Below are 144,179 nucleotides of genomic sequence, written 5' to 3'. Positions count from 1 at the left end.
GGCTCCATGGTAACAACTACATGCTAACGACTACATGCTAACTAGTGGATGATAAGGAGTAGATACTAACGGCTCCATACTAACAACAATGTGCTAACGAGCGGATGCTAAGGAGTAGATAATAACAACTACATGGTATCAAGCGGATGCTAAGGAGTAAATGCTAAGGAGTAGATGCTAAGGAGTAGATACTAATGGCTCCATGGTAACAACTACATGCTAATGACTACATGCTAACTAGTGGATGATAAGGAGTAGATACTGAGGGCCCCATACTAACAACAATGTGCTAATGAGCGGATGCTAAGCAGTAGATACTAACAACTGCATGGTATCAAGCGGATGCTAAGGAGTAAATGCTAAGGAGTAGACACTGACAGCTTCATACTAACAACTATGTGCTAACGAATGGATGCTAAGGAGTAGATGCTAACAACTACGTGCTAACAAGCGGATGCTAAGGGGGAGAGGCCAGAGCTAAGCCCCAACTCTCTCAACTGCCGCGGCAACGGTCTGTTTCCGCTTCCGTGCGGAGCGCAAAGCTTTCGTGTCGGCATCTTGCCTTGGGAGGAAAATGCTTTGCGAGCAGTCAGATCAAAAATTGATGACATTGTGGAAAAAATCACAAAAGACTCGTCTTCAATTAGCGATGAAGACAAAAGCCTCCGATAGGCCGTCCGGCGAGGAAGGAGACGCCCGCCTGCGATTGGACCGTCGCCACGCCTAAAAAGGTGAAACCTTTTCTTTCCTTTGATTTCCCGGAATGAAACGCACGCCGCTTCCAGGAAAATCCCGATATCGAATGCGCGCTAGGCATCATGGGTGTCGTCAGCCCGTTTTCCAGGCCGTCGGCCCCCCCGAAAAGAAGGACGGTATTTGGGAAAAGTTCTTTCTGCTCATGAAGGACAGGACGGCTGCGGATAGCATGAAAAACGGCAGTTAGCGAAGGAAAAAAAGGAAAACGGAACAATAATGGTTCAGTCCGTTGGATTCCTGGCACTTCTCCGTTCGGTGAAGAAAACAAAACTTTGATTTGAACACTCGGCAAAAAGACACTTTTTATCAAAAAAATCATCGGCCAGGACATGGGGATTTCTTTTACATAGCGGTATCGCAACCATGTTTGTCCAGTATCTTGCTGCTACGCTGTGCTCTGTGGCACGAGTTAGCCAACACACTGTGCTCAAATATTACACACTGGATCTTTAATTGGAAAAAAAAGCTCAAATCTAAAATCGCCCCTTTTTTTTTTTCATCAAGATTTTTATAGCACGTTATTCATTTCTATCCGTCAATATTTTTTCACTCCATCAGTTTTTCCTTTGCTCTCTCACTCCCAAGCACAGCCACTCCTTCTCTAGCATGTCCACCCGGAACTCCAGACCTTCTACCATACGTACCTCCGAGCTGTAATTCACCCTTTCCTTTCATCTTTGTTTCACTCGAGGCTAACCCATCAACCTTCCTTTTAGTCATCATCCTTCCGATCGCCTCTTTCTTCCACTCGGTCGCTTTACCTCCACATCCTCTCACATTTAGTGACCCGAGAAGTAGGGTTTGCGGGACCTTTCGGTCTCCCGCCCCCTTTCTTTGCCTTTCCCTCGCTCCCTCCGCTTAGCCAGGCTCTTACGACACACAGCGGACCACGGAATTCCCTCAGGGGGAGAGGGCCCCTCACCACAACTTTTTCTACTTTTTTGCTACTTTTTCCCTTTTTTTTGTACGTGTTTGTCCTGGGTAGATAGATAGACGCCTTGTTTTCAGGTTCATCTCACTCCAACGTCAAGGGACCTTGTCATTTACTGCCTCCTAGTGGTAACAATTTCACCAATTTAGAATCGGATCCTCTGAAAAACACACAAAATATAGCAATCGAAATATTGGCAGTAGATGGAAAGAATGAATGAATGCATTCCATATTATCAAAATGAGTCCGAATTAGGCTCATTTTTCTTCTCGCTCTACATCCAGTACTCACCCGACAACTATAGAAGCCTTTCCGTGTTTTTAAACACGTGTGACGTAGCCGGTTGTCAAGGCCGAACGACAGAATTCAGCTCACTTTACAGCAGCCTAATGTCACCAAAAGATCCGAGATAGGAACGGCTCAAAATAGCTCAAAGTATATGCTAGCAGCAAGATAGGAGCTAGTCATCAACAACAACAAAAAAACTTATCCGCCTTGGAAGGTACTGGAAAAACTGTCCTTGAAAAAAAAGTCCCAACCCTGTGCTCGATTTGGATATCATTGCTTGTTTCGGGAGGATAGCGAGGAGTCCTTTTCAGAAGGGAGGATGGGTAGAAGGAGCCAAATCCCCCCAAAATGGCCGTCTTTTTTCTTCGGACGGGACACGCCCGCCCCCGCCGCCGTCCGCTCGCCCCGCCCACACCGCGACCAATGGGAAAAGTCCGGACCGAGAAAGCGGGCGGGCGGAGAAAGGCCTCTCGGCGCTTTTTCCAATTTAGCGTGTCGGCTTCCTCCCTCGCTCTCCTTACTTTGGACCGGTTCCTCCCCCTTCCTCGTTCCTCCCCCCCCAACGCTCACCTGCTATCTTTGGCGAGCCACATGAAAGCCGGTCGCCGACGGGGGGGCAGAGAGTTAATTAACTCGCCAGCGCTAGCGCTTACTCTTAGCGCCCGATGCAAGTCTTAATAAGAGGACGGAAGCGCGGCTCCCAAAATGACCCCGAGGCCCCCAAAATCACTCGGGACGCAGTCAAAGCGCGACGCTCGGTGACACCGCGCAAGCTTTAACGAGGCTTTGGCGTCAAGTCGTATTTCCCCAAGAGTTTGGAGATTTACTTGTATTTTTCCTAGTACTACTGTCATAGTATTGCTGCACAGCGAGCACTGTAAGTGTTGCCGTTGGAGAGAATAATAAAACAGGACAAAAATAGACGGGAACGAAACTGGAAAGCGATATTAAACAGGACAAATATAAACAGAACCAACAGGAAAACAGGACCGAGTCAGAACCCACGTCTTGCGGGGCCGAGGTTCGTCGGCAAACTGACAAAGGGAGAGTGAGAACACTGAACTTAAATAGAAGGAAAGCCAATCACGGGCGGGGCCAATTGGGCACCACGGCGACCGCGACATGTATGGCGACATCCGATCGACTCTGTGTACAACACGGTCTTCCATTTTTGCTCGTATAAGTAAGTTGATTACCGATACAGACGGGACTGCAATCTGGCAATACTGTGTCTTGTGGGATTTTTATGGTGAGCAGATTTCCTGTTACAGTTTTATAGGGCTAACTCTGATCAACTTTATGGACAGTATGTTTTTCACTTTCTCTTTCCCTATAAACTGTTGGGGGAAAAAAACGATATTACAAATGTAGCGTTTACCAAATTGTTTGAATGAGTTATCTGACTCCATGAACCAAACACAATCTTTATTCTCCTAACAATGCGTGCTCTTTTCTTCATTTTAGGGAAAAAAATATTGACAAGAGACAGGCTTTTTCACACGGGGTCAGATTTATTTTCTTAAATTATTTCTTATGTGAATTCCATCGATTTTTGGCGAATTATTTTTGAATTAGTCTAATTCGTCTTGTCGGGCCTCCCATCTCTCGTTCTCCGATCTCGTCCGTCTCCGCCGTCTCTCTCCGTCTTCCGTGTTTCGTCTTTTTTGACACGTCGGGCATCGGCGCCTCCCTTGGGGCGTGCTGACTCCTCCCGTGGGCGGGCCAGGTGCCAACGTTACCTCCTCCTCGCCGGAAGATGCCGCCACGTCTAGAGGACTCGCAACAAGAAAGCTTATCGGAAACCTCGTCTCCTTTTCCCGCGTCACCCTTTGTCCTCGTTCTCCTTTTTATGTTAACATCATTCTTGTCCGGGTCACACTGACCCCGAGCCTTCCCTGAGAAAAATCCCCACTGCATTCAGCAAAATGTAATTTGTATTATAGCAAATCCCTTAGAGTCAATTTCATAAAATTAAAAATGTTTGTGTGTAGATCAGGGGCGTTACAAGGGGCATGGGGGAGTACCCAAAACTAGATGTCGTCATGGGCAGTCTGAAAAAAAAGACAAACAAAAAGAAGAAAATTACAAAAAAGGGAAACAGAGAAACACAAAACAAGAATGAAAGGAAAAAAAGGTCAAGAAATAGAAGCAAGAAAAAGGACAAAGCAAGGAAAAAAGAATAAGCTAGGGGAAAAAAACAAAATAAATACAACAAAAAAGGAAAAACAGTGAGAAAAAAGGAGAAAACCCGAACAAACAATAATAATGGAAAATATGAAAAAAGAGAAGAATGAAAAAGAAAAAAAGAACAAGAAGACAAGCTGGGAAAAATAAACAAAAGAATAGATAAAAGGGGGGGTGGGGGAAAGGAAATGACTGTATTGAGGGGGTCCCTTTGTTCAGTGTATTTATAACAATAAATACATTCTTTTAAAGAATATTATTGTACCAAAATGGGATTTTTTTTTCACTCTGCCGCGTCATTTCAACTCCTTTTTCATTCCGAACGAACTTCCAACTTGGAATTCCTGCGGGACACCACTCAGAATGTCGACTCTTGGCTGCAACAACGAATCGACTCCAAATACAAAAAAAAACTGTACAAAAAAAAGGCAAATTGTGAAAGGCATCCCCGAAAAGCACCGGAAAGAGTCATAATAGTATTTGATGTGGCCCACCGCTCCACCACCTCCGACCCCCCCGGGGCAGCGGCCCTGGTGTAGATTTGATGCCGTTGCCAATGTCGTGTTATCAAATGGTAGGGGAAATCCCATCCCATCCTTCCTTTTCCCGAAAGAACGACGGTCGGACGGTTTTCTATCGATGAATTCGGATTCTTCTGTGTAAATGGATCGGGGCTACAACAACTCATCGATAAAAATGGATTCAAACGAATGATTGAAAGGCAACTCATTAAATCACCGATTGGCTGTAGCGCGTGATTTACGAGCCACTGGGTGCGTTCAATCCATGCGAATAGGATGTGCTCACCATTCTATTGTCACGCTGAGGGTTGTAGTACCGTTTTGGTCCGGCAGAGGGCTCCGAGACTGATTTTACGATAAAGTCATCTTGTTTTTGATGGAACGTTGCATCGTTATCCATCATTTTTATCGTGGGAATGTTTGTCATAAGTTATAACCCCAAAAAACAAAATTAGGAAAAGTCAGCTTCCATTTTAGGTGGATACAATATCACTGAACAGGAACGGAGACGGGACCCAATTGCGTTCGTTTTACTCAGCTTTATTTAGAAGGAGAAAAGGACTCGCATCCACGATCCGATAATTGGCGGTCACGGGTAGCAGATAGCTGGGACGCGGAAGCGGCACTTTTGTGTCGATCGAAGGTCGTCGTCGACGGCGAGAAAAAAACGGTCGATGGCCGGGGCGGAGGAACAAAAACACAAACGGGTTCAGAAAAAGGTCAGCAACGGGAATCGGACAAGGAACAGGGCAGGGTAGAGTCTGGACTCACAAAAGCTTGCTTAGCGTGTAGCTTAGGTTCACATACGATCTGACGAGTGAGGTCAGGAAGGCGAAGGTTTAAAAAAGAGGAAGCAGCCAATCAAGAGAGCAGACTCAGGTGTAATCACGACATACAAAATAAAATGAAATGTATCGCTCTTTCTTTTTTGTTTCGTACGAGAAATCCAAGTGCATTATAATCATTGGACCAGTATCTTGCATATTGGCAGGTGTATAGCATATATTTGTATGAATTTCTGTTTATTGTCAAGGTCATTGACAAAAATGTGTATTCATCTTATAGAAACGGAGACAGGACCCAATAGCGTTCGTTTTACTCGGCTTTATTGAGAAAGAGAGCGGCGCTCGCTTCCACCGTCGGATGATCGTCGGACACGGGTAGCGGATGGCGGGAACGCGGAAGTGGCACCTCAGTGTCGAGCGAGGGTCGTCGTTCACGGCGAGAAAACGGGTCGATGGCCAGGACGGAGGAACCAAAGCAGAAACGGGTCCAGAAACGGGTCGGCAACGGGTATCAGGCAGAAGGAAACAGGGCAGGATATTGTTTGATAGTACAGAGCTTGCCTAGCTGAAAGCATAGGTTCGCAGACGATCTGACAGCTTCCTCTCGGAAGACGGGGGTTTGAAAAGAGTCAGGGAGCCAATCGGCGACCAGGGCTGTTGGCGCCAACGGGCAATCAGCAATTATGACAGAATCTGCGGTTGTTGTGTCCAAAATTCAGAATATATTCAAATAAAGAGGAGGAAACAAAAATTTCAGATGGACGGAGCGATGGATAGGTGATGAAAATAAGTGTTGGTGGCAGGCCTAAAATGGCGCGGAGTGGGCTCCCCGTGAGAAATGGGTCTGTGAAGCCAGCTCCGTATTATTATTCTTAACATTCAATCATCTTCTTGTCCAAAAACGGGCTTTTTTTTTCTCGGGGTTCGCGGCAGGCAGGCTGGCGTCAGGTGTAATTTCACGCGTTAGAATGTGAGCCCACCTGTCTCCGTGCGCCGTCCCCCCGGCCCTGTTCCCCGTGCGCCGCCCAAACCCTTTGAACGTAACTTTTTCTTATTAGCGTGACACAAAAGGAACGCGGGGGAGGCCGGGCGGGAGCCGGGCGGGAGCCGGGCGGGAGCCGGGCAGGGGCGGGGGAGAAATCCTCCACCCTCTTCCTCCTCATCAGATGCTTTTCCTTCGCCGCCCGCCGGCTCGACTTTTTTCGCTGACGAAAGACGTTAGCGAGCTAGCGCTCGCTATTGTGGGGCAAAGAGTTTAGCCTTTGAAGTTAAATCGGACACGGGGGCGGGGGGCGCCCCGCACGCTAGCAAAACACTCCAATAAACACTTCAAGTACACAAATCAAGAAAGCCACAACAACCAATTTTTCACCAGCGTGGGGCACAGAGTCTTAAAAGAGGCAGCCTCCGTAACAGCTTGGAGTTCTCTATTTAACAGTGCAGGAGGCGCAGCGCACTATAGGACGTGGACAAGCATACTAGTGCGCAGAGTGAGATATTCAATGGAAGAGTTTGCTTGTGCTTTATTTTAGTAGGGTTTTCAAAGTAAAAGAAAAACAGAAACAATGTCTCAGTCTTGTTTTGCCTCCTGGATGGCAACATTTGGACCGTCGCTTTTGCTAACTCGAGTTGACAGGATCACCGCGCTTTCTCCCCGGACCACGACAACCGCCTTCGTCGAGCGAGATACGGTCTCCTGGATTTTTCTGTCCCGTTCGCGTACCGAACCCGGACGGAATCGACGACCCTCTGTCGCTTTTCGTCCACGCTTCTGCATCGTTGTTCCGCGCCGCCCGAGGGGCTCCGGGAGAATATCCAATATCCGAATCCTCGTCCTCTTGTTTCCGAAAGGTTCACTTTCTTCACTTTATTCGTCACTTTCTGAAAGTTCCGGCAACGTTCCCGGCAAATAGGGCTCGGAGACCTTTTTGAGCCCAAGAGCCGTTAAATTGAAAAGATTTGGATTCGTTTGGGAAATATTTCAAGAGTAAATTCAACAAAAGCCAAACACGAAAGTTCTTCACTGCGAGACGTTAGATCATTTGATCCAATCTATGAAATGCTCCTGTTTCAATACACCACTGCCAATGTCTTAAGAGCAGGGGTGTCAAACTCATTTCAACTCGGGGGCCACACCAGAGAACAAACATTCTCTCTCTCTAGTAGATTAAAGAGAAAGAAAAAAAGAGAGAAAGACATAAGAGAAAGAGAGGGAGAGAAAAGTAGAGAGGATGTGACAAAGAAAGAGAGAGAAACAAAAATGTTAAAAATTGAAATAGTTAGAGAGGGGCAAAAGAAAGAAAGTGGAAAAACAAAATCCAAAGAGAAATAGAGAAACAGAGAGAAGGAGCGTAAAAGAGAAGGAGAACACAAGAGAGGGAGAGAGAGAGAGAAAAGAGAGAGAAAAGGAAAAAAGGAAGAGAGAGCAAAAGAAGGTAAACATACACAGAAAGAGAGCACAAAGAAAAGAGAAAAAGATTGAAAGAGAGGGAGAGATAGAGAGTGAGAAAGAGAAAGAGAGAGAGAAAGAGAGAGAGAGAGAGAAAGGGAGAGAGAGAAAGAGAGAGAGATAAACATTAGTACAGCATTTGTGGGAGGCACTTGGCTTTGGCAAGATCAAGTGGATGTATTTCAACCTGCAGCCCGTTTTTTTCTTGCGCTTCTCTGAGCGTTTTTTCGCGGGCCCAATTCAATCCCTTAGCGGGCCTGATTTGGCCCGCGGGCCGTCTGTTTGACACCCCTGCTTAAGAGTGATGAAGCTGATTGAAATGCAATTTTTGCTTTCAGAACGAGGTGCCAGCAAAATTCTTTGGTATAAAATGTCACAAAATACCGCAAACGTCCTGTGTATAGCTCCGCCCATTTCTACCGCTCACCCGATCCACTTGCGCTAGGTGCTTTGCTAGAGCTTCTGCGTGATTACAGTTGGTTTTGTGAGTTTTCATCATCACGTGTCTCAAGCATGAACATAGATTGTTTAAAGAGCTTCCATATGCAATTTACAGTTAAAATGATGTCTGTTGGTGTGAGACCCTCACTTTAAACTGGAGTTCGAGTTGTCTCCTATGTATGCTAGAAGAGGAAGGGATGTGTTAGGAATTTTAATCTTAAAAATGTAGCGTTTACCAAATGATTCGAATGAGTTATCTGACTCCATGAACCAAACACCAGCTCACAATGCGCGCTCGTTTCTTTTTGGGAAAAGACGGACAAAAACAGTCAGGGGCAGATTTATTTTTTTAAAGTATTTAACTAAGTGAACACCATCGAATCAGCCGAATGAGTGTCGCCGGAGTCTCCGTCAAGCCTTCCTCTCTCGATTCTCCCTCTCGATCTTCTGAAGTTCTTCTCTTGACCCACGTCTTTCCGCCAGCCGGTGTGCCGGCTCCTCTCGTGGGCGTGCCAGGAAAGCCCCCTCGCCTCGATGTTTCCACGTCATCAAGGCTTTGTTCTCCAAACATGGCCCGCCGTCCCCCGTCATCAGGGTCCCTCCGCGTCGTCGGATGTGCCGATTATCTTATCGGCTTCGCGTCAGCTCCCGCCAATCCTGAAAACGACAGGCCAGGGTGCCCTGAACTTTCACTGCTCATTGAACTTAAGCCTTCTCTGTAAAAATCTTGATTGCACTCCATAAATGTAATTTGTATTCAATCGTGTGAAATCTTTTATAGTCAAATGTATGAAATCCTTCAGAGGGTACGAATCACGTTGTTGCAGAGAGGCAGTTGTGTAAAAGTTTAAAGTGAAAGGAAGAGAGGTGTATTGGGCATTTGAAACCCAAAATCAGTGTATGTTGATTTTGGGTCGACCGGCATAGCAACTCGGCCCTTGTTGTGCCGTGGGCTTAATATTAGCATCCGGGAATACTTCCGCAAACAATGCGTATGACGAACACGGGAGAAGGCCTAGAAGTCAGGGGAGACGGCACACACGAAAGAGGGGATTTCTGCCCAAAATGTTGACTCGGCCAAGATTCAAACTTGTGACTTCCCAGTCTCGGGGCGGGCGCCCGACCCCGAGGCCACCGAGCTGGAACGGCACGATAAAAAATGATATATAAAAAATGTCAAATTCTTTTACATCCAACTTCTTTTTAAGGGACAGAAACAATTTCTTTCCCGGGTTAACGAGTGACATTTATTCTAGAGCAGTTGTTTCAAACTCGCGGCCCGGGAGGCCTTTTGCGGCCCCAAAGATGATCGTTTAAGACCTCTGCTTGAGTGTAAAAGCTAGGGGGAGAAAAACAAAAGTAGAAACAAATACAACAAAAAAGAAAAAAACGGAGAAAAAAAGGAGTGCATATTATTGGCCCAATAGATAGCCGTATTCCGTCCCACCACTGAAAATGAGTGCTAAAAGCACAACGGAGGAAGAACCAAATACGGGGACCCAAAGTCAGCAAAACTCACCTCAATTCTTTTGAAAATGAGGGAAGTCAGAAAAGAAAAAAGAAAAGATTTTTTAAAGAGAAAAGAAAAAAAGTAACATAAAAAAAACAACAAGACAGGAAGTAAAACGCAAGAATAAAAAGGAAGAAAATGAAAAAGATAAAAATGAGAGCAAATTGCATTTTTTTCCATTTTTTTCTCTTTATTGCTTTATTTTCTTTTTTTCTCATTTTCTTTTCATGGCTTTCTCTACTCCTACTTTCCTTTTTGCCTCTTTTTCTTATGAGAAAGACTTGCTCAAAATCTTCCTCCCTTTTCAGTTTCCGTCGTCTTAAATGTTGCCCGCGCGACAGACGAGAGCGCCATCTAGCGGACGCAGCTCAAACGCCGTCCCTTTAAGAAGAGCCCGAGGTTTTTCCGGAAAAGGCCATTCGGCCCCCGACTCCATGGAGTCGGAGACCCCTGCTCTAGAGTCATTCAGTGGCCAAGAAGTATAAATAGCGCTATTTTTGGGAGTAGGGTGCTCGACATTGGCGAGCTGAGCCCAGGGCGGAGCCTCTTCTCGAAAAATAGCTGAAATGCAGAAGGGAAGGCAAAGGTGAAGCCCGGAACAAAAGGCCGCCGTGCCTTGGTGACCACTGCCACATCCCAAAGAGGCCCGGGGATTACAAAGTATTCCGCCTTTCTCGTCAGCAGATTCGGGGGCCGCCGGGGGGCGCCGGGGGGCACCGGGGGGGCACCGCGCTCTCCGTGCCCGATCGATCCCCGCCCGATCTCTTTTCCGTTCACGCGTCGGAAAAAATGGCAGCCGGAGGATGGACAACTTCACAGGGACACGGACGAGAGGGTGGGGAGGGAGGGCGCCCGTCCGTCCCAATATCAATATTATCCGTACTAATGGGTTGGTATGGGTGCTTGAAATCCTGGAAAATGCTCATATTCTAATGTTGTGTTTTGAAGTCAAGGCAAGTCATGTCATGTTTATTTGTGACGCCTTTAATCACAAAGAGTCTCAAAGGGATGCACAGACCACAGATGATTGCAAATCACAGACTATTATGACAGCATCCCCTGATCTAAAACCGACATGAGGGCAAGGGAAAACTCAAAAACCTCAAGTCATGTCCCGTGTATTTGTGACGCCTTTAATCACAAAGAGTCTCAAAGGGATGCACAGACCACAGATTATTGCAAACCACAGACTATTAAGACACCATCCCCTGATCTAAAACCTACATGAGGGCAAGGAAAAACCTCAACATGAGGAAAATGAAGAACCCTTGACAAGGGACAGTCTCAAAGGGCTGCACAGACCACAGATGAATGCAAACCACAGACTATTATGACACCATCCCCTGATTGGAAAACCTACATGAGGGCAAGGAAAAACTCAAAAACCTCAAGTCAAGTCATGTTTAGTTGTGTCGCCCTTAATCACAAGGAGTCTCACATGGCAGCACAGACCAAAGATGATGGCAAACCAAAGACTATTCTGACAGCATCCCCTGATGTAAAACCTACATGTGGGCGAGGAAAAACCCATAAACGTCAATATGAGGAAAATGAAGAAACCTGGAGGCGGGACTGCACATGCTTGAATTTTGGGTGTAGTGCTTAAAAATGCTTGATATTGTTGCCATTGGCAGTCTGACCACACAAGAAATGAAGAAAAATTCAAAAAAAAGAGTGAAAATGATGCTGCCATGCCTGCTCTGGTCATCGTGTAGTTGTCATGTAAAGCGTCACTAGAGTACATCTCTATTTAGAAACCTGGCTCTTTTGGCTCGGCTCACTTTTGGCTCCTAGGATTTTAGTTTTTTGAATGATACATCGTCAATAACAACAAAAAGTGACGTACCGAACCATTTAGTCGTGAGTCATTTCATGTGTTTTGCAGGCGATCCATGAAAAAGCCATGAAATACACATTCAAACGCTCACACAAGAATAAGGAAAACAGTAAAGAATTTGAGCTTTTTGCACACTCAAGAGATTTCAAGTGGACCAAGACGCAAAATCCCTAAAAATGCAAAACAATAAACTCAAAAATGTCAACTCTCGAGTGCTCTAAATCAATGATCAAATGCCAAAAAACCCAACTATTTTCAATTCTTTCCTTCTCACATATTTAGAAAGATTCTCTGAAAAACACAGCAGGAATATCAATTTCCAAATGTGGCTTCTTTTTCTGTTTTTTATACGCATAGTACTTTCTTTTTTTGAACTGTATTATTGGCCAAATGATATGGAGCCCTTTGGTATGTTTGTGTAGCCGACGGTTGAAGCCAAATGGCAGAATTCGTGTCAGTTTATAGCAGCCCAGATGGGAGATCAGAGATGGAAAGAGCTCAAAACAGTCCAAATAGAAATGATATTTTCGTCATCAAAGTAATGAAATGAAAATAGGTTCTTTTGATCGACGCAGGAAGGATTTCTTCCGTTGAAGCTACTGGAAAAATGAGATATAAGTATATTGGCCTTGAAAGTGCTTGAATTTGGTCAGCTAAACTTTATGAGGTTATTTTGGTCCGTTTTTGTTCATGTTTTTTTTTTACGTTTTTGTCATTTTCGGGTCCATATTTGGGGGAGTCAATTTTGCCCATTTCCTTCGTGTTTTGAAATGTTTTCAATTTGGTTTATTTTTGCCCATTTTCTTTTTGATCTGTTTTTCGCATTTTGGTCATTTTCTGGTAAATATTCAGTTTTTGTTTGGATATTTTTTTTGTTCTGGTTTTCCATTTTTTTGTCATATACTGGTTATTTTTAGCAGTTTTTTTGGGTCAATATTTGTCATGTTTTTTTTTGTTTTTTTTAAATTGTAATTTTAGGTCAATATTTGTTCTTTTTCTGGTCATTTTTTTTAATCCTTTTTTTGTTCGTTTTTGGTATTTTGTTATTTTGTCAATTTTTGTCGTTTTTCGGGGTGGTATTTTAAATATTTTTTGATTGGGCTTCTTTTGTCAATTAAGATTTTTATGTTTGATTGATTTTTGTTTTAACTTTTTATTATTGTCGTCTTTTTGCCACTTTGTTCATTTTTTCTTTCTTTTTTGGTTGTCATATTCTCTTTTGTTTTTATTTTTGGTCCATTTTTTTGTTTTGATCTTTTTCTGGTTTTTAGGCGTTTTGCACAGCCTGTATGGCAGATCTGCTTTTTGTTGCTTGGGAGATTTGATAAAAACGACTCCAGGGTTAATAAAACAATTGTGAATTTGGCACCGTGAGGGATTTTTTTTTTGAATCCCCTCCCGTTCTCCTGGTCACTTCAAAATTCATCCGCGTCTCCTCTCCTCATTTTGAGCGTCTACTAAACTCTAAATGTAGCATTTCAGGCCAGAGTTTGGTACGGCCCTCTCCTCTCTTGCCGGTTTCGGATCCATTATTCCTCATCCGTCCTTATTTCTTTCCATCGATTGATCTCGGTTTTTGCATTAAACGGCAGAATGGAATCCATTTCTTAGTCAGGAATTGTACTTGTTCTTCTTTCCATTTCATGTCATCCATCCATCCGTTATCTGCAGCGCTTATCCTCAGTAGGGTCGCGGGGGTGCTGGAGCCCATCCGAAGCTATCTACACCCGGGACAATTTGGACCGGCCAATGAACCTGACGCGCATGTTTTTGGAATGTGGGAGGAAACCGGAGTGCCCGGAGGAAACCTACGCCAGCACGGGGAGAACATGCAAACTCCGCACAGAAAGTTCCATCTCGCGACCTCAGAACTGTGCCGCACACGCGCTAACCGCTGCGCCGCCCCATTTCACCTCAAAAAATAAAACACGGTCGTGATAAAGTGCTTTGATCAAAATCCGTCCCCCAAAAAACAAACGTGGCATCCCGGGTTGTAAAAAAAGGTAAAATGAATAAAATATGAGGGCGCTAATGAATAAATCAAAGTTCGCCTGTATTAATAATACGGTTGCGAATGAGACCACGGCAGATAGCGTCTTTACCTTTTTACGTCTCGTACGCGAGGTTGACATTAAAATACCACCAAAATACTCAGCTATACTACAAAGATTCCATCATATTCTACAAAAAATACCACTTTGGTAATACTCCAAGATTTTAACAAGGGATTGTCATGATGACCGATTGGTAGCGCCTGTGCCTGCTTGTTTGGCTTCCTGATTGGTTCCCCGTCCTTGTTAAGCTCAGTCCTTTCAGCACTTTGACTCGCTTTTTGCACCCGTTTTTCCATTCGTCCTGATCTCCCCGTTTGTCTCCGGCGATGACCTGTTTTTTGACCCCGTTTTGCTCTCCCGTCCCGGGTTACGACTCGTTTTTGATCCCGACCACGTTTTACTCTCCTGTCCCGGCTATCGACCTGTTTTTTTCCGTCCTCACACCCGCAATCCCCCGCTCCGGAAGATCCACTCTCGTATTCGGATCACGGTTTGAGTGCGAGAGCGACTTGCTTCCTACGTCCAGCGAGCACCGCATCGCGGAGCTGCCCTTCCTCTTTCTATCAACAAACGTGTGATTAACGTTACGCATCTGGGTCCTCCTTCCGTTCTGGTCGTGACAACGATGAAAAAAGACCCAAAAATAGAACAAAAATCAATAAAATGATATTGATACAACAGCAATTACACAGACGATACCACGGAAATACGACAGAAAAACGACAAAATAATAAAAGTAGAATACTCCAGAAATGCTCCAAAAATCTGACCGTCCGATAAAAATAGAAATACTAGAGAAATGTGAACGTATGTGTATATATTTCTCTTTGTTTTCCGCTCGATGGGAGGAATCCCTTGACGGCATATTGACAATTTAGGACGTGGGACAAAAGGGACGGCGTTTTTGGGGACGGTCTTATTTCTGCGGTCTCGGTCGACGCGGCGGGCTAAGTGTGACGGATGGGCGTGGCGGCGGCGGCGGGTGCAAGGTTTTTCTCACATTTGGCCGCGCCGTGTAAAGGTACGCGCCTGTCGCTTGTACTCGGAGGCGCTATTCGTCTCGTTTGATGAAGAAAAAAAAAGCGCCAGCTTGACTTCATCTTCTGAAAAGGCTTTTTCATTTTTCAAAGCTGTTGCTGTGCAGCGTCCGCAGGAAAGACAGAAAAACACCTGTAATACAACCCCCGCTTGACAAATAGGAGGTCATTGTTTCGGTGTTTTTTTGGCATCTTTCTCTCAGACCCATGGAAAGGATTTTAACCCTGGTCGACAGACGGGAGCAAAAACGGGACAAGTGGGAGTCGAAAAAGGCTCGCCTAGTATACACTGAGGTTCGCAGACGGACTGACCACAGGGGACAGACAGGACTGGGTTCAAATAGTGAGCCAGGTGCAGGTACAGTGTTTTTACGTTCATGCTTTTTGTATTTTGAAAGAGAAAAGATTGAAAAGTACTTGACTTAAGAGCTCCAATTTCCCCCCAAAACACGTCGATGTCGATAATGGCATAGTACTGCCGTTTCTCGAGTATTGCCTTTGGGAGCCGACCACAAACTCGACACAAAACACGCTACGTACATTATTTGGAGGTATAAATACCCGTGTCGCGACCAGCACACAGGGTAGACCCAATCGCGTAACGTTTTCTCACAATTTCATTGAAAGAAAGAGGAAGGGCAGCGAAGCGATCCGGTGTTCGCCGGACGCGGGAAGCAAGTCGTTCTCGTTCTCTTATTGTGATCCAAACACGGAAGCGGATCTTCCGTAGCGAGCGATGGCGGTGTCGGGCACGGAAAAAAGGGTCGGAAGCCGCGACTGGGAGAGCGAGGCGCGGTCGGGGTCGGAAACGAGCCGTAAGCGACAACGGGAGAGGCGACGTGGTCTTGATCAAAAACAGGTCGGAGCTGGAGACGGATGAAAAACGGGACAAACCTCGACCAAAACGCGATTGCGCCTCTCCGATCGGACCATCTCGCTCCCACGTGGTCCCGCCCATCGAAAGAGCTCGGCCAGCAGAGGGGGCTGGAGATCGCCACCCCGATTACGAGTATTAGCATGCGACTCGTTGACCTGTGGCCATTAGCGCGACTTGTTAGCATCTATTTGTTTTCATGTAGCTGTTAGCATGACTCGTTAGTATCTATTTGTTAGCATGTAGCTGTTAACATGACTCGTTAGTATCTATTTGGAAGCATGACTTGTTAGCATGTACTCGTTCACATGACACATTAGCATGTAGCTGTTAGCATGACGTGTTAGCAACCACTGGATGCAGATTTTTTGTCCCCTTTCCCCAATTTTATCTTTTTTCATTTTTGTATTTGTCTTTTGTTTTCTTTTTTACTATTGTTTTCTTTTTTTAATTTCTCTTTCCCCTTTTCACGATTCATTTTATCTTACTTCATTTTATCGTTTTTTTCTTTTTCTGACTTTTTTTTAAATTTCTTCGCAAAAGGCAAAATGCGAATGTTGCTTTATGGACTTTTTTTCCCCCATTTTCTTTTTTGTCCCTTTGAGCGTCTCCTCGGTGCTTTTTAGCTTTCGGGCGGCACGAGACAATTCACCGAGACCTAGCGGCGAAATCTGTCGCGACGTCGGTGGAAGTTTTCATTTTGGCGGGGCAACTTTTTGTCCTTGTCGCACGTTAGCCAAGCGCTACCTTGTCAACTTGGCTTTTGCGCGCGGGCGGACTCTTAATTGCCGTGTCACAACCTTTTGTCGTAAAACACGTTGGCTGGTGCTAGCATGCTAATACGCGCTAATCCCCCCCCCCCCGCGGGCGGCATCAAAGGGCCTCGCCGATTGTTAGCGTAATCCCCCGGAGGTCCCGGACGGGGCCGCCGGCAGGATTAGGGGCCCGTGACGGCCAATATTAGCCCCTTAATGGCCGGCCCGAGGACCGGATTACCGGGACGAGTGGAGAAATTGCGCCCCGGATGACTTTCTTTTCTTTTTTTTTCAGCCGGTGCAGAGGCGTCGCTGTCGCCGACACAAATGAAAAGTCAAACGGCAGATTTATGCCAGCCGGCGAGCGCAAAGCCTCCGTTTGATGGCGCCGACCGGTTAGCCACGTCCCAATTAAGGAAGCGAACGGCGAGAGAAAGGTCGGCGGCTCGGGTCTTCTTCAATCCAGAACAACATAGACAACGGACAGACTGACACTCTCTGCCATTTTCTCCCCTTTCTTCAAGGTCTTTTTCTCCTATTTTATTTTCCTTTTTTTTCCATTTTTATTTTCTCTTTCTGCTTGTTCCTTTTTTTATATTACATTTTGACTTTCACTCTTCATTCTTCTCTTTCATTCCTGCTTTTTATCTCTTTCCCCTTTCTTTTCTTTATATATATTTTTCCTTTCCCCCTATCCCTCTTCCTTTTGATTTCTACCTTTTCTTCATCTCGTCTTCATCACCTTTTGCCTTTTTGATTTTCCCTTTTCGCTGTATTTCTTTTTTCTTTTCTTTCTTTTTATTCCCCCCTTTTGCTTTTTTTTCCTCATTGCGCGGACGAGGAAGTGATCAAAATCAAACAGATTGTGGCGAGATCAAAACGGGCAAAAACACAGAAAAACAACGGAGATTCACAGGGCTTCGCAAAACAAGATAAAAAACACGGGCAAAATGGAGATTCTCAGGGCTTGCTGGGTAAAAACAGAGATTCGCAGACGAACCGACAAAAGACGTCTTACAGGACGGCGTTTAAGTACTCCCAGGGAGCAATCTGTCAACGCCTTTCAGCCGGTGTTCATGGGCGGGGCCAATTGGGCGCCATGGCAACTGTGACAGAAGCTGGCGCCACACGGGAAGTGTGTGTGTGGGGGGGGGGTCAATTGGGCGCCATGGCAATTGTGACACCGACAGAATCGTGTCCATTTTGCGCGCAAGATACCTGAAAAATGAGGCCTGTGGGGGTTGATGGTTCACCTTTTAGCCGGCGACAGGAATCATTTGGACTCTAAAGATCTCCACCCAAGGGCCCCGCACCCTGAGAGGGGATGGCCAGTGGATGGAGGCCAACCCTCAGGTGTAGGACGTGAATGCGAATGGGGAAAAAGCTTCTGTAGCAGGCAAGAGGTGTGTTTCGTAGCCAGTAAAGATTTTATACATTTGACTACAAATTACATTCAATGCAATAAAGATATTTACTGACTGTGCCTTTATGCAATGAGCAGTGAAAGTTCACAGTTTACAGAACGGGACGTACCGCTGATAGCACATCAGCACATCCGGACGTTGTTGACGCAGGTGTATTTTGGAGTACCCCAGACATCGGGACGCTCGTCTACGAGATGGTGAAGCCCAGAGGGCTTCTTTGGCGCGCCCACGGGAGGAGTCGGCACACCGTGATGCGGGGAGAAGATGGCCAATAGGAGAAAGCTAAAGGACTTCAGAAGAAGGCTTCCCACGGACGCCACCGTCACTAAAATGGCCGTTTTCGATGGAGTACACTTAGTTAAATTGTTTATGAAATGAAAACTGCCCCCGTGTGAAAATAGATAGATAGATAGATAGATAGATACTTTATTCATCCCCTAAGGGAAATTCACATTTCCAGCAGCATCCCTGAGCTGAGAACAATACAATAATAAAGCCAAAAGAAAACAATATACAAATACCCAGTGTGACGTGCAAATGCCCACTTTAGCATGTTATATAGATTAACTAAATAGTGCTACACAGAACACATAATGCAGTAAGATCCAATGTAGGTGGTGTGGTTTAATGTGGGCCTTTACTCTGCCGGGTGGAGTTAAAGAGCCTCATGGCACGAGGAAGAAAAGATCTCTTCAGTCTGTCCGTAGTACAAGACAGTGACAGCGGTCTGTCACTGAAACTGCTCTTCTGTCCGGAGATAATGCTGTGAAGCGGATGCGATGGATTGTCCACGATTGACCTCAGCTTTTTCAGTGCCTGTCTCTCAGCTGCTGTTGTTAGGCTGTCCAGCTCTTTGCCCACAACAGAGCTCGCTTTCCTAGCCAGTTTATTGAGACGAGAGGCATCCTTCAAATGTCGGCTATTCTTGCTCATCTTTTTTTTATCAAGAAACGAGCGCGAGATTGTTGGATGAACGTAAGTCAAGTCAGATAACTCATTCCGACAATTTGGTGGACGCTACATTTTGAAGATTCGTTCCCGACACCCGTCAGATTGTCCTAAAAAGCCGGCTTTGTGAAGAGACCTCGCCGCCTGAAAGTCTAATGGTGTTGGCCACACCCGCATGCTCCATTGCTCCACTTTCATTCGTCCTAGCAAAGTCAACTCTGCTCTTTTTTTTTGCCGGTTGTTATCTATCGTTTGCACTGGCTTTTGTAGCGGCTCGCTTCGCATCGGATGGCCTCCGTGTTTAAACGAGAGGCTTTTTCTTTTTTTCCTTTTTTCTTTTTTTTCCGTTTTCGCTCAAGCGACGCGGACGCCGTTGGCTCGCCATCACTGGCGCGGCGCGTCGTTTGCGCCGCTGCCAAGTCAAACTTCACGCGACATGAAAGAAAGCTTCCCTACGTCACTCTTTTGTAAACCTGCCAGAATTTAACAGTTTTTCCAACGAGATAGAGAGATAGAGAAAGAGAGAGAGAGAGACAGACAGAATGAGACACAGGGAGGGAGAGAGAGAGACAGTTTTAAATTGAGAGAGAGAGAGAGAGAGAGAGAGAGAGGGAAAGAAAGAAAGAAAGAAAGAAAGAAAGAGAGAGAGGGAGAAAGTGAAAAAGAGAGAGAGGGAGAGAGAAAGAGAGAGAGACAGAGAGAGAGAGAGAGAGACAGAGAGAGAGAGGGAAAGAAAGAAAGAGAGAGGGAGAAAGCGTAAGAGAGAGAGAGAGAGAGAGAGAGAGAGAGAGAGAGAGAGAGAGAGAGAGAGAGAGTTTGGCAAAGGTGGAAAAAAAAACAGGATGTAAATCCTGCAGGTGACAAAGTGCACCTATTCCAAATATCGGAGCGGAAGAATCTCTAGACGAAATATTTTGCAGATACTCGCCGGATTTCTTTGGGCCCCGCGGCGCTAACGCTATCGAGGTGGCGCAGGCAGCGCCCCCGGCGGCTCGCCAGAAAAGGATATCGGGTTCGACTTCCGCCCGTTTCAACCACCCGCCTCCGCGTTTTCTTCTTTTCTCCTTTATCGGAAGGCAGGTGCGCTTTAGCGCTTTCGGGTTCCGACGGGCCGCTCTCAGACGCTTGAGAAAAAATTCCACTCACGAAACGTCGTCCGCTTACTTTCGAGCGTGTCGAATATCGACTCCGTAAGAAGATGAAAGAGATGAAAAAAAATCCGCCTAAAAGCATTCCCGCTTGGTTTGAAGACCCTTCCGGTAATCGCTTGTCTTCGGGACCCGAAATCCCCTTTCGATAGAAACAGACGCGGCGGACGATTCTTGATATGGCCGTTACCCTCTGACCTCTCCGTCGACGCCGCTCTCGACCGATCGCGATAGCCTATAAGGGCCCGCGTTGATTTTGCCGTTGTGTTTTCAAGCTCAGGAAAATGCTCGATTGATGGGTAAAGTCCTTGAAAATGCTGGACATTGTTGCCATTGCCCTGTTTCTTGGCTGTCTGACTCTACAGATCAGGGTAGAAACGAAGACCATTTTTAAAAAGTGCCTGAAAATGACGTGGACAGGCCCGCTCGGATGGCAGCTCCTCTCGATGGTGTTGTCGTGTCGAGCGTCAACGACCTCTACTGGTCACAGAGAGAGATAGAGAGAGAGAGAGATAGATAGAGAGAGAGCGAGAGAGAGAGAGAGAGAGAGAGAGAGAGAGAGAGAGAAAGAGAGAGACAGAATGAGAGACAGAGAGAGAGAGAGGGGTAAAGAGAGAGAGAGATAGAGAGAGACAGTTATGAGAGGGGTAAAGAGAGAGAGATAGAGAGAGACAGTTATGAAAGTGAGGGAGAGAAAGGAACAAAGAGAGAGAGGAAGAGAGAAAGGTATAGAAAGACATAGAGAGAAAAACAGAGGGGGGAGAGAGAGAGAAAGAGAGAGAGAGAGAGGGACAGAGGGAGAGAGAGAGAGAGAGAGAGAGAGAGAGAGAGAGAGAGAGAGAATGAAAGAAAGTGTATGAGAGTGATACAGAGAATGGAATAGAGAGTAAGAAAGTGAGAGAGAGAGCATGCGAGAGACAAAGTGAGGGACAGAGAGAGGAAGAGAGAGGAAATAAGAGAGAAATAGAGAAAGAGAGAGAGGAAGAGAGATAAAGAGTGACAGTGAGAGAGGGGAGAGAGAGAGAGATCAAATAAGAGAGAGAGATAAAGAGAGAGAGAGAGACAGAGAGAGAGAGAGAGAGGAGGAGAGAGAAAGGAATAAAGGGAGAGAGGGACAGAATGAGAGACAGAGAGAGAGAGAGAGAGAGAGAGAGAGAGAGAGAGAGAGAGAGAGAGAGGAGAGGGGGGGAGAGCGCGAGAGTCAGATATCAAATATCGCGGGTAGAACCTTCCACACCACCAAGGCTCCAATGGAAAACACCCTTAGATTTCTTCTTGGTTCTTGGGATCACGAGTAGACCAATTTTTTCACAAGGAATCCAACGTCTCAAAAACGCGGTCCCAATAAAAAGGATTCCATCGAAAAAGTCTTCGGGAAACGTTCCGAGGCCTAGACCGTGACCGCGAGGGACCTGCCCTCGGACCTCGTCCCGGAGTCACGCCTTCCGGACCCTTGCCTCGTCGGACCGCGCTCCCGACCCGCTCGCCACCGAGACGTCGAGAATCCTAAAAACAAGACAAAGGCTAAATTTGCCCGGCTTTCCTACGGACTGCGACCGCGTCGCTCAAACGGTTTCCTTCTCCGGCCACTCGCGCCAACCGCTCGGCGAGCGCTACGGCTACTCGCTTTGTCCTTCGGCGTCACCCGCTTTCCACGGTTGCTCGTTCCCAGTTTCTCTCTCTAGCCACAGCTCTCGATGTTCTTTTCCTGGACTGGAGCGAGCCGCTTAGTCCGGCTTTACTTCTGGGATATTTCTTTTTTTGACGCCTCCTTCTATTTCGATTCTGTTCTAAGCTAAAAGTCGGGGAGGAAACAAACCACCGTTCTTCTCACAATGACCGAGACCTTTTCCAAACTCCTGTCACGGTTGCCGTGGCGCCCGATGGGTCCTTGCTGTGCGGCACCCTGCGAATCCCCGTTTTTGCCCGTGCTTTGCTCCTGTTTTGTTCTCGCCCCGATCCGTTCGATTCTGACCACTTCCTCGTTCCGATCCGTCGACTTCCGCCACCGACGATCCCCGGATCCAGCGTGCGCTCGTTCTCCCCGATAAACTGCGAGTAACGTTACGCGATTGGGTTCTACTTCCGGCTTCCTGTCCTGGTTTGAGACACTCTCAGCATCCGGTTTGCATCGAAACGGGTTTTGCCGTCCTGGAGTCCCGACTTCAGATCTGGATCTCCGGAAAAAAATCAGGATACTCACTTTGTTGGACAAAAGCCCCCTAGTGGCCGATCCCTTCACGCCGATCCTCGAAGCCGGCCGCCATCTTGCCAGGGCTTCCTTGAGCACGCTCCTCACGGAAGAAAAAGGGAAAAGACGGTGGACGGTGGACTTCCCGCAACAGAAGGCAAAAAAGATAATGAGTCGGAAGGAAGCGGCGGCAGGCAGGCAGGCGGAGAGTCTTCCACTAAATCAATTTTGCGAGAAAGTGCTTCTATAAATATGGAAGAGTTATCTTTATGCTTTGCTCGCTCACAACGGACGCGCTTTGTCGCACGGGGGGTTTAGTTGGCCGGCCGCCCCGTCTCTGTCACGAACCAGGACAGGAAGTAGAACCCGATCGCGTCACGTTACTCGCAGTTTATCGGGGAGAAGAGGAACGAGCGCACGCTCGATCCGGGGATCGTCGGTCGCGGAAGTCGACGGATCGGAACGAGGAAGTGGACAAAATCGAACAGAACGGGGCGAAAAAAAAAAACAGGAGCAAAACACAGAAAAAAAACGGGGATTCACAGGGCAACCGTAACAGAATCTGGCGCCACACGGCAAGGACCCATTGGGCGCCATGGCAACCTTGACAGGAGTTCAGAAAAGGGCAAAACAAGAGGAAAAACACAGGCAAAAACCAATATTCTCAGGGCTTGCTGTGTAAAAACGGAGATTTGCAGACGGACCGACAGGAGGCGACTCACAGGACAGCATTTAAGTAGGGACAGGGAGCAATCTCCCAACAAGCTTCAGGCGCCCACGCTTGCATTTTGACGAAAAACACAGGGGAAACGCTTGAAAGCTGCTCCAAAGCGAAAAGCCACACGTATTTTGTACATTCAGGGTACCACCCTGCTTGAAATACAGATCCACCTTATCAGTTTTGAAGCACGAACTGCCGAAACAAGCAGGAACCTCAAAAGATTCACAAACTAAGACGGCAATAAAAATGAGGTTCCCACGTATGTTGTCACGATTGATGTCATTTTGTCGCGCGTCCGAACGAAAGTCGGCCCGTTCTCGATCCGTCGCCCGACAGGAACTCCAACTGCTCACAAAACAGGCCTCCGATGACTGATGACATCATCTGCATTGAAAAGGGAGCCTGCTTCCAGGACAGGGTGGCCTTTGCCCTCCTTGGACAACGGGGACAAAGAAGGTCAAAGCCCGAAGCGAGCGAGGAAGTCGGCCGCACGCCGACCACGAGGCCGCGACGGCCCTTGTTTCCTTCTCTCCCTTCGCATCGGCTGAAGGCAAGAAATCTGGGTTTTTTTTCAGGGGCCCGTGCCATGCCCCTGCCGCCAAAGGTAACCCGGTAATCCCAAATCATTCGAAATGAGCGAAATACCTTAAAACCTGATCAGTTCCGCTACAGAATTCCGTCCCTGCTCCCCTTCTTTAACGCTGCAAGTTCCTATGTCCACCATGTCCCTTGCCACGTCAATAAATCGTAGTTTGTTTGGAAACAAACCGTGTTGCCGTGTGTATATGCGCTGCTCTGTATTTTTGCTTCTTTTGTTTCTGATGAGAAAATAGCGGCTGTTGTAGACCACAGCTCGCACGCATGCGCCGCACACCAAATGGGGGGATTTTGCGTGGCGTGCTTGAGATGGATGCCACGGTAGCTCTTGTTCAAGAAAAGAAACAGGAGCGCTCAGTCCTTTTTTGTTTTTTTTTTCTTCCATTGTTTCTTTCCTTTTTATTTTTCCACCTTTGTCGTCATGTTTTTGGTAGCTTTTTTTTTTTTTCTCCATTTCTTTTTTTCTTTTTCTTTATTCTTTTTTTTCTTCTCCCTTTTATACGTTTCCCTATTGTTCCCCCCCTACTTTCCCTTTTTTCCATTGATTTTTTTGTTTGTTACTTTTTTCTTCCGTTATTTTCATTTTTCTTGTATCTTTCTTTTGACCCTTTTTCCTTTCTTTCTTTTCCTTTGTTTTCATTTTCTTTATTTTCACTCTTTTCATTTGATCTTTTTCTACCCTTTTCCTTTGTTTCTTTTCAGCGTTTCTTTTCCCTTTTTTACATTTCCCTATCGTTTTTTCCCCCTATTTTCCCTTTTTCCATTGAGTTTTTTTTTGTTTTTGACATTTTTTCTTCCATTATTTTAATTTTTCTTGTCTCTTTCATTATTATGCTATTTTCTTTTCATTTTCTTTTTCATTTGATCTTTTTCTACCTTTTTCCTCTTTTCAGTGCTTCTTTTCCATGTTTTATCTTTTTACTTATTTTTTTCCTTTTCTTTATGCTTTTTCTTCTTTTCCCTGTTTTACTTTTCCTTATTGTTTTACCCCCTACTTTCCCTTTTCCATGGATTTTTTTGTTTTTGTTACTTTTTTCTTTTCCGTTATTTTCATTTTTCTTGTCTCTTTCTTTTGACCCTTTTTCCTTTCTCTCTTTTTCTTTGTTTTCATGTTCTTTATTTTCACTCTTTCCATTTGATCTTTTTCTACCTTTTTCCTTTCTTTTCTTTTTTTCTTTTTACTGATTTTCCTTTCCCTTGTCTGATTTTTTTTCAATCGTTGTGAGGTTTCAACGCAGCGCATTTCTATTTTTTATTTCTTGGTGGCAATCCATCACCAGGCAATAATAACAAGACGCGGGCGCAGCGATGATTATTTTTCGGGGTCCAACGGGAACGCTCGGGACGGCGCGGGGATCGGCGCGCGGAAAGCTAGCAATCGCTCGCCATCGATTTCCCGGCGTCCCCCGGCCACAAATTAATGGCGGATTACCAAAAAGCCTTTCCGAGCGTTTCTCCTCTCATCCGCTTTCCATGGACTTCCTTGTAGTGACCGGATCGAATCGTTCCTTAAAGAGACAGCGTGTATTATTGAATGTCACAGTTGCCAGGGCGCCCAATTGGCCCCGCCCCATCCATCCATCTATCTATCTATCTATCTATCTATCTATCTATCTATCTATCTATCTATCTATCTATCTATCTATCTATCTATCTATCTATCTATCTATCTATCTATCTATCTATCTAGACATCTATCTAGACATCTATCTAGACATCTATCTATTTAGACATTTATCTATCTATCTATCTTTTAGCTAGAAAACAATAGTTTGATGCCTCACCTGGTACCTTGACAAATTTGCTAGCCATATGAAACGTGAGACATTGCATTTGACAGTTTTTCTAAGGGGAGGTTAGGCCTTTCCAAAAGTGGCCCTTCGAAGACGACCAGTTTACAGAACTCCAAACTTTCCATTCCTGTATTTGACTTAATCCAATTTTTAGACGTTGCGAAAGAGTCGTAAATGTTTGATTTCTCTTTCCAGAATCCCTCACGACTTCCGCGTGATAATCGCGCGTCAAAATGGATACCTGCTCGGATTTTAAAAGAGTTCATAAAACGGCGTCAAACGATGTTAGGATTTTCATCGGCCGACCAATGTGTCCAACCACATTTGAATCGGTCACAATTGGCTAAAGGTTTTTCCTTTCTTTCTTTCTTTCTTTCTTCGTAAGGAGTAGTGTGAAGCGTAGGGTAAAGGGTTTGTGGGACCCCGGGCGAGCGGTTAAAGCGCTATAGAAAGGCGCCTCGTTGACCGACGGAGAGTAAATGGTGCGTTTGATTTGAAAAAGGTGATTTTGGGTAAAAGGATGATTTTGTGGCACAGCGGGTGAAAATTGCCACCGCGCCAACGAGAAATGCTCAAAAAAAGCGTTCCGCAGACGGGCTGCCCATTCTCCTTCACTTACAAATGTTCCTTTCCTTTCTTAAAGGGACGACGCTTAATGCCCGACGACCGGATGTTGCCATTAAAAAAAACAGAATAGGAAGCTCGGAGACTTCAGGTCATTTTGGCCCATTCTTTCGCAGCGAGAAAAACAGACGAGAATAACAAGAAAAGAGAGAAAGAAGAACGATTGAAAAAAGGAAAAGAAGGAGCCGTGAAGAAAAGAGGAAGACAGAAAGAGAAAGAAATGAGAAAATGGGAAAAAAAGAGAAAGGGCAAGGGAGGAGGGAAAAAGAAACGGGAGGGTAAAGAGAAAAAACAAGAAGAGAAAGACAAACGATCGAGGAAGACAAAACAAGAATAAGGGGTATAAAGTGACAAAAAAAAACGAAGAAAGAAAATAAGGAGAAGGAGAAAAAAGAGAAAAAAAATGGAGGAGGGAAAAAGAAACGGGAGGATAAAAAAACAAAAATCGGAGGAAAAAAGTGAAAAAAAGAAAAAACGAAGAAAGAAAAGAAGGAGAAAGAGCAACGGCGAGACGGCCGCCGGACACGTCGGCTCTCGGTGAGGCTCGTGTTATTGATACATATTATCGATTTCGTTTTGAAAATAAAAGAAATATAAAAACAATTCAAAAAAAGTCCTATGGCGGTCATAAAAACAGAACGACAGAAATGTCATTCCAGAATGGCGAAAAAAATTAGGGTAGAAATACAAAAAAAACCCACGGCCGTACTACAAAATATACATCAATAGTATGATGGAAATACCAAGAAAATCCCACGGCAGCAGAAATACTGTTAAAAAAAAATCCGACTGGAGAAATATTTCCAAAGAAAGACAACTCCGCTCATACTTGAAAAGTCAATCTCAAAGCAGGGGAGCTCACATTTGATTTTGCTCCCATTGGATAGGAGAAGTCCATCATCAATAATACATATGTCAAAGGGGGCTGTTGTCTAGGTCACCGGGATGCTCCCCCTCCGCCCGATGACGGCCGGTTCCCGGCCCCAAAGCGTCCCTCGAACCCACCCCGGAGACCCCGACGCGGTTTTTCCGGCCCTCGCTCAGAATGTTCCAGAAATAAACAGGTCTTTTGCATAAAGGGAAGAAAAAATTGGCTGGTTGGGGATTTTCCTCTCTTTCGCTGACGGAGAAAAAACGCAGATTGTGCCCAACGCTTCTTTGTCTGTTGTGGCCGCCGCGTGACTTTAGCACTCGCCTTCAGACAGCCGTCGGTCTGCTTTTTTGATGGCAGCGTCTTGAGAAAAGTCGGAAAGCGTATCTATCTATTTATGAAATCAGCCAGCAAAGAGATCTTGAAACGTTTTCTGTTCAGAAGGAAAAAAAAACTGGAGTCGTTGGAATCCACCTTTCTGTCTGCTTTTCTTGGTTGCGGCCCCGTCCATCGAATTTGGGCCAGCTCGGGCCTTTCTCCGCCTTTTCGGGTGCGCAACCTTGGCCATCTACCGCCGGTTGAAACACCCTGGCTCCCTTCTTTGTCCTTTCTTTGGCCTTGAGTTTTCCTCGCTTTGGTCTTTCTTTTTCCTTTTTTGGTCTTTCTTTGTCCTTTCTTTTGCCTTTATTTTTCATTGCTTTGTTCTTTGTTTTTTTTTAAAATTTTCCTTTCTTTTTCCTTTTTTCCTTCTTTTGCCTTGATTTTTCTTTGCTTTGTTCTTTCATTTTCTTTTCTTTTCTTTGCTTTGTTCTTTCATTTTCTTTTCTTTTCTTTTCTTTTTCTTTTCTTTTTCTTTTCTTTTTCTTTTCTTTTTCTTTCCTTTTTGTTTCCTTTTTATTTTCGTTTTCCTTTCTTTTGCCCTTCTTTTTCATTTGTTTTTCTTTTCTTTTTCGTTTCTTTTCCCTTCTTTTTCCCTTTCTTTTTCCTTTCGTTTTCCTTTCTTTTCCCCTTCTTTTTCATTTGTTTTCTTTTTCCTTTCTTTTTCCCCCCCTCCTTTTTCCTCTTTTTCCTCGATTTTTCCTTGCTTTGTTCTTTCATTTTCTTTTCTTTTTCTTTTCTTTTTCTTTTCTTTTTCTTTTCTTTTTCTTTTCTTTTTCTTTTCTTTTTCTTTCCTTTTTGTTTCCTTTTTATTTTCGTTTTCCTTTCTTTTGCCCTTCTTTTTCATTTGTTTTTCTTTTCTTTTTCGTTTCTTTTCCCTTCTTTTTCCCTTTCTTTTTCCTTTCGTTTTCCTTTCTTTTCCCCTTCTTTTTCATTTGTTTTCTTTTTCCTTTCTTTTTCCCCCCCTCCTTTTTCCTCTTTTTCCTCGATTTTTCCTTGCTTTGTTCTTTCATTTTCTTTTCTTTTTCTTTTCTTTTCTTTTTCTTTTCTTTTTCTTTTCTTTTTCTTTTCTTTTTCTTTCCTTTTTGTTTCCTTTTTATTTTCGTTTTCCTTTCTTTTGCCCTTCTTTTTCATTTGTTTTTCTTTTCTTTTTCGTTTCTTTTCCCTTCTTTTTCCCTTTCTTTTTCCTTTCGTTTTCCTTTCTTTTCCCCTTCTTTTTCATTTGTTTTCTTTTTCCTTTCTTTTCCCCCCCCTCCTTTTTCCTCTTTTTCCTCGATTTTTCCTTGCTTTGTTCTTTCATTTTCTTTTCTTTTTCATTTATTTTCCTTTCTTTTGTCTTTCTTTGTCCTTTTTTTTGCCTTGATTTTTTCCTTGCTTGGTTCGTTGTTTTTCTTTTTTTCCCTTTTTTTTCCTTTTTTTCCTTTTTCCCTTCTTTTTCTTTCTTTTTCGTCATGCTGGAAAAGTGAATTTCCCTTCGGGGATGAATAAAGTATCTATCTATCTATCTATCTATCTATCTATCTATCTATCTATCTATCTATCTATCAATCGGAGGGATGACATTTTGACGATTCCCCGTCACATATTCGTCCCGCCGAGAGATGGATTTCTTCAATAAAAGAAAAGGGGAAAAGAAGGAAAAGAAGAAAAACCTTCCACCCGAGTGTGATTTTTTTTTCTTCTTTCCTCCTCTAGTCGTCCGTCCTCCCAAACAATATGACGAAAGCGATGGCGCGGCGCTCGAGGGGTCGCCTTATCAGAAACGACGACGACACAAATACTCGGAAAACGACCGGATGGCAAATGAAGCGATGGGAAGGCTTTTCCTTCCCAAAAGAAAAAAAAGAAATACTGGGACAAAAATAGGAAGACGCGTCTGCAGAATACTACCAACAGTACGACTTTTTTTCAAATCGAGCAAAGGAAGGAAGGGGGAAGCGCTCGCGTATGCTCCGAATCGTTGCCGTGTTTCCAGGCGGTCTGAGATAAAGAAACAGAGTCTGCTTGAAACTGAAACGCCGACTCCGGCAGTTTGGCTTAACGTGTCCTCTCTCCTGGTGACTCACGGCGGCAGGTATTAGTTTGTATGGCGCGGTCACGCGAGGCATCGTCGCCCCCTACCTGTCGTGCCCGAGAGCGAAGAATGTCAAAAATGGAAAATGGGGCTCGAACGCGCTCAAGGGGTGTACGGATTTTGGAGTCATTCTTTCATCTTCTTGTATTTGGCTGTATTTCTACAGTGGCATTTTTTGTAGGATTTTCTACTTGTATTTCTCTTGTCGTTTTCTAGTCGTATTTTGTATCCTGAGGTGAAACCGACCCCCCCTCCTCCCCCCCAAGAGAGAGAGAGAGAGAGAAAAGAAGGGAAGGACAGAAAGAAAGTAGAGAAGGACGGGAGGCAATCGAGACGGACGGCAAACTCAAGCCATAAATCCATGTGAAAATGAAATAGTAGGGAGGGAGGGAGGGAGAGAAGGCCTCACTTGATACCGGGCATAAAGTAAGAGACGTGAAAGACGTGCGTGGAGTTTTCTCTTCCTCCTCTTCCTCCTTTTTGTTTTTCTTTTCTTTCATTTCTCCTTTCTTTCCTACTTCTTTTCCATCTTCATTTCTTTCCTTTTTCTGTTTTTTGTCTCTCTTGATTGTTTCCTCCTTTCTTTTCTCTTCTTTCTTTTTGTCTTTCTTTTCTCCTTTCTTTCCTACTTCTTTCCCATCTCCATTTCTTTCCCTTTTCTGTTTCTTGTCTTTTTTCATTCTTTCCTCCTTTCTTTTCCTTATTCTTTTCTTTCCTCTCTTCTTTCTTTTGTCCTTTCTCTCCTCTTTTTTCTTCTTTGCTTTATTCCCTCACTATTTTCTCTTTATTTTGGCCATAGAAGCCGCACTCTCATACCAGGCGTCGGCATGTAGCATGTAGCGCGACGCCGTAGCATTTACCCGTTGGCACGCGATCCGTTAGCGTGTCGTCACTAGCGCATCGTGCTTCGTGCCACTCGATAGCATCTCCTCGTCAGCATGATTCATTAGCACGTCGCCGTTAGCATGATTTGTTAGCACGTCACCTGTAGTACGTCGTCATTAGCATCTACTCGTTAGCCTATTGTCGTTAGCCCGACTCATTCACATATTGTTAGAATGCGGTTGCTAGCATGATACTTTAGCATTTTGCTGTTTGTATGACTCATTAACATGTGCTCAGTAGCACGTTGTCATTTGCATCTACTCGTTAGCGTGTGGTCGTTAGCCTGACTCATTAACATCTTGTTAGAATGTGGTTGCTAGCACGACACTTTAGCATGTCGCTGTTTGCGCGACTCATTAGCATGTCGTCAGTAGCGCGTCGTCATGAGCATCTCATCGTTAACACGTCGTCGTTAGCATGACTCGTTAGCATCTCCTTGTTAGCATGTTGTCGTTGTTAGCATGACTCGTTAGCATCTTCTTGTTAGCATGTTGTCGTTGTTAGCATGACTCGTTAGAATCTCCTCGTTAGCATGTTGTCGTTAGCCTGACTCATTAGCACGTGTTCCTCGGTTGATTGAGAATAGTCCGTAAGGGGCGCCCGGATTTTGTGACATCCGATGGACATATTTGGAGTGGTCGTTTTTCTCTCGCGCTTCTCTCGGCATTGTCTCGCGGGCCACATCAAACGAAGCCGATCGGGACCTTGGCGTTTTGAAGACGTTGGTTCGGTTCCGCTCACCGAGTATTTGGAGGCAAAACGGAGGTCTCTCCCCTTCTCCAAATTCATTGATGTCTCCTCTCCTCGTTCGGAGCGTCTACTAAATCTGTAAACGTCACGATGGCTCCTCGAAGCGTGATATTGCCCGGGGTTTGCTAGAGTCCTCCGCCGTTCTCCCCGCCGGTTGGGATTTCGGGGCCGTCTCCTCTCCCGGTGGGGAGCGTCCGCGCCGCTCCGAACCGGAGACTTTGTCCTTGGAGCCGGACACGGCGGCGCGGTTGTCAGTCCGGCGGCGTTCCCCTCGTAACTTTCCCGAGCGGCGAAACAAAAAAGCGAGCCGTACGGCGTAGGTCGGAGGAGACGGGGCGCGTCGGCGTCACTCACTTTGACACCGACGGCGTCCGGCCGGCCGTTTGGCGGATGATGGATGCCGGCGCCTCCCGGAGACAATTTCCTGCTAGCGCGTACGCGAGCTAGCAGGCGTCACGGACTTTTGCGTGGAAAATTGAGAGCGTGATGAACGAGGACGCCTTCCAAAAAGATATAGGCGCAAATAATGGCCGCCCCCCCCAACGCCCCCGCCGCCGCCACCGCCGGCTCCCAAATTGCGATGACGCCGGCGAGCTCCCGCCTTAAAAGCGAAACGAAATGAGCCAGCGCGCTAATTCTTTGAAACATATCGAATAAGCGTGCGTTCCGTCAGGAAATGTCTATCTATTTTTTTTATCCTATTTCTTTTGTTTTTTCCTTTTACCATTTTTCTTTTCTGTTATTTCTCTGTTCTTTTTTCTCTTTTTTCCTCCATTTTCTTGTCATTTGCCTTGTTTTTTTGCTTTTTCTCAGGTTTTTCCCTTTTTTATTTCTATTTTCATTTTCCTCCATTCCCCGTATTTTTTTCTCCGTTATTTCTTTTCTTACTTTTCCTGTTTTTGAATTTTCTTAATTTTTTTTTCATTTTCTTGTTTTTTCTACCTTTTTCTTTTTTCCTTCTTTTCTTCTTCTGGTCTAGCGCAAGAGTATCTTTTCTGTATTTTTTCCAACCCGCGTACTTTCGCCGCTCCGCCATAATTGTTCTTCACCTCGGCCGTTGGCTAGCTCAGCACTTTAGCCGCCCTTCGGAGTAGCGGCTAACCGGATTAGCGGCTAACCGGATTAGCGCCCTGGCTAGCCACCTTAACCGAGAGGCCGCCCCGACCTCCGGTCCACCCGACGTTCACCAGATACGGCCGGAGTCCACGGCAGCCATCTTGTTAGCTTGATTAGCCTTTGCGTTTGAATACAGACTAATGTGGAAAAAAACAGTTTTAGTTTTTGTCTGTTAGCATATGGCTAATTTGATGCTCTTTTGGGCCGTTGACACCGTCTCGCTCGCTGTAAACGTTGCGTCTTTAAGCAGGAAGCTAACCTTCAAGGAACAAAGCTAACTGTTCCGTGTATTTATATTTTGGGTTCGGTTGCCGTTAGCATAGCAGTATTTGGCTCCGCTCGCTTCTAACAAATAGAGGGGATACGAGAAACTGGAGGTCGCATCCGCGACGGCCATCTTGTTAGCTTGTCCGGCGTTAGCGTGTGAATTTATTCTTTTCTCGCTGCATAGTATCATCCCTAAACTGATTTATTTTCTGTTAGCTTGAAGCTAACTTTTGAAGCCCCAGTTGTGGTTTCTAAAGCTATCCCGCTAGCTTATTTAACGTTAGCGTGTTCGTTGAAGTTCCTTTTAATACACGACCGAATCGTGCCAAATGCGTTTTAGTTTTGTGAGCATGACGCTAACCGACGATGTTAGCGTAGCATCCGTTGGCTCCGTTTCGTGTCACTTGTTTTTCTTTCTAGGTGTTAGCGTTTTTATTAGCGCAGAGGCTACGGGGCAAAAGTGGAACCGGCGCTGCCTTTTAAAAACGGGACATCTCCGACTTTTAACGGGCTCTCGCTCGCCGCTCGTATTTCACTTGCTCTGTCTCTTTGATGGCGGAGGGGCGAGCGAGCGGCGCTGCGAACCAGGGAGGGAGAGAGAAGGTAAGAGAGAGAAATCGATTGAGCAAGGAGTAAAAGAAGGAAAGAGAGAACAAGAGAGAGAGAAGGAAAGAAAGACCAAGAGAAAGAGAGAGAAATATGATCAAGACAAATAATGACATGGACTTACCTTTGGTGTGTCGTGCTATAGGCTGGTTTGGCAGAGTCGCGGGTGGATGCACAGGGAGCACATGGACGGCGAATGTAGTACTCTTCAGGGAATATTTGGATTCCTGGTGAGTTCTTTTCAGAAGAGGTCTGTCCTGCGGGGGCGCCACCTCCTCCTAGATGATTGCCTTATTGGATTGCTCTTCCTATCTGGAAGAGTCCTCCTGGACGGGTGAGCGGGGATAGCCCCTCGCCTGCTTTCTGGCCTTTCTTGCTAAGACTTGGGGGGAGGGGATGGTTCCTGGACTTGATAAAGGCAGATGGTGATGTAGCGCTCGTTTAATCCCCGGCCTTTCTTTTGCGCTCGTACATCAAAAAGTCTGTCCGGCGCCGCTAACCGAGTTAGCTACATCCACTGACTCGCGGGCAGAGGATACCGGTCGGCGGCTGTTTTCTGGCCGGCTCCCGTTGGACCGCCCCTTCTTCTTCTTCTTCTTCTTCTTCTCGTGTCTTTTTGTTTTTGTGAGTGTTTCATGGAAAATGGGGCATTAGATGTTCCCATCCTGAAAATGGCCTACCATGACACTCGACAGCACAAGAAAGAGAAAAATTGAGCTTCCCTTTTTCCTGACACGGTTTCTCTGCGCGTTGCTGTTCCTGTAGATAAGTGGGCGGGGCTAAAGGCAGCACTTCCTGTTTCGATGGATCAGGGTGCTAACGTTTCGCTAAGGACGTACGCTTGAAAATGGGCCCCTCTCCCTCCATCTCTTTCCCTCTTTGTTTTTTATTCTTTCTTTCCCTTTCCTTCCTTCCTTTCTTCCTTCCCTATCTCCTTCCTTCTCTCCTTCTTTCTTCAGGCCCGTTTTCAGGAGGGCATTTGAAGGCACGGACATCCGTGGCGAGCAACAGAAAGAGTCAGAAAACTAGCGGGTCGCGCATGAGTCATGCTAACGTCGCTAGCGTAACGTTAGCACCCCGACCCGATCTTTTAGCCCCGCCCACTCATCTCCAAGAAGGCGCAGAGAAACCGTGTCAGGAAAAAGGGAAGCTGGATTCGGTGAGCCAGAAGAAGTCTAGAAATAGTCTCTAAGAGGTGCCGCGTTTGTGCTGACGCTAGCACGCGGCGCACGAGTCATGCTAACGCCGTTAGCGAAACGTTAGCACCTTGATCCGATCCTTTAGCCCCGCCCACTCATCTACGAGAAGGCTTAGAAAAACCGTGTCGGGAAAAAGGGAAGCTGGATTTGGTGAGGCAGAAAAAGTCTCAAAATAGTCTTAAAGAGGTGTCGCGTTTGCGCTAATGCTAGCGCGTGGCGCACGAGTCATGCTAACGCCGTTAGCGAAACGTTAGCACCTTGATCCGATCCTTTAGCCCCGCCCACTCATCTACGAGAAGGCTCAGAGAAACCGTGTCGGGAAAAAGGGAAGCTGGATTCGGTGAGCCAGAAAAAGTCTCAAAATGGTCTCCAAGAGGTGTCGCGTTTGCGCTAACGCTAGCGCGCGGCGCACGAGTCACGCTAACGTGGTTAGCGGCGTGACCCCGATCCATCAGGGCCCGGGCGGCCCCGCCCAGCGCCCATTGGTATTCATCGGGCACGGAGCGGCGCTCCGCCATCTATTCATCCCTTTATGTGGCTCTTCCTCTTTTTTCTCTCCTTTTTTTTTTTTGTATTCCTCTTCGGAGCGTTACCGCCCTCCTCCTCTTTTCCGATCGCCGCCGCAATTTTCCCCCTTTTTTTTCCTCCCGCCGCCATTATCCCATTATCCGTCATCAGCCGCCTCGCTTTCGCTCTTTCGCTCTTTGGCTTTTTTTTTTCCCCTTCTTTGGTGAAGCTCGTCGGTTTGTTGCTCTTCTTTACTGGAAAAAGGGAGAGAATCATAAAAAGATGGAGGGAGGGGGGGAGAGGGGGATGAAACACAAAGGGCCATTGTTGCGCTGTCATTCCATTAGTCACCTGGACGCTTTGGGACGCCGGCATCCTCCGACCCGGGCCGATCGAGCCGAAAAGAGGAAGGTGCGCGGAGGGAGGAAGAAAGAAAAAGAAAAAAAAGAAAGGAAGAGAGGAAAAAAAAAAACAGAAATAGCGGAATAAAGAAAGGATGAGGAAACAAAGAAAGAAATAAAGAAAGAAAGGAAGAGAGGGAAAATTCAAGAAAGAGAAAGGAAGAAAGAAAAAAAGAAAGAAGAAAGAAGAAAGAAAGAAAAAAAAATGAAAAAGCGGAAAAAAACAAGAAAGGGAAATAGCGGAGGAAACAAAGATTGAAAATCAAAGAAACAAAAAAGAAATAAAGAAAGAGCGGAAAAACGAACACATGGAAGAAAGAGAAAGGAAGAAAGAAAAAAGAAAGAAGGAAGAGAGAAAAAAAAAACAAGAAAGGGAAATAGCGGAGGAAACAAAGATTGAAAATCAAAGAAACAAAAAAGAAATAAAGAAAGAGCGGAAAAACGAACAATTGGAAGAAAGAGAAAGGAAGAAAGAAAAAAGGAAAAGAAGGAAGAGAGAGAAAAAAAAACCAAGAAAGAGAAATAGCGGAGGAAAGAAAGGATGATGAAATAAAGATTGGAAAAACAAAGAAATAAAGAAAGAGCGGAAGAACAAACAAATGGAATAAAGAAACAGAAAGAGTGAAATAAAGGAAAAGAAGAGAAAAAAAGACCAAAGAACTCAAGATTAAAAAAACAAAGAAACAAAGAGCGAAAGAAAGAAAATGTGGAAGAATGAAAGATCAAGAGCTAAGAGAATATGCGCGTGCGGCAATATAGCCGATTTATTGGAATCGTTGGAGTCGATAAAATGGAAATGTTCATTTGATGTGTGGTTTCGAAGGGACTGGAAAAACGGGCCTTGAAAACGCTTGAATTTGGAACCCCGAGAAAACGCCACGCCCTTTTTGATCGGCCGGCGCTCGGAAAAGTAGCCTTAATGTAGCGTGTCCGATTTGCTGGGCCGCCGCGTGAAACTCGACAAGACGCCTTCCGTTACGGAGAGACGGAGAGAGAAGATGGAGAACGAGAGGAGCGAACGGACACGGAGAAAGAGAGGAAAAAAAAAGGATTTCTGAGCAGGTGATGCTCCATACTATTCATTCGGGGACATGTTAGGGTCCCGCCGCTCAAACCGCGGCTCGAGGGCCAGGCGCGGCCCGTCAGCCTTCCTCATCCGGCCCGTGAAACTGAAAACTAAATATAGTACTCCGTACAAAAACCTATCGTCTTATTTTGTCGTCGTTCTGAGAAAAAATACGACTACATTCATACTATGATCCCAAAATACTTCTACGGAAACATCAAAACAGAAACGCTACAAAAATACAATCTACTAGGATGGAAAGATGTCAAATACTTCTACAGAAATACTCAATAAATACCATGACAGTAACACTATCAAAACGGGACGTCGGTATTACAACAGAAACACTACTCAATACTTTTACAAGTATAATGCAACAGCAATACTACAAAATACAATTACAATAATACGAAAAATATACCACGGTTGTACTGCAAAAACTGTTCTATGAAAATATTACCAAATAAAATGACGATCATTCTATAGAAATACTACAAACATACTACAAAAATACCACTAAAGTAATACTTCAAAAATACTATGGAAATAACAGAAAAATAGCAGAAATACAACTGACATGTTCCAAAAAATCTACGATAGAAAGAGTACAAAAATACGGGCCGGTGACGCCCACGGTGGTTAGCAAAACAAGTCGAGACTCGATCGCTATTATTGATATGGATTTGAAATCAGCTCCGGGACGAATGACGTCCGACAAGTCGGTGTGATCTTCATCTTTGTCAGTAGGTGGCAGCGGACGAGCTTTTTTCCCATTTTTGGATCGAAATATCGATGTCACAGTTGCCATGACGCCCAATTGGCCCCACCCGTGCGGCGCCGGCTGCGGCTCGTTGACAGTGTGGCGTTCCGTCTATTTAAGCTCAGTGCTCTCACTCTTCCTTTGTCAGTCCGTCAACGAACCTCTGCCCCGCCAGACGTGGGTTCTGACTTGTTCCTGTTTCCTGCTGGTGTTTCCTATTTCCAATATTGTTCCTGTTTATTCCGTTCCGTTTAATATCGGTTTCCAGTTTTGTTATTTTTCTCCCGTTTATTATTCTCTCCAGTTTTCGTTCCTGTCTAATTTTTCCCGTTTAATTTCGATATCCTGTTTCAACATCAATCCTGTCTGATACTATTTTTTTGTTCCACTGGAAGTGTCACAGTTCCCGATTAGCATCACCTGTGCCCGCTCATTGGGCGCCAGCTGCTGCGGGCAACCTGATGGGCTCCCTGTCCTGTCCTTTTTTAGGCCCAGTCCTGTCACTCTCCAGTTGTCGGTCCGTCAGAGAACCTCTGTTGTTACAAGACAAGCATTTCGACCCTAACTCCTGCCTGTCCCGTTTTTGCACCCGTTTTTGCACCCGTCTGTTCCTGATCTCCCTGTTTGTCTCCAGCTCTGACCTGTTTTTGATCCCGACCACGTTTGCTCTCCCTTCCTGGCTTACGACCGGTTTTTGATCCCAAAAACGTTTTTTTGCTCTCCTGTCCTGGCTATCGACCTGTTTTTTTGTCCTTGACACCGCCATGCCCCGCTCGGGAAGATCCACTTGCCTATTTGGATCAAGATCCGATGGCGTGATCGGCTTCCTCCCTGCGTCCAGCGAGCACCGGATCACGGGGTCTTGCCTTTCCTCTTTCTATCAATGAACTTACGCATTTGGGTCCCGATTCCGTTTTGTCGTGACGGGAAGATCGTTTCGACTTATTTGCAATATCATTTTTGTAGAATATAGCAAAACTGAAATAAAAAAGGGACTGCAAAATGTCTTCTTATTGAACTTTTGTTCAAAAAGCAAAGTGATAGACCTGACATTTGGATTTCATGGAGTTTTTTTCCCCCATTTATCTTCTAAAATATATGGTAAGAAACAACACCAGTCCTAGTTTGATGTTCAATCTTCTTGTTGGCGTCAAATTTCCCCCAAAGGCGCAAAAAGTCGACTTCCGAGTCGTTTTCGACATTCGCCCGAAAAAAATGGATCCCGTTTTCTTTCGTCTGACGTTTATTTCTCGACATTTTGTGATGACGCGGTTTTACAAACGGTCCGTATTGCGCTCCTTTCGTCTTATTGGATTTCGTCAACCTGAGCTTCAAACACCAAACAACAACGTCAAACTCCGTTTCCATAAATAATCCCGATAAAATCTTCGAAACGAAAAAAAGGGAAACCCAAACGAGTCCGGAAAACCGGCCCGTCGTCTCGGCGTCCGATGAGAGGAGGGGGACGGAGTCAGCTCCGACAGGAAGTGATGTTTCCAGAAATAATCCCGATAAAATCCTCGAAACGAAAAAAAGGGAAACCGAATCGAGTCCGGAAATTCGCTTCACCCGCGGAAAGTCTCTTCGACCAATGAGAGGAGGAGGGCGGAGTCAGCCCCGACAGGAAGTGATGTTTCCATAAATAATCCCGATTAAAATTCTAGAAACGAAAAAAAGAGAAACCGAATCGAGTCCGGAACACCGCTTCACCCGCGGAAAGTCTTTTCAACCGATGAGAGGAGGGGGCGGAGTCAGCCCGGACAGGAAGTGATGTCCCGCTTCCGTTGTGCAAGTTTCGGTCCGGGACCCCGGCCTCGTTATTCTCACACTCCGCGAAACATTCGAAAACATTTTTTTTTTTTGCGATAAATATTGACAAAATAACAAATAACAGAATGAACTTCACTTGATGCTAACAGGGTTAGCGTTTCCGTTTCGACTTCCTGTCACTTTGAGGGGGCCTCCTTTTGAATAGTTTTGGAGAAAGAAAAGAAAAAAAATCAATCCTTAAGAGCGTTTGTGACAATAAATAAAGGTGTAACAAAAAAGGGAAAAACACTTCTGGTGCTTTATTGCATGAAGTTCCCTTCCACTTCCTGTTTGTGCGGAAGGACATTCGGGACCTGTCCCGGTTTGGAGCCCGACCCCTCCGTGTCCGGGTACAACCGGTGGGGTTGAACCTGACCCTAACGTTGGGTTCAGGGCAGGGTGGGGTTCGAGCCCGACCTCCGAGTCCTGTTCTGAGAGGGGGGGCTGGGACTTGGGCCAAACTCCCCTTTGTCCTGGTCCTCACGAGTCGTCCTCCCTCCTGTGCGTGTAGTTACTGAATTGCGGTCGGCCCTTTTTTTTGCCCGGGGGAGTTCGAGCCGAACCCCCGAGTCAAGTTCCGCTCGGGGACGGCCCCCTGTCACGTCACGGTCCCGACAAATCGTCTTCCCTCCTGTGCGTGGAGTTACTGAATTGCGACTGGTTTGTGTCCTGCCTCGGGAGGTCGAGCCGGACCCCCGAGTCAAGCTCCGCCTCTCCCGTCTTGTCCCCGTTCTCACAAATTGTCCCGCAGCCCGTGCATATAGCTCCCGATTTGCGATCGGCCCAAATCCACGTCGTGGCACACCCACTTGATGTCGTCCTCGCCCCCCCTCCCCAAAAGGACGGAGGGGTCGGCGTAGGCTCCGCCCCCCGCCTCGCCCGGCCGGTCGGGCAGGACCGTGGCGAAGGACGTAAACTTGACCCGTTTGCGTTTGGATCTGGGCGAAGCGTCGGCGGCGGAACGGCAGCGGTGGGGCTCCGGCAGGGCCCGGGGTAAGGTCTGGCTGCGGGAGACCCCCCGGTGAGCCGCCAGGGGGACCCCGGACCCCTTCAGGAGATAGTTGCTCTCCTCGTAGCCGTCGCGGTCGATGGCCGTGGTGCGCTCGTCCGGCCGGGGCGGGGCCCCCGGGTAGGACCGGTCCCGGTCCGGGGGGTCCGACGGGAGGTCGGCCTCGTTGCCCAGCCACACCCAATCGTGGGCGTGGTTCATGTTGCCGCCGGTCTCCAGCACCGGCACCTGTTTGTGGCGGTACCTGGGGAGTCCGGACCACAAGGAAAAACAAGAATTTGCTTCCGGTTCTGGTTTTATCGGCAAAAGATTCTTACATTTGTTTGTACAATCTCTCCTACGTCACAGAAAATACTTTGGACCTCGTCTTTCATTCGGAAACTGCTTTCAAAGGGTTTCTTTTAAAGCAGGGTTCTTCAAGATGGGTGCCCCCTGTGGACAGTTGAGGGGCCTGCCAGCCTTTTCTGAAAATAGCTCACCGGTGCGGGCTCATTGGGATTTTCTAGTCCAATGATTTTTTTGGTGAGTGGTTGACTGAGTCAAATGAACCCTATTAACCCCATCTCTCTTCTTCTCTTTCTTTCTTTCTTTTTCTTCCTTTCTTCCTTTGTATCTTGTTCTCTGTCCCTCTCCCTCTTTCTCTCCCTATTTATCTCTCTTTGTTTCTCCCTGTCTTTTCTCCTTATTCTTTCTTTTTCTTTGTCTATGTCTTTTTCTTTCTCTCTCTCTGTCTTTTTGTCTCTCTTTCCTGCTTTCCTTTTGTCTTATTTTCTTTCTCTTTCTCTCTCTTACTTGATCTGTTTATCTCTTTTTCTCTCCCATTCTTTTTTCCTTATTCTTTCTCTCTCTTTGTCAATGTCTTTTTATTTCGCTCTTTGTCCTTTGTCTCTTTTTCTTGCTTTCTTTTTGTCTTATTTTCTTTCCTTCTCTCTCCTACTCTACCTATTCATTTTTCTTTCCTTTTCTCCTTATTCTTTCCCGCTCTTTATCTCTCTACGTCTTTCCTTTCTCTCTTCTTTGAGCAATAATGAACCCGGTAATGACCTAGTAAGCGTGGGTGTCCCCATTTGCGCTAATAGGTATCAAAAAGTAGCCGTACGCTTGAAATAACTCGGAGAGTCCTGTTTTAAACAGATCCCATTTTGGAATGGCTTTCAAAGGCAAAGTCGGAGTTTTTGGTTTGAAACCGGAATCCTTACTAGACAACCTTCTTTTTAAGATCTCATCCATCCCCAATGTTCAACTTTTCCGACCCGACCTGACACCAGATTGAAACACTATTCTAAAACCTCGATCCTTGTTTGGAACCTGACTTTGAAATCCAATCCTCCTCTGAAAACCAGACTTTGGTGCTAGGCTTCTACTAGCAAAAGGTTTTCGGACTTGTGTGACCTTCTCCGTACGGATACTTTGGAGCCCAGCTCTCATTAGGAAACTGGTTTCTAACCGGACCTGAATGCCCCGATCCCAGTTTGAAAATGAGACCTGGTTTGAAAGATGGCTTTGAAACCCAAACGCAAACCTGATCCAATAAGACAAATTTGAATGGATTTCAGAAGCAAATCCTGAAACACTTTGTCGGGAAGATTGCCGCGAAACTTTTATCCATCCTTGAAATTTTAATCTGAGGATCAAACCCGTTTTCCAACTTTGCTACCTGGTTTGCTCAACCCTACAACAGACCCAAACCCTATTCTGGAGACCTAATCCCGGTTTGGATTTTGACATCTCGCAATCCGCCAGAAGGCTGCGTTTGCTCGGAAACCGGACTTTGCCAGGAAACGCTTGGAGGTTACTGTTTGTACAACCAGCGATACATAGTACCGACACTTTGGACTGCATCAGGAGTTGAAAACTACTTTCCAACTCTATTTGATAGAAGCAGTTTTGCAGCACTTAAACTTCTTAGAAAGATGGCTGAATTTTCAGGATCTCATCCAAACGTGATTCACACATTTTCTAACCTGACTCCATGGACACCAGATTGAAACCCTAATACTAGAAAGCCAGATCCTGGTTTGGAACCTTCATTTGTAAACCCAAGTTTTAGATGTTTTGAGCTGATAGGAAAACCAGATCGAAACCCTATTCTGAAGGCCTAGTTTCGAACCCTACTGTGTTCTCCTCTCAAACCTGACCTTGGTTGTTAAAATGGACTTTCTGTCATCTAAAGCCAGGGTTACTAACACTGCATCAGAAAAGTTCAACTTGAAGACCTGAATCCCGGTTTCAAGTTCGAGTCGAATCCCACGATTGGACCTCGGTGTCGTTGGGAAGGTCACCTGAAGGCGAAGCTGACACAATTGATGAGGAAGACCAGGATGGCCAGACAGAAGACCCCCAAGAGCGCGTACATCCCGATCTCCAGATCCGAAAGACCCCGGACGCTTTGGCCGGGCTCGCCGTCCTGGGGCAGCTCGACTTGGGTGGGGCCCTGGCCGGCTCCGCCCGCTTTCCCCGCCCGATGGGTGACCGTGCTTTTCGTGGTTAGGCTGACCTGTCGATCAAACGGAGAGAGACGCTCGTTACGGTTTTTAGAAGAAAAAGACGAAGCCCTAAAAACGTGTTCTTGCGGCTTCACCTTCCTCATGGCGCCTTCCTCCCGATCCGGCGCTAAACTCTTGGACCTCCAGCCCTCGTCGTGCTCCCCGATCTTCAGTAAGTCGGTGGCGTTGTCGGCCCCGCCACCTTCTTCCGGGACTCCGCCTCCGGCGTCGCCGAATTTGACGGCGACGTAGCCCACGCCCGCCGCCAGCACGCTCTTCCTTTTGGACTTCTGGCAGCTCTCGGAGATGAGCATCTCCACGCGCACTAGCGCCCCCTGGCCTTCGCCCTCCGCCACCACCAAAGGCCACTCTTGCTCCTGGACACAACCGGATGAACATTTACGTCCGTGCTGTAGAGAAAATCGCTTCAACTCATATTTATCCGATTCGGAATCTGATTCGGTAACCGATTTGGCGGAGAGACGGTGGTCACGATTTACCACACAAATGAGTTTCCAAAAAAGCCTCTTTTTTGTCTCTCGTATCATTTGTCAAGGAGATACAGCGATAATGATCATGATTGATCAGTCCAAAAGGAAAATATAGAGACACAGACACACAATTAAATGATGCACATGGTTTGACTCTAACAAACTACGTTTTATTGTAAAGATAAAGGGCGAGGGAGGCGATCGCGCCTCTCTTTTAAAGGCTCTTGATGTCAGTCATCTGACATTTCTGTCGATGCTTTTCAACAGGTGGATTAAGTGATGATAGGCCAAATTTCGTTCAGACAGGCAACAAAATAAATCCTCTGGCATGAGACAAGGCATACGGGCACATCATTCATCTTTGGATACCAATGAACACTTGAGGCTTTGAAATCCTGATTATACAGCTGGAGAGTCTGTTATTTACTGCGAATGGATCTTTTGGTGTCTGTTGGAAAAGGTTGGGGAAAATGCTTTTGTATCGAGGCAGTACCCTACAAAGGACAGGCAAACAAATCATTGGTAGAGTAGTCGAGTGAGTATCTAACTGAGTCAGTCCCTGGCCCATCGCAACAAGCTAACGAGAAAAAAACAAGCGAGTGTCGACGTCATTCAAGGTGGATGGAAACTCCCACCTGATCGGCGACAGAGACGACGTCTTCGTCCAATGAGACGGCAGACAGCAGGAAGTCTTTGGGGTGATAGATGTCCAGCGGCGTGACGGAGCCGTCGCTGTAGTGGATCCAAGCGCTGATGGACGCCTCCTGAAAGAAAAAAATCAGACGTACGCCTGACTGCTTTCTGCTTAATGCACCCGAGGAATAGGACGGTTGACATACTGCGGAGTAATGCGATGTCGTTACTAGCTCCTTGGTGATTTTGCTTGCAGAACTAATCAACCCATCCGCTGACCAACCGAACAAAGCTCATTCTCTTTCAACCAACTCGCCGACTGACAGACGGACCGACCGAAGCTTAGTCTCTTCCGACCAACCCATCGTTACGGTCTCTTATGACCGATCCACTGAATAACCAACCAACCAATTAACCAACGAAGAAACCATCCACGCTTGTAGTCTCTTCCAACCAACTGACTGACTGACTGACTGACTGACTAACAGACGGACCAACCGACGAACCAAGCTAATACTAACTCAATGACCGAAACTGAAACCAACTAGATCATCTGCTAATCCCCAAAGCGAGAGAGTCACAAAAGAGACAAACCGAGTGAGGTTCTTTGCGACTGACAGACTGGACAATTAAGTCATGGAGCGACCGACGTCACCAAGGTTAGCATACGGGCTAACTGCAGGAGCGGAATCCCGAGGAACAGGCGACTTCCAGTAGCTAACGGTGTACACAACCAAGGAGAGAAGGACTTGATGAGTTTGGTGACGGTAAGGATTTCCCTTTAAGGGAGGTTAGCTTCCACCTCACCTCCAACGAGAAAACCAGCAGATAGCAAAACGGCTTGGGAAAAAAAGCGTCGGGGGCTAATGAGGACGTGATTACGGCGAGAGACAGATAAGAAGATGGCGGCGCGGCGGATGGGGATTACTCTTGGGAGGAGATGATTGGCACCTCCGGCATTTTCCCGCCTCCCTACTGGCTGAAAAGATAGCCAGAGACCCAAAGGGGAAAAAATACCTTCGTGTCGCCAAACCGGCAAAACAACTCAAAGTAAAAAAAAAAAAATGGCTTCCCGTTTCTATTGGAGTCCACCGATCGCAGGCTAAAACACTAGCAGGATATTGATGGCTTTGAAAAGAAAATCATTTTGGGTTGTGAAAAAAAGTGCAAAAATGTCAGGAAAAGGCTTGAATTTTGGCTAAAGTGCTTAAGAAAGCCATCGCCACGTTTCTTTCGGGAGTCCGACTCGATAGAGCGCGCAAGGAATGACGAGTTTTGCGTGAAAATGACGCCGAGACGCCATCGTGACCGTATTGTCACCGCCTCTGTCAGTCGGACCCAATAGGACAGCTCTCTTTAGAAAACCTGCTCTTCAGGCTCGGCTCTCTGAGTACAGCGGGCCCTTTCGGCTCCCAAAGAGCTCCTTTGATATATTATCAATAATAATCATGAATCATAAAAAAAGATTAGGTATACAGATGATTTAGTAAAAGACTCTAAGATCGAAAGATTGAATGCACTCTGCTTTGGAGCCATCAATATTTTTAAAATGAGTCCAAATTTGCCTCATTTTCTGCTTTTTATATATATACAGTTCTTTCTTTCTTTTTTATCTTCCATACAGAAATCCATTATTACCCATGGCTATAGAACCCTTTCCATCCGTGTAAACATGTGTGACGTAGCCAATGCTTGAGGCAGAATGGCAGAATTCATGTCACTTTACAGAAGGCAATCGGAACATGAAGATTGTGGATCATAGATACAGGGAGTGCAGAATTATTAGGCAAGTTGTATTTTTGAGGATTAATTTTATTATTGAACAACAACCATGTTCTTAATGAACCCAAAAGTCTCATTAATATCAAAGCTGAATATTTTGGAAGTTGGAGTGGGGCTTTTTTAGTTTTAGCTATTTTAGGAGGATATCTGTGTGTGCAGGTGACTATTACTGTGCATAATTATTAGGCAACTTAACAAAAAACAAATGTATACCCATTTCAATTATTTATTTTCATCAGGGAAACAAATATAACAGCTCAACATTCACAAATATACATATCTGACATTCAAAAACAAAACAAAAACAAATCAGTGACCAATATAGCCACCTTTCTTTGCAAGGACACTCAAAAGCCTGCCATCCATGGATTCTGTCAGTGCTTTGATCTGTTCACGATCAACATTGCGTGCAGCAGCAACCACAGCCTCCCAGACACTGTTCAGAGAGGTGTACTGTTTTCCCTCCTTGTAAATCTCACATTTGATGAGGGACCACAGGTTCTCTATGGGGTTCAGATCAGGTGAACAAGGAGGCCATGTCATTAGTTTTTCTTCTTTTAGACCCTTTCTTGCCAGCCACGCTGTGGAGTACTTGGATGCGTGTGATGGAGCGTTGTCCTGCATGAAAATCATGTTTTTCTTGAAGGATGCGTACTTCTTTCTGTACCACTGCTTGAAGAAGGTGTCTTCCAGAAACTGGCAGTAGGACTGGGAGTTGAGCTTGAGTCCATCCTCAACCCGAAAAGGCCCCACAAGCTCATCTTTGATTATACCAGCCCATACCAGTACCCCACATCCACCTTGCTGGCGTCTGAGGCGGACTGGAGCTCTCTGCCCTTTACCGATCCAGCCACGGGCCCATCCATCTGGCCCATCGAGACTCACTCTCATTTCATCAGTCCATAAAACCTTAGAAAAATCCGTCTTGAGATTTTTCTTGGCCCAGTCTTGACGTTTCAGCTTGTGTGTCTTGTTCAGTGGTGGTCGTTTTTCAGCCTTTCTTACCTTGGCCATGTCTCTGAGTATTGCACACCTTGTGCTTTTGGGCACTCCAGTGATGTTGCAGCTCTGAAATATGGCAAAACTGGTGGCAAGTGGCATCTTGGCAGCTGTACGCTTGACTTTTCTCAGTTCACGGGCAGTTATTTTGCGCCTTGGTTTTTCTACACGCTTCTTGCGACCCTGGTGACTATTTTGAATGTAACGCTTGATTGTTCGATGATCACGCTTCAGAAGCTTGGCAATTTTAAGAGTGCTGCATCCCTCTGCAAGATATCTCACTATTTTTGACTTTTCAGAGCCTGTCAAGTCCCTCTTCTGACCCATTTTGCCAAAGGAAAGGAAGTTGCCTAATAATTATGCACACCTGATATAGGGTGTTGATGTCATTAGACCACACCCTTTCTCATTACAGAGATGCACATCACCTGATATGCTTAATTGGTAGTAGGCTTTCGAGCCTATACAGCTTGGAGTAAGACAACATGCATAAAGAGGATGATGTGGTCAAAATACTCATTTGCCTAATAATTCTGCACTCCCTGTAAGAACAGCTCAAAAGTGCACAAAGTATGTGCTAGCAGCAAGTAAGCCACTTAATTGTAGTCATCAAAAATCCTGGAATAAATAATTGGCCTTCAAAGTGCTTGAATTTGGCCTTGAATTAGGGTGGGCCAACCCTAAAAAAGACTTCAGTTGGCTTGGAAAAAGAACTTCCCTCGGGTTAAAAGTTACCCACAAAATAAATATATATATATATATATATATATATGGCTGTTTTGCTCGATGAAATCCATCGCCTAAAAATGATCGTTTGAAAAATAGGTCTTGATGCAGGGGTGGGCAAACTGCGGCCCGAGGGCCACATGCAAAATACTACGAAAATACTGCAGAAATACTACTACAGGAATTCTACAAAATGCATCCACGGGACTAGAAAATATTGCAGAAATACGACCAAAACGCATTTACAGAAATACTACAAAAATACATTCAGTAAAACACGACAGTAATACTATGCTAAAGAAAAATGACCGGAGGAATACTCCAGAAGAACCAAAAAACAGAAGTAATACGACAAAACTGGATATCAAATGTGGTGCTTAAAAACGGGCACCTACTGGTTTCTATTTGATGAGACAAATTTACTTAGCAACAAGTATAAAAAGAGGATGTATTTAAAGAAATTGTCAAGGTCACCAGGAGGGTCCCACTCCAGCCCCGTCTTGTTGTAACCCAAAATATAAAAAAGAAATTAGTAAGAAAAATTCCAATGTAAACGAGAAAAGTGTGTGGGATGGGGGTACCTGTTTGGGGGCCCGCATCACCTCCGAGGCGGTGGCGGTCATCAGGACGGCCTGATAGTGGGCCCCGGGGGGCCCGGGAGCCCCGGCAGGGGCCACGGCAGGGGCCACGCTCAGCCCCAAGGAGGCCACCAGCTGGACGCCCATGTCCACGATGCTCACCTGCGCACATCAGACCGCACCTCGCTCAAAAAATAGAAAAAGTTCGTTTTGAGTTTTCGTTTTGATTTTGAAGGAGACACTCAGACAGGAAGTGACATCATATTTGGAAACATATTGCTTGTATTTAAACATTTGAGTTTGTGCTTGGGATTCAGACACGCTCTATTTTCCTTGTATGTTTTAGTTTGACTCTGTTTTGGATGAAAGTGGGGATCGGACGCTCGTCTTCACTCGACCGACCCACTTGTGTTTCCGAACCTATTCTTTTCTAGATCGATACGTTTCTTAAAGTATTTGACTGAAATTGTCGATATCTTTGCGGTTTTTGTCAATGGTTTGTGGTGTCAACCCCGCAGTAGTTTCAGTTCGAATTCAAGTGGCGCTCGGACGCTCATCTCGACTCATCCCCATCGTCTTGTGATTTTCCAAAGCTTTTCTTTTGTAGATATTTTTGATCTATTTCACTGAAATTGTTAATAAAACGTTGTGGTTTTTGTGTTTTGGATGAAAATGGAACTTGGACGCCTGTCTTGAGGAGTTAAGCTAATGTTAAACTGTGTACCATACACACACACACACACACACACACACAGATAGAAATAGCTTGGGTCCTGCTGACGATACCGGACAAATTCTCACCTTGTCATCCAATACGGTCACCGTTTTCTCGGCCAAGATGGAGTCCGAGAGGGGCGACAGAACCTGCCCGGCGACAGCGGAAAAACAACAACCTCAAAGCATGCTGGGTACCGGCACGCCAAAAAGATGTTCCCGGTATCCCGTCTGAGCAAGACGTACCTGTATGGTGGTGATGCCGAGGTCTCGTCCAATCAGAACGCGGCCGTCCACCAGTTTGGCGATGCGTTCGTCTTCCACCTTTGGAGTAGGACATTAGGAAATCTGAGTGCCATTCCTTTTCATTCAAAAAGACACTATAACAGGTAATATACATAAATGGATGGATTTTTCTTTCCCCCTTTACTGTATTTTCCTTTCTATTTGTCTTTTGTCTTTTTTCTTGGAAATTTCCTTTTCTCTTTTCTTTCTTACTTTCCTTTATTTTCCGTTTTATTTGCTTTTTTCTTGACTTCTTTCATTTATTCCTTCTTTATTTTTTTCTAGCTTTTTCCTTTCTTATTTCTTTTTTTTTCCCTATTTCGTTCTTTTCTGCCTTTTCTTTTATTGTGAAAAGCTCGGCAGATAATGTGTCACTTGGAGATTCCATAATTTGTATTGTCCCGAGGACACATATCTCATTTTATTGTGATTTTGTGTGTATTTCTGTAGTATTTTTGTAGTATTTCTTTAGTAGTATTTACGTAGTCATATTTTTGTATTAGAGTATTACTGAAGTATTATTTTTGTCATTCAGAAATATATGACGTCCCTAATTTTAAGCACTGAGTATCCTCTCTCTCTCTCTCTCTCTCTCTCTCTCTCTCTCTCTCTCTCTCTCTCTATATATATATATATATATATATATATATAGATATATATATATCTATATATATGTATATACGTGTGTGTGTCTATCTATCTATATCTATCTATAGCTATCTATATATGTCTATCCATCTATATCTATCTATCTATATCTATCTATATTTATCTATCTATATATTTCTATCTATATATGTCTATCTATATATATATATATATATATATATATATATATATATCTTTCTATCTATATATGTCTGTCTTTTTTTTTTTTTTTTCAGAATCTGAAAAAGAATCAAAACAAGCAATGTATTTTTATGTTTTTGTTAGCACTCACCTTAAGTCGATCCAGGACCAGGTGAGTGATGTCCGCCAGCCAATCAGCACCCAGCATGGGGACGGCCTCCCCGCCCGGGTCGCTGGGTTCGGCCACAAAGTGGGTGAGGACCCTCACCAGGGCGTACTGGTACTAAAAGAGTGGAAAAGGGGGTCCCCGTTAGAGCGCCCCGTGGTGTTGCAGGGCCCGTGACCACGCTCACCTGCAGCGTGCAGCCTTTGCCCCGCCTCTCGTCCTCGTCTTCGTCTTCGCTGTCGCGAGTCGGCCTAAAAGAAATACCTCCGTAGTTAGTATTGCCACAATTTCTGCTACCGACATTGCCAATGAAGTTATGGTTTTTGTCAACGGTTTGTGATGTGGTGTCGCTCTATGTTTCAATTTGACTTTGTTTTGGATGAAAGTGGAGCTTGGACGCTCACCTCCATTCGGCACTTTTTTCAAAAAAAAAGGGTTTCGACTAGAAACAATATCATCCGGATTGTTCTGGAAGGGAAATATTTCTTTGGGATTATTCTTTAAATGTGTTTAAAGAATGAAGACGAAGGAATGTTTGGCGAGTATGAATCTGTTCTTGACTCTAGCCGACTCCCACTAGGGGATACGGCTTCCGTAGATCGATAGATTAAAAAAAATGGCTTAGTGTTTCTTGGGGAAAAATAAGGGATTTTTATTCGTTGACCAAAAAAAACGCCTATGAAAGCATAATTTATTTTTTCTTTGTCTCTTTCTTTTGTTTTCAAGTAGGGACGAAGTATCACTGGCGAGTATCGGTGGGGAGTATCGGTGACGAGTATCACTAGCAAGTATTGATGAGGAGTATTGGTGGCAAGTATCACTGGCAAGTATTGGTGGCAAGTATCACTAGCAAGTATCACTAGTGAGTATCGGTGGCGAGTATCACTAGCGAGTATCACTGGCGAGTATCGATGGCGAGTATTACTAGCGAGTATCAGTGGGGAATATTGTTGGCGGGTATCACTAGCGGGCATCACTGGCGAGCATCGGGAGGCGAGTATCGTGGGGAGTATCAGGCAGTACCTCCTGTTGGTAGCGGCAGCGTTGACAGGCACCCTCCATCCTTTGACTTGGCTGAGTTCGGTATCGGTGACCAGTATCTGCAGCGGCAGTTTGGGCACCCAGACGTCGAGCGCTAAGCTCGCCCGAAGGTGCATGTAGGCAAAATGGACGGCGGCCCCCCGCCTGCCGCGCATCTCCTTGCCGTTCACCGATACTTCGCGGCAGTCTCCCGAAACCTAGACGCGACAAAAAGAAGAAGAAGAAAAGGATTATCGCCGCGCTGCCCTCTGCTGGCCACTCTCACGGATGTCAAAAGACCTTGATGGTGGACCCGACCTAAATTCGGTTGACTTCAAAACAATAACAATTTTCTTGCTCTGCCTTTTAGATGAATCTATTTTTATGTGTTTATTTTCAACATATTGTATTTATGTTTCATATAGTATTTTTCTTTTAATTGTATTTATTGCTAATTTTATTTGGCATTTTATATGTGTAATATAATTTGAAGTAATTTATTATTATTATTTTTGTTTTTCGATGAATCAATTTTTTTATTTTTAGTTACATTTTATTGTTTACATTATTTTTTGTATTTTGATATGTATTTATTTTTCATGTTGGGTTTTTTTTTCAATTCAGTTTATTCTTATTTTTATGATTTGTATTTGTTTTATTGTTCATTCAAAACATTTTTATTTTGATACATTCAATTTTGTCTTGTATTTTTATTCAAATATATCAATTTTGTTGTTTATTTGTATTCGTTGTTTTTGTTTTTATTTATCTTTTATTTTGCGTCGCAGTTATATGGTTTATTTGTAATATTTTCTCATTTTTATGTATTTAGTATTGTATTTTTTTATTTAATCGTATTTATTTTACCTTTTAGGTTTTATTTATATATATATTACATTTTAATTTGAATAAAAATTAAATTCTTTGTTTACATTTTCTTTTGTAATTTTATATATTTCATATTTCATTTTTGACAATTGAAAAGCAATTTCATATGCTGATTTTCTCCTCCGAATGGCATCAAAATAAAAGTCTTTGCCCCCCTGGATAATGGGGACAAAGAAGGAGGAATCCCAGGAGGTGCGGGGGGGCCTCGGCAAGGACGCCCGGCACACGCCAACCTCGAGACTTGAACCCGTGTTTCCTTCCCACCCTTTACATCGACGAGCTTAAAATCCGGGCTTTTTTGAGGGGCTTGGGCGGCGCCCTCACCCCCACATGATGCCAAAGGCAGCGTCGGTAAAAGATTCCACAAGGAATATGGCGGAATTGGCGGAATAAGGAATTGGCGAATATCTTATTCTGGCCGGCTACGAAGTCACTCCTTCAAAGACGTCGATGATCATAAAATCGGGCTTATTGATCAGTATTGTCAACCGCTAAAGAGCAACGCTTGTTGGGTCCCGACCCTTCCGATCACTCGGAAAAAAGAGGATTTGTTTCTCAGAAAACGGCACTGCGCCATAGAGAAACTTTTTCCAGTCCTTTTTTTTTTCCTGCGGTGACTTTTGCCGAGTCAGCGGCGACAAAAACAAAAGGAATCGAAAAGCGTCCTTTCCACGCTACGCACACCAGGAAGGAGTTATTTGCTGCGAACGCTTTTGGAGGACGCTGAAGAATGCATTTTGTCCGCTTCCCACTTTTTCAAGCGCAACAAAGCAGTTTGGCCACAAAACAAGAAAATGACAATCCGGTAGAAAACAACAACACGTGGCTTTTTTCGCTACCGTGTCGATGAGCGCCGTCGGGATCGCAAATAGAAAGGGAGAACGGTGGGATGGAATTCCTACAATTGTCACTCATTAAGAAGGATAATTATACAGGATCCGGAATAGCGCCACGGCGGGGGGTCTCCGAGGTGAGGACCGTCGAGGCGCACCTCTTCTGAAAAGAGCTCTCCGGTGCCGGGTCATCGTGATTTCCCGCTCAAACAATTCGTTTTTTGTGGTCGACGGAGTCAAATCAACCCTACTTTCGATAACTAACCTGGTAATCACGTAAATTCGAGTCGATCGTTATTTTTAAGCAATTCGTGTCTTCAACACGTTTATGTTTTCATATTAAGTCTAGTCCTGTTTATTTGTTTGGCCCTTTATCACAAAGAGTCTCAAAAGGCTGCACAGATCAAAGACGATTGCAAACCACAGACTATTATGACACCATCCCCTGATCTAAAACCGACATGAGGGCCAATAATACACAGATTTGTAAGGAAAAAGATGCAAATATTTCTGTTTTGAGACGTGCAAAGCTTCCAGAGACATACCTGAAAAGACTTGCGGCTGTGAACGCAGCAAAAGGAATTCAACAAAGGATCGACTCAAAGATGGCCAACTATTTAGCGAAGCCTACTATTTCTTTATTTCTTTTTTTGTTAGCACACTATCAAATGTTGAATACATATGGCTTGTTTTTACGATTGTTTTTTGCTACGCTAACATCACAGTGAGCTGAGGCCTTTTAAGGCCGTGAGTAGTTTTGGCCACCAGACCTCAGTACGCAAAAAAACAAAAAACAGAAGATGCCTCATCAAAAACACCAACTACTACTAAATTCTAGCAATGTCAATTCAACTCCTGGCCTGGCAGCAATGATTCGTTGACATTGTCGATAAAAATCATCATGGAAATTAGTGTTGCACAATTTTTTGATTTAGTTTACAGGAAATATAACCACCTCCGTTTTAAAACCATCGGTTTTATAAAGCCAAGTCTTTTTAGCTTCGCGGTTCGCTGTCTTCCTACCTTGTTAGATATTTAGCAAGCTATCAGCTAGCTTTTTACATTTTTTTGCATGCTCTCTAGCTAACGTTTGACCATTTTTGCTAGATATCGAGTTAAATGTCATTTCTAGCTAGCTTTATCTAGCCTTTTTTATTTAGCTTTCCCTCTGGCTATGTTGTTGGTGTTTTACTCTTTTGGCTAGCTATCTAGTTCCCTTTTAGCTTTTTACAAGTTGACCTTTCGAGCTAACTATTAGGCTCCCTTTTTAGTTGTTTAGCAAGCTATCAGGCTAATTTGCTATTTTGGAAACGTATATGAGTGGGGGTGGCCCTTTGCGCTATTTGGTAACAAAATGTAGCCGGACGCTTGAAAGAGCTCGGTGACCTCTGCGCGGAAATGATGTCCATTTTTTTTTTTGTATTTCTGGACTCGGATATTTGTTTTCATGTTTGTGTGTTTTTTTTCCTGTAGCATGACCGTCGTTTTATTTTGAAATATTCCCGAAGTCGTTTTTTTTGTCGTATGTCCACGGTAGAGTTTTCTTTGTATTTTTGTCGTCGTTTCGTTTTTGTAGTATTTGCGTCCTTTTGCTTTTGTTGCAAAGGGGACTCAAAGACGGCCCTTTTCAAATATGTAGTCACCGTTTTCTCTTTGATGAACTTCCTCACAAACACAGAAGACCGCTCAAAGGCGATCCTCGTCCAAAACGTTTTCTTTTACATAAGCCTTTCCTCAACGAAGCACGCGTATTTCAGTAGACATCAAAGACCACCTCAGAGGCGACTCAAAGGCGGATTGGCTCGTCCAAAATGTCGCTTGTCGCCACATTTTGAAACACAATAGTCTTTGCCAGTCAAAGACACATCAGGGGCGATATCAAAGGCGGCCAAGAGACAATCCTCACCAAAAATGCCGTCCGCGGTCACCACAGAACAAATTCATACTCGCCAAGTTGACATTTTTTGGTGTGATATCATTGACTTTTTGCAGAGTTGGAAATCATTTGATTTATATTTGGTGCCTTTTTTAAGGATCCTGCACTTTTCATTCAAATAGAAAGCTCAAAGTGTATTCTTGTATTTCAGAGTTTATTCGTTTTTGCGCTGAGAAGTCATTATTTTTTAAATGTACGTTTTGTTGTGTTATTCTCAGGGATTATTTTTTTTTTTTTTGGCATTAAAATGGCTCATTATCGAGATGCGTTCCACGTTGATTTTGAAGTCAAACTATAAAGGCTCTTGTAGTCTAGTATTATAATTTTATCTTTTTAATCCCTTGATAGCAGGTAGCGGCCTTGCACGGCTGACTCTGCTATCAGGGAGTTAGTATGTAAAAGGGAAAAGTGTGAAGCACATTGTAAAGCACTTTGGTAGCTCTTCATTGACTTGAAAAGCACTATAGAGATGCAGACCATTTACATTTACATTTTAATCTCATATAAATGTATTTTGTGCATATATAATTGGTAAGATATGGAATAAATGAAGGAAAGCATCTGGAAAAAGAGTCGTTTGGGAGCCGGCTCCTTTTTGAAACGAGCCGAGCCAAAAAAGGCGCTTCTCTAAAGAGAGTGGGAATTTCCCCGCAGCCGATAATCGAATCAGAGAAACCATCGCTAAGGATTTGTGGACGTTGATCTGACTTGAGGGAGGCCCTCATCCAATCGGAGTCGGTCGGAGGCGGGGTCCCGGGGGAAGAAGCCAATGAGATCCCGACTCCCACCTGTCCGTCATTCCGAACGTTCGAATCGACGAGTCCCGAGAAGATTTTCTCGTTCCGGAGAGTCAAAAACGAATGGAAAAAGTTTGCGATTCGGACACTTTGGATTGCTTCTGCTATAAATGAGGAAAGCTGCTCACGGCGCGTTTAGGAAATTAAAAAAAGAAGATCTCGTTTTGGTCATCGAGCAAAGAGTGTTACGGCCGCACCATAAACTCTCATTTTAGAAATGTCGATTCAAAATCCGTGACTCAACGGAGATGCTCCTCCTTACGTTGACCATTGCAAGACGAGAACAAAGCAGCAAAAAAAAAAAGTATATATATACCCCAAAAAAACCTAAAATAAGAAACCCTTTTTTAAACATGTAAAACGTAAACTAAAAAAAACTGAAACAACCTCCCCCCAAAACAGTAAAAAAACAACATTTGAAAAAAAAAATACAAAACAAGTCAACACACGCGAAAAATTAAACCCAAAAACCTGACTATAAATAAAACAAAACAGCAACAACAAATTAAAAAAAAACACTGTCCCAAAATAAAGAACAAAAACAGATCAAACTCATTCCAACAAAAATAACTATCATCAAAACAAACCAACCCCTTCCAAAATATTTCAAGGAATGTTTCAAGAAAAAAAATACACAAACAAACCACCCTCCAAAAATATGAACAAGAAATAAATAGAAACCAAAACACTCCCTGACCTAATAGACTAAAACAAATTAAAACAATATGTAAAAAATACAAAAACAATTAAAATGTCAAAAAAAAAACTCAAAATCATGAACCAAAAAATATAAAAAATAATAATAATATTTAAAAAAAAAAAGAAAAAAAGTCGAAGGGAAAAACAAAAGCAGATCAAGAAAGAAAAAGCAAACCAGCCGAAGCAAAAAAGACACCAACTCTTCAAAAAGAACCAGGAAGGAAATGTCAACGGCATAAGATAACTCGACGTGACAGAAATTCTGAAAAAACAAACCGTGACCAAAAACAAATTTTTAAAATACCACATAAACAATACAGAAATACCGCTACAAAAATACGACAACGATACAACTAAAGTATGACGACAAAACGAAATACCTGAGTCGGTGCTACGAAATGATTTGGATTGAATCATGAGAATTTGGGAAGCGATTTGATACAAAGAATCCATTTTGAAAAAGAATATCTAGAAATAAAAGATGTGTCTTTTTTAGCCACGAACGGGATGTTGTCTGGGTCACCGGGACGGGCCCCCCGGCCACATTTTGGAACCCGACGCTGCCCTCTGGCCACTCCGAATAATTGCCCACCCTCCGTCCACGCGAATCTTCAAAAGCTTTCGGGACTCCTGCTCACTAAGATCTCGGAAACCAAATCAACAAGAGAGCGCGTGTGTGTGTGCACGCTAGCGTGCTAGCGTCTTAGCGTGCATGTCAATTAGCGTCCTTATTAGCATGCGGCTAGGAGTCGTCCCCAATGTGTCCCTTTGCGCCGCCCCGTCTCTGCCTTTTTGTCAGCCGGCGTTATTCAAATCCAACCTCCACGAATGCTAAATCCGTCTCGCTGCTAGCTTAAGTTTGCAAAGTCGGATGAGGCCTTCCCTTATTTTCCCAAGTTGCTCAATAGACTTTATGCGCGAATACGGCGACGCAAATCGGGGATTGTTTCGGTACGTTCGGGGTTGTTGTGTTTTCGAGGTCGGGAAAATGCTCGAGTTTGGTGCGAAAGGCTCGAAAATGCTTGAGATTGTTGCCAATGCCACGTTTCCTGCCAGGCTGACTCGATAGACCGCGTGAAAAAACGAAGACATGGCACTGACACGCCCGCTCTCACGGCTTGTCATATCAAGCGTCACCACCCCCTACTGGTCGCACCCAAGAGCACAGCTCTATTTAGAAAACCGGCTCTCTCGGGCTCCAGATTTTTGTGGTTTTGACTCGAAATCGTCAGTCAGAATAAAACATGACGCACCGAACGATTTAGTGATGAGTCATTTCATAGGTTTTTCAGGGAATTTCTGAAAAAGGCATGAAATATTCATGAAACCAATCACAGATCTACCAAAAAAAATACAAAACAATTTCAGTTTATTTCACACCAAACCGATTTAAAGTAAGAAAACAACGGAGAAGCCCTGAAAATACAAATTCAATAAGTAAAAATACTAGACACTCATCTATTTTAACCAACGTAGACACAGTTCTTCGAAAAAAAACGTGCAAAAAATATCCAATAAAAGTTCAACAGAAAGCAAACCCTAACGCTAACCCTAACCGGGCTAACCCGGTCCTACCCTAACCCTTACCCTAACCCTAACACAGATAGAGCCCTTTCTTGGTGTTGACGTGTGTACGATTGAAGCAAACGGGGAGAATTCATCTCAGTTTACAGCAGATCACTGATACAAAAAAAAATCATAGATGTCAAGACCAGACAGGACCCACTTGCGTTACGTTCCTCTCAGTTTTATTAGAAAGGAAAGGGTTGCACCCACGATCCGGTGATCGCGGGTCGCGGAAAGCAGGTCGCTCTGAACGCAGAAGTGGGACTTCACCACGGAAGAGCGATGGCGGTGTCGGGAACGGAGAAACGGATCGGTAGTCGGGACAGGACAGCAAAAAACGTGGTCAGGATCAAAAAAAGGGTCGAAGCCGGGGTACAGACAGGAGCGAAAACAGGTGGGAGTCAGGGTCGAAAAGAGCTTGCTTGGAGTAAACCGAGGTTCGCAGACGGACTGACAACAAGTGACAGGAGGGAGTGGGTTTAAATAGTGACAGGGAGCCAATCAGAGTCCGAGGCCGTTGGCGCCAAAGGAGCGGGCACAAGTGCATCACATCGGTAATCATGATTAAAACGGCCCAAAGTATATACTAGCAGCAAGAGAGCCACTTGATTCAGGTCATCAAATTCAATTGTAAAAAAAAAATGGTTTTGGGATCGGAACTTTAAGGTACTGGAAACGTTGTCCTCCAAAAAGGTTTACCAACCCTGTATCTTGGGACACAAGCTAAGAAGACAATATATTATAGATCCTGGCCGGCGGCCATCTTTTATGGACGAGCGTCACAGCGTGAGCCGCGTGAGCCGCGTGGGGCGCACGCTAACGGCGCCACGCTAACGGCGCCGCGCTAACGGAGCCGCGCTAACGGCGCCGCGCTAACGTATGCTAAAGGTAGCATGACTGTCCCGAAAAGAGATTTTGTTTTGCCGTCATTGTTTAAAGATGATTACCGTTTTTTGGAGTGGGCGTGGCTGAGTGACTGGTAGCACCGCCCACACGGAGCCAGGAAAGGGGTGGCCAAACGACGACCCGCGGGCCGCACGCAGCCCATTAGGCTTTTGGGGCGGCAGTAGCTCAGGAGGTAGAGCGATCGTTTTAGGATTAAGGGATCCCAGTTCGAATCCCGGCTCGTCCGTGTTACATGTGGAAGTGTCCTTGGGTAAGACACTGAACCCCTAATACCCCCAATAAGCAGGTTAGCGCCTTACATGGCTGCAAGGCCGCTATTGGGAATGTGAAGCACAATGTAAAGCGCTTTGGGAAGTCATTGACTTGAAAAGCGCTAGAGAAATGCACATCATTTCATTTCATTTCATTTTGAATCCGGCCCTCCAAATGAAAACGGTCCAAATATCATGACGATAATAATAAAAACATGTTTTTTTTGTGTGTGTGTGTGTTATCCCTTACAAAAAATACCACTACAGGAATACAATCAAAATACTATCAAATGATGAAAAAAAATAAAAGACGAATTCAGTGCTTGAAAATGGGACCTCATACACTATTTTGCTTTCATTCTGAAAAGAAAACTAATACCGTATAGAACAACTACAACACTACTACGAGAGTAATAATATAATACTTCAGAAATATCACCTCAAAAACACAACTAAAGTAGTATTTAAGAAAAACAACTAAAGATATATGAAAAATATAGTCTTAATGTGGGTGTCTTCTGCAAAATTTCAAGTCAGGACTCAAAGACACGCTATTTAGCTATCTAGCTAGCTGTTCAGCCCGGCCCATCGATGGTTATTGATGACTCTTAGAGAAGGACGGAAATTGTTTTATCCACGGGCAGGCCGGGTGCGTTTCAGTTGCGCTACGCGATCCACCTTTAGCCACGTACCGCTAACGTTAGCGTCCGAACATTTTCCCATTTTGACTCCGGGATACGTTTACACAAAAGACAAGGAATCGCTCGGTGATCAGCCGCTCGACCAGTTCCGAGGCTTTCTCGCCTTTGAGTCGAGTCGGGGGCCGTCTTTGGGTTCAGGGCACCCGGATCACGGGGCGGGCAAACTACGGCCCGAGGGCCACGTGCGGCCCAACGAACGTCTTTGTCCGACCCGCTAAACAAAAAATGTCATCGAGATATATATCAAACTAAATACAGTACGAGCAAAAAACGACTACAAAACGAAATATCAAATTTAGAAACAGGGACCCAACATACTATTTTGTCTTCATTCTGATAAGAAAAAGAATGATATTATTATTATGATCCCAAAATACTTCTACAGAAATATTAGACAGAAATGCCAGCGATAAACAACTACACGTATGATTCAAAAATACTACAGATATACTACCAAAAAACTGTACTTTGGGAAGACTACAAAAGCAGGCCTGCAGAAATACTACAATATATTTCTGCATAAAAGTACAGTAGTGGTCAAAAGTACGACAGAAATACTACAGTGATACTGGTGTGGAAATACTACAAAATACTTCCACAGAAATCCCACTGCAGTAACGCTATGATAGAAAAATACTCCTACATATACATTATGACAGTAGTACGACAAAAATACAGATATACTCCAAAAATGTACTATTGAAATACGACAAAATATGACTGTAGAAATACATCAAAATACAACTACAGTAATACTTACTGCAGAAAACACTACAAAAAGAACACAAAAATAAAACTCACTGTCATGAATCGGCAACGAATCAGGACCCAAACGCGTGACGTTTCTCACACGAGCCTTTTATTTTACGGGTAACAGGGAGTCATTAGGCAGCGGTCTGGCGTGAAAAGACAGGAAGCCAGAGGCTGACGAGATCGATACCAATCGCACGAGCAGATATCTGACGGATGGGGTCGAAACCGAACAGGACAGGACAGACGGGATTGATATCGAAACAGGATATCGAAAATAAACAGGAGAAACTAGACGGAAACGAAAACAGGAGAAAATAATAAACAGGTCAAAAACAGACGGAAACTAAACTGGAACCTGAAATTAAACAGGACAAGAATAAACTGGAATAAAACCGGACAGAAAATACCGACAGGAAACAGGACCGAGTCAGAACCCCCGTCTTGCGGGGCAGAGGTTCGTTGACTGACTGACAAAGGAAGCGTGAGAGCACTGAGCTTAAAATAGAAAGAAAGCCAATCTGTCAATGGCGCCACACGGGTGAGGCCAATTGGGCACCATGGCAACTGTGACACTCAAGTAATACCACAAAAATTGCATTGATATACTCCAAAGATTCCACTAAAAAGAGTGCCAAAATACAACGACAAATACACTCCAAAATTTCGCTTTGATGAACTTTGATGTTCTAGACAACATCAAATGCAACTCAAAGACAGTCCTCCTTTACTCAACAATTCATTGTACTTGGCATGTATCAAAGACAGGTGGACTCCTAGGTAGGCCTTGACCAAGTTGTAGTCTGCGCTCGCAATTGTTCTCTTTGACGAACGTGGCATTGTTTTGGTAAACATCAATGAGAATATCAAAGGCAATTTAAAGGTGACCTATAGATGGTCCTCTTGGTCAAAAACAGCCTGTGTTGAACAAAACTGTGTGTTTCAGTCAACATCCAAGACAACATCAAAGGTGTCTCAAAGACCTTCAAACCTACAAACTCGGAATGCGTTTCACAGGGCGACATGAAAGACGTCAGCAGGACAGATTCCGTTCTGGCCAAAGGGGTCTTTGATGAAAGTTACCTTGAGTACGTGCAGGTCTTGCGAGCTGCAGGTGAGCCATTGTTGGAGCTGCCTCACCTGCCCGTCCTCGCCCACCGTCACCACCTTGACCGCCAGCGACACGCGCTGCCCGCTCAAAATGGCCGTGTTCACCACTTCTGTGTCCTGAAAACAAAGACGTACGTCAAAACATCAAAGACCCGACCAACAAATACTTGCCAGGACTAACATCCGCGGTCAATCGTTAATTTTTTTTTTACATTCTGTTGAAATAACCATCCTTGTTAGCAAAAAATAAAGCCAAATTCGACACGTGCGTCTTTGAGAATCTCAAAGAGATGTCATAGACTGCCATCGGTGTTCGATTTTCTTAAACAACTGATACGTGTTTCTTGTAAACTCAACGAACACCGTTTGCGGATTCAAAAACCTGGTTAAAAATTGAAGAACACACTTTTAATTGAGTGACACTCAAATCAAAGAGCCATCTTTGAATAGACTCCAATGTGTTGCTGTCATGATATAAATAATAAACAACCCACCTTCAAAGACACACATTTGCGACACAGAGATGAATTGGCCCAAAGAGTGTCTTTGACAGGGTGGACCTCGAAGATGTAGCTGTCCTGATAAATTAAAGTCACTCTCCGAGACGCGAGTTTAGAACAAGGAACCTCAAGGTGTCTTTGATAGCTGGACTTCATCATGATAAAAAAAATGAATTACATACGCTCAAAGACACGAGTTTGTGACGCAAAGATCCAATTAAAGATCCAAAAGGTTGTCTTTGATGTAAAAAAGACCAATAAACTCCCTCTCAAAGATAGCAGTCGGTGACACAGAGATCAACGTGCCAAGAAGGTGTCTTTGAGTGAGTGATGAGACCTCACGGAGACCGCTGACGTCATGAAAAAAAAACAGATGAGCCGCTCTCAAAGACACGAGTTTGCGACAGGGAGATGAAAGTGGCGCGAGGGCATCAATGAGTGCGTAAACCTCCAGGAGGTCGGTCGCTCGGAGATGATACAAAAAAGAAAAAAGAAACAGGAGGACAGGAGGTGCAGCGACTATTAAGAGCATCCAAAAGCTCAAAGGCGATACCGAGGAACGAGATCGGTTGCGCCGGGGGGGGGCGAGATGTTTACCTGCCGTGCGCCTGCGTATGTTTGTGCGTGTCTTTGATGATAAGATCAGCGAGGCAAGGTGGTTATCTGGAGAGCCGCAAAGCTCTCATGTTATAGCAAGGACGCTGGGAGCTTACGGGCATTTCTCTTTGATTTTCAATCTATTCTTATTTGTTAGGACATTATTGAGATCCCGCTTACATTTTTTTTTTCCCCTATTTGGAGTTCTTGCCACCATTCGTACCCTCCATCGTTCATCGGATTAATTAAACCATTTCTTTCCCTCCATAACTCTCTCTATCTCCTTTTTTTTCTTTCTTTCTCTTAATCTTTCTTTTTTTATTACTTTCACTTACTTTCTTACTCTTATCTTTCTTTCTTTCTTTCTTTCTTTCCCGCTCTCCTTTCTTCTCGGGAGCAACGCCCTCATTTTGGCGAGGGGTCATCCATCCAAATCTAGCTCGTTAGGAGCAAAACCCAGTAACCGAACAGGGGTGTGTGGACTTTTGCAAGGCACCCCCTCCCTGTCTTCGAAACCTGGCGGCCGCCGCCGAATTATGACACCCCCTCGACCCCCCCGACTCAAAGAGGCTCGTAAAAGGACGACAAGAAAAGCGGCAAGATGCCGCGGCGCCGTCTGGGCGACCTTAACACGCCGTAGTAAAGCGGCGGCCGCAAATCTCCAATCGGACTTTTCTGTTCGGGCAAAATAACAATCTCCTTTCCTTTAAAGCCGTACTCCGTCGCGGCCGAAGCCAGCTCATCAAATACATGGTGTTATTGCTAATACTTTAAAGGGACAGCGTGTAAAACTCGACCTCCGGCCGATGCCGTGTCGTGCGACTGAAAACGAGCGTCCCGAAGCGCGAGGGGACCGAGAGGAGAGAGAAAAAGGGCAAGAAAAGAAAAGAAAGAAAAAAGGCAAAGAAAAATCAAAAGAACAAAGATAAAAAGGGGAAAAAATGAGTTCATGGAAAAAAGGAAAAAGGAATAATGAGAAAAGGAAGGGGATAAAATGGGGAAATGAAAAAAGAAAAGAAATTAAAAAATAAGAAGTGGGGAAAGAAAAAAGAGAGAGAAAAAGAAAAGAATCCAAAGAAAGAAAAAGAAGAAAGCAAACAAAAGGGAAACAAGCAGGTCAATAGAAGAAAAAAGAAAAAAGAAGCCAAGCAAAAAAGGAGGCCCTGGTTTGCCCACCTCCCAAGTTGTGCGGATTTTCTCCCAAAAGATAAAGAGCAAAAACTGCGAAGGCTTGACTTTTGCAGAGGTTTGGTTTTTTTTTTTCTTCTTTTCTACTCTTCTTCAAATATCGCTCTACCCAAAAAGTCCCTGCCTGTTTTTCCTCTCTCTTTTCATTCCCTTTCTTTCTTTTCATTTTTTGCCTCCTTCCTCGGTTTTCCCCCATTTCCTTTGTTTTCCTTTTTTTCTCATATTTCTTTCTTTTCTCTTTCCTCTTTTCTTTCTTTCCCCTTTACTTTCTCTCGTTTTTCTTACTTTTTTCTCCTTTGATCTTTCTTCTTTGTTCCATTTTTTTTTTCTTTGCTCTATTGTTTACTTCTCTCTTTGCCTTTTCTTTTCAATGCTCTTTTCTTTCTTTTTCCATTTTCTTTCTCTATCTTCTTTCTTTTTTTCTTTCCATCCTTTATTTCCCATTTCCCTTTCCCGCTTTTTTCTTTGCTCCTTCTCTCCGTTTTATTCTCCCACTTTCTTTTACCCTTTTTTTCTTTCTCTCATCTTCTTTATACGGTTCGTTTTTTTCTTTCCCCCCCTTCCTTTCCTTCGCCTTTCGTTTCTCAAGGGGAAGGAAAGAAAGTTTTGTTCTGAAGAATGGTTGTGAGGAGGCAAATAGAGCGCTAAAAGACAGGAGGAGGCGCTCACCTGCGGGATGGGCACGATGCCCTGGATTTGCCGGTCGCTCACGTAAAGGTGAGACACCTTTTCGGCCCCCGGGGGCGCCCCCGGAGGCGAGGAGGGGTACTCCACGCTCCAATGCAAGGTTTGCGTCGGCGCTAAGGTGATCACGTTAGCCACCTGGAACTCCAGCTGCATGAGTTGGTAGGATCGCCCGTCCCACCTGAAAGACAAAAAGCGGGGAACGGTCAGCCGACGAGGGTGGGCAAATGGCGGCCCGCGGCCCACCTGCGCCCCCTCGGGTCACCGAATGGTCAAAACAGAGCGACAACATCGATCGTAGTACATCAAGTACTACTGATCGAATGGTTCCTGGGCCGACTTTCTCCCTTTGGTGTGTCTGAAAAAAAATGCATCTACGGTAATACTCCAAAAATGTGAGTGCAGAAATACTAAAAGAAATACAACTACAGTCATACTACAAAAAAAATACGAACACTACAAACATAAAACTAAAGTAATATTCCAGAAATGTGACTGCAGAAACACTAAAAAAGACAACTACAGTAATACTGCAAACATAAAAGTACAATAATACTACAAAAATACAACAAAAGTACTCCAAAAATGTGACTGCGGAAATACTAAAAAAGAACAACTACAGTAATACTACAAACATAAAACTAGAGCAGCACTACCAACATAAAACTACAGTAATACTATAAAAATACTACACGAGTACTCCAAAAATCTCACTGCAAAAAATAGTAATTAAAAAAAAACAACTACAAGAATACCACAAAAAACTATGCCAACACTACAAACATAAAACGACAGTAATACTCCAAAAATGTGAGTGCAGAAATACTGAAAATAAATACAACGACAGTAATACTGCAAACATCCAATTACAATAAGACTACAAAAATACGACACAAATACTCCAAAAATGTGACTGCCCAAATACTAAAAGAATACAACTACAGTAGTTCAAACATAAAACTACACTAATACCACAAAAATGTGACTGTGGAAATACGGATACAAATACAACTACAGTAATACTACAAACATAAAACTAGAGCAGCACTATCAACATAAAACTACAGCAATACTACAAAAGTACAACACAAGTACTCCAAAAATGTGACAGAAAAAAATACTAAAGACATACAACTACAGTAATACTACAAAAATGTAACGGCAGAAATATGAAAATAAATACAACTAGAGTAATACTGCAAACATAAAACGACGGTAATACTACAAAAATGTGACTGCAGAAAAACTAAAATAAATACAACTACAGTCATACTACAGACGTAAAACTAGAGCAGCACTACCAACATAAAACTACAATAATACTACAAAAATACAACACAGGTACTTCAAAAATGTGACTGCAGAAATACTAAAAATATAGAACCACAGTAATACTACAAACGTAAAACTGGAGCAGCACGGCCAACATACTTCAGAAAAATACTATAAACACTGGACAAGTACTACTTAAAAAGGACCAATCCCATCCAGACCCCATTTACGATTTGGCCAGCGTCGGATGAAAGACATGGAAAGCGACAGGAGACCAACATGTCTTTGTGTTTATTTGTGGAGAAACGGTCTCCAAGCCCGGGCCCCCGGGCTCGTCTCGGAACCCGATGCGGCCCCCCGGCCAGAGCTTCCGGTGGCTTTCTCCCTTTTTCAGCGTCTGGTCTTTTGGGCTCCCTCTGGACAGCATTCCCCCGCTATACCGCATCAACGAGATTTTCTTCTTTTTACCATGTGATGATTTTCTATACATTGGACGTGCTGTCTCCATCTTGGTTTTTTCCAACTAGGTTTTATTTGTGTACAGCCGTGGCGGTTTCCATCACGCGCTTCTCTAACACCCATACCATTGATTTTTTAATTTTTGGGGGTAACTCGAATCCCAAACAAGAACTTTTCAGGCGACTGCCGTAAAAAAACACGCCCTTGTCCGGAAAATACTCTCATTCATAAAGGAGTACCGCAATTTTTCCAATTTCGGTTACCGTATTTTATAGAGCGCGCCGGAAGGAATTTGGTGGGTTTGAGGTGCCGTCGATAGACTAGAAATGACGGTAACGTACGCTTAGTCATCCAATGTCATCGTCATCATCCTTTTCCGATCTGGGGAATACAATGTTCCCGTCTATAAGCCGCAGATGACATTATTGGCGAGTTCACGTGCGGCTTATATTCCAGAAATATTTTATATCTTCACATTTGAATGAGAAAACATATTTATATTTGTGATGAATCATTCATGTATTTCTTGATGGTCATTGGAGAAAAGTTGTCCTGACATTCAAAAAAATGATACATCTGTTTTTGGTGAGTTATGATAATATATGTTTATCCCCCAAAATTCAAAATGAAAGATCATGAATATTTTTGCTAGCGTCCCACATCAACACAACCCCCCCCCCCCCCCCCCCCCCTTTAAATCATGGCGGAAGCTGAAAAAAGGAAATGACAGCTGCATCCAAATCTTATTCATGTCAAACACATTTTATATTTATGGTATAAAAAAAGCAAAATTCCTTGAAGGAAAAGAGCACAGCTGCATTTGCACAGAGAGCACTCGCCGTTTTAGCGTCGCGCTGCTAGCATTCGGCATTATTGTCGTCCTACTTTGCAAAAAAAAAAACATTTCCCCTAACGTAAAAGTCCACCAGCAGGAAGTGACCGAACTCTCCGAGTGTTTTTGTTGGTCATCGATAGATTCAGGATTTGCATCCGTGAGTCAGGTTCCACGCCAAAGAGTTTTTTCAAACCGCGTCGCAGGGAAACGAGCCATCCATCGACTTTATTTTGAAAAGCGGCGACCGGATCGACGGCGAGAGCTGCCTCGGCTCGAAAACAGACGACCGAGGACCCCGCCGGACTCGGAGATTCCGCGGTTCTCTTCGTCCCGGTCCGTCGGATGAGAACCGCCTCCGTGAGGAGAGAGAACCTGGGTTTCTTCAACGTCCCGTGAGGCCATGTGCGAGGGGCCCCTATCTTCTCAGAGGAGCAAGAATACACGACACGACAGACCGTTTTTGAGCAAATATTGAATGCTAAATCCTAGTTGTGTTCTTTTCCCCCGTGTTTGTCTTCAAATGTTATAAAGGATTTTCAAAATCAAATAACTAGCAAAATCGATAACGAGAGACAAAAAAGAGGCTCTTTTGGGAACTCGTTTGCGTGTGAAATCGTGAGCACGACCTGCCGAATCTGTAACCACTGATTTAGAGTCAGAACCAAATATTTCTAACGTGAAACCATTTTCTCTACTTTTGCGTCAAAAGACCATATTCCACTTCAAAAGTCCTCCAAAAGCAGCAAATTTGTGCAAGATTTAGAGCCTGCTTAGAATGTGAGCTAAAAAGCTTGAGCTCACGTTAGAAAAATCAGAAAGAAGCGAGACCATTGTTAGCATAGCATTGCTAGCACACAGGTTTGCGAAGAGGGGGTTAGCAGCACAGGATCTCCGCAGGGGACCGTGCTCTCTCCGTTCCTATTCACTCTATATACATCGGACTTTAAGTACAACTCTGAGTCCTGCCATGTGCAAAAGTTTGCCGACGACACTGCGATCGTGGGATGTATCAGAAACGGGCAGGAGGAGGAGTACAGGAAATTGATTCGGGACTTTGTCCGATGGAGCGACGCAAACCACCTGCACCTAAACACCACCAAGACCAGAGAGATGGTGGTGGACTTCAGGAGAACCAGAACTCACCCGGTTCCTGTAACCATCAAGGGAGAATGTGTAGAATTTGTCCAGACCTACCAATACCTGGGTGTGCAGCCGGACAACAAACTGGACTGGACTGCCAACACAGAAGCTCTATGTAGGAAAGGGCTAAGCCGACTTTACTTCCTCAGAAGGTTGGCCTCCTTCAACATCTGCAAAAAGCTCCTGAAAATATTCTATGAGACAGTTTTGGCGAGCGCCCTCTTCTATGCGGCAGCGTGTTGGGGAGGCGGCGTCAAGAAGAAGGATGCCTCTCGTCTCAATAAACTGGCTAGGAAAGCGAGCTCTGTTGTGGGCAAAGAGCTGGACAGCCTAACAACAGTAGCTGAGAGACAGGCACTGAAAAAGCTGAGGTCAATCGTGGACAATCCATCGCATCCGCTTCACAGCATTATCTCCGGACAGAAGAGCAGTTTCAGTGACAGACTGCTGTCACTGTCTTGTACTACGGACAGACTGAAGAGATCTTTTCTTCCTCATGCCATGAGGCTCTTTAACTCCACCCAGCAGAGTAAAGGCCCACATTAAACCACACCACCTACATTGGATATTACCGAATCTTACTGCAATATGTATTCTGTGAAGCACTATTTAGTTACTCTATATAACACGCTACAGTGGGCATTTGCACGTCACACTGGGTATTTGTATATTGTATTCTTTTGGCTTTATTATTGTACTGTTCTCAGCTCAGGGATGCTGCTGGAAATGGGAATTTCCCAAAGCGGATGAATAAAGTATCTATCTATCTATCTATCTATCTATCTATCTACTGTAGATGACCTCTTTTAAGTTTGCAGTTAGCATATGAAATGAAATGATCTGCATTTCTACAGCGCTTTTCAAGTCAATGACTTCCCAAAGCGCTTTACAATGTGCTCCACATTTCCCAATAGCGGCCTTGCAGCCATGTAAGGCGCTCACCTGCTTATTGGGGGTATTAGGGGTTCAGTGTCTTACCCAAGGACACTTCGACATGTAACACGGACGAGCCGGGATTCGAACCGGGATCCTTTGATCCCAAGACGAGCGCTCTACTGCCGCATGGTAGCATAGCATAGTATAGCATAGTATAGCATAGTATAGCATAGCATAGCATAGCATAGCATAACATGGCATAGCATAGAATAGGTTAGCTAAACAAGTTTCTTCCCAATTAAAATGGCTAACTATATTTAGCCTGCCTAAAATTTGAGCTAAAAACGTCATTCAAAACAATGATCTTACTTCATTTAGCCTGCTAAGAATGGTAGCTAAACTGCTATGCCAATGTCGCTGAGCTGAAAATGCTATGCTAATGTCTATTTGTGTGCTATGTGCCAATTATTAAGTGCCTACAAGACGACTCAAAATTGTCAGTTTGCATAGCATAGCACAGCATAGCATAGCATGGCATAACATAGCATAGCATAGCATAGCATAGCATAGCATAGCATAGTATAGAATAGGTTAGCCACACATTAAATCAAGTCCTTTAATTGGATTAAGCTTCTGCCCAATTAAAATAGCCAACTATATTTAGCCTGCTCAGAACGTGAGCTAAAATGCTATGCTAACATCCTAAATAGCAAGTAAAATCAAACTGTTGTAAGCATACCATTGTTAGCACACAGCTAGGCAAACCATCCCTAGCACAAAAGATACTCTTCTAATTCCCAAGTCCTTTAAGAGTTGCAAGTCTTTGAGAAATAGAAGTCGCTCACTATATTCAGCCTGATCGGAACGTGAGCTAAAAATGTTTAGCTCACATCACTGAGTCGAAAATGCTAAACTATTGTTACACTGTGCGCTCATGCTGATCGTTTGGCCGAGAAAAGAGAGTTCGCGATAAGCTCATATCCTAGCATAGCATAGCATACTTTAGCATAGCACGCACTAACATAGCGTCGTCGGTTTCTCATCGAAATGCATGAAAAAAAAAATCATTGATACAAACATCTCTGCTCAATTGAAGTAGCTGACAATATTCAGCCTGCCAAGATTCAGAGCTAAAATGTCGCGCTAACATCAATCTGTGTGCTAGCTCCTGCAGGACACAGTCAAAATGAGATTGTATAGCATAGCATAGCATTGTTAGTCATTCTTTGAAGAGCTTCAAGTCTCTGCTAAATTGAAGTAGCTCAAAAATGTTTAGCCTGCTTAGAACATGAGCTCAAATGCTGTGCTAATGTCAATCTTTGTGCTAGCTAGCACCTACAAGACAGCCTAGCATAGCTTGGCATAACTTAGCCTTTAAAGAAAGATAACAATTGCGTGGTTTCCGTCCACGCTCACGAAAGCGGCAGAAAAGCCATCCTTTTCCGGTCGCCGCTAGAAAAAAACACAATGACGCGTATCCACGCTAGCGTTTTATGGCGGAGAAGGTTTTCGCTCCGCGTCGGATCAAAAATACACGGCGCTCGTAATTAGCATATTCCCCGTTTTCCGTCGCTCGTTTAACGACGCCATAAAAATGATGGAAAAGCAGCGCTGGAATCGGACGTCCGTGCCGAAAACTGTGGTCGAAATATTCCATTCGGATTGGATCCATTTTGTTTGCGACGATTGAAGGAAGAAAAACGAAGACATTTTGAAGCGGAAGAAATCGGAAAGGATTGAAATCGGTTCATTGCTGGAGTTTTCCAGTTATAAGAGTCGAATCCTTGAATCATAACCCGATGACTTTGATGGTCTCTCGTCGAGTTGTTGGAAATGAACGTCATTGTCGACATAAATCCAGTGAAGGAAGGTTTCTCGTGAAGATGTGACTTCCTGCCTTCGCCCTTTCCTATGAAAAGCGCGCTCGGCCGTTTTGGGAGAACGCTCTCCCGATAGAGCGTCGACTCTGTCCCTTTGTCATCAGAGTCCCGGACCGAACGCCTCTCTTCGGCGCCTCTCTTCTCGGTCCGGTCCTGGGAATCGAACGCGCGGCCGGGCACGCCGACCCATCTGCATAACAGCTCTGTTTTTTTCATATTTCGGGATGGTTTTTGCCTTTTTTTTTCTTGAAAAATATGGAATATCTTTTCAAAAAGATTGCAAATAGGTGCAGAGATTTCTGCGGTTTAGTTTTTGTTTGCGGCATATAACGTCGAATAGGAGGAAAACACAAAGCCAAGATCAACAGATACAATGATCAAAGAAATGACCATATAAGACATTTTGTTTGTCGATTATAAAAAATATTCGGTATCAATTATCTTGTAAATAAACCTATTTTTATCATTTTTTTCTCGGCTGCATGGGGCGGCATCGACTCAGGAGGTAAAGCGCTCGTCTCGGGATCAAGAAAGAAGTCGCAGGTTCGATTCCCCGGCTCCTCCCTGTTATATGTGGAAGTGTCCTCGGGCAAGACACTGAATCCCTAATTGCCCCAATAAGCAGGTCGTTGCCTTGCATGGCTGACTCCCTATTGTTGTGTGAGTGTGTGTGGCAATGTGAAGCACATTGTAAAGCGCTTTGGGAGCTCTTCATTGACTTGAAAAGTGCTATACAAATGCAGACCATTTACCATTTAGCATCTTGATTATCCTCAAAACGCTTGGAGGCTGACTCCCTATGGGGGTGCGAGTGTGTGTATGAATGGGTAAGTGTGAAGCACATTGTAAAGCGCTTTGGGAGCTCTTCATTGACTCGAAAAGCGCCATATGAATGCAGACCGGATGAAAAAAGATAAAATATTGAAAAGCAATACTAAATAGGAGCACAATGAGTCTTATTATGGATGATATTCTATAGTTTTGCCCAAAATAATTAAAAATGATATCAAATGCAAAGTAAGACCATTTATTCTCATTTTAAGTGTTTTTTTAAACCGATTTCATTTAAAAAAAACAGACAACATCTTTTGAAATGATATTAGAAATGAGCAGATTGTTTATCCTTTGGCTCACTTTAGAAATGATTTTTTTACCAAAATAAGAAGAAAAAAAAAACCTAAAAAAGATCAAAACAATCTGGTAAATAAGACTTTGTTCTTGAAAGAGGACAAAATATTGTAAAACCATACTCAATAGTCAAGTCAAGTCCTGTTTATTTATTTGGCCCTTCATTACATGAAGTCTCAAAGGGCTCTAAAGACCATTATGACATCCCCTGATCTGAAACCTACATGAGGGCAAGGAAAAACCCAAAAGCTCAACATGAAAATAGAAGCAAAAGGAGTCTTATCTTATTTTTTTCACCAAGATGATTAAAATCGATAAATAGTCAAAGAATTTTAAAAAAGAGACGACGCTTTCAAATATCTTCCGACAGTGTCGGAATGTATCATTTGCCACGTGAATCAAAGAGAAGCCCTCCAAAATAAGAGTCTCTCAATTGCATCGGATTGCGCCGCCTTTGTTGTATTTCTATTGTGCTGGCTGCCTTCGGCTTTTTCTCTCATTTTTTTTTTTCGTGCTAGCTTGAGCGAGTAAATGGTTAGTCGTGGGGGGGGGGACGGGGGGTTTTGGGGGGGGCGCCAGCTGCGCGGGGCTCTTATTGCACATCAGACATGCTATGACATCTCTTTGCTTGCCCCCCCCCCTGCAGGGACCCCCGCCCGAACACGGACACGCACTCGTACCCCCGCCGCCCCCAGGCAAACGCTCACACGTGTATGGCCGCCCCCCCCTCGTGCGCAACATGTAAATGCTTTTAGGGACGGGGGCGGCGTCCACGCGTGCCGGCGCATGCATCAAACATTTGCCCAAAAACATTTCTTTTTTCTTCATTCGATGCCGAAGCGACGGCGGCGGGGGGGGGCCGAGATGAAAACGGGGGACACGGGGGGAGGGGGGGCTCAATACAATAGGACGCAGTCAACAAGATGATTTCTTGCGCTTTTCCCTTTGATTTCTGCTTTTTCAGCTCGACCTTGCGCCACTGAAAATTCCTCTTTTGGTTTTGTGGAGGGGCCCGGGGGCCCGGGGGCCAGGGGCCCGGGGGCCAGGGGGCCGGGGGCCGCTCCTTCTTCATACTGGATGCGAAGTGTGCTCGCCATCCGGAAAGCGGCATCACACCTTCCTAAAAGCCCCCCGGGGACAAACTGAGCTCCGGATACCGAGCGGAACTAAATAACAAGCAGAGACAGAACGCGGGACGGCATCGGTGCTCTTTATGGTCATTAGAGCAAATTGGAGAGAGCGGCTGCCACAATCAGCCCCTATCTCACCCTGCCAAAACAAGCAGGAACCTCAAAAGATTCACAAGCAGACCTTCTCTTCACCTCCAAGAAGTGAAGTGAGCCCACTCCCCAGCTGTATCATAAGGTTTTTCAACCCCCAGAGACGGGAAAAGTCCGCTTCCTCTATTCGTCCAAGCCGGACTGGCCTTTGCCCCTCGGACAAAGAGGACAAAGAAGGCCGAAACCAGAGGCCTCGACCCTCTCGGCAAGGAAGCCTGGCACGCGACACCCGCCCGCGGACGGGTTCCTCCCTGTCGATCAGCTAAGAAGTCCAGAAGACCGGTCCCACAAAAAATTAAAGAGACAGTTTTCTTCATGGACCGTGGGGCCTCCCTTGACTAGCTTTGTTTCAAAAGTAACACAAGAAAAAACTGTTCTTACTATTGTTAGAAAATAAACTATATTTCACAAATGTAGCGTTTACCAAATTGTTGGAATGAGTTATCTGACTCCATGAACCCAACACAAACTTTATTCTCCTGACAATGCATGCTCTTTCCTTAATTTTAGGTAAAAAATATTGACAAGAGACAGGCATTTTCATATGGGGGCAGATTTATTTTCTTAATTTATTTCTTAAGTGAATTCCATTGAATTTTGCCGAATTATTGTCGAATTAGTCTAATTAGTCTTCGTAGCGCCTGCCATCTCTCATCTCTGCTCCTGTCTGTGTTTTTCCGTCTTCAGTCTTCTGTCTTTTTGACACATCCCCCTTGGGCAGGCCAGGAACTCCCTACCTTGTCTGACTGGTGCGTCACGAAGCCCCCGCCCCCTGGGGCGGGTCAGGTGACAGCTTCACCTCCTCCTCGCCATAAGACGCCGCCATGTCTGAAGGACTGGCAACAAGAAAGCTTATCGGAAACCTCGTCTCCTTTTCCCGCGTCACCTCTTGTCCTCGTTCTCGTTTTTATGTAAACATACTTGTCCAGGCCACACTGACCCCGAGCCTTCCCTGTGAAAAATCCCCACAGCATTCAGCAAATGCTATTTGTATTATATTAAATCAAGTCAAATAAATCAAAATTAAAAATCCTTCACTATTTTGGGGCAAATATTTAATTCTGACAAGCTACGATCCTGATGATTATCTTAAATTGGGACTTAGCAATTAGTCCTTCCGACCGAAGTTCTCTCAGATAAAAACATCCAAAAATATCTTTCTCATTTGATGTGTTTCAACATTTTCATACGATGCAAGGACGGAATCTTTCCATTTTGTGTTTTTTTTAATTTTGAATGGAACGAACTGCTAAAACTGTCACGGTTGCCACGGCGCTCAATGGGCCCCGCCCAGGGACACCAGCTGAAACGCGTTGACGGATTGCTCCCAGTCACTACTTAAACACTGTCCCGTGAGTCGCCTTTTGTCGGAGCGTCCGCCGAACTCCTGCTAAACTCTGTTGTGATACGTCAAGCCCTGTGAATCCCCGTTTTTCCTGTGTTTTTACTCTTGTTTTGCCAAGCCCTGTGAATCTCCGTTTTTGCCAGCGTTTTGCTCCTGTTTTGTTCTCGCCCCGATCCGTTTGATTTCGACCACTTCCTCGGTCCCATCCGTCGACTTCCGCCACCGACGATTCCCGGATGGAGCGTGCGCTCGTTCCTCTTTTCCCCGATAAACTGCGAGTAACGTGACGCGATCGGGTTCTGTTTCCTGTTCTGGGTCTTGACAAAAGCTACTTTGAGTTTTATCGGTTTTATCGCTGACATTTGTTTGGGCAACGAAACGAATGGATGCCTTTTATCGATGTCGGGACTCGAAAATGTCTTTATTTTGAGCCGACGACAGAGTAGAAGTACGATGATTCGTTCGTCGTGAACTCTTTTCACGTATGTATACGTCGCTCCTGGAAGAAACGCGGAGGACGGGCAGTAACCTTATTTGTTAGAGGAAACGTCTTTTCCCTAAAAGGACGAGGACGTCCCGAGCGCCTGGTCTTCTCCCGCAGACGATCTTTTTCCCGGCACGGGCAAATCGAATCCATTCGCAGGAGGAATAAATCAGCTTTTTTTGTTCCCGACACGTAGCGACTCGCCACCTCCGCGTGTGCAGGTGATATCCTAAAAGTCGGAGCGAGATGAAGGAAAAGCCTGGACGGATGTCACAAGCGTCGCGCATTAAATCAATATCTGATTACACGCCAGCTCAAAAGGGGATAACCTTCCCAAAGACCACCCCCCAACCCTTTTACCTGTGCACGTTCGTGACACTCGCCCCAAAAAAGACAAAAGGGGCGAGCTATATACCGTCATTTTTGGGATTCATAATTCATATCAGAACTCCAAGAACTCAAAGGAATCACGTACTGACATTATTTTTGTGGAGCATCCTTCGGAGAAATCAAAAGTTTATGATGGAGCACCTAGAGGCCAATTTGTCAACTGAGTCAAGAATCATTTGTTTCGATCCTAATGATTTTCAAAATGAAAGCTAGAAAAATCTCTCCACTGACAACACAAACTATGTCCTATTTTACAGTCAATTGCAAATAATACAAGGGATCCGGTCTACATTTTGGGGAAAAACAAATGATTTTTACAATTCAAAATCTAAATAAATGTGGATAGATGATAGTTTTCCTTCATGTAAGAAGGTCTCAAATAAAGGAGGCTTCTATTCAAGGGAAAAGAAGGGCTCTTCAGACTCGGCCCTGATGACTGGCACAAAAAGACACCGGAGCTTTTAGTGGCGCTTTCCGTTCCAAAATTTCACAGCAGCAAAAAAATATTTTGCGCACAAAGCGAAAACGGGATTTGACCTGCTCTCTGTCTTTCTTTCTTTCATTTTCTTTCCTTTTTTCTCTTTATTTTCTCCCTCTTCCCTTTTATGGATTGTTTTCTCTCGTCTTTCTTTTGTCTTTCTCTCTTTTTTCACCTTTATTCTGTTTTTTTTCATCCTCTATTCCTCTCCGTTTTTCATTCGCTCCTTCTCCGTTTTCTTTGTTTCTTCATTTCTTTTGTTCCGCCCTCGTGTTTCTTTCTCTTTCTTTCTTTCATTTTTTTATTTTTTTTCCTTTTCTTTCATTTTTTCTATTTATTTTCTCACTCTTCATTGTTCCCTTTTATGGTTTGTTTTCTCTCGTCTTTCTTTTGTCTTTCTCTCTTTTTTCACTTTTATTCAGTTTTTTTTCATCCTCTATTCCTCTCCGTTTTTCATTCGCTCCTTCTCCGTTTTCTTTGTTTCTTCAACTCTTTTGTTCCGCCCTTGTGTTTCCTTCTTTTTCTTTCTTTCTCTCATTTTTTTCCTTTTCTTTCATTTTTTCTATTTATTTTCTCCCTCTTTATTCTTCTCTTTTTTGTATTGTTTTCTCTCGTCTTTCTCTTTTTTCACTTTTGCTCTGTTTTATTTTTTTTCATCCTCTACTCCTCACTGCTTTTCATTCGCCCCTTCTCCGTTTTCTTTGTTTTTTTTCATATTTCATCTCTCCGGCTCCTGCATTTTTCTCTCCTTTATGATTTTTCTCCGAAAGTGAAAAAGTGATTTTCCCGCCGTCGCCTGTAATTTATTTCGAAGGCGGACTCGGGAGCACTTTTACGGCCGTCGTCCGGAGGAACCGAAACAAAAGCGGAAAATAAAAAAAAAGGAACGTAAGACAGAAACAAAAAGTACTTTCCTTCGCCGGCATTTGATTATTTCTCATTTTCAAATGTTGTTTCCACGGCGACAGGAACATAGAGTCGTTCCGCCGAGACGAGAACGTTATTTTACGACCGTTCCCTATTTCTTCTTCCTGTTGTTCTCGATGCCGGGAAGACATTTTCTGGCTGTCCTATAAACTTCCCTTCTTCTTTTTTCTCCACGCTAACACACGCTACAAATTTTCAGGGGTCCGGTTCCCGTCGACCCACAAAAGCACCTTTTCCTACTTTTTAAAGGGACAGCGTGTCCTTTTTGGCCACACGTATCGAAAAGCACAAGGGAGGTCGGGGTGGCTAGCGGCGTGTGAGCGTGTGTGTCTGATATCTGTATTCGGTGTAATAATATCCTTTCGAAACCATTATCGTTATCGGATATATTGAATTCATTCATTGATAGCATTTTCCCAGGGGAGGGAAAAAAAATGATCATTTTTCCGAGTCCCGCCCGAACGCACCGCGCGCTAAAAAGCGAAAAAAAAAAAAGCGTAATCATGAATTTTTAACGAGCACGTCTAATTATGTCTTCTTCTCCCGACGATAGCATCTCGGGAACGTTTCATCTAAGAGTCATTTATCACAACAAAGATAGCGAAAAACCTCGCTTAGCTAGCCCGACGCGCGTTAGCATATTCAAAGAAGCCGACGGCGCGGACAGCGGCCAATTAGGAGCCTCTCCGGGGAGCGTCTCCGCGACCTTGAAGAACAAATAGAGGACGTCCTTGCGATACGGCACCCGGCCACAAGGGGCGCCCGTCTGTTTCTTATTTGGGTTTTTTTCGGCCCTCGGTATATTTAGCCCCGAGTGGCGCTTCGGCGCCGTCGGGCCGGAGTGACTGAATCGGGCCGAGTATCCGGATCGGCCTATCGGAAGCGGCCGACCCCGCGGGACCCCGCCCCCTTTCCGAAGATAAATAAAGCCGGGCGGTGTCCCGCGAGGCCGCTCGACGGCACGTCGCGGTTAGCTTGCCTTATGCTAATAGACAGCGGGAAGATTTCTGGCGGGGCCCTAGGGGACCACGGACCGGCTAATACGGGAAAAAACCAAAGGAGGAAATAAGGAATCCGTTCCTAAGAGTTGGTTTCACCAAGAAAAGAATAAAGAGGACTGTGAAAAGGAAAAGGGAAAAAAAGAATGAATAGATGAATGACGAAAAGAAATTAAAAAAAGAGAAAAGGGAAACAGAAAATCAGAGAAGGAAAAGATAAGGTAGGAAAGCAGAAAGGCAAAGGAAAAGGAAGAAGGAAAGACTTGACGGAGTAACATTTGAAAAAGAGAGACGATAGAAAAAATGGGACTGAATCGGAAAACGAACGCCGTCGCCAGAAAACAAAATCAAATCCGATTTTGAGTTATCTTTAAGAAAAAAAGAAACATTGCGCACGACTGGAACATTGCACTTTCCCGGGAGATTGCACTTTAAAAAGCGGGGTATTGCGCCTCGAAACCGGGTTTAACATCTGAAAAAGCGGGGTATCGCACTCCGAATCCGGCGCACCGCTGTCTAAAACCCAGGTTTTACCCTCGGTACCCGGGGTATTGCACCTGGAAACAGGGCTGTTGCACTTTGCTCAGAGGTGCAATTCAAAGATGCGACCACTTTGGTGGAACCGGGATTTCATTTCCCTTCCCGGAGGACGTTTTACGACGACGTCGACTTTTCCCGTTCGGGGTCGCCGTGACGCGGATCCGGGGTCCGAGCGCCTCGTCCTTCGACGTTATTCGCTCGCCTGTTCGAAAAAAAAAAAAAGCCGGCGGCGGCGGCGAGGCCGGCAATCTGTCCATAAAAGCGGAGGCGGCGTCCTTTTACGGCGACCGGGGCCGTAAAGCAGGTTTTAATAGCGCGGCCGGAACGTCGGGATGTTTTCCGCAACCGGAGCGGAATTCCCACCGTCGAGGGGAGGGGGGTAAGGGCTAACGCGCTAGCCCTCGTTGAGATGCTTCGGATTGTTGCGGGGCGTTTATGCTACTCGTGACATCGGGCCTCGTACGGATACGAAAGGATTCCACAGAGACAGACCTGAGAATTCTCTGCTCTGCTCTCTCTCTCTCTCTACTCTCTCTCTCTCTCTCTCTCTCTCTCTCTCTCTCTCTCTCTCTCTCTCTCTCTCTCTCTCTCTCTCTCTCTCTCTCTCACCTTGACCCAGAACTGCCAAAGATCAGGAAAAAAGACAATTTGCCCCCTAAGATTTCTTAGTCTGGGAAGCAAATCCCACATCTTAAAATCCGATCTCAAACATGCAAAACTCTCTTCTTTCGCCGAGCGATTTTTCCGACGTCGCGGACTCTTTTCGACGCCGTGGCTAAAACCGTCTGCCGCTCGACCCTCATTTTCAGAATGGGATTTTCTGATCGGCGTTGACGAGAAGGTCCGTTTTTCGCAAGATTAGCGCAAGTAAGAGTGTGTCCCGTGTAAGGCTCCCCCCATTCCTAGCGCTCACCCAATCCAATGGCGTTCCGCTAGCGCTTTTGGGTGTTTCAAGTGTGTTCTGCAGCTTTACATCATAAAGTGTCTCAACCGTGATGACGAGTTGCTCGGTGCGGGATTATTTATAGCCCAAAGAGGGTCTGGTGGTGTGACACCCCCATTTTAAACTGGAGTTACAGTCGTGTCTTTGGTATACGGGACCGCTCCAAAACCCTCAGGTGGAGTCTTAGGTTTGAAGGCGCACCCTGAAAATCAGCCGTACCCAATTGATGCGCGATTTATTGGGAGGCAGGCGGCGCTGGGCAATAAATGCCGCTTTAGCATAACAACAGCAGCTGGCCCGTCTCATTAACCCCCCCAACCGCCCGCCCCCCCTCTCTTTGTCAACATGGCCGAAAACCAAAAGCTAGCGAAACGCATTTTCCGGAGGCTAAAGGGTTGGCGTCGACCTGGCTTTTATTTTGAAAGGTCTGATTTCGGCCCTCCGAATGCATTCGGCCATCCGTTCTCTCTTCTCCGCTTTGCATTCCTCGAGGAGTTCAAACCTAGACCTGCTTTTGTCATTTTTTTCTGGAGATATTTTCATTTTTAGGTTTTCAGGCTTTTCTCTGAGAAAAACCCGATCGTTCGTTCTCGGTTGATGCCCTAAATCGTCGATATCGTCAGATGGGGGATCGCACGCGCTTGAAAGGACAATATCTGTGTATGATTTACCCTCATGTAGGTTTCAGATCAGGGGATGGCGTCATAATAATCTGTGGTTTGCAATAATATTTGGTCTGTGCAGCCCTTTGAGACTCCTTGTGATTAAGTGCGACACAACTAAACATGACTTGACTTGAGGTTTTTGAGTTTTCCCTTGCCCTCATGTGGGTTTTAGATCAGGGGATGGCGTCATAATAATCTGTGATTTGCAATAATATTTGGTCTGTGCAGCCCTTTGAGACTCTTTGTGATTAAGGGTGTCACAAAGAAACATGACTTGAGGTTTTTGAGTTTTCCCTTGCCCTCATGTAGGTTTTAGATCAGAGGATAGTGTCATAATAGTTTGCAATAGTCTGTAGTCTGTGCAGCCCTTTGAGACTGTCCCTTGTTAAGGGTTTTTCATTTTCCTCATGTTGAGGTTTTTCCTTGCCCTCATGTAGGTTTTAGATCAGGGGATGCTGTCATCATAGTCTGTAGTTTGCAATAGTCTTTGATTTGTGCAGCCCTCTTGTGAGACTCTTTGTGATGAAGGGCCAAACAAATCAACAGGACTTGACTTTAAGGCAACGACGAATACATTTGATGCGGCACCTGACATTATTATTGGTAGGATACCGATCCCCTATTTTTCTTCTTGTTTTTTTCTTTTTCTGCTCCTTTTGTTTCTTGATTTGGACTCGTCTTTTCCTCACTTTTTTCTTCTTTTGTTTGAAGGCTATTGTTTCTTTTTTCGGAAAATTATATTTTTCCCTTGACTTTTTTCTTTTTTGTTCTCCATTTTATCGTTTTCATCTTTCGTTCATTTTTCCTCGCTTTTGATTTCTTATTTCTTGCTTCTTCCTTCTTCTTAGTGATTTACTGATTTTTGGGGTTTCTTTTTCCTAACTTTTTATAGTTTTTATCGTTTCATGATGTTTTTCTACTTTTTTAACGCTTTTTTTTCCCTTTGTTGTACTATTCCCCGTTTGAAGTCATTTTGTCCATACGATTGAGTAATGTACGAACGGAAAAGATGAAAAAAGGAGAGAGCGTACGCGCTGCCCGGACCGCCCTCGCTACTACGTCCGCTTTTCTTCAGGCGGGCGTTTCCCGTCTGTCGGTGGTCACGGAGGGGGTACGTGACCTGATGATGCTAACGTCCGTGGCGCCGCCCTTTCCTTTCTTTGGACGCGAGCCAAAAAAACAGGCCTTCCTACATGGAAATCGTTCCAAGAGCTCATTTGGAGTTCGGATCACGCGAGCGTTAGCGTCCAAGTTTGAAAGACAAAAAGTCAAAGCGTCCCGCATGAAGGTGACCGGGCCCCGGCCCCCCCCCCCCGGCCGATGACCCTGACCCGGCACGCTTCCGGGGGGCGGGGGGGTTGCGCAACCCCCCTCCCCCGAAACGCATTATCGGCCACTTAGCATCACTTAGCGTAGCATGGATTAACGATGAGGCGGCAGAAAATGCATTTTCCGTTAGCGCCCATGCTAATGTCCCCCGAGCGTCTCGTTTGCTAATCGGAGCGGAAGCGGCGCGGGGGCCCCGGGGGCTCGACTTTTTGGCCCCGCCCGGGCTAGCCGCCAGCTAGCGCCGCCGGCTAGCGCCGAGCCAGGCTCATGCATTTTCATGACGCTTCGGAAGGCGATGTCGTCGCCTTGCCGTGGAATACAGATCATATTACTTGCGGGGAAACGACGTATCCAATAGAGGGAATAGATAAATAAAAAAGTGAAACAAAAAGAGAGAAAGAGAAAAGAGAAAAGGGAGAAAGACAGAAAGTGAAAGAGAGAGAGAAAGAGAAAAATGTGGAGGGAAACAAAATTTGAAAAAGGATAGAGAGAAGGAAATACGAGGATTGAAAAAGAGAGAGAGAAAGAGAGAGGGAGACATATCAAGATAGAGAATAATAAAATGAAAGAAGAGAAGGGGAAAAATGTGTAGAAAAGATAGTTTGAGGAAAAAGGACAATGAGAGAAAAGAGAAACAGAGGTGTCACGAGAGAGACAAAAAGGGACAGAGATAAAAAAGAGAGAGAGAGAGGAAGAGTGTAATACCAAAAGAGAATGAGTGAGAGAGGAAGAAAGACAGAGAGAGAAAGAGGGAGAGAGAGAGAGAGAGAGAGAGAATGGGCATTGAGAGAAGAGAAAAGAAGCAAAAATGTAAGAAAATCCTTGATCGAGAGAATGAAAGACATTTCTTACAAATAAATAAATAAAAAATGGAAGTAATGCCGCCCTGGTGGCCACTTGGGGAAAGACAACAGATGGCGAAAAAGACCAAACAAGAAAAAAAAAAAAAAAAGCTAGCGAGCTAACGCGCGCTCGTTAGCGTCCCCAATAAAGGCGAGATGACACCTGACTGATAATAAGCTTCTTCTCTTTTTCCGAGCGAGGCTAATGAGTCTCGGGGGCATATCGGGGCTGTCCACGCAGGTGGCGCTAGCGTGCACGCGCGCGACTGGGCGGGCTAATGGGCGTCCCGGCACGCGTCCTCACCGCGTTCATCGCCCGAAAGGCAAACGTGGAAAAAAAGGAAATGTGGGCGTAGGCCCAAAGCCCAGGCATCCGTCAGCCACTCTGACGCGCCGCCCGAATGAGACAAAGACAAACTGAAAGACGGATTTGTCGGCAAACGGCGAAAAAGAAAGAAAATGTCCGTATCCGTACGGTATGCGTATATACTCCACCGATGAGCAAACTACGGCCCTTGGGCCACGCGCGGCCTAAAGGCTTTTTCGTCCGGCCCGCCAAAGCAAAATCCTCAAAATACAATGACAACATACATCACAATAAATATAGTACTACTCATAAAATGTGTTTTTTGTTTGTGCCAGCCAACTTTGTCCCCATGGACCCTTTGCGACAAAACGAAACATCCAAAAAGGACGACATTATTTTGTCTTGGTTCCGATCTTAAAGATACTACTACAGTCATACTAAATTACAAAAATACTATGACAGAAACACTACAAAAAGGCAACTACCGTAATGTTTGAAAATATTAAAAGAAATATTACCAAAAAGACTAGAGTAATACTAGAATACTGTCAAGAACCAGAACAGGATCAGGACCCAAACGCGTGACATTCTCACACAATCCTTTTATTTTACGGGAAATGGGGACTCATGCACGTTAGGCAGCGGACTGACGTGAAGCCAGAGGCCGACCCGATTGATACTAATCGCCCGAGTTGATATCGGACAGATGGGGTCGATACCGGACAGGACGGACAAACAGGAAGATAATGAAACAGGATATCGAAAATAAACAGGACAAACTCGACGGGAACCAAAACTAGAGAGAATAATAAACAGGACAACAATAGACACGGATGAAACTGGAAACCGATATTAAACGGGACAAAAATAAACGGGAACAACACCGGACTGGAAATACCAACAGGAAAACAGGACCGAGTCAGAACCCACGTCTGGCGGGGCAGAGGTTCTTGACGGACTGACAAAGGAAAAATGAGAGCACTGCACTGAGCTTAAATAGGAGGGAAGCCAATCTGTTAATGAGCCGCAGCTGGCGCCACACGGGCGCGGCTAATTGGGCGGGCGCCATGGCAACCGTGACAAATACATAAATACTGCTGCTTATATACAATGGAAAAAGCAAGATATCAATACTACTATAGAAAAGTGACAAAATGCTGCAAAACAAAAGTACAGTCATATTATTCAAAGAAAGGAGCAAAAATAGCATAAAAATACAACTAGAGTAATACTACAAAACATACTTCAGATATACTATGATATGATATGATGGAAATGCCAAAAAAGACAATAAAAATAAAACTACAGTAATCCTAAAAAACTACTAGAAAATGCAGTAGTACTACATAAAAATCAGCACTACAGTAATACCACATGACTAAATTTGTTTTTGTTTGTCTTATTGAAATCTCACCCGTCCTTTATTAGGATTTTGGGGGGTGTTTGGCCCTAATTTGGGGGGGGGGGGCGGCCCAAGGTGAGAATTTGAGAAGCGGGTGAGGCGGGACGGTGAAAGGGGACGAGCGTTAGCTTAGCTTCGTTAGCGCCTTTCGTCAGGAACGAGGCGGGGCGGCGCCCGAACCCTGGCCGAGAGGGGGGGGGCTCCCGCGGAACATCGGGTCGTGAGCGTCGTTGCGCTTTTTTTCGAGCGTGACCTACAAAAACGGAAAGGGGGGGAGCGTGTTCGCCGCGCCGGTATTTGCGTAGCGGCTCGACCTGAGCGACAGAATGATGCTAAGCTAGCCGGCGACGCGGCCGCCGCTAATTAGCTGGCGCGGGTCAGCGCGCCGTGCCGGCTCCCGGCGGGATGGCCGACGCCGCTCTCTTTGCTTTGCCCGCTTTTCCGCTCCGCTGCGTTTGTTTAAGGAAAAGACTAGCGTAGAAAAAGTTCACGACAGGAGCGCCATCTGCTGACGAGAGGCGGATCGCAGTGCCGCTTTCTTACACTATTAGGCCTCACCCATACTCCATACCGGTCAAGGGCAAATTTTTCCAGTACCTTACCAAAAAAATAATCTGGCACTGATCATCGTTTTTGTTGTTGTTGACTTTAATGACTACATTAAAGTATTATCTTGCTGCTAGCACATACTTTTTGCTATTTCGTACCTAAGATCTTGTTGTGCCAAAGGGCCGCTATACTCTGACACAAATTCTGCCACAAAAGGGCTCACAGGTTTTGGGTAATCATGGAGTTCCATACGGAAGACAAAACTTTACCGTAGGTCTGAAAAGCGGGCGGCACGGCGGCGCAGTGGTTAGCCCGTGTGCGGCACGGTTCTGAGGTCATGAGATCCAACCTCCTGTGCGGAGTTTGCATGTTCTCCCCGCGCCGGCGTGGGTTTCCTCCGGGCACTCCGGTTTCTTCCCACATTCCAAAAACACGCAGGTCAGGTGGATTGGCCGAATCAAAATCATCCCTAGGTGTGAATGAGCGAGCGAATTGTCCGTCCCTGTGTGCTCTGTGATTGGCTAGCAAGCAGTTGAGGGTGTCCCCTGCTCACTGCCCGGAGATAGCTGGGATGGGCTCCGGCACCCCCGCGACCCTACTGAAGATAAGCGGTGCAGATCATGGGTGGATGTCCGAAAAGCAAGTCAATGAGCCAAATTTGGACTCATTTTGATGATATGGATTGCTGGGAGTGCGTTCAATCTTCTACAACGATTGATTGAATGAATGACAATGATGAGGACGGGAGGCACCCTCCCCATCATTTTTATGCACTTTTTAAACCCTTCATTCAAAATGGCAGCCTGTCGCGTCACACCGTCAGGAAACACGACAATCGAAGTCATTTAGAGCGTTTTCATGCACTTGACTCCAAATTCAAGCCTTTTCTTGACCTTGAAAACACAACATTCAAATTCAAGCACGTTTAAGGATTTCAAGCACCCGTAAGAACCGTGATTAGAAGACGCGAGCTGACTCGTTAGGTTGCTTCGACCTTCCCCGCTTTGGCGGCTCCCGATCTAAAAGCACTATTGCAGCCGTTATCCGATTTGAATCGGGTCAGGCCGTGGAGTCTTACAAAGTCAAAAAAGGCCGCGACAAATACGGCCAAAGGAAGAAAGGGAGAAAGAAAGGCAAAGAGAGAAGAAGAAAAAGAAAGATAAAGAAATGCTAAACAAATAAGAGAAAGAGAGAGAGAGAGAGAAGAAGATGAGAAAGGAAGAGAGGAAAACGGATAAAGATGGGGAGAAGGAAAAGACACAGTAAAAGAGAGAGAGAGAGAAAGAGAGGGAGAGAAAGAGGGAGAGGACATTTAGAACAAGTGAGAGAAAAGAGACTGAGAAAGAGATTAGAGAGGGAGATCAAAAGAAAGAGAGAGAGAGAGAGAGGGGGGGGGGAGAGAAAAGGATATATAGAATAAGTGAGAGAAAAGAGACTGAGAGAGAGATTAGGGAGGGAGACCGAGAGAGAGAGAGAGAGAGAGAGAGAGAGAGAGAGAGAGAGAGAGAGAGAGAGAGAGAGAGTGAGAAAGAGAGGGAGAAAAAAGGACATATAGAATAGGTGAGAGAAAAGAGACTGAGAAAGAGATTATGGAGGGAGACCAAGAGAGAGAGAAAGAGAGCGAGAGAGAGAACTACATATAGAAGAAGAAAGATAGAAAAGCGAGAGTGTCGTGGCCCGGACCTCGACCTGTCGGCGGGCGGGCCTGAACTGGCCCGCAGGCCGCCTGCTTGATTCCTGCCCTTGCCTGGCAATCGATGTCTAGCTTTCGAGCGTTCGATTCCCGGCTCGGTCAAATCCGGTGTAGGCGTTAGCGAGTACGGAGGTTGACGGCTATGCCGGCCGGCTTCCGAAATTGCCCGAGGTGTTGCCGGGCTGCCTCACGCGCCTTAAGAGTTGCCGCTTATCGTTTGGTTCAAACGAGGGCGGCAACGTTGACCCAAATGGAACGGATATTGCCACCTCGTGCCGTTCCGCTTTCTTTCCAGGATTTGAAGACAGCGACCCCGACAAAATCCCCAAGTAGAGGGCGCTGTCAACAAGTGTAAAAGTGCCCTCAAATCCCAACCTGAGACCTACCCAAAGTCCATTCAATGCTGTTCTGTTGGGCAATATGGAGGCTTTACTCTCAACTTTGGGTCCCAATCACTGCAAGTGCTACTAAGATGGAGTTGGAACACGCACAAATCCATTGACTGCAAAACTTAACTGGAAACCAGTGAGTCAATAGCATGAAGCCTTACCTCATATACGAAAAAAAATAGAGGCTTTGGGCTGGTGCTTCTTGTAGCGCATCCGACATTGGGTCAGAATTCCGTTTTGAAATGTCCCAAAAACTATGAAACCGTGTTAGAACATGTGACCCGATGACTATACTTGAATTCAGTTATTCATCTGGACGGGAGATTTATTATCTCGCATGTGGCAAACAAAGCAACGGGCCGGTCAGAGGGCCGGGAGGCCCCTGCGTCCCCGGGAGGCCGGAGTCTGACAACTCGCAATTCCGTTTGAAAGAAGCCAGCGAGCGGACAATAGGTCTGGTTTACAAAAGGCCAAAAGCCAGTGAGCCAGGTCCTAGCCAAACAAGTAGACCAGATCTTGGCCCGTAAGTCACCAAAAGGATTGACCCAGTCCCAGCTTAACAAGAAAAAACAGAAAACCTTGCTGGCCAGTGCCCAAAACCTTATGGAGCCGACGACCAACCCCAGTGGTATCACGGTTGCCGTGGCGCGCAACTGGTCCCCGACGTGTGGCGCCAAGTTCTGTCACGGTTGCCACGGCGCCCCATTGGCCCTGCCCACAGACACCGGCTACTTAAACGCTGTCTTGTGAGTCGCCAGTTGTCGAGCTTCTGAGAAACTCTGTTTTGACGCGTCACGCCCTGAAAATCCTCTTTTATGCTTGTGTTTTTGCTCTTGTTTTGCCAAGCCCTGTGAATCTCTGTTTTTTTATTGTTTTTTGCTCCTGTTTTGTATTCGCCTCGATCTGTTTGATCTTGACCGCTTCCTCGTTCCGATCTCTCTACTTTTGCGACCGACGACCCCCGATCGAGTGTGCGCTCGTTCTTCTTCTCCCCAATAAACTGTGAGTAACGTGACGCGAGTGGGTTCTTCTTCCTGTTACCTGTTCCCTGTCCTGGTACTGACAGGTGGGACCTCAAAGAAGCCTCCGGCCACCCACAGCCAACGACGGCCTCAAAACACCTGGTTCTTGAACCTTGAGGGTTCTTCACTGCTCGAGGACATGGAGGCTCCGCCTTCATCCAACCGGAACTGCAGTCCGTCTCACCTGCTTCGTATCGGTGGAACGTTAAAGGGGCGATTCCATCAATTGTTGGTTTTCTATCTAAATGGTGCCTGCTAAGATCTTTTTGTCTTTTGCTTTGTGTTTTGTTCGAGCACATTCCGTAGATGATTAGCAAAAGCAAACCTCATAAATCCGAGCGTGTGCGTGTCTTGATTTGAGAGTGTATTGAGAAATTGGTCAAAAGAATTCCTCCATCCATCCTTCAGAAGAAGTAAAAAAGCGTTTTCATCCTTTTCCCCGATACAATGATCTGAAAAGCATCTTTATTGTTCAGGCAGCACGGCGGCGCAGTGGTTAGCGCGTGTGCGGCAGAGTTCTGAGGTGGTGAGATCGAACCTCCTGTGTGGAGTTTGCATGTTCTCCCCGTGCTGGCGTTTCCTTCGGGCGCTCCGGTTTCCTTCCACGTTCCGAAAGCATGCGTGCCAGGTGGATTGGCTTAACCGATATCTCCCTAGGTGGGAATGAGCAAGTGTATTGTCTGTCCCTGTGTGTCCCGCACCCAGTTGAGGGTGTCCTCTGCCCACTGCCCGAAGATAGCTGGGATGGGCTCGCTCCAGCACCCCCGCGACCCTACTGAGGATTGATTTACTGATAGAGCACCTGCATTTGGAATCATCCGAGCCGCCTTAGAAAGGAAAAGTATTTTGCAAATGTCTTTTTAACGACACACCTCCAGTCAGTCAGTCGGGCGCGTGACGGAATCCGACGGAAGGAAGTATTTTCCATCCCGGGCGCTAATTAGCGGGGCTTTGCGGCGACGGAGGCGTGCCGTCCATTCCCACGCTCCTTCCTATCAAAACGCGCTAATATCTCATTAGAGATGATTACCCGCCGGATCCTTTTAATTAGCTAGCTAGCCCACGCGCTCCTCATGCAAGCTAGCAGAATGCGCCGAGCCTCCTCTTTAACCGCCTCCGCCTTCTCCTCCGGTCACAATTGGAAAACTCTCGCTGGCCCGATGGAGATCAACATTCCGTGACTTCGGGTCTGATCTAGAACCGGGAGCCCCGCCCGCCCGCCCGCAACGGACAACCCCGCTCTCGATCTATGACGGGAACATCGTCCCGATCGGTTTTAGTTCCGCGTTCCGGATCTTTTTTTCAGATCGGGATCGACCTCAAAGTTTGCACGCATGATCTAGAACTCGGATCTAAGACTTCCACCGATCCGCAACAGAGATACCGAGCACCTCAAGCCGACCCTTCCGAGTTCCACGTTCCAGATTATTTTCTGTTCTTCTAGTTCCGCAAGCTTCAGCAGAGACGGTCATTTCCCCCAAAACTGCTCTTCGGATCAAGATCCAGCTCAAATTCTGCACGGACGATCTAGAACTTAAGACCTCCACCCAGCCACAACAGAGATCCCGATTCTCGATTCGTGACGAGAACCTCAAGCCGACCCTTCTGAGTTCCACAGTCCAGATTTGTTGTGTTCTAATTCTGCAAGCCTCAGCAGAGACGGTCATTTCCCCCCAAAACTGCTTTTCAGATCGGGATCCACCTCAAATTCTGCATGGACGATCTAGAACTTAAGACCTCCACCCAGCCACAACAGAGAACTCAATCTTTAATCTATGACAAAAACCTTACCTCAGTCATTTTTATGTTCAGGTTCCAAGTGATGGGAGTTTTGGTAATTCTACACACCTCCACAGAGACGCTCATTTCCAAATGACTGCTCTTCTGAACTAGATCAAAGATAGAGGTCGAGATGTGTGATCTAGAATTCTGATCTAAGACTTCCGCCATATACAAAATAAAATCCGGGTCTGGATCAACCTCAAGATCTGCACGTATGATCCGGAACACACGGATTTAGTTTCACGCCAAACTCGTTGAATCTTTTTTCGGATCTTTATTTGAGATTTGCGTCCAGCCTACTGACAAAAGCTCCTCAAGTTAGCTCTATACTCGAGTTTGAGTTCTAGACCAAGTCACCCTAGTTCCACAGAACCCGAGACAGAGTTGAGCTCCTTTGTTTAAAAAAGTGGCGCGATGCAGGCCTCCTACCTGGGGGCGGCGGTAGAGGACGCCTTCCTGTGGCACACCACGGCGAGCGATCCCCCGCCGGGCGCCGGTTCCTGTTTGATTTCCCAGGCCGGCAGCTCGCTGGGTTTCACCGCCGCGAAGCTGATGCCCGACTGGAACCAAATCCTGTAAACGAAAACCACACCTGCTAAATGCTAATGCTAACGCATCAGAAGTGCATTTCTGAAAACAAAAACCCAGTGGTCGCTAATTGTTAATAAAGCGGAATCGCATCCTGAAAAACCAAACACGCTTAGGTCGCTAAATGCTAATGTGGCTGGGATTCAGCCACGGCTAACCGAATTAGCCAAATTAGCCGATTGCATTGCTTTGGTGGCTAGCGTTACCGTAGCCTCTAGCGTCAGTTCGGACGTCCGTGCAGAATATCCTAGCGGCCAATTCCAGGGTCCTGCACCTTAATTACTAATGCTAAAGCTAAGATCGTGCCTGATAGCCGCTAATGCTAATGCCTTTGCATTTGTGCTTGATGTTAATAATGTGTCTTTATTTTATCCCAGTGTGATTGTAAGCCATCTTGTCATGACAGATTCTCTCTTTTTTTTCCTTTTTCTTTTTGATGTGATCCTTTTCCATTTGTACCAATTTTCATTTCCATTTTCCTTTTCTGTTTTGACTTTGATACCTTTTCTTTTTTTTCTTTTTCTTTCCTTTGTCCTTTTTTCATTCTTTTTCCACTTTCTCTTTTCTATTTCTTACTCTTTCACTTCACTTTATATGTTTCTTTACTCTTTTATTAGTCTTTCCTTAATTCTATTGTATTTGATCTCAATGTTCATTTTGTTCTACATTTGTCTGGGTTTTTACTTTTTATCTTCTATATTTTCTTTACATTTTTTACTTATTTTTTCTTTAATCTTTTCTTTTGTCTTCTTTTACTTTTTTATTCATTTCTTTATTCTTTGCGTCAATCCTTTTTTTCTTTATTTTCTAGCTTTTATTTTTTTTCTTCTGTATTTTCTTTCTCTTTTCCTCATTTTCCCTTTCTTCACAAAACGCTTGGCAAGTCGATTTTTTTCATGTTACCCGGGGCAAAAGAGTAGGAAAAAAAATGTTTAAAGGAAAAAAAGGAAATAGCATCAACTCTGTATCGTAGCAAGAGCTTCCATCCATTTCAATCAATCAATTTTAGAAAAAAGACCGTTCGTGTGAGCTCCGTATGCTAATAGCGCGGCGCTAATGTAAAGCGATAGCGAGGCTCAGAGGTTAAAAGGGTGAAAACATGAAAGAGACAAAAAAAGAGGTGACACGGGCGTTCCGTTGCTGTTCTAGAAGAATAGAAACGCAATCGTCCCATTGGTCGAAAAACCGCCGGGCGCACTCCGAGCTAGCTTATGCGCCGGCACACTCGGCCCGGCAACTGGCCAACCGTGCTCACTTAGCGCGTGCCCAAGTGGCCTACTTCAAAAGACGTTGCGCTCAGACGCCGGCAGGAAAAGGAACCGATCGGAGATTGCGGGCGGACCGACCGGAACGGCGCTGAAAAAAAACGAACGACGGGAACTTCGGCAAACGTCGGAACGAAACGCGCAAACGAACCGGCGTGAGTTTCTACCGACTTCGGAAGAGAACGAGGGCAACGAGGAGAATCAGCCAAAGACGATCTCCAGTGTGGTACGGCGGCTAAAAGGTCCCAGTATATCCTTGGGTTTGTCCGAGAAGAGAAGGAAGGAAATGAATTATGCAAACATTGTTTCGACACAAACGTTAGGCTGTTTGATCCAATTGGAGATTGCGGGCATAAAAACAAGAAAATACAAAACAAAAAGCGGAATCGAAATCTGCAAGCAAGCGTAAAAATACACAAAAGTACACAATGAGCGTTAGTTTCTCCTGAAGTTTCTCCAGAAAGAGAACGAGGGCAACGAGGAGAATCATCGAAAGACGATCTCCAGTGCGGTACGGCGGCTAAAAGGTCCCAGTATATCCTTGGGTTTGTTCGAGAAGAGAACGAAGGAAATGCACGATGCAAACAACGGTGAGACGGTTTGATCCCATTGGAGATTGCGGGCATAAAAACCAGAACGTGCGAAACAGAAAGCGGAATGGAAAAATAGAACACGGCAGCGCAGGCAAGAACAAGGGACGGATACGGAAACGTTACAAACATTTCACAAACAATATTGTGCATTCTTAAAACAGTGACTGTGATTCTGCTCGCTTACAATACCAACGTGGTTCATTTTGGATATCAGACGCATGCGAAGGAGATCGAAGCGGATGACTGGATACTGACTATTACGCAAAAGTCATTGTCCCTGTCGGCCAATCATGTCGCTGTTCTTCGATCCCGCACCGTTTAGAGCAGGGCAGTCAAACTCCTTTGAACTCGGGGGCCACACGATGGAACAAACCTTCTCTCGGGGGCTGGACTAGTAGATTCAAGAGAAAGAAAAAGAGATAAAGAAACAAGAGCAAGAGGGAGGGAAAAGGAGAGAGGGCAAGACAAAGAAAGAGACAGAGACAGAGTGGGAGAAAATGGGTGGAAAAGAAAAAGGGAGAGAGAGAGAGGGGGGGGGGGGACAGAGAGAGAGAGCGAGAGAGAGATACAAGTACAGTGTCTTTGGAGGCACCTGGCTTTGGCAACATCAAGTTGACATATTTCAACCTGCAGTTGTTTTCCTCTTGCGTTTCTCTGAGTGTCGTCTCACGGGCTGGATTCAATCCCTTAGTGGGCCCGATCTGGCCCGCGGGCCACCTGTTTGACACCTGTGGTTTAGAGCATATCTGTTTTTGGAACCTGAGAGCTTTCATAAGAAAGGACCCGCGGATATGTTTGTTAAAGTCCGGGACGCCTCCGTCCACCAGAGGGCGCCTCATCGGTCGGTTATCGGGACAGGTGTGTCCAATCACCCCACACCCGTCCCTTCCAAAGGACATTTTGGACAGCACCGATGATCTTGAGATGATGCGGGAGACCCGAACGCTTGGAAGCTGTCACAAAAGCAAGGCGCTCAAAAAGACGGTATTGACAACAAACTCATCAACAAAGTAACAAACAAAAGGTCAAAAACAACAAGAGAACTGTCAAAAACAAAGAAAACAAACCTCACAAATCAGGTTGCAATTGAAAAACGGCGATGGTGAAAAACAAAGGGGAAAAATGAGGAATCAGCCAAAATGTCCTTATCAGAGACAGGAGTGGGATGATTGGACAAACCAGTCCCTTCCCCAAACCAACTGGTGACCAATACAAGGTCAGTTTTTTGCAACTTGAGGGTTTTTTGTTGAGTCCTCTCCCGTTCTCCTTGCAACTTCCTTCTTCTCCCCTCATTTCGAGTGTCTGTACCACTAGAAACTCTCGGATGTGTGGTTCTTGAGGGGTTCTCTACAGCAACTCAAGGTCAAACCCGAAGGTCACCACCTCCGAGCGGGAAATCGGAGAAGTCATCGAGTTGAATTCTTGAAGAAGACTTTGGTCTCCAGACTTGGGAGGCGTCTCCTCCTGGAACCTCGGTCCACGTCTTCTCAGATTCCTTTCAAGTCCGTCCCACTCGCTCGTCTCCCGCGTCTCCTCGGGTCCCTTTCGGCTTTTCTCCTTCTTCTCCCCCGGAACGCCGACGTCCTCCCACGGCGCTCTTGCGTAACCGCCGATTGATCTGAATAGCGCTCCTTCTGATTGGCTGACAAAAAGAAGAATTTCCCGGACGCATCTTCATTAGCTCACTTCTGGAAACGGGCCACCGGAAAGACGAGTCCATCAAAAAAACAAAAAAAAAACAGAAAGAATCCACCTGCGAGAATTCCAATAACGAGACGCGCCGGTAAAGGGGAAGGATCTTGAAGATCTCCCGAGTTTTATCCCAGGAGACTGAGGACGAGTGCGGCAAGGTGGGAAGATTGGAGCGTGACACCGGAGCTACGCTAACGAGCTAAAGCAACAATAGCGTGTGTTGCGACGCCGCAGAAATAACCGCGGGAACAAAATGTTCTCCCCGGTTTGATCACAAAAGAGACGACGGGCCTCCGGCAGGAGAATTGCGAGCTGGACAAACAGAAGAACTAAACCGGCTCCCTAGAAACAGGAGATTAGGGGCCTCGAGGAGGAGATTCCCAATTGCACGCCAGAAGTTGTATTTCTAAACAACCAGAGGAACCAGACACGTTTTATCAGAAAGGAGACTACGGCTCTCAAAGAGGAGACTTCCGAGTGCAGAACTGCGCACGGCGAGCCGGAGATCCAGAATTTGATTCTTTCTTAGAGAAGTCCAGCAAACCCCAGTCGGACAAACCTGTAAAAGTCTTCTGAAAGAAAATGAGACGATGGGCGTAAGCCAGAATTGAAAAGAGGAGAATGCGGCTCTTTTGCTTTATCTGAATACAGACCAGGAGTGGAAGAAGAAGGTAGAAAAAGGAAATGGAACAGCTCGAAAAGAAAACATGAAAACGGAGCTTTCCTTCACAAAAACCTTCCAAAAATGACTGGAGACCGTGGAGCAAAATCCGACCGAGGACACGCTAAGCTAATATTGGCGTATGCATTCAAATCAAAAAACAGAAAATGCCCAAAATGGCGGGAAAAATGGACAAAAATATAAACATAATTGACCCAAAAAAACGACCTAAAACCTGTTGAAAATATGACAAAAATGTCAAAGAAAATGACTAAAACGAACCTTAATTAAGCAGAAAAGAACCCAAAATGGACCAAAAAATGAAGACGATTTCAGTAGATCAAAAAAAACAACAAAGAAAATAGCAACAGTACATCACAAAATTGAGCCAAAAATGAACAAAATTTAAACAGAAAACAAACAAAAATGACCAAAAACAGAAAAAAAGAAGAATGGACCTGAAAGGGTCAAATGAGTTAAAAAGGAAGAATTGTCTAAAATGAAGAACAATGGACTGAAGGGATCGTGTGTAATATTGGAATTCAAGGCAAATCCAAGTCTACTTGCCTCACCTCGATGGATTTTGCTTTTTGAATCAGATTAAAAAAAAACAAAAAAATGAAAGTATGTCCTTAAAATACTTCACTGAAAAAGTAATGGTATTGGCATGAGTTTAACAGTTGTATTAGTTGTATTATTTAATCATAGCATCATTACTTTGATCATCATATCATTCATTTAGTCATCTACATTCATGTTCATCTTATTCGAATGAAGTATTGACTCGCCGTATCCTTTCATATCGGTACTTTCCCGGCGACGGTCTTCCGATGAATCGGCCGCGTCCGGTTTTAACGAAGGTCTCTGGTGAAGATGCGAGTTCCGTTCTTTGCCCGTTTCACGTTCCATCTTGCCAATCCGCAACCCTTTCCTATAAAAACCGTGCTCGGCCATTTTTCGACGGCTATCGTGGGAGAACGCTCTCCTGATCGACCATATACTCCGTTTCCTTTGAAAATAATATGTGCGTGTGTGTGTGTGTGTGTGTATTTTTCATTAAAAAAAGTCACCATTGTAGTTGCATTAGAAATGTTCTCTTACGTCCTAGCATTAAGCTAGCAGATGCTTCTCAGATGAACTTTTGCATACAGCCAGCGAAAGTTGCCAGACTTGAGTTGGCAACGAACGAGGTCAATGCCAAAAACGACGTTAGCCGTCCTTAGCGGTGAACCGGCGAATCAGCCGATGCTAGCATCTTTAGCCGTCGATAGCGGTGAACGGAGTAAATGCTAAAAGCCTTATTAGCCGCCACCGGCAGTCAATCGGTTCATGCTAAAATAGCTGTCGATAGCGGTGATCGAGTCGAATGCTAAAAGCTCTTTAAGTGCCGACGAGCTATCCGTCGGACTTTCCGGCGCTAACCGCATCCGACACCTCTCTTTTTTTTTCGTCCCTCCGCAAAAACGTCCGGTCGTCCGTTCGCCAGACTCCGAATCGGTTGGCGTTAGCGACCGACGCTAATGAGAGCGGCGGGACCGGTCAAGCGCTAGCGTTTCATCCACTTTTCTTCTTTTGTTTTTGTGGCGCTCGTTCGTTCACTTTTCTTAGTCTCGACGAGTTGACGTTTGAAACATTTGTAGTACGCGTTCTTACCACAAGGGGCGCCTCCACGTCTTTACTAAGTAATACTCTTCTACACAATCCGGGGTCACCTTGTGATCGGTGCTAAAGTCAGGTCCCGCCTCCTACACTCCTTGGTCAGCTTGCGATCGGTGCTCGTTTTACACCCCGCCTCGCACATTCTCGGGTAGTCTTATGAGTGGTGCTCAAGTAGGCCACGCCTCCCATATTCCCAGGACATCTTCTTATTGGTTCTAGCTTAAGGTCCCACCTCCCAAATTCACGAGTCATTTAGTGACTGGGGCAGCACGGCGGCGCAGTGGTTAGCGCATGTGCGGCACAGTTCTGAGGTCGTGGGTACCTCCTGCGTGGGTTCGAATCCAGCTCCCGGCCTTACTGTGCAGAGTTTGTATGTTCTCCCCGTACTTGCGTGGGTTTCCTCCGGGCACTCCGGTTTCCTCCCACATTCCAAAAAAACATGCATTTCAGGTGAATTGGCCGGTCCAAATTGTCCCTAGGTGTGACTGAGCGAGTGAGTTGTCTGTCCCTGTGTGCCCTGCGTTTGGCTGGCAACCCGTTCAGGGTGTCCCCTGCCCACTGCCCGATGATTGCTGGGATGGGCTCCAGCATCCCCACGACCCTACTGAGGATAAGCAGTGCAGCTGATGAGATGAGATTTAGTGACTGGCCGATAGTAGCTTGTTGTGTTTTGAAAATAAATAGGATTATTCTTTTCTGATTTCATTCATTATGCAATTTTTGATTCTGTTGATTTTTGGGGATTCTAGTGATTTGTAGCGCCCCTCGTGGTGGAAAAATACCATCAAATTGAAAATATAGGCCGTGTATAAACCACATCATTTAAAACCTGTCGGCTAGAGATCGGTAAATTGTAGTAGCGTTCTTAGACGTTTGGGGTTTTTTAAAATTAGGGTTGCAAAGAGCGTTGATCTCCAACCAAAAGACCGTTTCTGACAGCCGCCGGCCTCACCTCCGCTCACCGAGCTAATTAGCCGCGCTAATTAGCCCATTAGCTTTGTCAAAACACACGAGGTCCGCCATTTGCACCGAGTAACGGAACCCGGACGGGAACAAAACCCCGTTGCGTTGTCCTTTCCTTTTCGATGCCGAACAACACGATCGCGGCTACGCTAACGTGCTAATGCTAATCCGCTACGGTGGCGCGTAAAACGCAAAGCGAGATGATGAAACGTGACAGGGTTTTGCGTGGGCACGACGAGGCGCCGTCTTTTGTTTGGACGCGCGTTCGGCAACGTGTAATGCCGGCTAGCGCCGACGCGCTAATCTTAGATCGGGGTCCTTTCGCGCCGTCTTTGTGCGGGAAGCCGATACGCCCCCGGCAATGCTGCGCGGTGGAACGCTAAGCTAGGCGCCTCCTTCGCTAGCCCCGCCCTCCCGTTAACGCAATATAAGCAGGTAGCTGATCCGTTTCGTTCCCAATTAGGAGGTTTTGGAAATTGCCAAACCGATTCAAAATCGGTGAGGGAATAGAATACAATTCCAGAAACGGGAATAAAAAACAATCGATGGAAGGAAAGGGGCAATAGATAAACGTTCGGAACGAGGGGAAAATGGATCGGAATCGGGGGCGTTATCCCTCGCAAACACGCTCCGCCCACCTAAAGAAAACCCGAGGTCGTCGCGAAAAAAGGAAACATTTAAAAATAAATGAAAAGGGGTAAAAAAATTGAGGAAAAAATGATACAGCAAGAAAAATAAAGTCAAAAAGCCAGGAAACAAAATAGAAAAAAGAAAACGTAAAAAGAAGAAGAAAAAGAAAACAAATAATGAGAAGAGATAAAGAAAGATCAAAATGGAAAGAAAACAATAAAAGAAAAAGGAAAAAAGAAAGGAAGGAGACAAAAGCAGGAACACCTCATAAAAGGAAAAGGCAAGAAAAAAGAAAAAGGAAAAATAGAAACAAAAGAAAAAATGGAAAAAGAAAGAGAAAAAAGATTTTTAAAAAAGAATGATAGAGCAGGAAATGCTAGGAAAACAAAACCAAAAGAAAAAAAGAAAAAAGAAAAAAAGAAGAAAGCAAGCACGAAATAATTAAATAAAAAGAGGGGGGGGAGCAGGACGAAGGTCAGATTTTGGGGAGGTCCTTTCTTCACTAGATTAGTGAATAAAAGTGTAATATTCTGCATTAAGTAAAAAATATTCTTCTACCAAAATATATTAATATTTTTTGAACGTTTCCGTAAATTTTGATCTCTATTTTGATACACCAATGAAGTAACCCTACTGGCCATATTAAAACGTGCAGGTGCCCTTCATTTTAGCTTTCGGGGTTTTCGATTTGGGCCCGATCTGGCCCGCGGACCCCCGGACGGACACCCACGCCCCAAATCTCACCTGAGGACAAAGCGGTCGAGGTCGAACCCGGTCTTCACGTAGACCCCGAAGTTGACGTTCTTCCCCGGCCGGACCGGACCGGACGGGACCGAAACCTCCACGTTGCGGTCCAGACTCAGCCTCTCCTCCCGGGCCGCCACCGGGGCGGCGCTCACCGCCACCGAGCCCGCCTTCTGCATGTCCTCCAGTCCCCCTTCCGCCCGGGGGCTCCACGGGTTCGGGGCCCCCGGGTCGGGACTCCGCCAGGCTTCTCGGACCAGGGCCGGGCAGTCCGAAGCGGGCCCGGGTAAAACGTAGTAATAGACCTCCAGGGGGGTGGGGGCGCCCTCCGCTGGCCGCTTCTTGGAGGGCAGGAACCAGGCGGGGGGGATTTCCAAACGCAGGACGCAGACGGCCCACGGGCCCCCCGGGCGGCAGCCGGCCGAGGGGGCCGCCTCGCCGGGGTCCCGTACCGCCAGGGCCCGGACGCAGGGGAGGAGGCTCGGAGGGGGGGGGGTCCGGATCCTCCCTCCCGCGACCCGTCAGGTAGAACAGGACCTGAAAACAATCAACCCATTAATGAAGCCATTTATTAACCGATTAATTAACAAATCCGTACGATCCGATTAACCGAATCGTTAAGCGATGAATAGGATTTGCCGGTTTTGTGGCTTTTCGCTCGGTTCAAATCGAGCTTCCCTATTCAGTGATTTAATAGGGGGAGTGTCATATAAGAGGGGGTCTTAGCTCTTTGTTGCGTCACATGTCCGACCTAAGACTTATTGAACATCGGAAAAGAAAAAAATCCGAGAGAAAACCGACAAAAAAAGGAAATAAATGCAATTTTCTCTTTCTTCTTATCAATTGTTTTCATTTTTCCTATACCTATTTTTATTGAAGGTTGCTTTTTATCATTTTTTTCCCCTTTTTCTTTTCCTATTTTTATTGAGGTTTATTTTTTTTTCTCTTTCCTATTTTTAGTGATGTTTATTTTTCATCATTTTTATTTTTTTTTGCCTGTTTTTATTGATGTTTTCTTTTATCCTTTTTTTCATTTTTCTCTTTCCTATTTTTATTGATTTGTATTTTTTATCATTGTTTTCATTATTCTCTTCCTATTTCTATGAAGGTTTATTTTCTATCATTTTCTTTTCATTTTTCTCTTTCCTGTTTTTATTGATGTTTATTTTTAATCATTTTTTTCAAATTTTTTTCTTTCCTATTTTTATTGATTTTTATTTTTTATCATTGTTTTCATTTTTCTCTTTCCTATTTTTATTGATTATTTTTTTTATATTTTTTTCATTTTTCTCTCCCTATTTTTATTGAGGTTTCATTTTTTCTTTTCCCATTTTTATCAAGGTTAATGAAATGATATGAAATGATCTGCATTTCTCTAGCGCTTTTCAAGTCAATGACTTCCCAAAGCGCTTTACAATGTGCTCCACATTTCCCAATAGCGGCCGTGCAGCCATGTAAGGCGCTAACCTGCTTATTGGGGGTATTAGTGGTTCAGTGTCTTACCCAAGGACACTTCGACATGTAACACGGACAAGCCGGGATTCGAACTGGGATCCCTTAATCCTAAAACGATCGCTCTACCTCCTGAGCTACTGCCGCCCCAAGGTTTACTTTTTATCTTATTTTTCTCTTTTCTTTTTCATTTTATTTATTTTTCTTTTCTCTTGTATCTGATTTATTTATCTTCTTTTTAAAAGTAATAAGCTGCGTTTCCGCATTTTGTCTTTTTCCGTCGCGCTTTTAGCGCTCGTCATCGGCGTCACGGCAGACTACGGCCACATCTAGAGGGCGAGGGCCTCAAACGATCATCCTGGGGCCCGCAATTGGCATCCGGGCCGCGCGTTTGAGACCCCTGACTTAATATATTTTAAAACAGCCGCTTACACTCCAAACAGAAGAGCGGCTTCAGCGACAGACTGCTGTCACGGTCTTGTTCCAGGGACGGACTGAGGAGATCAGGCTTTCTCATGCCATGAGGCTCTATAACTCCACCCTGGGGAGTAAAAGCCCACATGAAACCCCACCCCCACATTTGCATATTTTTATTGCAGTGTGTGTTTTATGGATCACTATTTAAATACTCTAAAGCAAAACGTTATATTGAGTACTTTTGTATTCTAGATCTTTTATTTTCTTATTTCATTTTTCAACACGAGGATACTGCTGGGAGTGTGAATTTCCCTACCAGGATGAAGAAAGTATCTATCTATCTAACGGGCGCCCGAAAGCAAAGCATGCGCTTACGGGAAGGAGTCGAGCAAAAAGGATTCCAAGATGGCCGCCGTCCAACCCGCTCTTCGACGCGCAACCCGATCGGCTCACCTGAATCCAGGGTCGGGCGGGGCCTACTTCCGGGGCCACCACGTGTCCCTTCACCTTCCAATCCGGAGCGGGCTGATCGGGGGCGGGGCCCAGGCCGGGGGGCGGAGCCCGCGGCGATCCCACGGGGACGGCTCGCTCGGCGCTCAGGTTGCCGTAGGCGCAGGACACGGTGGGCGGGGCCTGCGCCGAGGCCGCGCCCACTCGCCGAAGCAGGACGGGCTCGGAGCGCGAGGACAGGCTGCCGTTGGCTTCCGCGTGGGCGTCCCGCAGGAAGTAGGCGGAGTCCACGCCGCTCAGCCGACAGCGCGCCGGCAAATAGGTGGGCAGGGAGGCGGAGAAAGGGGGCGGGGCCGATTCGGGGGGCGGACCCGAAGATCCCGAATGGCCGCCGCACACTAAACGGGAAACGGAAACAAAGAAATCCGGGTTAGGACGGAGTTCGAAATGGATTTTCGGATTTGGTAGCGCCTCAGATTTTGAAAAAATATTTCAAAATAAATAGCAATTGACGTACTGCGAGAGAAGCGTTAGCTGATTTAGGGAAATAGAATATAAATTGAATGTATGAGATCCAGAATAACAAACAATTGTATATGAAAGTAGCAAAGCAAATGGCATTAGCATTTGCCCCTTAGCATTAGCAGATTATGATAATATAATGGCTCAAAAATATACACATCCTACATAACACGTCACATTTTTAGAAAATATACCATAAGAGATAGTGATAGCTGTCAAATTAGCATTAGCATTGAGCTAAATGCTAACTTAGCAAACAAGTTAATGCTAGTTTAACTTCGGCGACGAGCCTCTATTTGTCCGCTGAATCGCGACACCAAGGTCTCGTGTTAGCATTAGCGAATGAGCATCGAGCTAACGTCGCTGGATTTGGACTCCATAAACGCACTTCAAGAAACGAGCCACTTTTGGGGAGCTAATGCTAGCTTTAGGTTTAGAGGCTGCTGTGGCTCCACCCCTTTTTGGGGCGGCGCCGTCTGAATTTGGACACGCCTCTCATGTCGCGGCAGGACCGGAAAAAGAAAATGACATTGGAATAGGCGCTCGCTAAAACAAAGACTTTTATTCGACCCCGTTAAAACGGGTGTCGTGCGCCGGCCGACACCGGGCGGCACCCGGCGCCAACTTTTTCATCCCGAATCGGAGAAAAATTGACGGCGCCGCGCTGGCAAAATGACAGGCGCCGCTGCTACGCCGCAATATATCGCCGCCGACTTTACGATCCAATTCCGAAAAATATTTACGATTCCGGCGAGGCGAAGAAGAAGAAGAAGAAGGCAGCGCGGAAGGCGGGATGCCCGCCTGCGCTTCCTTCGCCTCCAAAAAGGAAGACGGGAAAGAAAGACAATTTGTTTTCCCGAGTTATTGTCCGGGAACAGAGCTGCAATAAAAGAAAGAAAGTGACTTTAAAGGGACAGTGTTTGAGTGTGTGATTTGACCACCGGATGTTGCTGGGAAGTACGAGGAAGATTCCAAACCAGGGAGACTCAAAGTCACCGAAACTCAACAACGTGAAAGACAAAAATAAGAAAAAAAGAAGAAAAAAAAAGAAAGCACGAAGGAACAAATAAAGAGAAGAAAATATAGAAGAAAGAAAAACAGGAGAAATAACATCAAAAAGGAAAGAATAAAGACAAGAAAAATGAAAGAGGGGTGAGAAAGAGGAGAAAATGGAAAAAGAAAGACAAGAAAAAGGATCAGGGATCAAGGGAAAAGGAAAAAAAAAGACAGAATATCAGCAAAAGAAGTAAGGAATAAAGGAAAGAAAGAAGGGACAAAGAAATAAAGAAAATAAAGAAGGAGAAAGGAAAATAGAAGAAAGGAACACAAAAAGGAAACAATTGAAAAAAAAGAGACAAAATGTTTGAAGAAATAGCTAACAAATAGTTAACAAACTTTCACGGTGTCAAGTTAGCCATGACTAACGTAGCCAAAACCGGAAGTGGACATAAAATGAAAAAAATAAAAGACTTTAAAGAGGGGAAGACGAATCCCAAAACAAAGGCATTTCGTATTGGTGTGCTTATTTGCAAAACAATGGGAGGACGTGCTTCTTCTCGAGGAATCAAAGCGCCCCCTTGAGGAGCCTTGGAAGTAGTACAAGTCAGCGGGTGATCGATCGGGTGGCCGCCTTAATGACTCAAATAGGTGACACGGGGCAGAGCGCCACCTGCTGGCCGGGGAACAATACGCCCCTTTGGGCGCTCCAACAGGCCGGAGAAAATTCAACGCACGCCGCATTTATGCAAGTCGTTGCAAGTCCAAATATTGCTATTTTAGTGAGCGAAAAGGGCGAGAAAAAGAAAGACAAATGGAAAAAAAGGAAAAAGACAAGGAGAAAAAAGATGAAGAAAGTAAAGAAAAAGGGGGAAAACGGAAAGAAAAGAGAAAAACAGAAAAGAAATGTTGATATAAGGAAAAGAAGAAGGTCAAAGAAGAAATAAGAGAAAGAAAGAAAGAAAGAGAAAAAAGAAATGAGAGAGGGAAGAGAGAGAAAATAAAAAAAAAATATATATATAGAGAGAGAGAAGTAAGAAAATAAAGAAGAAGAAAAAAGACTGCTGTTATGAGAAGGCCTCGCGTCTTATCCGCACAGCTCTCATACCCGTCCTGGACAAACATGATCTATTTTGTCGCAGGTTGCCCTCCTAGTGGAAAAAAGATTGTCAGCCATTTTGTGAAACCTTACAAGGATCTGAGTTAGGCGAAGTCCTCGAGTCTTCTCCACACCAATCGGACTTCGTCCAGACAAGGGCCGGCGTTCAGTCGGGCGTTTCCCTATTTTGGTCACGGGCCGCCCTCCTAGTGTAACAAGGCTCCGTCAGCCATTTTGGGAAAGCGTAAATCCCCGTTGCGTACCTGATAGCATGGATACGAGTCACCCGCCCCAGGTGCCCGTTCTCCATCCGAGCCCCTGCATCCCAGGTAACGCCGCCACGCTCCTCGTGATTATTTTTCTTTTGCGCGCGCTTGGAATGGCTGTCCTCGTGGCAGCGCTCCCCGCTCCCCGCTCATTATATTTTCACACTCTGCTACATTTGCCACGTTGCAAACACAAAAAAGTGTTGTTTTTTTCAGGCTGGGATGTACGAGTGCGTAAATGTGTCCTTTTTTTTGCTCAGTGGCGTTTGGAAAGGAGCAGATGCTGCACTTCTTTTGGAAACGATTGTCTGAGCAACGGGAGGGGGGGGGACGGATGGAGGCCACAGGCCCAGCTACTTATTCAATCATCTCAAATTGAAATTGAGCTTAGGGAAAAAAGAAGATGACTTGGAAGAGAGGGAAGCAAACACTTGTAAGAATACAAACATTATGGCGGGTTTTTGCCAGACAATCGGACAAAAACACTAAATATTCATGAGGAGTTTATAGTTTAATAGACACTATTAATTAGGGAGAGAAGACATCAATGAACTTGCAAGGAGAAGAGGAGAGCACTGTACAAAATCCCTCTATGCGAATGCATGAAGAGATCCGGCTCGAAGGACCAATTCTTAAGATATGAGCACTCTGAAAAAAGGAGCAGGGACATCAATTAGTATTGAACTTGCTAGGAGAACAGAAGCCAACTCTAGAAAATCCCTCAAGATGTACAATACGAATGAATGAATAGATCCGGCTCAAAAGAGCAATTCTTAAGTGATAGCTTTAGTAGATACTCAGAAAAAAATGAAGTGAGACATCAAATAACGTTTAACTTGCGAGGAGAACAGGAGACAACAATCCGAACCCCCTTATGATGTAAAATACGAATGAATGAATAGATCCTGTTCGAAGGAGGAATTCTTTAGTTATAATTTCGTAGACACTCAGAAACGAAGAGAGATCAATGATTTTTAAACTTGCAAGGAGAGCAGGAGAGGACTGTACGAAATTCTCAGACTCCGACCCATTCTCCGCTAAATTTATTTTTTGGGGGGTCATAAAAACCAGATCAGCCCTCATCAAAGAAGCGGGACATGATCACTTGAGGGACAATCACGTCAACAGAACATAATAGAATCCATAAAGTGAGGAAACGACCCTAGCCTCCTCAGAAAACGTCTTTGCAGGCGTCTGGTCATAAAAAGACAATCGTTTACGTCTATCTAGCCCTTTTTTTTTATCCCGGTAAGAAAGAAAATGATAGGCATTTTTATCGTCCAAAAACATAATAACGTGAAATGGTTTACATACGAGGGATCAAGAAGTCGCAGGTTCGATTCCCGGTTCCTCCGAGTCGTATGTCAAAGTGTCTTCGGTCAAGACAGTGAATCCCCCCGATGAGCAGGTAGTTGCCCGGCACGGCTGACGCTGCTATCGGTTAGTTATTGTGCAAAAAGGGAAAAGTGTGAAGCGCAGTGTAAAGTGCTTTGGGAGGTCTCCATTGACTTGAAAAGCGCTATAGAAATGCAGAACGTGACACTTCCGTAGCGATTCGCAACAGCCAACGACAAAAACAGCCGCCCGTCAACCGATTCGTATCAGATCCGATACAAAACGCTTCACTTCCACGGTGATCACGTTTTGCTTCTCCCTTTAGCATCACTTCAAACCATCCACCCGCAGTCAAGCAATACGGTCGAAAAAATACAGTATCGAATCGCCGAAAGTCTTTACGGATTCTAAATGAAAGAAATAGAAAGGAGGGCGTCGTGGGAAATCGTTCGGCCAATAGCGTATTGGCATTTTGACGGATGGCAGACCGGCACGGAGCGATGGCGGCTATCGAACCGAGAGACGAAAGTCGTCGAGTTTTTGGGCGGGCCGAATCATCCCTCGTCCGTGCGGTACGGTGGCCAAAATGCCATCGAGCGAAAAAATATACCCGAGTGTGAAAACGTCATAAAGAGGGGACGCTGTATCCCGGGGGTTTACCGGAGTGGCGGATTCCAAATACGGGCGCGGCCAACCCTCATAAAGTTTCCCGATTTGCGAGCGAAGAAGAAGAAGCGTTTCGGACGATGGCTTTTGGATGCGGGAGATGGCGTCTGTTGCTGTTTCCCGCCAAAATAAAAGAAAAAAAAAAGGGACAGATGGCGGCCGTCCACGCTTGATGAGCAGAAAGGAAAAGAATCGATACCGAATCAAAAGCCATGAATGGGATTTTCCACCCGCCGCTATATTATTATCGATTAAGATAGTGTAAGGAAAAGGGGGGGGGCGGGGGTCATGGGGGGGGGGCGCCCCCAGGACACCTTTTGCCTTTCGTGTGGTGTCAAAGAGACAAAAGTCAATATTGAAGCTGGAAGAGCCGGAGTGCCGCCACTTCCTCTCTGCTTCCTCTCCCGTCCCGTCTATTTGTTTTTCCGCATCCGTCTATTTAGCTTTTTGTATTGTGTGCGCGAAAAAAAATAATGGGCAGATGGTCCCAGTTGGATCGGGCATCTGGCCGTCCCTTCGTCCAATTTTGCACATTTTCCTCTACTCGCGTTCCTGAGGATTTCCAGCCTTTATTCCGTTTATTTATGAATCGCTATTGTTTTTTTTCCTGCGTTCGTTTTGTCAAGCCCGGGGCCACGGTTCAGCCCGAGGGCCACGCCGTTCGCCCGCCGGGGTTTTTCACCCGGCCGGCCAAACATATTGGTCAACATATAATGGCAATATTACAATAGTAAATACAATATTACAATTGTCACGGTTGCCATGCGGCCTAATTGGCCCCACCCCTGTGGCGCCAGCTGCAGCTTGTTGACGGATTGGCTTTCCTTCTATTTAGGCTCAGTGCTCTCGCTCTTCCTTTGTCAGTCCGTCAACGAACCTCTGTTTTTCAAGGCAACCCTTTTTTCGACCCATGACTCCCGCCTGTCCCGCTTTTGCTCCCGTTTGTCTCCGGCGACGACCCGTTTTGATCTCGACCACATCTGCTCTCCCGTCCCGGCTTACGACCTGTTTTTGATCCCGACCGCGGCTACTCTCCCGTTCTTGCTAACGACTCGTTTCTGACCCCGACCACGTTTTTGCGCTCCGGTCCCTGATCTCGACCACATCTGCTCTCCCGTCCCGGCTTACGACCTGTTTTTGATCCCGACCGCGGCTACTCTCCCGTTCTTGCTAACGACTCGTTTCTGACCCCGACCACGTTTTTGCGCTCCGGTCCCGGCAAACGACCGGTTTTCCCGTCCCTGAGACCGCCGTCGCTCGCTACGGAAGATACCACTTTCGTGTTCCGATTACAAGCCGGGTACAAAAGCAAACGCCGGATCGTGGGTAGAGCCCTTCCTCGTTCCCTCAACAAAACTTGTGGTAAACGTTACGCTAGTGGGTCCTGTTTCCATACTGGTCATGACAACAATCTTTTAAAAAAAAAGAAGTTTTTTGTCTCCATTGTCCCTTTATGTGTCTACAACGAAAATACTACTTCAGTAGTGCTATAATGTCCAAATACTACTCCAAAAATACAGAAAGTATATATCACATTTAGTGCTTAAAAACAGGGACAGGATATACATTTTTGCTTTCATTCTAAAAAATAAAAAAATGCCATCGAAATATTAGAAAAAGACCATTAGAGTAATACTACTGCAGAAATGATACAAAATACCCTTGTGGAAATACTTTAGAAACACTTTGTAATACCGTGATACGAAAATACTACAAAAGTATCACGACAAAATACTAAATATACGACCAAAATTCTACCCTGGAAATACTTTAGAAACACTACATGAGCACTACAGAAATATGACATCAAAAAAATCTGTCGAAATCAACCCAAAAAAAAAAAACATTACAAAAACACCGCAGATATACTACAAAACCCTACGATGAAAATACATTGAGAATACGACATAGATACTACACAAATATTACAAAAATACTTTAGTGCAAAGTCTAAAAAAATACTATAGTGGAAATACTACAAAAATACAATGGAAATAAGACAATTATACTAAAAAAATACAACCACGGTAAAAGTACAAAACTAAATATCAAATTGAGTGCTTAAAACAGGGAACTTATATTTGATTTTGTTTTATTCTGAAGGGGTTCAAAGCATTTTGATACAAGGAATCTATTTTGAAAAGAAATGGAAGATGTATATGTCTGCACGTCTCTTTAGCGATGAATGAGATGTTGTCTAGGTCACCAGGATGGGCCCCTGGGCCATATTTTGGAACCCAATGTCGCCTCCTGGTGTACGGCATGGACGTGTGGAATGCGGATTCCGTTTCTTTGGACCTCGACACCGTTCACATCGGCCAATCGGAATTGGATCCCGATTCAAGTTCCGTTGTTGGTGAGATACAGTCAGAGCAGATGGACGGAAAGTGTTTTCTTGCGACCCACTTCAAGATGCTAGCTCGCTTTCCTGGCGCTCGCAACCATGCCTGGAATTGTGACGGCACCACCTAGTTTGAAAGTCCAAGAAGCTTAGACTGTCACGGTTGCCATGGCGCCCAATTGGCCCCGCCCGTGTGGTGCCAGCTGCGGCTCGTTGACAGATTGGCTTTCCTCCTATTTGGGGCGGCAGTCGCTCAGGAGGTAGGGCGCTCGTCTTGAGATCAAGGGATCCCGGTTCGAATCCCGGCTCGTCCGCGTTACATGTCGAGGTGTCCTCGGGTAAGACACTGAACCCCTAATGCCCACAATAAGCAGGTTAGCGTCTTACATGGAGTGAAGCACACTGTAAAGCGCTTTGGGAAGTCATTGACTTGAAAAGCGCTATAGAAATGCAGATCATTTCATTTCATATTTAAGCTCAGTGCTCTCAATCTCCCTTTGTCAGTCCGTCAACGAACCTCTGCCCCGCAAGACGTGGGTTCTGACCTCGGTCCTCTTTTCCTGCGATATCTCCAGTCCGGTATTGTTCCTGTTTATTGTTGTCCTGTTTAATTTCGGGTTCCAGTTTCCTTTCCATCTGTTTTTGTACCGTTTATTAATTTCTCCAGTCTTCGTTCCCGTCTCGTTTCTCCTGTTAATTTTCGAAATCCCGATCCGTTATTTATCCTGTCTGGTATCGACCCCATCTGTCTGATATCGACTCGGGCAATTGGAATCGGTCTCTGGCTTCCTGTCCTTCCACGCCAGACCGACTTCCTAACGAACACGACTCCCCATTTCCAGTAAAATAAAGGCTTGTGTGAGAACGTCACGCGTTTGGGTCCCGTTTTTGTTCTGGTTCTGACAGGAGACCATCAACCGGCAAGCGAAATGTGAACTTGATGCGGGAACGGGCGGAGGAAGCCGTCTTTGGTGAGGTCTCACTCTTTCAGGCTAACATTTAGCTTCTCTTTTGAGCGAGGAGCATTTTTCAGACGGAGCGTCTGATGGATGCGCGGACGCTCCCGAATAGGAACTTCATCCTTCTCGCCCTCTTTTTTTTATGACGGGTGGGGGAGGGTTGTGTGGGGAGGGTCGCAACGGCGCCATCTGCGTGATCAATGGCCGACGTTGCGGCGAAGGAGGCGGAGCCGTGATGGATCTGGCCGCCGGCGCCCATTTCCCCGGCTCAATCAGGCACAGATGACGCTTCCCCTTTTTCTTTTTCTTTGGATCTTCTACTACGTAGCCCATCTTACCTTTGCAACAGGTCGGGAACCTAGGGCCGGCGGGCCCTTTACGGCTCCCTTCGTGAGTACTTGTGGCTCGGAGATAAAATAGAACAGGTGCGAATTTCAATGAATCGCTTCGGTGTCACGTATGCCAAAAGACAAGTCAATACTGATGTCCATCAGGTTTAGCCCGATATATATATATATATATATAGGACGCCAATGATGTCACAAACCAGGACAGGAAAACAGGAAGCAGAACCCAGTCGCGTCACGTTACTCACAGTTTATTGGGGATGAAGAGGAGGCAAAAACGGGGATTCACAGGGCTTGGCAAAACAAGAGCAAAAACACAGGCAAAAACGGGGATTCACAACAGAGTTTAGCAGGAGTTTGGCAGACGCTCCGACAAAAGGCGACTCACAGGACAGCGTTTAAGTAGCGACGGAGCAATCTGTCAACGCCTTTCGGCTGGTGTCCGTGGGCGGGGCCAATGGGGCGCCCTGACAACCGTGACAAATTTTGGCGACAGTTTACAGTCAGGGTGTCATAACCAACAAACCCCGTTTGGCTGTCAATCCCTCAGTAATCCTTTATATGGAAGCCCATTAAACCATCTATGTTCATTGTCGAGACCCTTTATGAATAAAACCCATAGAACACACTGAAAACACCCCAAATCTCGAGCTAAGCACCTAGAGCAGTTTGATTGGGTGAGCTGTAAGAACGGGTGGAGTTATACACAGCGCGCAAACTCATTCTCCTTTGCCCAGCGCCGTCTGCACCAAAGGTAAATACGTCGGTATCCTCGTTTGCAGTATTTTGTGACATTGGAATCCATCATTTGAGACACAAACGTTGTGAATTTCCCTACGGGAATGAATAAAGTATCTATCTATCTATCTATTTATATATAGAACGGCAGTCAAAATGAGCCTCGACATTCTTGGGTATGTCGAATTTGAAGAGCTATTCTAAAGTCATCCATATGAAAGCAATCTAAACCATCAAAGAAGGACCATGACCACAGCGGAGGTGGAACTGTAACTTCAAATCCTTCTCTGAATGATGAAAACCGCAAAGTACATTACAACGCAGAGTCCGATAAGTTTACGGCAATCGAGTAGATCAACTTAACATCCGTCAAAACGACGACAAGAGAAAGTGGTTTATACATCTTACGGGACTCATTTTTCTTTCAACATGGATGGAGACGGATTAGAACATGCACTTGTCCTGTCAGTCTGTCTTCAACTACTGAAGATCAAAGAAGTGACACAGAAAACCCAAAGGTTTTACCGACTTAAACTATCTATCTACCCTTGAATTTTGTGTCAAAGGAGATATGGTGTGGCTCTCTCTCCAGAAACACATCCAAATATGTTTGCTTTGATGGCTCTTTGGCCTGAAAATGTTTTGGATTTAAAACACGTGTTTCATATTAAACAAGCGGAGACAATTGATGTGGAAAAATTCGTTTCAAATTAATTCCCGGTGTCATGATTACTGATTGGGGGCACCATTGCTGCCCCATCGGCGCCAACAGCCAGGTCTTCCGAAAGGAAGCCGTCGGACCGTCTGCAAACCTATGCTCTCAGCTAGGCAAGCTTTTGTACTCTCCGACACGATCCTGCCCTGTTTTCCCGCCTGATACCTGTCGCCGTCCTCTTATCCGGACCCGTTTCTGTTTTTGCTCCCCTGTCCCTGGCCGTCGACTTGTTTTTCTCGCTGCCAACGACGACCCTCGCTCTGCCGTCCGCTACCCGCGATTGACGATCGTTGTACCGTGGATGCGAGCGCCGTTCTCTTTCTTCATAATAACGGAGTAAAACCGACGCTATCGGGTCCCGTCTCCGTTCCTGGTCGGTGTCACCCGGTTTATCGGTCGAAATCTTTCTGGGCGAACCCGTCGGTTCAGGAAAAATCCTCGTTCCCCCCCTTCCCCGCAGGGTGCGGTAGCGCGACCGGAGAACGCCAACACGGGAGTAAATGTCACGTTGGCCTCCGCCGCCCGTTTGATTGACAAATCATAGCCCGCGCGGCGTCTTGCAGTTAGCGATAAGTCAGATGGATCGGGGGCCGTCAAAACGCCCGCCTCCTTTAAATGCCGCCTGGATTAAAAGCGCCGGCTCCGTTGACAAATTCGCATTTCGGCCCGTCCGGACGGGAACGTCATTTTAACGCTCGGCGGACGTTTGTTTGACGAGCCGTGACTTTGCGGGCGGGACTCCTTCATCCTATTCTGCTAGCGAGCGGCGACGCGGCATTTAATGAATGCGGCGAGTTCATTCGTTTTACGCGTCGGGTCGACCGGAGCGGACGTCCGTATTTTTTCCTAATCGTGACGCGGCAGCCGCGACTCCGGCCGGCGACCGGCTTTAAAACAGATTCCGCGCCGCCCGTCCGGGCAAGTAACTCGCTCCGAATGTCCCGGCTTGTCAGGTTCATCCGTTATTTTGTAATCGCGACTCAGCAGTTGCGTTTCCGTGCAGCGACCGGCTCTAAAACACATTCTACGCGGCCCGTCCGGGCGACTCCCTGGAAACGGCGTTCCTTGTATTGGCGTTCCGTTGTATTCATTTATTTGTAACGGCCTGATAAAAGGTGTGTCTCCGTGCACGCGGCCCGTCCAGGCCGGTAACTCACTCGCAACATCCTCCGTGGTTAGCATAGCTTTCTATCCATTTTTTCTAATCTGGGCAGCGAATGGCTCTAAAAGACATTCTACGCAAGTTATTCACTCCAAATGTCCCGACTGCCAGGTTGATGAAGAAAAACGGCCATTGCGTTACACCAGAGCGTCTACCTTCATCGCATGCGGCCCGTCAAAGCGGGAACATCGCTCCGACTGAAATTGCCATCGGCCGTTTGTTTGACAAAGCGCCATCGGGTCGGCGGCACGCCTTTATCCCGGCGTTGTCGATAGCGAGAGGCAAATCGGATTTCATCCGCGGACACGTCTAGGCGAGTCTGTTTTTCTCAATCCGTTACATTTCTTTTTTAAATCATCAAGTGGGAAGAGTGTCTGACCGGCGACTGCCCTCAAATGTCACGGTTGCCAGGGCACTCCATTGGCCCCGCCCAGGGACACCGGCTGAAACGCGTTGACGGATTTCTCCCCGTGACTCCTTAAACGCTGCCCAGTCCGGCCTTTTGTCGGAGCGTCTGCCAAATTGTGTTTTGACACGTCAAGCCCTGAGAATCTTCATTTTTGCCCGTGTTTTTGCTCTTGTTTTGCCAAGCCCTGCGAATCCCTGTTTTGGCCGATGTTTTGTTCTCACCCCGATTTGTATGATGTTGAGCATTTTCTTGTTTTGATCACTCTACTTCTGCGGCCAACGATCCCCGATCGAGTGTGCGCTCATTCTTAAACTCCCCAATAAACTGTGAGTAACATTATGCAAGCGGGTTCTGCTTCTTCTTTCCTCTTCTGGTTTGCCACATCAAAGTGTTTTGGATGCGGCCTGTCCGGACGCGTCGTTCCCTGGAAATGGCGTTCCGGCGTCCGCGCCGTTCCTTCGACCGTTTGTGAATTAGCGTGACAATTCCGTGGCACGACGGTGACGACACGCGTCGCACCCGACCCGTCTCGTCGTCACGGTATCATGGCGAGCGTGTCTCTGTCCGGCAACCGGCTGTTAATGGCATTCGAGGCGACACGTCTAGGCCAGTAACTCACTCGTCGGGGATATTTTGGGGGCGGATCGGGAAGTCGCGGGCCGATCCCGTCCGACAACGGCGCCGACGTGCCGTGTCGAGTCTTGGCGAGGAACTCCCTGAAAATGGCAGTCGATAGCCGCGTCCTTCCGGCGGCGTAGGACACGCCATCGACGCCCGATCGATGCTAACCTTTAGCTCACCCGAAAGACGGATTGGAAAATTTCACGTCGGAATATGCATATTTCCGTACGAGAAGGCGGAGCGTCCCCGGGGACATCTTAACACCGGAGGTGCTAGCTAGCGCGTCGCATTAGCCGACACGCGCTCGATGGGTCGGCCCGCCGCGGCGCCGACGCTAAGCCGACGTGACGGGACGCGCTAATGACGAGCCGGATGATAGGCAGTGTGAAAAATAAAGATGGCGGGGTTCGATGCACTGGGTCACTACCCCTTTAATCCTCTTACGAATTCCGTGCCGTCCGATCCGAGAAAGGCGCCGGTCGCTCGGCAGAGATCGGAGCGCCCCCAAAAATGATAGCGTCTTGAAAACTTTCTTACTTTTAATAAAAGGGAAATCAAACAAATATGGTTACACACCACCAAAAAGACACCAAGTGGGTCTTTTTTTGCCCTCCAATTATGATCAATCCCATGCAAAACTGAACTTGGAAAAAATGAGTTAAAGTATAGAAAAATGGGAAAAAACACTTTATATCAAAAGTAAAGAAGTAGTTCCAAACAATACAATGAAATACTAAAAAAACATAAGGTATTAGATGCATATTTTTTCTTATGTTTTTATTCTATTTAAAAAATATTTAGATTCATTTTGGGAGAATTCATATAAAAAAGCGACCAAAGCCAATGTTGGGTTTCACATTTTCTCTCAATTTGTTTAGGTCATTTTATAACCGACAATCGAATTACGGTGGTTTAAAAAAACAACAATTTCGGTATTTGGTTCGGTTTTGTACAAGACACTGAATCCTTAATGCCCCCAATAAGCAGGTCGGCGCCTTGCGTGGCCGCACTGCCCCTATTGGTGCGTGAGTGTGTGTGTGAACGGGTAAGTGTGAAGCACATTGTAAAGCGCTTTGGGAGCTCTTCATTGACTTGAAAAGCGCTAGAGAAACGCAGACCATTTAGCATTTCCATTTTCCGCAATGTTCATACTTTCAGACGCCGAGCAAGACTTTTGAGAGAAAATTCTGATGGATCTAGGCTAAATCGTCGACCCCGCGGGCACAAAGGTTTGGTTTCTCAAATCGGACGCCATATTGTCTTTTCTTTTTGAAAAATTGCAGGAAAAAGAAAAAGTTGAACGAAGGAAAGAAGGATGAGGGGAAAGAAAGAAGGAAAGGAGAAAAGAAGGTTGTCGTGATTGCTGATTGGAGGCACACGCGACTGCCCCGTTGGCGCCAACAGCCGCGGGACCCGATCGGCTGTCGGACTCTTTTTCAACTCCCGGCTTCAGAAAATAACTTGTCGGACCGTCTGCGAGCCTATGCTCTCCGCTAGGCAAGCTTCTCGTGACTCTCCGACTTTATTCTGCCCTGTTTTCTTGCCTGATACTTGTTGCCCACCTTTTTCTGGACCCGTTTCCATCTTCGCTCCTCCGTCCCTGCCATCGACCTGTTTTTCTCGCTGCCTACGACGACAAGCGCCGTTCTCTTTCTTAATAAAAACGGAGTAAAAACGAACGCTATTGGGTCCCGTCTCTGGTCCTGGCTTGTGATAAAGGTTGAGGGTAAGAAGGAAGGAACAAGAAGATACAAAGAGGAGATGGGGAAGAAGGAGAGGCGCTCAAACGAGCCTTTTTCTACCCTCTTTCGGTCATCGCAAGATAAGAACTTTTTAAGGAACGCATATGAAAGCGGTCGCCTCCGACTGTCACCGGAAATTGTGTCGGAGTCCTGATTTAAAAGCTGTTTTCGAAAAGGACGTTGGAGGATTCAAGTCGGGCGGCCTTTTTTTTTTTTTTTCCGAATCCAGGCGGAGGAAGACGAAGCAGAAAATGTGCCGAGTCAGGATAAAAAAGGAAAGTCCAATAAGTCATCTATACGGCTTTGCGGGAGAGCCTCTTTGAAAAATAAAGCCTATTTGAACACAACTCCGGCCCTCATTCCACTTCGTTAACGGGGATGACAAATAAATGGCCCCGCTCGCCGCGACTTTGCACAAGTCAGCACACCTTTGCGCTCCAAATACACCTGGGGGGGGCAGGGGGGGGCTTCTGTTACCTCCAAGGTTACCGGAGGTCGCAGGAAATCAAAAGTCATCCCTCCTCCGAATGCCGCTTTGTCTTTGGTTTCCTGAAGGCGGCGGAAAAAAACAAAAAATATATCCGAGTGGGACGAACCAACGCTCGCCCGGAATGCAAAATGCAAAAAGCTGTCGAGATGTCACTCGCACGGTATTTACTCGCGACGTGCTTGGAGAAAAAGGGATGAAGGAAGAAGAGGAAGGAGGGAGGGAAAACCGGAAGGAAGGAAGGAAGGCCCACCTGAAACGAGCAAGGACAGAAATCGTCCGATTGCGGTGCGTTTGCAGCCCCGACAAAAAACGGAGCGGACGAAAGGCCTTCTTGTCGCCACGGTTACGGGGAAACAAAAGGAGAGACGGGGAAAGGAAGAGTGAACCGAGAGAGGGAGGAAAAAAGAGAGGGAAGAGAGAAGGAGACAAAAGTGAAGGAGAAAAAGAAAGCGAGAGAGAAAGTAACATCAGGCCAGTTTCTCCGTAAATGGCTGATGCGGGGCACTTTTGGCTGCCCCGTTGGCGCCACGGGACGCGATTGGCTGTCGGACTCTTTTTCAACTCTCGTCTTCCTGAAAGAACCCGTCAGATCGTCTGCAAACCTATGATCTCCGCTAGGCGAGCCTTTGCGACTCCCAAACTCTATCCTGCCATGTTTTCTGTCTCATACCTGTCGCCGACCTCTTCTCTGGACCCGTTTATGTTTTTGCTCCCCCGGCCCGGCCATCGACCTGTTTTTCTCACTGTAAACGATGTCGTCGGCTGATTTTTCTCCCGCGCTCTACTGCGTGACATCTCGCGGCGGCAGGCCTGATCCGGCCCGCAGGCCACATCTTTGACATCCCTGCTTTAGCAAACGACTCTGATACATTCACATACAAAGATATTGACTATGTATTGAAAATGAAATCAGGTATCGCTCTCGAGCAAACAATCAAAATAGAAACAATAATAACGGGCAAAAACCTCAAAATCGTTGGCTGCCGTCGACAACCAAATACCACAAAGATGTACTTAAGCACGGATCGCTATTCACATGCCGTATCCATTCGAGCTCGGCTTCCATACGCAGCTACGGGCGTCAAAGAACCGTTCGAGCTCGTCCGAAACAAAACACCCAATTATGAAATGTGTCTGTCGAGTACTTCGAAAAGGCGTTCTGTGCTCGTACTATGCCACGACTGACATTTACTTGAGAAACGTAACTGAAAAAGGTTCGAATCCCCGCTCTTGTGAAATCACGGAATGAGCCCAAACATCAAAAATACACTCCAATTGTCATGATTGCGATGACTGTCATGATTGTGTGCCCGCTCATTTTGTGCCACTATTTGAACCCAGTCCTGTCTGTGCCCTGTTGTCAGTCCGTCTGCAAACCTCAGTGAATAGACCCTGACTCCCACCTGTTCTGTTTTTGTTATTGTCTGTCTCCGGCTACAACCCGTTTTGATCGTGACCGCGTCTGCTCTCCCTTCCTGACTTACGACCCGTTTTCGATCCCGACCGCGTCCGCTCTCCTGTCCCGGCTTACGACCCGTTTTCCGACCCCGACCGCGCCTCGCTCTCCCAGTCCCAGCTACTGACCCATTTTTACGTCCCTGACACCGCCATCGCTCGCTACGGAAGATCCGCTTCCGTGCGACAGTAACTTGCTTCCTGCGCCCAGCGAACAGCGGATCGCAGGCGCAGGAAACAAGTGACCGCCCCCCTAAAGGAAGCCCTTTCTCTTTCCTTCAATAAAACTCGTGAGAAACGTTACGCAATCGGGTCCTGTTTCCGTTCTGGTCCTGACACCGATCCCTATTTGCAGCGTAAATAAGCACTATTTAGCACGGATCGCCGCTATCTGAGTTGCTGCCTACCGGCTCCTCATACCGTCTTCTGTCGTGTCTTAGCATATCGGTACGCGCGCTACTTGGAAATTCCACGTGACTTTCGATCGGACGTGGATTCTACGGGACATCTTTTAATTTCATTGTCGATAAAGGCGTCGGATTCTGTTCTCTTCTGGGCGTTGACTGCTGTGGATGTTCAGGATCCGTAAGGCTGGGCTCGCGTTGAGAGCCAAAGACACCAAAGTTCTATTCTGGTCAGGTTGCCATATACAGCCAGAATCAAAGACCCGTTGAGCGAGGAACACATTGACATCCAAAGAAGCCTAAAGGATTTGATACATTTTGACTATAAAGGGTTTTATACGATTGACTCATAATGCGATGAAGATTTTTACTGAGTGGGCTTTAGTTCAATGACAGGGCAGGCTGTTCGAAATGCAGAATATTTTGTCCAAGAAGTTTTGATAACGGGATGTTGTTTTGGTAAGCCAGACATCAAGGCGCTCGTGGATGAGATCGTGAAGCCCAGGGTGCTTCCTTGGCACGCCCACGGCAGGAGCCGAGACGCCGTCTTGCGGGGAGACGCGGGCCAAAAAGAGAAAGCTATTCAGAAAAAGGCTTCACACACTCTCCAGCATCACTTCGACCGTCTTCGATGGAGTTCACTTAGTTCTTTTGTTAGGGAAAATAAATCCGCCCTCGTGTGAAATGTCAGCTTTCGCGGTCAAGAAACGAGCGCTCATAAATTGTTGGATGAATATAGGTGGTGTTTGGTGAACGGAGTCAGATAACTCATTCCAACAATTTGGTAAACGCTACATTTTGATCGTGAATTCCCAACAAGCCGAAGATCCGTTCTTGCGAGGTTACCGTAGACGTCAAAGATCCGTTCCGACGAAAGGACGTCAAAGGGCGGCCGCGTCCCGTCGCCTGAAAATCGATCCCGGAGAAGAACGCCAGCTAACCTTTTGGGTTTCCTTTCGACACTCCACCGTGAAATACGAGGCGTCTAGTAGAAATGATGGAGTTTGGCGAGGTGAGGCCCTTTATTTTCAGTCCAATCACTTTCCAGTTTCCACCCGACACCCCGAAATGCGCCGAAGACCTCCGAGATCCATTCCAGCCCGGCGGACATCCGTGCTTTGCACATGTCCTGATTGTTTTTTTGTTTTTTTTTTCGTCATTTTGCAACAAACCTCACCTGAAAAGAAAAAAGGGATGACAGGTCGATGTCACAAGCCAGAAACGGAGACGGGACCCAATAGCGTTCGTTCTACCCCGTTTTGTTGAGAAAGAGAGCAAAAGTGCTCGCTTCCACCATCCCGTGATCGTCGGTTACGGGTAGCAGACGGCAGGAACGCGGAAGTGGCACTTCCGTGGCGAGCGAGAATAGTCGTCGACAGCGGAAAAACGGGTCGATGGCCGGGACGGAGGAGCGAGGGCAGAAACGGGCCCAGGACAGAGCTCGGCAACAGGTATCAGGCAGGAAACGAGGCAAAACGGGTCGATGGCCGGGACGGAGGAGCAAAAACGGTAACGGGTCCAGAACAGAGGTCGGCTACAGGTATCAGCCGGGAAAAAACAGAGCGGGAGATTGTCGGAGGGTACAGAGCTTGCCTAGCTGAGAGCATAGGTTCGCAGAGGGTCTGACGGCTTCCTCTTGGAAGACGGCGGTTTAAAAAGAGTCCAACAGCCAATCGGCGACCAGGGCTGTTGGGCAATCGCGGGTGCCCCCAATCAGCAATCATGACAGACGAAGGCTTAGAAGAGACCCGTCCCCAATATCACTTTCTTGGTTTTATACGCGAGTGTGACAATCAATCGTTAATCCATTCAAAACAGAGGAATCACACGCTTCTCGTTTCGGTCAACTGATGCGGGGCACCCGACTCTGCTCTTTTGGCGCACAACTGCCTCGGACGCCGATTGTCTGCCCGTCACTTTTTAAACCCCCGTCTTCCTGTGACCGGTGGTCAGTCTGTCTGCGAAGCTCAGCTCACGCTAGGCGAGACCTCCGACTCGGACTTCCTCCTTTTTCTTTGGCTCCCGTCCGTTTCCCGGCTTCGACCCGTTTCTGTTTTTGACTGCGTTTCTGCTCTATCGTCCCGGCTACCGACCTGTTTTTCCGCTCTCGATACCGCCATCGCTCGCTACGGAAGTGCCGCTTCTGCGTTCCGAGCGATCGGCTCCCCGTGACCGACGATCGCCGGGTCGTGGGTGCAAGCCTCTTCCTCCTTCTCGATAAAACCGAGAGAAACGAAGGCATGCGGGTCTTGTCTCGGTTTCCGGTTTCTGACGGTTTATGAAGGAAGCTATCTCGCTAACGTCCTCGAAACAAACGGTTAGGCTCAAGTGAGCTTCGTTATGAGCTGGACACGCGTGACCGGGACGTCCCGTGGTGACCACCGCGCGTCCTTGTCCTTTACAGCTAACGCTAGGCTAACGCCTCATTCCGTCGCGCCCCGCCGGCATCATCCGAGCGTATCGGGCCACAAGAAGACGCTAATCCCGGCTTTTTCCCGTAAAGTAAGCGCGCGCGGGCGACAAGCGGCAAACAAAAAGCAACCCACATAAAACGCGCGGCGGCAACAATAGCCGAAGGATCCCATTCAAGATATTTTCAGTCTTTTAATGAGCTCGGCGAATGATGTAAGGCGGCCGATAAAAGAAGACGCGCTTTGCAAAATAAACAGCCCCGGCAATCCGCCCTGCGGCAAACGCGTTACGGGAGAAAATCGCAAACGGAAAACGCTCCTCCTCGTCGATTTCAAACCGCTGTCCGTCGCTCGGCCGCAAACCCGTATTCAAAAATTCATTGGGGGCGATAAAAGACGGGAAGGGGTTTTCAGACCCCACCTTTTCTCCTTACAGTGTGAATACTAGGATCCTACGACCAGAGGGCCCCGACCGGGGCTCGAACTGGGCACCGGTGTTTCCAGTCACTACAACCATAAACACTGTGATCCCTGCACTTAAAACATGTCTGACATCTATTTTGGGCCAAATTCAAGCACTTTTCAAGCACTTTGGAGGCCAATTCTTAAATGTTTCCAGCACCTTCGAAACAAGAAATCCAGCGCCGATCAAAAGAACGTATTTTCATTCCTTTACTTTGATGACATTTTGCCGCTAGCACATACTATGGGCTATTTTGAGCTCTTCCTATCTTAGACCTTTTTGTGTCAAAAGGCTGCTGTAAATGGACACGAATTCTGCCGTTCTGCCTCAACGACCGGCGACGTCACACTTGTTTACAAAGACAGAAAAGACTTTATCGGTGTCGGGTCGGTAACAAAAGAGAAAGAAAGTGCTGAAGGTAGAGAGAGCAGAAAAATGAGCCAAATTTGGACTCATTGGATCGCTATCGATTGCATTCAATTGTTCAATCTTAGAGACTGCCGATCCGTTGCTTTTGTCGGACTTCTTTTCACGGGATCTGTATCCAAATCAGTCCAAATAGATACAATTATTGCATATGATGACTTATTGATACCAGTGTCTGAAACTCGTGAGGAAAAGTTAGCGGACTCCCGGGCAGACGACTCTGAAGAGTGGCCTGCCCCATTTTTCACAACTGGAAACACAAGAAGACGACTCGTCGCAAAAAAAGCCGTTGTTGCAAAGTATTAAGGATGGATCATCAGAATTTAGAACAGCAAAACACTTTAAAAAGAAGTTTATTATAAATCGACTTTCATTGCATGTTTTCTATCTGCCATCAGTATGAACCTGTATTGACTTTTCTTCATTCGTGCGATGTTCGCTCCAAGCCACGTGAACTCCTCTTTCCACCATGCTCTTAATGTACGTTGACAGTTTGGAGCGTCATCCATTTTGTGAGCTTCTTTTGAACCTTTCTTCCGGGGCTGAGGTTTTGGCTCGATTCCTCACCACGTCTCCATTTTTCTCGTGTTCTCCGACCGTCTACTTTGGAAACGCAAGACCTGATATTGCTCGGAAGAGTCCGGAAGCGCAAAGCCATGCGACGCGGGCTCCCGAGTGTGCCGATTGCCGACGGAATTGAAATTCTGAAATGTCCAAACCGAACAAAGATTTCAAAAACGGAATCGAGCAAATGTTTGATTCGGAAAAAAAAAAGTTGTCGGGAACCCGGGCAGAGACGTCGTGAAAGACGCACTGTTTATCCTCCTGAAGAGTTCATCGTTTTGTGTCCTTGTTCAATGTGTAAAAGCTGAAATTGTTTCGTATGTTCCGATTTCTTTTGTCGTGGTCGTACCGGGTGACCCGGACGATCGATAGTTGAAAATGCGGTCGGTAGATATGGAGAACCGGGAAGAAATGGATTGAGTTATGCGTGGAAAAGGAGTCGGCGATTGCCGATACGTTGTTTGAAAAGAGGGACGTGGAGAAGTATACCTTTGTCGGAGAGGATGGTGGTGAGCCGGCGGACAGAGCGCTGACGGATGATGTGGCGCTTGGGAAAGATTGTCGGATGTGCGTGTTTACACAGGTGAAATGAAAGCTGCGTCTCATCATTTTCATGTGTGGCGTCACCCTGACCCCCGAGGGACACGCCCGCTTTCTCCTGTCAGGTGCCTTACTTGTTTGGGTGTTTGGGTATTTGGCTTGGCCGTGGTCCCCCGAAAATGTTTGTGTGTATTTTTTGCGACTTTTTCCTTTTTTTTAAATTTGTTTTTGTATGTCTTTGTCTTGCTGTCAGTCACCCCTCTTGAGGGATATGACCAGGGTACATAGGTAGGTAGAGTTTTGTGAATATTTTCATGTGGTTAGCAGAGATCCCCTGCAATATATATACAAATACTATTTACGATATGAATTGGTGCACAATGTTTAGGGTCTCTCTCTCTCTCTCTACTCTACTCTACTCTACTCCCCGGGCCCCCAAAGAGAACGGTTTGGACAGCTTAAACAAGTCCGACAGGGGGGGGGCCGGTGCGTTTTTCGGGCCGCCCTCTAAGGCGCCAACTTCTCGTCAGCACGCTAACATCGGCCGCGTCGACAGACCCCCGTTAACTCTCTTGGCTCGGGCGCTCACATTAGCCGAGGAAATCATCGAGACGCTCCTGCAAATTTCACGGACGCTCGTCCCGCGGGAGGCGGCCACGCCATCTTGCGACACCGTCTCGTGACACTTAGAGTACTTTTTGCTAGTGGCGAAATGGACACCACGACGTCACGACTGCGTGGGAATCGATGAGTTGGAGCGGCCCTTTAAGAATTTACGACCGCACTCTTTGGCGTACGCTCGTATCGTCACGCGCGTTTCTCGTTTGCGCGTAAAGTCTCCCGTCGACGCTCGTATCGTCGTACACATTTGCTATCATGCTAGCGCGTATGAGAGAGCGTGATCGTAAGCGCCAGAGCGCGTGCCGACCATTTCTCTCAGGGCCTTTATTGTGGAATAAAGGTAGAAACATCCGGAAGGTGCGTCAATTACAGGACTTTGGCCGGGTCAGGGCGACTCCAACTTTTTGCCCAACTGATAAGAATTCGGCCGGGTCGGGGCAACTCGGATCGAGCGCACGGCTAGAGAAAAACAACACGGTATAAATGCCACTGTCGCCCGGACAACTTTGGAAAAGGACTGAATGTTTGGATGAAATAAACAAGGTGTCCCCTCTCGTTTCCATTCTCTCTGCTCCCCTGTGTATGTTTTGGGGCGGGGCCGGTATACGTCCAGCTCCGAAACCTTCGTGAGAATTGTTTCGTCTTTGTTTGTCGTGCGACGCGTCCGCTTTTCTAAACGGGTCTGTTTCGTGACGGCCGGCTCGCCGATTCGCCTTTGCGGTATTTTACACGCCGGTACGAGCGCACGTACTCGTACGCGCCGCAAATCACCGGAGGCTTAATTACAAGCGCGACAGGCAGCGACCTCCTCCTCCCTTCACGTTTACAAGCGGAAATGGAGCGCGCGCCGGCGTTAGCCGAGTTCAGCGCTAATTGCGCGGGAGGACACGTGTCTGGCGCTAGCGTTATTAGCCGAGGCTTCGGAGGCCGTATTAGCCACGCGCTCGGGCGCTAATTCGCCTTTTAAAAGACAAACGGACGCTCCTCGGACGCGCTTCCCCTCCTCAGCTTCCTTAATTGCTCGGCGAGATCTATTTTTAGTCGCGCGGGATGCTAGCCGCGGTGCAAAAACCGAAGCTACCTGTCCAATATTTGAGTTCAAGTTCTCCCGCCTTTGATGAGAAGAGTGCAGAATGGAATTCCCGAAACATGCAATCAAACAAGTATGTTTCACCAGAAGAGTTGAAACCCATGGAAAAAAAATACACTCACCCTGACATACCTTAGTAGGTATTCCCTCGATTACTATCATATCGGAACGGACTGTGTTTTGGGTGTACATGGCGAAGATATCCTTTATATGGAAGCTCCATCAGACTCGCTATCTAGGTAAACAGGAGGCGGTGTCACCCTGGGCACAAAGATTTCCATCTGCCGCAGGGACGTGGAACTTTTGGCCTAGCGTGTGACCTCATCCACTCCACTGTTGCTAAACGACAACACGGCACCCCGAGGCCATCCTGTTCATCTGTTAATCATCAACAAAAGGATACTGCTGGAAGTGGGAATTTCCCTACAAGAATGAATAAAGCGCCCCATTGCCCCTGCCCATGGACACCGGCTGAAACGCGTTGACAGATGGCTCCCTGTGACTCCTTAAACGCTGTCCTGTGAGTCGCCTTTTGTCGGAGCGTCTGCAAAACTCTGTTTTGACACGTCTAGCCCTGAGAATCTCTGTTTTTGCCTGTGTTCTTTCTCCTGTTTTGTTCTCGTCCCGATCCGTTTGATTTTGAGCACTTCCGAGCGATCGACTCCCCGCGACCGACGATCTCCGGATGGAGCGTGCGCTCCTTTCCCCTTCTCCCCAATAAACTGTGTGTAACGTTATGCGAGTGGGTTCTGCTTCCTGTCCTGGTCCTGACATGCTCAAATCATCAAATGTCACACAGTGAAATCAAACGCCCGAAAGAATTAGTATTTGTTTCAGAGAGCGGGTATATCGTCTTGATTTTTAACGACGCGTTGATGAGGATTTCACCGTGAAATAACGAGACGTGATTTACGTGACGTAGAGCGCCTTGTCGTAAAAACGCGATCGCGCCGCTCGTTTGTCAAAAGTCTCCGTCTCCGATGGAAGGAAGGCGGGAAAGGATGGGGAGGGGTCTGCAATTCTATAGCGCTTTTCAAATCACTGAAGAGCTCCCAAAGCGCTTTACAATGCGCTTCACACTTACTCGTTCACACACACACACACCAAGAGCGGTGACAGCCAAGAGAGCTACCTACCTTTTTGTTTGGGCTCTTGCCCAAGGACATTTCCTCATTTAACTCAAAGTAACCGGGAATCGAACCGGCGACCTCTCGGTCCCAAGATGAGAAGGCACGCGTCCGTGTCACTTCCTGACACCTGGCTACGCTCTGAGACCTTTGCCGGAAAAATCCTTCGGATTAGCTACCAAAGAAGGCCAAAACTGATTTCTCTTGCAACAACAGAGATCATTTGCTTCAGCAGCAAGGCAAAAATGTCAAATTGTTGTCGTTTAGTGCACCCGAACGGCATTCTTGCACCAAACAAAAGACAGTTTGAGGATTCTGGAGTTGAGGGAACGCCTCCACTGCCGCCGCCGCCGCCGCCGCCACTTGACTTTTGCTTGATTTGAAGCGCGAGTCGGCGGCCATTGATCAGACGCCGTTGGGGGAACGCCATCCGTCAAAGGCGCCTCGCGGAAGGAGGCAGCCAAAGGTAGAGCCGGAGATACCGGAAAGAAAAAAAAAAGGAAAAAAAAAAAAGGAAGAAGAAGACGGAGAGGAGGCTTTTTATCAAAGCCGACGGCGTCGCTCACGCAAATTCGGATTGAAGCTAAATAAACAAGCCTGCCGGAGCGCGGCGCGCCGGATACCTTTCCTTGTGGCGCGCCCACGCAGCCCAAACGCAGACGCGCCGTTATGCAAAAGAGAAGAAATAGGGAAGGAAAAGCCGAGAGAAAGAGAAAAAAAAAAAAAAACACAGTGGGAAGAACGTGAAAAATAGCTTCCCTGTGGGTTTCGTACAGTTTGATTGACAGCTGCCGATTTCAACGGGACTGCAGAGGAAAGAAGGTGGTAAGGAGGGAAGGGAGGAAGGAAGGAAGGATGGAAGGAATTAAGGAAGGAAAGAAGGAAGGAAAGAAGGAAGGAAGGGAGAAAGGAAGGAAGAAGAGAGAGAGAGAGAGAAGGGAAGGAATAAAGGAAGGAAGGAGGGAGAAGGGAAGGAAGGAGAGGGGAGGGAAGGAATTAAGGAAGGAAGGAGAGAGAAGGGAAGGAAGGAATTAAGGAAGGAAGGACGGAAGGAAGGAAAGAAAGAGAGAAGAGGGAAGAAATGTAACAAGCAAGCAAAGTAACTGGACATTGTATGACTTCTTTAGGACAACCGTGTCGCCTTTTTCTGCCAAAAGAAGGCAAAAAAAAAAAAGTTTTTCTTTTTCCACCAATTCCCCCCAAAAAGACGCGAGACCGCCTCAAACGCTAAATCAAGAGTTAACAGAAAGATGGCGAAATAGCTCTCATTTTCGCTCACTCTTCCTTTCTGGGAGAAGAACGATCTCGAGAAGCGTCATTTCCAAAATCCGCTATTTGGATTTCACGAGAGGAGCGACTCGAAGTGAAGCCGTCCGGAGGAGGAGCTATTGATTCCCCGAGTCCCTTCTCCATCGCTCAAAAGCCCAGAGATTCTCACTTTCGCCGCTAAAAGCATGGAAAAGACCATTTTGGTTTGGGGTGGGCCGCCGGCCAAGGAAAGAAGGAAAATGTGGACTTCCTGGTTTTGCCAGAGAAAAAGCACGCTTCCAAAATGCGGCCCGTCAATCAGCAACAGATAGAGAAGAAGACGCGACACCTTTCTTGTTATTGTGAGTGGAGGGGGGAGGGGGGTGAAGGAGGGGGGAAGAAAGGGAAAAAAGAAGGAAAAAAAGAGCTTCCTCGTACGCTATCAAGGAAGAGCGAGGCGCTTCTTTCAAAGCACTTCCTGCAAAGTGCTTTCTTATTTTTGGCGCGCGCAAAAACTTTTGCTCGCCGGCAAAAGTTCAGCCCGAGTTGAAGACCCGGCGAGGAAAAAAGGAGTGAGAGAGAGATAGAGAGAGGGAAAGAGGAAAACAAGCGATAAATAATAGTGAAAAAAAGCTAGACAAATAAAATAAGAGAAAAAGAAAGGAAGAAAGATAAAGAAAGCACGATGGTAAAAAAAAAGTGAAAAAAGGAGATAGATACTCTGAGAAAGCAAGGGAGGGACAAACAGAATGAGGGATAGAAAAAAGAGAGAGATAAAGAGAGAAATGAATGGACACATAGAAAGAGAGACAGGGAGAGAGAGAAGCAGAGAGGTAGAAAGAGACAGTGAGAGGAAAAAAAGAGAAAAAAAAACAGAATCTGCCAACCTCTGCCATAGACACTCCAGGCTCCCACTTTACGTTGCAAATTCCTCTTCGAACCCTCTTCACCAAAATCATCTACACTGACCATCTTCTAATATTCTTTTTAAGCCTTTTGCCACTCTCTCTAGCGTCCCCACCGCAGCAGTTCCCGGTTCCGTTCTCCCTTCTTATTAAGATATGTTGTTTTTCGTGATTGAATCAAACCCCCTCCTGTCGGGGGTTCGATCACATCCCGTTTTTTTCCTTCTCCTCGTGTCCTGCATTTGGGTCTGCCGGTTATCACGTAACCGATAAAGCGGGTTTTTTTTTTTTTTTTGCATTCCTCGTGGTTCTTGGCAAAGATTTGAAATGCCTCTCCGCAGATGAATCGCTTTCATCCCACAGGAATGGAATTTTTTACAGAGGGTGGGCGCTAACAAGCTAGCGTTTGGCTAGGACAGGCAGCAGATGTTTTCCTTTGTTGCCTTTGGCGAAGGAACCCCCCCAAAAAAAGACAGGAAATGAGAGCGGCAAGAAAAAGGAAATGAGCCAGAAATGAAGAGAAACGGCGCGGCTCCGGCTTTGATAAGCGAGAACGGCGCCCGGCTTTGAGGAGTGAGAACGGATCCCGGCAGGTGAGGCGCCGTTTGCTTTGGTCTCGGGCGTCCCCGTCCCCCCCAAAAAAGATTACAGAAAAAGTGTCCCTTCATTTCCAAGCTGAGTTTCGTTAGCATGTCTACCGTGATGTGCGTTGGATGTCAACTTTAAAGGGACAGAGTGTCATATACGACCACGAGATGGCGCCGTATTAGATAGGCGGCTGAGAAGGAAAGCTCAAAAGCACGGGGGAGAGCAAAAAGACTCAAAGTGACTGATGAGCATCTTTTTTTCTGCTCGTTCTTTGCCAACCCTTTTGCAGGGAGACAAAAAAAAGAAATGAAAGGATTTAAAAGGAGGGGGGAAAGACAAAAAAAGAATAGAGAAAAAATAAAGGGAAACAAGGGAAAAACAAAAAAAGGATTTAAAAGGAGAGTAAGAAAAGAGAGAAAAAAACAAAGAAAAAAGAAAAACAGATCAAAAGAAAAGAGAAAAGGAAAAATAGTCAACCTGGAACAAAAGATTAAAAGAGAAAAGGTAAAGAAAAGTAAAGAAAAAGGAAAAATATTATAAACAGGTAGAAAGAAAGGGAAAAAAGAAAGAAGGGTAAAGGAAAGAAAAGAAAAAGAAAAACTGAGACGGAAAAAGGAGAAAACAAGAAATGAATATAAAGGAGAGAAGATAAGTAATAGAAGAAATAAAAAAGAAAGAAACAAAAGATAGAAGATAAGAAGGAAAAAAGTAAGACAGAAAAGTAAAAGAAAAATGGGAAGAAAAAAAAGACGAGGAGAAAAGCAAAAAAAGAAATATGTTACCAAAAAAAAGAAAGCAAGAAAATGCAAAGTGTTGAAAGAATAAAAAAGTAAGAAAAAAATAATTGAAAATGGAAAAAAAAGAAAGAGGATTTCAATCAAATCGAAGAATCAGTGGAATACGAGTTTCCGGCTTCCGAAGCAACTTTCTGTCTCTTTGAGGACGCGACCTTGAACCGGCAGAAAGTCACGTCAAGGTGAGGCGAAAAGCAGACGGCCGCCTTCCCGGGCGCCTTTTCCAAATCTTCACTCGCTGGTTTTCCGGCGAAGCGAAAGTTCGGCACGTGCCGCAGGAAGCGGAGAACTACTCCAAAGCGCTCGCCTCGGCGCGCTCGTACAGCTGTCAAAAAATGGCAGCGAACGAGCGAGCGCTACGCTAGCCTCCCTGCTAGCGTCCTTGCTAGCTTGCGCGAACGCCACGTCCGTCGGCAAGCCGGTCTAATTGCCGAGAGAAAAAAATGGCCGACACGCTCCCATAACTCCTCGCAGGCTCAACACGAAATGAAATGAAACTATGCCCGGGAACTAAAAGTCTTCCTTCTTTCTTCCCGCCACTCTTTATCTTCTTTCCTTCTTTCAACGAGCCTTTCCTTCCAACCTTCCTTCTCCTTTCCCCCCTTTTCTTCCTTTACTACTTATGTGTAATATTCGTCGACGCTATTGAATCAAATCTTAATGGTAGCTGTCGAGGAAACATTTGATATATCTTTGGTGGGATGTGACTTGAGCTGGTACGATGGAGTTGGTGGGTGGATGCAGGGGGGGGGGCAAAACATCAGACTAAAAATGAACCCGATGTTCCAACTTTTACCGGCAGGGGTGGTCAGGCCTGCCGAATGCAACTCAAGGAGGGTTATGATTTGTATTTGATCATTGTAGACATTTTCTGACCGGTTATCATGTTTTTGCTTCTCCCTTTAGCATTACGACAAATACATGAATTTAACCCTAACCCTAACCTTAATCAGCCTAACCCTAACCTTGGCCTAACCCTAATCCTAACCTTAACCCTAACTCTAACCCTAACCCTCTAACCCTAACCCTAACCCTCTAACTCTAACCCTAACCCTCTAACCCTAACCCTCTAACCCTAACCCTCTAACCCCTAACCCTAATGGACTAAACGAACGCAGGTAAGACACACAAAAAAACGCTATATTTTCCTGTATGGCGAGTGCTAAAAAATTGGTTTCCCAAGGACCCCCAGAAAAAAATTTTTTGGGGGACCTTGGGAAAGCAATATTGTTTCAAAAACATAACCCTAATCCTAACCTTAACCCTAACCATAACCCTAACCCTAACCAGCCTATTCCTAAGCCTAAGCCTACAACTTGGCTCCCGTCTTCACACGGGATTTTCAAGTTTTTCGAGAGAAAAGTCAAAGAGCCGATAGCGGAGCGGCATCCTCTAGGACTCGGACGGATACAGAGCGCTCGGAATGGCAAAAATGGTTGTCGGACCGTCGAGTGGAGCGGGGCGAACGCCCTAAGGCGGGGTTGCCGTATCCCGGGGCCTATTTTGCTCTTAAATAGCTTTGGATAGGAACGTTTGGCTCCTGTGACTCGGCGGACTGCGTTTTCTACATCCCATCTCCAGAGAAGTCGCCTTTACCGTCTTTCTCTCTTGCGCGTTCGGGCTGCGGTACCTGCGCGGCGCCCGTAAAGTGTCGTTGAAGACAGGAACGAAAAAGCAACCTGACGAGAAAGGCGACTATCCCGATTTTCGAATCCAACTCTCGACACGATTTCGCCAACATGAAGGATTTTGGATGAATGGGATTTTTGGAGTGCCTTTGCGATGAAAGTCGGGTGGCGTGTGATTTTTTTAAGCCGATCGCGCGTTCCAGGGCGTGTTACGGTTGCCGTGGCGCCCAATTGGTCCCTGCCGTTTGGCGCCAGGTTCTGGCACGGTTGCCACGGCGCCCAATGGGCCCCGCCCACAGACACCGGCTGAAACGCCTTGACAGATGGCTCCCTGTGACTCCTTAAACGCTGTCCTGTGAGTCGCCTTTTGTCGGAGCGTCTGCAAAACCCCGTTTTGACAGGTCAAGCCCTGTGAATCTCCGTTTTTCCTGTGTTTTTGCTCCTGTTTTGTCAAGCCCTGTGAATCCTCGTTTTTTCCTGTGTTTTGCTCCCGTTTTGTTCTCGCCCCGATCCGTTTGGTCGTGACCACTTCCTCGTTCCGATCACTCTACTTCCGCGACCGACGATCCCCGGATCGAGCGTGCGCTCGTTCCTCTTCTCCCCGATAAACTGTGAGTAACGTGACGCGAGTGGGTTCTACTTCCCGTTTCCTGTCCTGGTACGGGACGGGGTGTGGCCGCGTCGTCTGGGTTTTGTGACTCGATAGAGGAGCTGCTGAGGTTTAAGCGGGATGAGGATCGGGCCCTGAACCGGCGACGTCTCCTCCTGGGCTGAAACGCATGGACCTAACAATAAGGCATGGGGGTTTGTCATTTTTGATGATATTTTCTTATCCGTTTTTTTCATTTTTTCATTTATTTTTTCCATTTTTCAGAATTTCTTTCCCATTTTTTTTTTCTTCCGTTTTTCACCATTTTTTTTTGTTGTTTTCGAATCGTATTTTCGGAAAGCGAGCGTCGGAAAAAGAGAAGGTCGCCAGAGTGGGGGAAGCGAGGCCAATCCAGGTTTTGTGGCGTCTTGTAAACAATAAAGCCGGCTCTCTCGCCCCGCTCGCTCGCTCCTCTTGTTAAAAAAGTTTTGGACCGGATGCGTTATAAACTTTGGGAGCAAATGTCTTCCTTAGCGTTGAGTTCTCCATCGTCAAGAACGTCTTTCGGGTGTCGGTGAAGGCGCTGGACCGACACTCTCCCGTTAGCCGCGCCCGCGTTAGCCGCGCCAACGTCATCCCATGACCCTTATCGAGGTTGAGCCAAAATCCTTGGAAGTAGCACTGAACTAGTGCGCCACAATGTGTTAGCGTTAGCATTAGCGTTAGCATTAGCGTTAGCATGAGCTTTAGCATGGGATTTAGTTTTTTCTCCCGTTTTTCATTTTTGTTTCGGTCATTAGAAATCAATTTAAGTGTTGTGGATATTTGTTTTTTTTATGATTTCTTTTCTTGATTCGTTTTTTGGTCATTTTAAGAAATGAAAAACTAAAACATAAATGTTTTCAGTTATTTTGGTATAATGTCGTTTTTCTCTCTTTCGTAATGTTTTTTTTTTCTTGGTACCATTTATTTCAAATATTTTTTCAGATGATCTTGGGAGGGTTAATGGAATATTCCTTCTCTTTGCATTTTTTTCTTAATTTCAAAAATAATTTCGAGGGAATATATTTTGAGATATTTTTGTCTGTTTATTCTGATTTTCTTATTTCTTATTTTCAGGAAATAAATTGCAACTATTTTTGCAGTTTTTTTTTTCTCTTTTGGGAAATATTTACGGTTCTTTCCTTTTCTTTTATGGGAATTTTTTTTTTTTTATTTTATTTTGTGGAAATTTATTTTAATGGAATAAAAAGAAGAAGTGACCTAAGGTCCTCTTGACATTTTCACCCATTAAGAATTTTTATTTACTACTTTTTTTCTTTTTCCAGAATGTTTTCTTCTGTTTTAAGAATTTTTTTTCTCTGATTCTTTCTAGTTTTTAGGAATATTTCTTCTTTTCTTTTTTTTCTGTTTTTATCACGATGACTCATTGCCCTCACCCGATTCCCCTCCTATTTAAACTCGGTACTCTTATTCACTCTTTGTCAGTCCGCCGACGAACCTCCGCGTACGCAAGGCAAGCACTTTGACTCTGGCTCCCGTCCGTCCCGTCCTCATCCGTATCCTACTCGTCTGTTCTTGAATTCTCCGGCTATAGACCCGTTTTTGCTCATCGACCACGTTCTGATCTACCGCGCCGGCGATCGACCCGTTTTGTTATTTATAAACATTTTAGAGTAACCGTTTTTTTCTTTTTTCCTTATATTTGATGAGGATTTTTTTTCCCCTGTTTTTCATTTTATCAAGTGATCAGGAATTTTTTGGTTTAGTTTTGGGAATATTTGCTTTTCTCATTTCAGTTTAGGGGAATCAAATATTTTTTGTTTCAGTTTTCCATCCCATTTTTTTTTCTAAAGAAGCACTTTGCTAGCGCGCCACGCCGCATTAGCACGAGCAGCCTAGCGGACGCTAAAAGGATTAAGGCGGCCGCGAAAAAAAAAGAGAAGAAGAAGCGTCCTGGGGTCCCTATGAAAAATGGATGAGGTGTCAAAAAAGCATGTCTTTCCGGCGGTGATCTACGCGCACACTTGTGGCGAATGGCGTGCCTGGTCGCGCAAAACAAGCTTTATTTATTTGGCTTCGCTTCCTTCCCCGTCTTATATTCCAAAACATTTCGATTATCCGATACGTCCTTTATAATTAAACAGAACGATCAAAATACGAAAACGATCGTCAAAAATATATCGATGACACGGAATAACGTCGAGCCGATAAAAACTAAACAATGAAATCCTACCAAATGATCGTGAAGGAATAATGCACAAAGAAAAAATGAGAAATGACTCATATATCAAATGAATGCTTGAGTAGAGAAAAAAAAAATCAAAAGAAGCACTCGATAAAACATTCAATCCATCACATTTGAAAAATCCGAAACAAAATTGTCACGGTTGCCGGGGCGCCTCATTGGCCCCGCCCACGGACACCCGCTGAAACGCCTTGACAGATTGCTCCCTGTGACTACTTAAACACTGTCCTGTGAGTCGCATTTTGTAGGAGCGTTTACCTTGTGATACATCAAGCCCTGTGTTACTCCGCTTTTTCCTGCGTTTTTGCTCCCGTTTTGTTCTCGCCCCGATCCGTTTGATCTCGACCGCTTCCTCGTTCCGATCACTCTACTTCCGCGACCGAGGATCCTTGGATCGAGTGTGCGCTCCTTTCTCTTCTTCCCAATAAACTGTGCGTAACGTTACGCGAGTGGGTTCTGCTTCCTGTTCTGGTACGTGACAAAAATAGTACAAAATGATACACAAATTAATACATAAATTACAAACAAGGAAATAATTCTATTTATAAAGTACAAAATGATTTCATAAAATGATTTCGTATATATACTGTACATATATATCCATTATCTGCACCGCTTATCCTCAGTAGGGTCGCGGGGGTACTGGAGCCCATCCCGGCTATCTTCGGGCAGTGGGCAGGGGACACCCTGAACCGGTTGCCAGCCAATCAAAGGGCACACAAGAACAGACAATTAGCTCGCTCATTCCCACCTAGGGACAATTTGGAGCGGGCAATCCACCTGAAATGCGTGTCTTTGGAATGTGGGAGGAAACGAGCGCCCGGAGGAAACCCACGCAAGCACGGGGTGAACATGCAAACTCCACTCAGGAGGTTCGATCTCACGACCTCAGAACTGTGCACACGCGCTAACCACTGCGCCGCCGTGATGCCCATATATATATATATATATATATATATATATATATATATATATATACAAACACAATGCCAAAATAAAAAAACCAAGGAATAGTAATGAATACAATTAAATCGAGAAAATTATACAATCAAATAAAAAATAATAATAATATATTTTAAAATGAAAAAAAAAAAAAATAACGGAATGATTCATGACCAAAAATCCATTTTTTGGAATAGCACATAACAGTAAGTGACAAATATAGAAATAAATGCTAAGTCATAAGTAATCAATGACTCAATAAAAAACTGTTCAAATACTAACAAAACTGAGGAGAACATTTCTTCTTTATGCCATGAGGCTCCTTAACGCCACCAGGGGGAGTAAAAGCCCACATAAAACCTCACCCCCACATTTGCATATGACCCTATTTTTATGACGTAGGACTATTGAAATACTCTATATCAAGACGTTATATTGGCTATTTCTGTATTCTATTTCTTTTCTTTTCATTTTTTTTTGTTTTCAACACAAGGATACCGCTGGAAGTGGGAATTTCCCCACCGGGATGAAGAAAGTATCCATCCATCTTATCTAACAAATATAAGCAAAAATCAATCGCAAATATGACTCTACATGAATAAATACGAATTCCTGTATGATAAATACATGAAATCATGGGCTCATTTTGTTATTGACGAAAAAAAAAAAATCGTGAACGAACGGTTCATAAAGTCCATTTGCTGGCGTATGCGACGAGGCCGATTCCATTTTGCGGACTCCAATCCCACAAAATCCAGAATCCGTGTTTGTCGCCGGAGTGAAAAGCGCTTTTATTTTGGAAATTCGTCCTTCCGTCGTCCTCGTCGGTAGCGGCGTCGTCGTTCGCGTCCGCCTTTTAGCGGGTTAAGCCGGCACTTTGTCCCGCACCCGCGGAATGCTAATCCGCAGATGTCGTGGTGGCGCCCGAGGGAGGAAGGATTAGCGCGCTAGCGCAGGTGCTTTTAAAGGCCTCCCGTAAAATGGCGAGACGGCGCCCGCTTTGAAAAGAGACGAGAGCCGGCCGTCCTGCCACGCGGAAAAAAAAACAGAAGAAGAAGAAAAGAAGCGCTCGTCCCCGCGCTCACCCCGGCTAATACCGCCCGTTCCCCCAGACCGTACTATACAAGGTAGCCGGCTTTCGCCATATCGGAAAAAAAACATTTCGCAAAGCGCCACGGGACGACGGTGAACGGTGCGAACCGCCACCGAGCGTACAATCGACTCGACAAACCGCCGCGGGAAGTCCGCCGGCGCCGCGAACTGCCGAGGAATTCACGAGACTGCGAGAAACAACGGACCGACAACAAGGACGAGGGGAAAAAACTCAACCGCGGCAGCAGTTTATAGTCCCTCCGCGGTAAAAGTATACGTTACCGAGACACATACTCGTCAGATTGTAACCTGCGCCTATACCGCGACGGTGTCCGGAATATTCCGCCATTGAAACTCTTGAGCATATGAAGATACCACGAAGGCGCTCCCGCCTGATGGACACCGATATACAAGTGGGACAAACTTTAGACATTTCTAGATATATTTGAGCAAACTGCCACAGGATCTCTGCTCGCCGCGCAAACTGCCACAGGATGACTACTGACAGAACAAATTGCAACAGGATGTCTGCTAATTGAACAAACGGCCAGAAAAACTGCGATAGCATATCTGCTAACTGTCCAAAATACTGTAGAAACCGCCACAGGACGCGCGCTAATAGTATAAAATACGGTACAAACTGCTACAGGATTTCTGCTAACCGCGCAAACTGCCACAGGATGACTACTAAGCATCTAAATTGCAACAGGATGTCTGCAAACTACCAGAAGAACTGCCATAGGATTATTGCTAACTTCACAAAATACTGTACAAACCGCCACAGGATGTGCGCTAACAGTACAAAACACTGTACAAACTGCCAGAGGACGTCTGCCTACCGCGCAAACTGCCACAGGATGTCTTCGTACAGTACAAATTGTAACAGGATATCTGCTAACTGTACAAACGACCATAAAAACTGCCAATGGATATCTGCTAACTATACAAATTACTCTATAAACCACCGCAGGATGTGCGCTAACAGTATAAAACACTACAAACTGCTACAGGGTGTCTGCTTACCGCGCAAACTGCCACAGGATGACGACTAACCATACAAATTGTAACAGGATGTCTGCTCATTGTACAAACTTCTAGAAAAACTGCCATAGGATATCTGCTACCTGTCCAAAATACTGTACAAACTGTCACAGGATGTATGCTAACTCCACAAACTACCGTACAAACTGCCACAGGATGTCCACTCACTGTGCAAACTACCACAGGATTTCTGTTAACTGTACTAACTGTGAGAGCCTGGTGACAGGTAGGAGAACCGCTTGGGAGAAGACGGGCGGATTCAAAAGGGCTTGAGAACTGTAGCGCTTCTCCCTGTGCAGCTTCATTGGACAGGTTTTTGTCGGACTGTAGTCTTTGTCCAGGAGACCGTGGTGTCCAGAATATTCTGCAATGAAAGTTCAGCCCAATGGTTTCTATTGCGCTCGCACTGACATGGCCACTTTTCATGACTCTTGACTGACCTCCGCCAGGGAAATCAAATGCCGAAGCCTTCGGAAAAAACACCTATTTAGTCCTTCCTTTTTTATTTCAATGAGTCTCTCCCTCCCTTCTTCCTCCCTCATTTGAACGAGTTGACTCTTCCTTATTTTTATTTGTCCTTTTTTTCCTTTCTTCATTTCAATCATTCATTCCTTCCATACTTCAATTATTCCTTCCTTGGTTCCTGATTCCAATTAGTCTTTCTTTCCTTCCATTTAATCTTTCCTTTCTTCCTTCCTTCCTTCCTTCTAATTTGTCCTTTCTCCCTCTTTGAATTCTTATTAGCCCTTTCTTTCTTCTTTTCTTCATTCTGATTAGTCTTTTCTTTGCTCATTTCAATTGGTCCTTTCTTTTTGACATGATTCCTTCCTTTCATTTCGATTAGTTGTTCCTTCTCAGTCTTTTTTTCAATTGGTCCTTCCTTTTTTTGTCCTCCAGCTTCTTGCCTTCCCCCATCAAGTCCCTCCTACCTTCCTCGGTTTCAATCAGTCCTTCATTCTCAGTCTTCTCTTCCTTTCGTCTTCCCTTTCTCGCCTTTACTTTTCGGCGGCGCTTTTTCTTTGCCGGCTTTGAAAAACTTGGATTTTGAGGAGAGGGCGGCGCCCCCTCCTGACTCCCTTCGGATCGAGAAGCGAGGAAGGAAGCCGTCCACCGGGTGGCGCCGAAGACGAAACCGCCGAGCCCGGACTTCCGCGCTTCCAAAAAGGCACGGCGTTTCCTTTAGTTTGAGACGTTTGCAAAAGTGTCCGTCTAACGAGCTAGCCCCCGCCCCCCTGAATTTGCATAACGAGCGCCCCCGTTCGCGCATCTCATTAGGAGGCCGCCACCGCCGCGTTCTCCAGCTCCATTAATTGGTTAAGTGCATGAGCGCCGTTAGCGGGATGCTAATCGCTTTCCTTGACAAAGGAGCTAGCAGGCAAGATCCTTTTTGGCGTGAGAGAGAGAGAGAGAGAGAGAGAGAGAGAACAGAATATATAGAAATAGAAAAAAATATATATATCGATTTTCGAACGTGCCGTGACTGCAGGAGGAAATCCCCCCACATCTCCGTTCGGACTCGCGTCTTCATTCGGACCTGCAGGGGTCAGTACAACATGAACCCACTTCCTGTCAGGTGACAGGAACTTCTCTTTGCAGAAGTCAAACATCGACCACTCTCGCACGACGTCTAAAATATTGGCCCGCCTCAGACACGCTGTTGCCAAGGTTTCAGTAAAATAGCGTGTTTGCTTTTCCAGACGGTGATGAAATTTGACAAGGAACAAAGTAAGGCTCGGCGCTATTGTTTTCCAGCGAAGATGGCCGCGCCACATTCATCTGCGGGCACGTGAGAATCAAAGCCTCGTATTTGGGCGTCTTCCGACCGGAACGACGCAGTGATAATAGCCATCTCGGCGGGAAGAAAACGGTGAGAGCGTTCTCTTTGAAAAAAGAGCAACATCTTCTCCAAGAGGAGCATTCGATGGACTTTGCGGAGGTCTGGGATCCGAGGCCCGTTCGACAGGAACGCCGAAGGGGTTCATGCGTTTGTTACGTGTTTACAGTGGAGTGCCGTCTCTAATCTTCTTGCAGAAAATGTTTTTAGAAGAGACCTGCCTCCTGCTTCTCTTCCTCTCTCTCTCTCTCTCTCTTTTGGTTTTTCTCTTTCAAGCCCCCACGCTCCATCTTTTCGGGGGTTTTTTTCACGATTCTCGTTTCACAGCACAACATCATCCCGCTTTATCCCTTCTTTTTCTGGTGGGCCCGGTCCGTCTCCTAATTCATCTTCTTCTACTGCGGAGGAGGGGGATGACAACGGCTGTCGTCCTCGACAGCCATAAAAAGAAAAGTAGGGGGAAAGAAAGCAAAAAAGGGGACGAAAGGAAGAAAAAGCAATAAAAATGCATCTTTCTCTTTTTTTGTCTTATATCCATTGTCATTGCTGCCCTTTTTCATTTCTTTTTCTTTTTATTTGATATTTTCTTATTTTTCTGTCAGGACCAGGACAGGAAACAGGAAGCGGAACCCACTCGCGTTAATCACAGTTTATTGGGGAGAATAGGAACGAGAGCGCACTCGATCCGGGGATCGTCGGGCGCGGGAGTCGATTGATCGGAACGAGGAAGTGGTCGAAATCAAACCGATCGGGGCGAGAACAAAACAGGAGCAAAACACAGGCAAAAACAAAGATTCACTGGGCTTGGCAAAAGAAGAGCAAAAACACAGGCAAAAACAGAGATTCTCAGGGCATAACATGTCAAAACAGAGTTTCGCAGATGCCCCGACGAAAGGCGACTCACAAGACAGCGTTTAACTAGTACCAGGGAGCAATTTGTCAACGCGTTTCAGCCTGTGTCTTCGGGCGGGTCCAATTGGGCACTGTGGCAACCGTGCCAGAACCTGGCGCCACTTGGCAGGGACCCATTGGACGCCGTGGCAACCGTGACATTTTTACTTTTAAAATGTAATAAGTTGCATTTTGGTCACGTCGACTCTCCGTATTCTACACACTGTCCCTTTGACATTCCTAATAGGGCAGGGGCCTCAAACTGTCACGCCGGGGGCTGCTGTCGGCCCCCGGGTTGCGCGTCTGAGACCCCTGATGTAACAGCGCTACAAATTCCTCCACCCGTGATTTTTTTTTCTTGAAACGATCATGAGTAGGATTTGGCCTGCTATTCAAATCAATGCTGAAAAGTTTTTTGGGGGGGGGGCAGCAGCCAACACTGTCCCTTTAAGACCCCCACTTTTTCAGCTAGCTTAAATAAAAGTAGCAGTGTTGGAGCGTGTCCACTTTCCCAAATGGGATTAGATTTTTGCCACCCAAGCGCATTTTTGCTTCTCGCGCAGACGGCTCCACGAGACCCACCGACCCCCCGTCCCTGTCCCCCCCCCGTCCCCGTCCCCGTCCCCGTCCTCCCCCCCGCACGGCCAAAGAAAAATGAAATAGGCGGAGGGCGCGTTCCGCAGCCTTTGAGGGCGAGGGAATTGCAATTTACGGGGAAACGTCGGTCGGAATTGCTTCCGCTTGGAGAAACGCGTTTATTTGGAGAAAGGGGAAAAATATGTCATGCTTTTTCTTGCCTTTTGAAAAGTCCTAGTTTTTGTATTTTGCTCTTATTTGTTTGTTTTCATTTGTGTTCATATTCATTGTGTTTCTATTTTGCCACTATTTCTTTTCGTTTTTTTTGTGATTGCTTTCATTTTGGTTTTTATGACTTTTGTCTTCACCGTGTCACTCGTTTTTAGGATTTTGGTCCTATTTATTTTGTCCTTCTTTTTGTTTTCATTTGATCATTTCTTTATATTTAGTTTTTATTTATTTTGCATTTATCATTTAATATTTTATTCGTATTTAATTTTTTCTGTTTGATTTCGTATTTGTCATTTTTAAAATCTCTCCATTTTTATTTCTTTGCATTTATTTTATTTTTTTAATTACTTTTTAGTCATCCTCTTTTTTTCATTAGATTTTTTTTAGACGTCTTCGTATTTCTTATTTATTTTTTATTTTTATTGTTTTTGTTATTTTTGAAGGGCAGGGGGATATTTTGGTTCTTTTTGTGTGAAATAATTGAACATTTTGTAGACATTTTGAGCGAATGTAAATGTTTATTTCCAAATAAGAAGAATTTGGCCCTTTTTTGTCTCCTAAATGGCAGGTATTTTGGGAACACTAGGGGGCAGTGTAGGAATAATCACGTGTCTTTTTTCCAGTCGACATATTTTGCGCTCCGTTTTGAACTCGACAATGGTGAGAGTTGGGGCCGAGGGGTGCCTGGGGGCTGGAGGCTCTCTCAGAGAGAGGATTCTTCATGTACTCGTCGGCATGTATGCGTTAGCACGTAGCTGTTAGCATCTACTTGCTAGCGTGCGGTCGTTCGCTCCAGTCATGACATCATAATAATATCGCGTTCATACATTGTGTAATAACATAATCATTAACGACAAAATGAATGAAAACGAAAAAGCCAATTTATTTGGAGTCGGCCCGTTAGCGTGTTGTCGTTAGCATCTACTTGTTAGCACGTCATCGTTAGCACGTCGTAGTAGGCATTCAGTCATTGCGCTTCACGTGGGTCAGTGACCCGTTTGGGCCACCCCTATTGAATCTGGAAAGGCCTCCGGTGACCAAGGTGACCGAGCTCTCCAATGGCAAACGGAAGGGCCCGTTCGTTCCGGACGGAAGAGATTTACTCGCGGTGCCAACTCATTAGCGTCCGTGGCGGACGGAATAGCGCCAAAAGTCCAAAACGCCTCGTTTGTTTTTGGTGTCACGGGAAGGGAAAAACCCAAATCAACCCGCTTGCGCCGACGCCTCCGTTTCCCGTCCTCTCCCGGGAAAACGTTGACGGCAGAGCAAATGATTTTCGATTAGCGGCGGGCGCCCGCTAACACTTTGCCGGCGCTAATCAAATGGAAAACAATAGCCCGAGCGTCCGGATTTTCACGCTGGACAAAAATCGATGGCCGCCGTCGACGAGCGAGCGATGGGGGCGGCCGCCGTTAATGGAAATAGAAAGACGCGTCGGCATCGGTACCGGCGACGGACGCACCCGAAAACCGCATTCAAAAAGGCGGCGTGCCGTCGGAGACGCTGGCTTCCTGCAGCGCGGGCGACGTCGTTGGCCACACCGACTTCCAGAACGTCTCGGTACATCGGTACGCCACTAATACGTTTCTTCCGATCGCTCCCGAGGCCGTTTGAGAGTCGTTTAGGAGCAATCGGAGACAAAAGAGTAGCTCCATCCAGCTGACCGATTGGCAATAAAAAACACAAATTGGGTTTTTAGAACCCTCGTTTGCTCGCAATGACCAATAATCAACTGTGTCTCCTTTGGAACACCAAAAACAAATTGATATATTCGTTGCTTGTTGACCAAATTTGAATTCAATTGTGAGAATTTTTTTTTTGGGGGGGGGGGGCTAAAGAAATGAGACAACAAGTGAAACTCAAGAAAAAAAAGGAAATAAAAAAGGAAAAAGAAAAAAAAAAATCGCATTTATACGGTATCGTTATTTTTGCCTTTCTTATCTCCTTTTTTGCATTTTCTTATTAGTGATAGGCCGGTGTATGCTGTCAATCAAAGACGTCAGATGTCTCCAAACCAAAACAAGTTGAGAAACAAAGCGACCGCTCGCTTTTAGCGACTCGTTACATTAAAAAGAAATTCATCAATTCGATCGGACCCTGGGCGGAACGAAAATGGCCATCACCATCGGGTGCTGCGTGGATTAATATCGGGTTTCTGAAGCCGAAAAATTGCGATCCCATCCCACCATTTTCTCAACCGCATCAAGCTTTCTTATTCCACTTTCATTTCAAAAGAAACGGCTCGACTTTTCGTTACACTTAGATGCAATTCTAGTCAAAGTACAATAGCATAATCATTTTCAAATTTTTATCATCCATGTTTACTTCTGCCAAAAATGGACGCGTTGTGTGTGACGTCACCTATCCTCTTCTGCGCTTTTTCTTCTTCCCTTTTACATTCTTTTTTCTGTCTACCTGTGAAAACGGCCGTCTAAAATGGAATGCTTTTTGTTCCCTTTCACTCTCCGTAGTTTGCAGTCTTCCTCGCACTCCGCGCGAGAGCGACATCCAGCGGACACTGTAAGAAGAGAGGAATTTTTTTTTCCCGGCGCTGTTTTTGCAGGAAAGGCCGATTTGGCCCGAGCTCCCTGGGACCCGAGCTTCCGAGGCCCCGACTCCGTTGACTTTGAGACGCGTGACTTCGACGAGTAGGACGTGTTGCCGCACCGTTTGTCATCCGCGTTGAAACGATTAGGATTTATTTGTCGGCGATTCTCAGGCGTAGCCGTGGCGTGACTTCAAACCTGCGCGGTGCCTTTAAATTCCCCGACGCGCACGCCCATTAACGTGAATCCATGTGCCGTCTCCCCGAGAGAAGCGCGAGAGAAAAATGAGCCGCGCTTTTCCATACTTCCACTCGACGTCACCAAAGCCGTTCGCCACTCTCGAAGCGACCGTAGTCGTATGGCTCTCTCGCCCCCTTTCTTTTTCTCCATCTCCCTTTTTCTTTCTTAACCTTTCGTTCACGAGTCCGGCCCCCTTGAGTTTGCCAACTCCGCTTGAAGCTGTCAAAATGGGGAAGCGTTGCCCCGCCCCTCACGTCACTCGCCCTCAATTGCCGGGTTCACGTCGCCGAACAAATTCGTGCACTGAAACTAGCTCGCGGCTAACAAAATGCGAACAAATGATTCCGATCCGGACGGGGTTCGCTTCGGATCCACTCGGGATCAAAACGCTCGGAATTCGCGTTCCGGATCCGAACGAGACGACGCTCCGATCCGGACTCCGACGAAGCGGATTCCGAACAGAATCTTAATTCTTCAATTGGATGAATTGCGTGCGTTTAGCGGTGACATCCGCAGCCGAGGTCGATACGCAACCCGATCGGATTCCTTTTTTTTGACTTTATGCCGCAAATCGGATGACATTTTTCAGAATGTGGGTTCGGGCCGAACCTCTTTTCCAAAACGGCCACACTCTTTTTCTGTTTTGTCAACTGAAACACTGGATCGGATGAAGAACAACAACGGGCCAAACGGATCCCATTTCATTTCGCGACCGACGGAGATCCAAACCGGATTCCGCTTCGCTTTGGGCTCCGCTGAAGCCCTTTGAAGCGGATTCCGACCCAAAACGTTTTTTTTATCACGGCGCGGCGCTCACCCTATCGGACGAGATCGTTTCGTTTGGGTTCACACCGGGAACGATCGAGATTCAAACCGGATCGGATTTGGATCCGGTCTCGATGAAAGGCTTCGGAATCCAATTCTGAACCGATTTCCCGTCAGTCGTACGTTTCCTCGTGCGGCGTTGACGTACACGGCCGAGGCCGATCCGCAACTCCGGGTCCGAACCGCCGGATCGGTTTATTTTGTCGACAGACGCCAAAAAAAATTGTGAAAACAAAAGCAGATAAAAGCCAAACGGGTTCAAAACCGCATCGGACGAAGACAAACCGGCGCCGGTCATTTGTCCTCTTTGAGGTTTTTTCAGGATCCATGTCAGCCCCAGCTGTTGTGTGTCTCCCCCCCCCTCCCCAGTACGCCTGCCCTTCTCCCCCGTGTGACGACCGCCCTCTCGTTTTATTCCGTCCGACCGACACGGCCGCGTCCCGTCGAGTATCCGACCGAGCGTGAAAAATAAAAGAAAATGGGTCGAAGGCCGCCTTTAAACCACATTCATTTCCCCAAATTTTTTGCCAATCGATGGAAGGAAGGACACCGGCCCAACAGAACCGACATTTTTCTCGAAAAACCTTCTCGTTTTTTGGACGATGACGCGCGCTCTGGCTTTAGTTTGTAGGATGATACTGTATATCCCCCTTGAATGGCTTGTTATTTTTCTGTTTTTTCTTCATTTTCAAGTGGAATTTCTCCAGGGGTTTTCTCGGCATGTTGGCAAGGTTTCCGCATCGAAATAAGCAAAATAAGAGAAAATCATCTCCGGCTCGGTCGAATACGTATAAAGGTTGATTTGCGTCACGTCTTTGCATTGCGGACATCTCCGCTCCCAAATGGAAAAAAACCCATCAGAAAATCAGGAAGGAAATAAAACAGTATGTGATATAGATAGATGCTGAGAAAGATTCCCTTTAAAAATAGAAAAATACTGTAACGTACAAGAAAATGAGAAAAAATAAAAAGATTTCCAATGGATTCAGGTGAGGCCGCCGACAGCTTACCGCAAGCAAGACTACTGGTGGTACAGATGACCTACGAAAAGGCATTCGAGCTTATCTCTCGATCACACCATTTCTACTGACGGTGCCAGAAACACAGATTTCCATCGTGCGTTCGGATCGGTTAAACCGTGCTCCCGGCTCTTCGTTTCTGCGTCAATCGTTTTGTAAAAGATGGAACGCCTCCTTCATCAAAAAACAATACAAGCGCTCTTCTCTATGTAGACATATTAAAGGGAGAGGTTTTTGACGCACGGATGAAAAAGTGGAGAGACGGGTCTCACGGTTAAGCGTCAGCGCCCTACGCGCTGCGATTCCAGGATCGAGTCCCGTTGCAAAATACATTCGGCAATTTTAATCGGCGATACTTATCGACTGATGAATCGTTGCACTTTGAGATACCGTATGTGCAGCAAGAGCCCGACGGATGCACGGTAATCTTAATTGAATGCGCTTTATAGTGTGAAAAATGCAGTAGTGAGTTGCTAGTGACTTCGTTTAAATAGTTATTCGGTTAGCCACCTGTTTAGTGACGCCAAAATCATAGTTTGCAATAATCTGTGGTCTGTGTAGCTCTTTGAGACTCTTTGTGATGAAGGGCCAAACCAATAAACAGGACTTGACATGTTGAGGTTTTTGACTTTTTCCTTGCCCTCATGTCGGTTTAAGATCAGGCGATGGCGTCATAATAGTCTGTGGTTTGCAATCACCTGTGCAGCCCTTTGAGACTCTTTGTGACGAATGGCCCAAAAAATAACAGGACAATGTGAAGTGCTTCGTTTGTGTGCGTTTGCAAGCTCCACGCTGAAAAAGATTTCATTTGTAATGGAAATCATGTCATCGTGACGCCCTTAACCACAAAATGTGATTGAACAAGTACGGTGTTCTCTTGAACGATGTAGGTGCATATAGAAAGAATTGGAGTCGAGTTTGGCTTCTTTGCGGCGAGAACGTCACCGAGTGGAACGGCGAGCGGATTCGACAAAGCAAAGAAAAGGGAGATCGCGGAGCGCACTCGGAAAGTCCACTTTTGCGCAGCAAGACAAAGGCGGAGATAGCAAACAACGCACCCCGCTGGTGAAATTCCAGCTCGGAAAAGCGACGGCAACTTTTGGTACCTTGCAAGAGGGCGAGCAGTCGCAGGGTCCTCCAGATCGGACTTCCGGCCGCTCCGCTTCCGACAGCCTCCATGGTTCCGAACCCTAACCCGGCGGCGGCGTCTGGGACGGGACCGGAACCGCTCGGGGTTCCGCGCGAGCGACTACGGTGAGCCGCCCAAAACGGCCGATGACGTCATGCGAGGGTCGGCGAGGATTGGGGATCGGGACCGGGAACAGCTTCCCTCGGATCCTCGTCGGGGTCCAAAAGTTTGGAGGGACGAAGAGAAAGTTCTTGCGAAATCAAAGTCCGGTCCTCGGAAGTGAGCGAGCGAGCGCAAAGAGACCGAATAATCCCAAAGTGCTTTTTGGACAACGAGGACGACGCTCCTCTTCCCGGTGTCCTCCTTCCCGATGTGATGCTCCGGCGAGGGACTCGCCGCCTTTATCGGATCGCGGGCGTGCGCGGAGGGAGAGAGAGAGAGAGAGAGAGAGGGCGAGAGAGAGAGAGAGAGGGAGAGAGAGAGAGAGAGAGAAATAAAGCTAAAATTTCAGAAAACAACATAGATGGGTGGAGGGAAGAGAAAAAGGTAGAAGAATGAGAGAAAAAGAGAAAGAAATGAAGAGAAATAAAGAGG

At 45.8% G+C, this 144,179-nt stretch overlaps 1 protein-coding gene across 1 annotated transcript; it reads right to left on the bottom strand.

Moving 5' to 3' along the window:
- Positions 1-39,141: 39,141 nt before the first annotated feature.
- On the bottom strand, positions 39,142-143,949 carry LOC148366516 (transmembrane protein 132C). Its single transcript, XM_088336973.1, is given in 17 exon segments — positions 39,142-39,810; positions 41,849-42,063; positions 42,148-42,429; positions 43,179-43,307; positions 47,265-47,423; positions 48,063-48,125; positions 48,222-48,299; positions 49,201-49,332; positions 49,403-49,466; positions 50,239-50,453; positions 60,646-60,789; positions 63,627-63,822; positions 89,026-89,169; positions 97,392-97,885; positions 97,887-97,928; positions 99,714-100,108; positions 143,563-143,949. Coding segments are annotated over 17 exon segments (3,345 nt in total). The 5' UTR covers positions 143,636-143,949; the 3' UTR covers positions 39,142-39,290.
- Between the last annotated feature and the right edge of the window lie 230 nt (positions 143,950-144,179).

This window comes from Urocampus carinirostris, chromosome 5 (genome assembly GCF_059441175.1).
Source record: "Urocampus carinirostris isolate Australia breed hairy pipefish chromosome 5, RoL_Ucar_1.0, whole genome shotgun sequence".
Lineage (NCBI taxonomy): Eukaryota > Metazoa > Chordata > Actinopteri > Syngnathiformes > Syngnathidae > Urocampus > Urocampus carinirostris.
Note: the sequence above shows the minus strand (reverse complement) of the source record. Positions and strands in the feature narration are given on the sequence as shown.